General features: G+C 38.9%; 7 protein-coding genes and 2 long non-coding RNA genes across 17 annotated transcripts; 4 read left to right on the top strand and 5 right to left on the bottom strand.

Annotated features, from left to right (window-relative positions):
- Nucleotides 1-2,296: 2,296 nt before the first annotated feature.
- LOC126619586 (E3 ubiquitin-protein ligase At1g12760-like) lies at nt 2,297-5,894 on the top strand. 4 transcript variants are annotated; one of them, XM_050287994.1, is made up of 5 exons: nt 2,297-3,145; nt 3,690-3,809; nt 3,900-4,032; nt 4,946-5,104; nt 5,281-5,894. In XM_050287994.1, exons 1-5 carry the CDS (start codon nt 2,574-2,576, stop codon nt 5,452-5,454), a joined length of 1,158 nt encoding a protein of 385 aa, XP_050143951.1. In that variant the 5' UTR covers nt 2,297-2,573; the 3' UTR covers nt 5,455-5,894. The 4 variants fall into 4 exon arrangements, with proteins under 4 accessions (XP_050143951.1, XP_050143949.1, XP_050143952.1 ...); XM_050287992.1 differs by having other exon boundaries at nt 2,300-3,145; nt 3,687-3,809; XM_050287995.1 differs by having other exon boundaries at nt 2,305-3,145; nt 4,949-5,104.
- Nucleotides 5,895-7,189: 1,295 nt separating this feature from the next.
- Nucleotides 7,190-8,376, bottom strand: LOC126620271 (BON1-associated protein 2-like). The gene has a single exon (XM_050288784.1). The coding sequence runs from the start codon at nt 8,105-8,107 to the stop codon at nt 7,517-7,519; it is 591 nt and encodes a 196-aa protein (XP_050144741.1). The 5' UTR covers nt 8,108-8,376; the 3' UTR covers nt 7,190-7,516.
- A 14,856-nt stretch (nt 8,377-23,232) lies between these two features.
- LOC126618513 (heat stress transcription factor B-2b) lies at nt 23,233-25,413 on the bottom strand. 3 transcript variants are annotated; one of them, XM_050286607.1, is made up of 3 exons: nt 25,031-25,413; nt 24,476-24,772; nt 23,233-24,348 (listed from the first exon to the last, which is right to left on the bottom strand). In XM_050286607.1, exons 2-3 carry the CDS (start codon nt 24,743-24,745, stop codon nt 23,605-23,607), a joined length of 1,014 nt encoding a protein of 337 aa, XP_050142564.1. In that variant the 5' UTR covers nt 24,746-24,772; nt 25,031-25,413; the 3' UTR covers nt 23,233-23,604. The 3 variants fall into 3 exon arrangements, with proteins under 3 accessions (XP_050142564.1, XP_050142562.1, XP_050142563.1); XM_050286605.1 differs by having other exon boundaries at nt 24,476-24,789; nt 25,031-25,412; XM_050286606.1 differs by having other exon boundaries at nt 24,476-24,779; nt 25,031-25,412.
- A 5,761-nt stretch (nt 25,414-31,174) lies between these two features.
- Nucleotides 31,175-34,482, bottom strand: LOC126618512 (bifunctional UDP-glucose 4-epimerase and UDP-xylose 4-epimerase 1-like). Of its 2 annotated transcripts, none has more exons than XM_050286603.1 (9): nt 33,997-34,479; nt 33,387-33,436; nt 33,171-33,306; nt 32,924-33,025; nt 32,586-32,813; nt 32,256-32,337; nt 32,009-32,091; nt 31,824-31,915; nt 31,175-31,633 (listed from the first exon to the last, which is right to left on the bottom strand). In XM_050286603.1, the coding sequence occupies exons 1-9, from the start codon at nt 34,189-34,191 to the stop codon at nt 31,549-31,551; spliced, it is 1,053 nt and encodes a 350-aa protein (XP_050142560.1). In that variant the 5' UTR covers nt 34,192-34,479; the 3' UTR covers nt 31,175-31,548. The 2 variants fall into 2 exon arrangements, with proteins under 2 accessions (XP_050142560.1, XP_050142561.1); XM_050286604.1 differs by having other exon boundaries at nt 31,384-31,633; nt 31,740-31,915; nt 33,997-34,482.
- Nucleotides 34,483-35,628: 1,146 nt separating this feature from the next.
- Nucleotides 35,629-39,551, bottom strand: LOC126618511 (transcription factor MYB3R-3-like). The gene is made up of 8 exons (XM_050286602.1): nt 38,870-39,551; nt 38,416-38,576; nt 38,167-38,218; nt 37,961-38,018; nt 37,577-37,671; nt 37,353-37,456; nt 37,006-37,134; nt 35,629-36,656 (listed from the first exon to the last, which is right to left on the bottom strand). Exons 2-8 carry the CDS (start codon nt 38,550-38,552, stop codon nt 35,843-35,845), a joined length of 1,389 nt encoding a protein of 462 aa, XP_050142559.1. The 5' UTR covers nt 38,553-38,576; nt 38,870-39,551; the 3' UTR covers nt 35,629-35,842.
- A 5,032-nt stretch (nt 39,552-44,583) lies between these two features.
- Nucleotides 44,584-47,274, bottom strand: LOC126617931 (uncharacterized). Its single transcript, XR_007621589.1, has 2 exons — nt 46,312-47,274; nt 44,584-45,405 (listed from the first exon to the last, which is right to left on the bottom strand). It is a non-coding gene; the product is annotated as an uncharacterized LOC126617931 (long non-coding RNA).
- Nucleotides 47,275-47,764: 490 nt separating this feature from the next.
- On the top strand, nt 47,765-48,672 carry LOC126617665 (protein P21-like). Its single transcript, XM_050285714.1, has one exon. The coding sequence runs from the start codon at nt 47,826-47,828 to the stop codon at nt 48,501-48,503; it is 678 nt and encodes a 225-aa protein (XP_050141671.1). The 5' UTR covers nt 47,765-47,825; the 3' UTR covers nt 48,504-48,672.
- Nucleotides 48,673-49,769: 1,097 nt separating this feature from the next.
- Nucleotides 49,770-52,018, top strand: LOC126617720 (uncharacterized). 3 transcript variants are annotated; one of them, XR_007621498.1, is made up of 3 exons: nt 49,770-50,017; nt 50,660-51,589; nt 51,730-52,018. It is a non-coding gene; the product is annotated as an uncharacterized LOC126617720 (long non-coding RNA). The 3 variants fall into 3 exon arrangements; XR_007621497.1 differs by lacking the exon at nt 51,730-52,018 and having other exon boundaries at nt 50,660-51,205; nt 51,316-51,698; XR_007621496.1 differs by lacking the exon at nt 51,730-52,018 and having other exon boundaries at nt 50,660-51,698.
- A 15,236-nt stretch (nt 52,019-67,254) lies between these two features.
- LOC126620037 (protein P21-like) lies at nt 67,255-68,526 on the top strand. The gene has a single exon (XM_050288497.1). It carries the CDS (start codon nt 67,319-67,321, stop codon nt 67,994-67,996), a length of 678 nt encoding a protein of 225 aa, XP_050144454.1. The 5' UTR covers nt 67,255-67,318; the 3' UTR covers nt 67,997-68,526.
- The last annotated feature ends 48,268 nt before the right edge of the window (nt 68,527-116,794 follow it).

The following is a 116,794-nucleotide window of genomic DNA, read 5'->3' as shown; positions in this document are numbered from 1 at the left end:
ACAATTTAGGTTTAAACCCTTGTGGTAAAGTCCGTTAGACTTTAAGTCCAAATTTTTTTTTTCTTGTTATCTCTCTATTAACCCCAAAAACAAAACTTCGTATTTATGTGAATTTCTGCACACCCTCCATTGTGACTCAATATAAATGCTCCCATGATTAATCCAATCAAGTAAAAATGTAAATTCTATACTGTTTCCTTATGTTTTCTTTACTCCTAAATTGTTTTCGTGTATGTTTCAGAGAGGAAGGAGGCTCTGCATCTGTTTGTAATGGCCAGCCCATCCATCTCATTCTCTCTATGATCTCATTTCTGTTTCTTTCACATGATGTGAGATGACATTGAAGAACCAGTAAGGCCATCTTTCTATACAAAACACATGCGGAAAAATAGGCGCAATCAGTGGCAGATCCATGAAATAATATTAGGGGGGTCAGTAAGAATAGCATGCGCAGCGAGCAAATTTTTTTATATCAGAAATAGCATGCATATCGCCATTTCATTGAGTCTTGGTATGCCTGAAATCATTTGAAAATGCATACTACAGACATGTTAATGTATGCAAGGGGCAGCACCCAAGGTATTATGGACATTCATCGGGTTTTGGTAGGCCTGAAGTCAGTTGGAGGGTAAGTATGATGCCAACTCTAATCTTCAAAAGGGCAACACTCAAGGTATCCATGGACATTCACCGAAGTTCGGAGGATCAGCACATAAGGTATCTATGGACGTTCATCGAAGTTCGGGGGGTCAGACCCCCCCTTGCCCCTTAATGGATCCGCTAGTGGGCGCAATGATTACTTGATTGAATTTGAAGATTCTTTCAACCATGAGTGAATGTCCAGTGAGCCACAAACAGGAGAGGGAACACCAATGGAGGAGGAACACAATGTAAAATGCACGAAAGTAACAACTGATGAAGGGGAACAAAACCTAATGGCACATAATGACTTAAATGTAGCGAAATGCAGGAAAATGCATGAAGCCTAAATGTAGAGAGTCGGGATCCCTAACCCCTTAAAGAAAAGGAAGATTAACGGAGAAACTAACAGAAATTTTCTTTGGGCTTAATTCCTAACGGCGTTCACCACAAGAGTTTAAATTTGAATTTTTTTTTATTACATGAGCTATCTTCAAAATACCCTATCTTCTCTGAATGGGGAATTAAATGTATAGACATGTGGCAATCAACTAAAAAGGCTATAGTCCATTTTGAATGCAGAAGATTTGAACTCCTTTATTTATACTTATTAAATCTTGTTTGTTAGTACAGGCATTCAAGAGCATCCCAACCGCCTCCCATGCTTCCCGCGCTTGTTTGTGCGGCAGGGAGTTAGGTGACACATGATTTTTAGCACCGTTATATTTACGAGTGGACATCAACACAGTCCGACCAAATATGATGAAGATTATGTTGGAGGTCTTGTTTTTTTTAGTTGTATCAACTTTTGCATCTGCTGAACAAGAAAATGCTCTCAAAAATATTTGGATGGGGTTTTATTTGTAGTTTGTTTACATTTTTTCCTATTTGTTGAAATGCTAAGAAGGCTCTCAAAAATAAAATTATTCATGAACTCTCTATCATTTTATATTTTTGGCACAATTTTCGTACCAACATTAAAAAAAGCTTGTGCCCAAAACATGAGGTTGCAGAGAGTTCTGTTTTGAGAAAGTAGTTCTGTTTTGAGAAAGTCTACTTAGCATTTTTTCGTTAAGAATGTGCTTATGTACCCATGAATTTACATGTGGGTGGAAGTGGAACCATTTTGGTAACTTCCTATGCTTTTACATTATGTTTCTATGAGAAAATTTGAAATGACTTGGAATTATAAAATAACTGATGAAGAAATTTAAAATTACTTACAATAATAAGATAATGGAATTGAAATGATGAAATTTTATTTTTTTAAATTTGTTAATTTTCTTGTTTAGTTAACTAAAAAAATAATAATTTAAATACGAAATGAGAGATAATAGTAAAAAAAATGTGCTAGCACTAGTGATGGAGACGGTTGTTATGATGGTGGATGGTGACAATAGCGACGGAAAGACAACAATATATGGTGATGGTGGCATCCATGATAGTGATGGTGGCGGCTACTCAATACATAAATTATGAATTTTGTCTAAATTCTCAATTTATTTTCTTCATCGAAATATTGTGTTATTCTACAAAGAACCATTACAAAATAAAAAAGTTGATCCTACAAAGCGCCATTACAAAAAACCAAAAAAAAAAAAAAAAAAAAAAAATCCGAGTTAACCTGTAAATACCAAACGAAACGTGTACGGTATGGTCAAATCAATTTTACCAAGCACCGGTCAAATAAACCAAGAAAACAGAGATAAAATTCCAAAGCCGTGTCCGTATTCGAACGACATTATCGTCATCGTCGGCGTTTGTCTTGTCTCCATCATCGTTCTCACCGCCATAGAACGATCAGAGCTCCCGCTCAAAACGCAACGTTTCGGAGATCTGCATGGGTTGAGCCGATTCAACTCACCGAGTCAGGGCATTCCATTCAACGACCTCGCAAGAAACTAAACATCCCCAAATTCTGATTCGAAACCGAAATGGCCTCGCCAAACCGATCTGCGGAGAACATCGTCGACGCGACGCCGCTGTTGACCAACTCGGGCGGGTCGTCCGACGATTCGAACTCGGGGCGCCAGCGATTGGTGCGCCGACAGAGCCTGCAGCAGGCCGCGCGGTTTCTTCGCCAGGCCAGCAGCCGCCGCCTCATGCGCGAGCCGTCGATGCTGGTCCGCGAGACCGCAGCGGAGCAATTGGAGGAGAGGCAGAGTGATTGGGCGTACTCCAAGCCAGTGGTGGTTCTCGACATCATCTGGAACTTCGCCTTCGTCGTCGTGGCGCTGACGGTCCTGGTTCTGAGCCGGTACGAATTGCCGAATGTGCCCCTGAGACTGTGGATCGTGGGTTACGCTGTGCAGTGCGTGGTGCATATGGTTTGTGTTTGCGTGGAGTTTCGGAGGCGGCAGTCCCGGCAGAGAAGCCGGTTTGCGGGGGTGAATTCTGCGGAGGAAGGGGTGGGGAGTGTTGGGAATTTGGGTTCTGGGTCGAGAGAGGGGGATTTGTCATCGCAGTACGTGTCGTTGGCTGATCATATGACTGAGGAGGGTACCAGGTAACAACGTTAGCTGTGCTTCGCAATTGTAATGTTTGTTTTTTTTAAGTGGTGTTTGTTGGTGGGTTGCTGTTAATTGCTGCAATTTATGATTCGAATGCGTAAATGTTGCTGGAATAATGGTGAAATTTTTTTTTATAATGTTTTTGCTGTCTTTGGCATTGTTGTTCATGCCATTTGATTCTTAGTAAAATTTACTTTTACTTGTAGCTTGGCCCCAATCTCTTTGAAACCAATAGAGGGATCGGTATTTATGCGAAATTATGATGTAGAGTAGAGGATTAGTTAAATGAGTCTTTTTGCGTTTACGGATTGCTGATGGTACTGGTTTTCTCTCGGTTGAAGCTCTATAAATCTGAAGTTTTGTATGCTTCCTGTCTATTAGAATCGGTTATTGACGATTGAACTGGTTTTGTACTGGGATTGTAGGATGTTGTTATATTTGGAGCCAGTACTGTGAAAAGTTAATGACATATGCTGTTATTTTGTTACGTTTATCGTAATTTCATATCTGCTCATTGTTTTTGCTTGTATCTTTCAGCAGCGTTGCTAAACACCTGGAATCTGCAAATACAATGTTTTCGTTTATCTGGTGGATCATTGGGTTCTATTGGGTATCGGCAGGTGGTCAATCTTTAGCAAACGCCTCCCCGCAGCTTTACTGGTTTGGGCTCTCTCTCACTCTCTCACTCTCATCCATTTATTTGGAATCAAGGATAAACTCTTAACTATGGCAATGTGGCTTTGTCTGCAGGCTATGTATAATTTTCCTGGGTTTTGATGTGTTTTTTGTCGTTTTCTGTGTTGCGCTGGCATGTATCATTGGTATCGCGGTTTGTTGCTGTCTTCCGTGCATTATTGCACTTTTATATGCTGTCGCAGATCAGGTAGTTCTCATGCCCAGTTATCTCTCTTTTCTGTGTGTGGGGCTGTGTTGGTTTTCACATTCATAACTATCAGTGTTTTCTATCATTACCACTCCATGAGGTAGGTGAATATTGCTGTAGTACTGGTTTATAAGTACTAGACTAGAGGGTTGACAAATGAAAGCGGAACCTGACACGTTCTATATAATTCTGCGATAGCAAACTTTATTTACCAAATATTTGATAATAACACAAATTAGTCGAATCTTGTTAATTTGAACAGAAATTGGACTCTAAAATGGGACCCAATTGTATGGGCTTGCTTCTGGTTTAGCATAACTTTATGTGGGGTGGGTTGGAAAGTTCAGTTCTGATGTTTTGTATAGAAGAAAGTTTGTGGATAGCCTTTATGAGCTCAAAATAACAGGCAAGTTCCCATGTTGGTAAAACAGTTTGTACTAAATTAAACCATTCCTTTCTTTCATTAACTGTTAACTTTCATCACCTTAGAAATTATTGGGTATCTCCTTCCTAGAATTTGATACTAATCATAGATAGTTGAATTTCATGGTGTCTCCGTAGAGCAACCTATGTAACTATTAAGATTCATAGATCTCTTCTTTCTATTGATATATGAGGTTTACCAAACTTGATGCATAGTAGTTTCTCTTGGAGCACTTTGGGGATGAAAGATTTATTAATATTATACTAATTTGTTTCATTTATTAAATTTTCTGGCTCTCTTTTAGTTGCATCAAATTCATTGGGCCTGACAAAAATTTGATGGGAATGTGCTTGATTTTTGTTGTCGTAACTAAAATTTGGAAGTAATTTGAATTATTAATTTACTGAAGTGTAGCTGTAATCTCTTAGCATTAATATCAATGGCATTCTTCTTGTCCCTGTATTATGTTTGTGTGACCTGCTATTGAAGCAGGATGGAGCATCTAAGGAAGACATCGAACAGCTTCCAAAATTCAAATTCAGAAAAGTTGGTAATGAGAAAGTTGCCGGCGATGTACAAGGTGGGGGAGTAATGACTGAATGTGGTACAGATTCACCCATTGAACATGTTCTTTCTCAGGAGGATGCGGTAAGTTGCTCTTGATTTTTGACTTACAGTCTTGTTTACTCTCTTGAGTTCTTTTAGTAACGAGGATTTTGTCTACATGAGCTGTCATAAAGTTGGTTTTGTTTTGTATTCGTGTCACAAATGGACTGTTCACAAAATTCTTCTTACATCAGTTAGATGATCATTGCGATTTACAGGAGTGCTGCATCTGCCTTTCTTCTTATGATGACGGAGTGGAACTGAGGCAACTTCCTTGTGGCCACCATTTTCACTGTTCCTGCATTGACAAGTGGCTTTTTATCAACGCTACCTGTCCTCTCTGCAAGTACAATATCTTGAAGAGTAGCAGCCAGGATCAAGGGGAAGTTTAAAATTCCTCTCATCATAGACTTATGCTTGGGCACGCTGCAGAATTACATACAAATTTGTGCTCGAGACTTGAGTGTAATCATATGCAAACTTGGCACTGGACTCAAAAGCAGGCTTTAGACGTCCTGCTGGAGAGTAACCAAATGCAAAAGCTTCGCCCTCGACACACTGCAGGTCTTCTATATTGTCATTGTTAATGTTGTTTGCTGTTGTAGAGTAGGCATAGCAGTTGTCATTGATCTTGTCGGCGTAGTAGTGACTATGACAACGGCACATCGTTTTCGTTGTTGCCCTGGCGTTCTTTAGGTGCTTTCTGTACATGGGTGTTGCCAGGGCATTTCCACGGTAAATTATATATATAAACAAACTGCTTCGAAAGAAGGTTCACTTGATTGTGTAGAAATGCGTTATCACAAGTTAATAAGATTATTTACTGACCGGACCCTTGTTAGTATTCGATGTGCTTGCAAATTACAGTCGTGCACATCAAGCTCGTAACAAGGCATAAATCCCAATGTCTACTTTTGTATGGCACTTAAAAGGGCTGCTATCTCAGTTTGTTTATACTGTAACACGTAACACGTAACACGCAACACACGTTCGTATAAACCAAGTTTTTGTTGAGTAACGAAACGAAGAAAATGATCACGAGTCAATTGTTTATTGGATAAACTTGACCTGAACAAAGATGTATCCCCTTATTCTTTTGCCTCTCATCACGTGAGAGCAGACAGAAATTGATGAGTGGTAAAATAACATGCGGATATTTTCGGAACCTGCCCCATCGCTTTTTTTAAAGAATTTCTGGACCCAGCCCGTTTGTCCACCCCTAAATATGGTTGCAAGTTGGATGGCCTTTCACAATCAAATCAATTAAACAAAATGATAGGATTGGGGGATTTAAATGATAGCAAGTTAAACCCACCAACCTCTGAATTTGTCATGGATCTACACTTACCCAACGTGGAAAGATAAAGGGTGGTGCTATTTTTACACTTTTTTTTATCTTTTTTTTTTTATCTTCTAAACACTTTTGTTAATTATTGTCTTTTTTTTTTTTCAGTTCGTTCAATACGATGAACAAAATTAAAAGGCGTATGTGAGAAGTAAAAATGAGTGTGGATTGCACCACGAATTGCCAATGTAGTGAAAGTCAATTGATTGGATTGGATTTGATGAGCTTTTAATCTTTACATTTGGAAATACTAGACAACTGGTGGTTGTTTTTGTTTTTCTAGCGTCTCAACCACTACTACTTATTAGAAAGAAAATTGCAAGAAAGTTCTCCTCACTCTCGTCATTGATTTGATTCAAGTATCAATCTTTTCACGACATTGGGCATTTTGATGTGTACCCCTAGCTTCTCCACCAGGAAAAAACACAACAATATATTTGTTTCACGAAAGTGAGATTCTTTTTAATATAAAAATATTGGGAAAACGAGAAATCAAATATAGAATCTCAGTGTAGCGTAACATTCTAGAATGATAAGCTAGCTCAAGGAAGGGAATCCTTAAGCTATAACCTAAGAAATACCGTTGAAATATAAATTTTATATAGAGCTCTCAAAATATATTTATTACTCTAATATTTTTATTGCATGCTCCTTTTGATTTTTCCAAAAGTTCATTTCAAGTGAAACTAAATTTATACCAAATCAATTTACACTCGCTAAACATAGGAGTGTATTTTTTCGAAACATATGAAATAAACAACATTGTTTTATCAACTAGCTCGTAATCCAAGTTCAAATCTTCATTTCTCGTTGTTAGTAAAAAATAAATAAAGATCTTACATAAACTTATAAATAAATTAAGCTCATCATATTTTTCGTTGTTTCCAAACAAGGTAATAATAATTTCTCATCTCATCTCCAGAGAAAGTAGACATAAAAGTTACATTCCCAAAAAACTTAATCCGCGACTAAACGGGACCAAAGTAAAGACGTGTTGGGTTCATCCAAGTGTGTGGTTTTAGTGCAAATTATTGACATGGTCCCAGCCATCTGCCTCTTTACAACCAAAACCCATGTGACCTCTCCGACCTTGACGACTCACAGAGCACTCACCCAATGGTGGCAGTAGGGTTGTGACCGGCGTACCAATGACTGCCACACATACCAAAATCCGGTACAGTCGTTGAGTTTAAAGGCCGGTGATCGGTGACCGGACCCAAATTCTCCAACTTCACAGAAAGGTTCACAATCCCATTAGTCCTGGAACCGTCCCTAGCCCGTAGCCGGTAACTCAAGAACCGTGCCGAACTGGCCGGCGGGAACCCAATATCATTGACCGGGATTTGGCACCAACCCAGCTCAACCCGGCCCATTATGAGCCTCTTGGTGAAGAGCTGGAGATATATGCAAGAATACCTGTTGTTGAAGAAAGTTGTATCAATAGGGACATGAAATTTGTCACCCCATGTAGGGCTGACGCCTCCTTGATCATCCACCCTTGTTTTGTACACGTGGAGGGTGCGATCACCGTTGGTTTTGGGTGTGCATGGCTGAGCAATAGTGGACGGGAGAGTGGTGATGGTGACGAAGGGTCTGATTTTGTTGGAGAAGAGAGAGGGAGATGAGGTCTTCAGACCTTGGGCTGATAGCACTGTGATCTCCATCTTCATCAGTGGCTGGTGGCTGTGCTGCTTCAACATGGTGACATATACATATACAATATATATATATATATATATGTATGTTATATATATTAAGATCTTATATATATTGGACTTGGAGGGTGTCTATATATAATATATGGGTGTGTGTGTAGGAAGCTGTATATATTTATTTGATAAGGGAGGTAGAGAAATATTCAAGAGGAGAGAATTATTGGGAGCTTGAAGGCTTCTTACAGTGCAGTTTCCTTGTGGGGGAAATAGATATGGAAATTTAAGGGGTATATGTGCAGCTATGTATGACTCAGACTTGCTGACACTCAAGAAAGCAAAACAAGGAATTTTCCCGCTTGTCAAGTCAACTTGAATGAGAGGTTTTTTTGCTTGTTTTGATGTTTTCATCCTATACACAAGCGAAGTCAATAGCAAAAGTGTCCTAATCGTTGTTTTTACGTCTCTAAGTCATAACATAAGAGTACATTTCCAATTTTAATAAATATATTAAATAAGACGTCACTTAATAATACAATCTAGTGGTATTTCTTTCTTTTTGTAAGTAAGATGTATTAAGTTCGACTTTTGTAGAGGACCAGTTGAAACTTTTTCACTTCGTCGAAATGATACAATGCTCTTTCAAGTAGATTCATCTCAAATCTTGACCGCTCCTCTATTTCATCCCTCAAGAGGTTCTTATTTCATGCCTTTGTTTGGCCGGTCTTCACAAACCTCCTGACATTCCACTCCAAGCACCAAACACTATCACTCTAATAACAAAAACTTGAATCGGATACACTACTAAGGCAATCTCCAATTATGGAGGGCTACATAGGCCTCAAAAATATTATTTTTTAAAGAATAGTAACAAACTATTTTTTTCCATCTTCAACCATATTGGCTAAATATTACTCTCTATATATTTTTATTACTTTTTAGTATGCCCAAGTACCTTTTCACCATGTCATTAACTAACAAGCGAAAAAAAAAATGCCTACGTGCTTGGGGGTGGCACTTTTTAGGCCTTCTGGGGGGGGCTGATTTGAGCCCCGAATATACCCATTTGTAAATGCTCTTTGGTTGAAGATTATTTTGTTCAATTTCAGGGTTAATATTGACTAGATGTCCTTTGATTGGAGATAGTCTAATTAACATCCCAAACACACGATATCACTACAAGCATAGCACAGACGTCTCTGGCAGCAGTTAGTGCATTCACGCACGATCAAGAAAAATAAGTCTAAGGGCTTAGTCAATACTCCAAGACTCGTGACTCACAGACTTAGATACATATATGAATATTAATTAAGAATAATCTTTTTCTTTTCTTTTGATTTGTTTTTCCACAAAGTTGTCGAGCAGCATACGGCGGGGTGTGAAAGTCGTTTTGTCATACACATTATTCTTGTTGTTTTAATTAATTAGTGATCACAGATATCTGGCCGTCTTTGGTCTGCAGAGATGAGCATTTTTCCATGCAAATTAATTTGCAACGCAATTGCATGGTGGGAACTCGGAAAGTATATCATGTTGGTATATGATCCAGCTCATGATGAATGTTCTAGATTATTCTAGTAAGTAAGTGAGGTGGTTGGAGCATGCTAGACAATTCTAGCAAGTTATTAAGTTGGTGGAAGAAGCTAGAAAGTACTAGCTTCCTTGGTTGCAAATGGAAAGATCTAGAAGCTACAATTTTGTGGCTAGTCTAGAATTAAGCTAGAGGTTTGTAGAATATACTAGAAACTAGAAACTAGTAGAGTGCCAAGTCCTCACCTATAAATATGGGTGTGATGTTGTAGTGATGTAACCAATCAAGAAAGTAGTGAGTAGCAAAGGATCAAGTCCAACGCTAGAGTTCCACTCCAAGAGTGAAAGTGAGAGTGTTTCACTACACATTGTGTGAGTGAAGTTTAGAGTGTCCATTTTGTACTTTACTTTGTGTATTCTCTATCTTGTAGTACCGACATTCCTAACAAGTGGTATCAGAGCCAACCGGGCTCGTACTATGAAAAAGTATCAGAGCCCGGTTGGCTCGTACTACGAGATGGAAGGAAGTGGCACTATGATCAAACTCACCAACTCCAATTGGGTAACATGGAAGCCAATGATGAAGGATATTCTCTATTCCAAGGATTTGCATGAGCCAATTGAAGGAGATGCCGTTAAGCCCGAGAGCATGTCCGATGCCGAGTGGAAGAAGATGAATCACAAGGCAATTGGCACAATTAGACAATGGGTGGACGATTGTGTTTTTCACCATGTGTCTAATGAAACCAATGCCCGTGAGTTTTGGACGAAGCTTGAGTCCTTGTTCGAGAAGAAGACCCCAGCCAAGAAAGCCTTCTTGATCAAAGAACTCATCAATGTGAAGTACAAAGATGGTTTAAGTGTAGCAGAACACTTAAACAATTTCCATAATATCATCAACCAGTTGGCTACTATGAGCATGACAATTGAGGACGAGTTGCAAGCGCTCTTGTTACTTGGATCCTTGCCAGATAGTTGGGAGACATTTGTGGTGAGTGTAAGTAACTTTGGTCCTAATGGTGTTCTTACTCTTTAGAATGTTAAAAATAGCATGCTCAATGAAGAAACAAAGAGAAAGACTTCTGGCACAGATAGCTTCCAAGTATCTGTCACAGAGAACCGCAGAAGAAGCAAGAGTAGAGGGCCTAGAGGTCATGGCAGGAGTCCTAACTGATCCAAGTCAAGATTCAGAGGTGCATGCCACCATTGTGGTAAAGAAGGCCATATGAAGAAAAATTGTCGAGTTTGGAAGAAAGGGCAAAGGGAAGGAAACAATCAAAAGAAAGATGATACTGGTAATACCACCGTTGTCATATGTGGTGATGTACCAGAAATATTGTCTGTTGGTGAATGTCTGCATATGGGTGATTCAAACAGAGACATTGAATGGATCTTTGACAATGAAGCTTCCTTCCATGATACATCCAAATGGGAATTCTTCAGTACATACAAAGAAGGTGACTTTGGCATAGTGAAGATGGGGAATGAAAGCTATTCCAAAATTATTGGAATTGGTGATATTTGCCTAAGAACTAACCTCCGCTGCCAGTTGATGTTGAAAGATGCGAGACATATTCCTGATATACGTCTCAATCTGATATTCATCGGTACCATTGATCGACAAGGTTATTATCACCATATTGGCGAAGGAAAATTGAACTTATTAAAGGCTTAATGGTGGTAGAAAGAGCACAACTTTGTTGTACGTTGTACCGGTCAAATGCCAAGGTTTTGAAAGGTGAGTTGAATGCTGTGGAGGACTCATCTCTAGACTTGTGGCATAAAACGCTAGGCCACATGAACGAGAAAGGCCTACAAGTTATGGCAAAGAAGCCTCACATTCCCTTTGCCAAATGTACGTCATTAAACTCTTGTGAGCACTGTTTATTTGGTAAACAAAGAAGAGTTAGTTTTTATGTTCCATCTACAAAGAAAGGAAATTTGTTAGATCTTGTTTATTCAGATGTGTGTGGTCCTATGGAAGTCGAGTCACTTGGAAGAAATAAATATTTTGTTACTTATATTGATGATGCTTCACGAAGGGTCTGGGTGTTTTTGTTGAAATCAAAATACCAGGTGTTTTAGACATTCCAGGAGTTCCATGCCATGGTGGAGAGGGAAACTGGGAAACCTCTTAAGTGCCTTCGTAGCGACAACAACGGCAAGTACACATCTCACCAGTTTAGAGAGTATTGTGTGAAACATGGCATACATCATGAGAAGACAGTTCTTGGAATTCCACAACATAACGGTGTTGCTGAAAGAATGAACCGAACCATCATGGAGAAAGTCAGGTGTATGCTGATGACTGCAAAGTTATCTAAGCAGTTCTGGGGTGAAGCTATAAGAACAGCCTGCTATTTGATCAACCGATCTCTATCAACACTATTAGGTCTTGATATTCCAAAGAAAGTATGGACTAGTAATGATGTGTCTTACTCTCGTTTGAAGGTGTTTGGTTGCAAAGCTTTAGTGCATGTGCCCAAAGAACAGAGATCGAAGTTAGACTTCAAAGCTACACCGTGTATCTTTCTTGGTTATGGCGGTGAAGATTTTGGTTATAGATTATGAGACTTATACCAGAAGAAGTTTATCAGAAGTAGAGATTTGGTCTTTTATAAAGATCAAACAATTGGGGATTCGGATAAAGAGACACAACCAGATGGCGCAGTCAGAGAAGTTGATCCATTAGCTTCAGATGAAAAAAGTCATGGTGACATCCTTGAAGCAGCTGCCAATGAAGTGCCTGCAGAACCAGATAATGTTGATCAGGGGGAGCCTGATCAAGATATGCCAGACCATGAAATTGCTGATCAGGGGGAGCCTAGTCAAGAAAAGCATAATCAAGGAGAACTATATCAGGGGGAGCCTCCAGCCCCGCAAGAGAATGAAGACCAGGTCAGAAGATCGAGTAGGAGTCGAATACCATCTACCAAGTATTATTCATCAGAGTATATCATACTGACTAATTATGGAGAGCCCGAAACTTATGAGGAGGCCAGAGCTTATAACGACAGTGACAGATGGATGAAGGCAATGGAGTCAGAGATGGATTCCTTATTAAATAATGATACTTATGAGCTGGTGGAGCTTCCAAAAGGCAGAAAAGCATTGAAAAAACAAATAGGTGTTCAAATTGAAAAGAGACGACAACATGACAAGGTACATGGCTCGTTTGGTTGTCAAAGGTTTTGGTCAAAAGAAAGGGGTTGACTTTGATGAGATTTTCTCATCGGTGGTGAAGATGACTTCCATTCGAGTTATCTTTGGTATGGCAACAAGCATGGATCTTGAGTTCAAGCAGTTAGACATCAAAACTGCATTTCTCTACAGAAATTTAGAATATGAGATATATATATGGAGCAACCCATAGGCTTTGAAGTCAAAGGTAAAAAAAATTTGGTGCGCAAGCTCAAGAAAAGCTTATATGGTCTTAAGCAGGCTCCGAGACAGTGGAATAAGAAGTTCAACTCATTCATGGTGAGTAATAGGTACAAGAGAACTCATGCTGACTCTTGTGTCTATATCAAACAATTTTCTAGAGGTAAATTCATCATTTTTTGCTTTATGTTGATGACATGTTGATTGTCAGTCAAGATGCTTTTATGATTAAAAAGCTCAAAGAAGATTTATCTAAGTCCCTTGACATTGAGGACTTAGGGCCAGCCAAGCAGATTTTGGACATGGAGATAATTCGTGACAGAAAATCCAAGAAGTTGTGGCTGTCACAAGTATGTTGAACGGGTGCTTGAAAGGTTTAACATGAAAACAGCCATACCGGTAAGCTCACCTTTAGCCAATCATATCAAGTTGAGCAAAGAGTCGTGTCCAAAAACATATGAAGAAAAGGAGAAAATGGCAGTTGTTCCCTACTCTTTAGCAGTAGGAAGTATCATGTATGCAATGGTGTGCACACGGCCAGATACTGCTTATGCATTAGGTGTGGTGAGCAGGTTTCTCTCTAATCCAGGGAAGGACCACTGGGAAGCTGTTAAGTGGATTCTCAGATATTTGAAGGGGACTTCTAAGATGTGCTTGTGCTTTGGCGGTTCCAAACTAATCTTGGAAGGATTTACAGATGCTGACATGGGAGGTGACCTAGATGGTAGAAAATCTACGTCTGGGTACTTGTTTAATTTTGCAAGGGGAGCCGTGTCTTGGCAATCCAAGTTGCAAAAGTGTGTTGCTTTGTCCATAACCGAGGCTGAATACATAGCCGTTACAGAAGCATGCAAGGAGGTGTTGTGGCTGAAGCGGTTTCTCCAAGAGTTGGGTTTGAAGCAGAGTGATTATGGCGTTTATTGTGATAGTCAGAGTGATCTGGATTTGAGCAAGAACACTACATATCATTCACACACCAAGCACATTGATATTTGTTATCACTGGATTAGAGATGTTATTGCTACAGCTGAAGAAGATTCATACCGATAATAATTCTTCAGACATGTTGACAAAGGTAGTCACAAAATCAAAGTTGGAATATTGCATTAAGGCTGCTGGGATGGACTCCAAGTAACTTGGAGTCATGATCGGAATTCCTCCCTCATGGACTGGAGGGGGAGATTGTTGGTATATGGTCCAGCCCATGATGAATGTTCTAGATTATTCTAGTAAGCAAGTGAGGTGGTTGGAGCATGCAAGACAATTCTAGCAAGTTATTAAGTTGGTGGAAGAAGCTAGAAAGTACTAGCTTCCTTGGTTGCAAATGGAAAGATCTAGAAGCTGCAATTTTATGGCTAGTCTAGAATTAAGCTAGAGGTTTGTAGAATACACTAGAAACTATAAACCAATTCTAGTTTGTAGAAGGAACTAGAAACTAGTAGAGTGCCAAGTCCTCACCTATAAATATGGATGTGATGTTGTAGTGATGTAACCAATCAAGAAAGTAGTGAGTAACAAATGATCAAGTCCAAAGCTAGAGTTCCACTCCAAGAATGAGAGTGAGAGTGAGAGTGAGAGTGAGAGTGTTCCACTACACATTGTATGAGTGAAGTTTAGAGTGTCCATTTTCTACTTTACTTTGTGCATTCTCTATCTTGTAGTACCGACATTCCTAACATATCAGTCTGCAGAAAAATCAATACAGAATTTGTTGTCGATTCAGAAGTTATAATAATTGTTGGATTTGGTCCAAGTGTTACTTATTTGATCCAAGTCTTTTAACGAATCCACTTAGCTTCGTAAATTAGGTCGTGCACGAAAATTACATGCCAAATTGTAGAAGTTAGTGGTCGGCACAAATATACAAATAACAAGACACGTCAAAAAGCAACTCTGATAAATTTTACATATGAGGATTCTTTTCGGATTCACACATTATATTTGTTCATTGTATATTGTGCAACAAGTTTTCGTTATGTATTATTTGTGTTTAATTTTAAATAAAAAATATCAAAATGATTTATAGCCTCATGATATACAATGAACAGATAAAATGTGAAGTTTCTTAAGATTCTCAAAAAAAAAAAAATTCTGGATGGGACCCAAATCAAAATTTTACTATATTTTTCTTGGTTCCAAATAAAAATAAAATAAATAAAAACAGAAGTTCACTAGGAAAAGTACTAGATTGGTCCCAATTGCAGCATTTGTAGGAAACGTTCACACATGATGTGCTCGATAGAATGTGCTGACTTTAAAGAACTAATCTTGTTGGAGTCATAATTTTCCCGCGATCGTGGTAGACTCGGTGTCAGTTTAAAGCGGCCTTCGAAGGCCGAGGCTATCTCAAATGAGTGTATGGCATTTCAGGTGTGTCACTGTTGGTTGTACCAACAGACTTGATTAATCGATTCGTTTGTTTTAGTTGGACTTGCTAACCCAAGTGGCAAGTGCAAGTGTCGCATAGTTGTATAAACTCGAAGTCTGAGTGTCGAATTCTTTAAAGAACGTTGAAAAAGAATGTAAAATTTGTAGAAACTGAAACAAAAAACAATACTGAATGAAATGTGGCTTATAGAAGAAACATTCAACAATTAGAAGAAACACTAATGCATCATGGTTCCACCTACATACAACTATGCAGTTTCACTATTTTGATTGCTTTTTAAACTCAACTAAGATACAAACAATGAGGGGCAATTAAGTTTTTTTCGTATCTACTTAAAAAGTGATTTTCATTCTAGATATTCAAAACTAAACACCCATTCAATTCCTTATAGAAATAATCCCAAATATAATTTTTACATACGGCAACAAAATATTAAGAAATTACTCCATCGGAATCATACCAATCTACTAATTTATTTAATTCATGAAAAGCATGAATATTAAAACAAAACTATAGGAAAAACATGATTGAACCTATGAACCATAACCGACATTCATTAATCCGAAAATGGAATAAATAAAAAATTCCATTGAACACCCACAACGTAAAATTTACCTTGAAACTCTAGAATAGAATCAAAATAATAAAACTACATAATCGCAATATAAATGTCCCTCCCATCCATAGCTAGGAACATTAGTTCTCCATAAATGAAGAGAACAAAACCCCTAAAATAAAGAGTAAAACTAATGAAAAAAATGGGGGAGAGAAGCAGCAGTCGTGGCTCAGTGGTTTGAGACGAATTTTAGGCCTTTATTCCACGCAGTATATCCTGGGTTCGATTTCTGCAGCTAGAAAATCACAGGATGGTGTCTAGGATAAGCTAAAATGCCTATAGAAATCTTTCCGACCCTCAAAAAGGTAGACTGCCATGTTAAAACTACCCGTTGGTCCCTTAAAAAAAAAAAAAAAAAAAAAAAAAAAAAAAAAAAGCAGCAGCCGGCAACCTCATCTTTTTTATATCCCTCATGCCATCCTGCCCCAGCCAGCGACAACATCTCATGGGCTGGGCCAATAAGTTCAAAAACCCAAATCTCTGTCTTGTCTCAGCCGAGGCCTCCCAACAGTTATTTTCCTCATCCTTTAATTGACCTGCATCATTCTCATGGTCCGGTACATTAAAATTAATATAAGTTAAAATTAAACAAATTAGATATAAAATCTATTTGACCAGTTATACATAATAAAGCATAAATCCAATAGGGAACTGTTATTAGCACTATAAAAATCTCATTCTACACTCCTCACAAGTGTATTTTTCTTTCTAATTATAGAATGTTTGGAGTGCCAAATGAGATTTTTGGAATGTTAATAACAATTCTCATCGAATAGGTTATTATATAAAAATACCTAACGAGTATAATCAAAATGTATTAGACATGCACTTTTGAGCAATTATCACACCCCCAATTAATTAATTCCTAGTCTCTAGCAATTCAAGCGACTAAAAATCAAACACCGGCACTAACTCAAGAACAAAAACTAACATGAAAAAATCAGCTTCTCCCTAAATAACCCTCAAAGAATTTCATTCAAGAGCACATAATAATCAAGAACTTTAATAAGTATAAAGCAAGCGAATCCACAATATTATAATATTAGCAATAACTTTTCAAATATCCTTGGAATTAATATGTGAAACAGCCATAACAATGTGATCCTAAATTCATTTAAATCGTAATATGCAAACAAGTGAGTCTCTCACAAGGTATACACTCATGCACTCACTATTTTTGGATTAATAAAAAAATTAAAAAAAAAATTTTACTACATTTTTCCTGGTTCCAAATAAAATAATAATAAATAAAAGCAGAAGTTCACTAGCAAAAGTTCTAGGTTGGTCCTAGTTGCAGCATTTGTAGGAACGTTTCACACAAGATGTGCTCGACAGAATGTGCCGACTTTAAAGAACAAATCCAGCAGAAATCCGGATTCGTTTACCTCTAATCTTCCAGTTTTTTGTATGGTAAGGAACATATTTACGATTCTTGTGGAGGGCCTTAAAGCTAAGGCACATTCCGAGTAGTGGACTAAATTTGCACCCAATGTTTTAATATTATTGTCACGTCTCGATTGACTTATTAAGTGCATGTTTGAAATTGTTTATTTTTGACGTGACAAGTGATGTTTTTCAAAATTGAAGCATGGAGAGGGATCCCATTGATGTGTCATAAATATGACGTCAACATTTTTGATATTGTGATACTGCAAATTTAAAATAGTCAACATGTAGTTGATATGATTGTCAAGATATCGTTGATATTATGTCCATAAATGTAGTTAAGCGCATTGTAAAATCTATGATTCTGCAATGTAAAATATATTGTGTCCACTAGTGTAGTTAATTGATAACCATAGTAACAAAATCCGTCAACAGATTTCAAAATATCTGGCAGCTCAATATGAGCATTCTTAAATGGATGCAACAAACTGACTTTCAAATTTTGTTTGGATTGAGCAGTACAAGCTGGCGGAAGATATCATCACTGTAAGAAATAACTAATGAATCTTAATAAACAACAATTTAATCATCATATTAAGTTTAACAATCTGAATAATAATATGATCATCACAACTAGACAGTTGGGAACATCATCTGTGAAGTATGTGCAATTCGCTTTGCATCCAAATGATAGGTCGGGACTTGAATGGAGAACGAAGAATTGTCACCCAAGAATAGGGCTCTGTTTCTCAACTTTTTACAACTTGCCAATTTCATATATGTTGTCATCTTCATTTGTAAATTAATTCAAAAAGTAATATCTTTTTTTTTTTTTTTTGCAGGTTTGGAAGTGCTTTAAAGATGACTGAAAACACTTTTAGAAAAAAAATGTTTTTGGGTTCCAAAAGCACTTGAAGTGCTTCATGCAAGGAGCACCAGTTATGTGCTTCATGCAAGGAGCACCAGTTATGTGCTTCTTATAGGAAACACTTCAAGTGCTTTTCCAAGTTTCACTTACATTTTTACTAAGAATTAGCCCCAAAAATATCATCATCAAAAGCGCTTTCAGTCATTTTAAAAGCACTTTCAAACGAGCCTTAATACTATTTTTTCAACAAAAAACCATTGAAGTTTAGTTACTTGTGAGAACCCTCCTAACCCAGAATCCTGATTCCGCCACTGACTTGACGTCTAAGGAGGTCTCTACATAACTCCAGATGGGTTGGACTACAATGTAGTTTTCGAGGAAGCAAGCCAGCGAGGAATTTCATGGTGCTATTAGGTTTTTTTTAGTTGTAAATCAAGGTTATTCAGGTGGTGAAAAGGCCTGGTGGTGCTAGGGTTCACGGTGTAATTGTACATCCTATGGTGCTACGTAGTCCCTTATATGAAGTGTGATATAAGTAATCAATCGGATTAGCTAAAGCTTTATTGGATTTAAAATAAGGTTTTAATTTATTAATTAATTTTGGTGATGGGATCAGAATTGTATGTTGATCAACCTATGCATCGGGATGTTATTGCATCCAGCTTTAAGTAAGCAATTTCATCCAGGTTTAGCCATTTGATACCACGATCCGAGGATAGAGGAGTTCAGTAAGCAATTGCAACCAGGATTTAGATGTTCCGGGTGTAAAATATTTATTGCATGCTGTTGAGAGACTTTTAAGTCTTGGATTTTGAGAAAGTCCTCTTGGTACGGATTTGTAACAAGTCTCAAGGATATCTCGAAAGAGTTTCTTGTCTTAGGAAATACCCCGGTAACATCAAGGGCTCGAAGATAGCATGAATGATCAAGATAATGACTTGCTCAAGTGAAGCATGGTGTGGAAGCTAGAAGATTATTGGTTTAACATGAGAGAGAAGAGATTTGCATGGTTGCATGGCATTCTTAGTTGCATGATTTAAGCTTTTCCAGGGTGATAGTAAGGTTTCTAATGGTTGAGATGTTTGATGGATAGTTGTGGGAATTACTAAGGTTATATGAATGGTGATTCCTGAGGCTTGGAGTGTGCTTCTGGGCTAAACGTAACTCTCTGGGATTCTTCCTGGGTGGTTCTCTCTCACTACGTTACTCTCTCCCTGTGTTACTCTGCATGTTCATCCTCTCTAATGGCTTCTCTCTCTCATTTTCTAGATGAAGGGTTCTTCTCTAGGCTTCAAAGGAATCTCTGTTTGTGGCTTGGTCTTCCCCTCCTTTCCCTAGCCCTCCTATTATTCCCCTTTTGGTGTAAGATAGAAGCACTGTTGAGGCCTGCAGTTTGCTTCTTTCTGAGACGCGGCTTTCCCAGGACGGCCTTCCACAAGCGCTACTTCTGGTAGCGCACCTCATGGCTTTCGCGCGTTGGTTATCTGTGTAGGCTGGGAATGGAAAATCAACATTAAATGCCTAACATGCTAAGCTTAACATGCATTTAATGCAAGAATCTAATTTAATCCTAACTAAAGGAGTTGGCTTGCTAGGAAAAAGGGTAAACCAGTCTAATTCTCTCTTAATAATGCATGCATGAAATACAAAGGGTATGTGCTTGGATCTTTGGGCACCCAAGCAGCCCAAAGTCTTCCATGACCCCGATTCCACGTATGCCCAATAACCTTCCGTAATCATCCATACTACAATCCACTTAACAAGCCCCAAATTTGTGACTTGGGCTTAGCATGGCAGTGATTAGCATGAGGAAGCATGGCGTGATGAATAGGCATGAGCATGGCATGAATATCCAACTTAATCACCGTGGCATAGCATGTTTGTAAATATATTCCTCATTCCCGTGCCTTAGCATGTATTTGGGCTTAGATGTAGGCTTTGCATGACAATTGAGCCTTGAGATTTGGTTAAATTGGTGTGCGACATTTTTGGGCCCCAACACATGTAAGTAAACATGTCATAATATAGATTTGACCGGAACTCATTAGGACGATGACTAAAAGGTGGCCTTTTATTACATGTAAATATTGCCCCAAGGGGTGTGATATTGACACACCCCTTTTTACTTCTCACACACTCTTTTAATTTTCGGCTGTTGAATCGGATGAATTGAAGAAGATCAAGGGACATAAATTAACAAGAGGTATGTGAGAAATAAAAAGGAGTGTAGGGACATAGCACACCCCTTGCCCCAATTCATAGAAGATATAGGTCCGATAACCTAAGGAGTCCAAGTCAGTGCTAATTATAGTTGTAGGTCTATAGCCTTTTTCTCAACAGTAATTTCATGTTTTCAATGCAACATTACAAAACATAAACATATTTGATCAAGAACAAGTCACACACTGAGTTATTGAGCGTTGGATCATGGCCGACGGATCAGATCAAGAGAATTTCGTTGTGTTATTTTCAAACCTTTGGAGAATAAATTCTTCACTTTTGGTGCTGTTTTGTGAATCATGGATATCAACAGAGATACAAAGCTGCTGAGTCAGATGGCTACTACTAGACTATTGGTAGTGTTGCTATCTGCACTCTCTGCTGCTGCACCGTTCCCTGTACAGTTGTACCTTAACTTTTAGTTAAGTTTTCGACACCTTTAAGTAGATCTCTGATGCATCATGAATAACTGGTCGAATCTTCTCCAAGATCTCATAGGGTCGATCACCGATGGATAGTTTCCACGGAAGGTGTTATTGGTTTTGGTGTGGTAAGTCGTGGAGATTGACCACCATGAAAGAATTTATTACTAGAAGACAAGTGATTCGACCGGAAATGATAAGATGTGCAAGATTAATCTGCCAGAAGCGCAATGGAAGTCTTCTCATTCTTCTTGTGGATGTTGCATCCGTTTAAGAAGACACTAATTGAGTTGCCTGATATTGCGAAAATACTTGATAAGCTCCATGATGTTCAACTGCGCCTTACTATCAAGCCCTTCTTGAACACCGAATTACGCAGTTGTTGTATCTTGTGGTTTTGGAAGCCCTTCTTGTTTTGGATCCAAAGATGCCAGACAAATTACGCACAAGTTGTCGACGATCAGACTATATTTACGTTCTTTTATCTAGTGGAATCAGCAGGGGCCTTACTGGTGGTTCTGCAATATTAACAACGTAAATGATTTTTTGGCGCAACAACTTGTTGGATTAGAGTTTTTGAGGTGCCATTTAGTGATGAGAATTGGTCGAATTCCGAGCTATAGGCCTCGCCCGTTTGGTCGGCTGAATAGGATTGAGCTTAGGGATAAGATTGGATAGGCATGAACTTGTAAGACAAACTTGTAACCTATGTATAAAAATATGTTGGATAACCCTCCTTGTTGAGGCATCAAACCACTCCGAAATTCAAGCCTAATTACATATACTTCATAAAAAGGTAATGCTAGGTCGATAATGAAGAAAAATAATCATTTTCTACATGAAATATGAAAACGTGGAGGGTCATAGTTTTCGAATTCCATACATATGGCCTTGCCCTATCAAAGTCCATTTCTAATAATTTATTCGTGTTTTTATTCTTTGAATTTCGTTTTTATTAGAATAATCGTGCTCGATTGAGTCACAGACGACTTGATGGCTAACTTGTCCGTTCTTCCTCGACATCTTATTATCTCTATCGCCAAACGGCTAACTTTCATAGAAGATTTTATTGCTTTTGGCCCAGTTCGTAAAGCCCCACTGACCAATTCCTACACACTAAATACTCGATCCCTCGATTTTTCCACCAGAAATTCACTCCCAAGAACCCCAATTTTTTCCCCAAATGACCACAAATAATTTTGGAGAAATTTGGAAACTAAAAAATGAACCCCATATGAAATTATAGCCACCATTTTAAGTGTATGATAATTATAACCAAAATTTGATATGAAAGTAGTAATATACCCCTAATGAGTGAAAAGTTATGAACTTCCTCATGTTTTTCACTGTGAAAAAACTAGAACAGCCAATAGCTCTTTGCACTAGCTCACCCCTTCCCGAAAAGCTGGTTACCAGCAAAATCAATGAATGCCTTAAATGCTGATAACTGGAGTTGGATCTCAACCGATGAGTTGTTGTTAACTCTATCCTTATTGCCTAGGGAACAAGAATGAAAGCCTATATATTTTAGAGCCCATTTAGTAAACTTTTTGAACCTTAAATCCGCCTAGGCACCCGTCTAGGTGCTAGACCCTAGTCCGCCGCCAGACTAACGCTTAGCGTTTTTAAAAACCTTGGCAGCAACATTTGCCTTCAAGACCTCATCCCCATTGCTAGAGGCGCTCCTGCAACTTTTGCCTTCTCACACACCCTTGTTAATTTCTATCCGTTGATCTTCTTCCTTTCATCTGATCCGACGACAAAAAATTAGAAAAGTGTGTGAGAAGTAAAATGAAGTGTGGATATCACATCCATGATGAAATTGTCGAAATCTTGCTAAAGCATCACGAATCTTGAATTCCACAATTGGAAAAAAATAAAAAAAATAAAAAAAATAAAAAAAATAAAATTGAATTCCACACTGCAAATGACGACATTTTCGTTTGAGGAGAAAAATAAACAATATTAAAATTGAGTTACAGGAGGCATTTCAAATGAACGTATAAAAGCTCAGATTTCTTATACGTTGAAGGAGTCAATTCCTTCCCCCTCCTTATCCACGTGCTCTAGGCATTTTTGTTTGGTAAATATCTTTGACTACAAATTGCAAGCAAAGCAAATCAAATGACGCAAATCTTCAACCTCTTTTTTCTTCATTTTCCTCAAACGCTACATAAATTCTCACTAGTTAAGCATATTTTCCTCAAACGCTACATAAATTCTCACTAGTTAAGCATACGTTGCCATTTACCACACCAGTCAAAACTAACACAAGAACGCTTCTGCATTTAATCATATAATTGTAAACATACTAACTAACTAATACTAAGCTAAACAAAGAAGAGCGACTTTATCCACACATTCTTTTTACCTCAAAAGCACTCCCGTTAATTTTTGTTTCTCGATCATTTTCAATTCATTTCATACAACGGTAGTAAATTGGAAAAAGAGTACAAAAAGTTAAAAAAATAAATATGTACGGGGCACCACCTATAAAAACCTCAGCATTTGGGACCGTCTTCTTTCCGTCCTCTGGCGCGCTTCATATGGTACTATCTCATTCCCGCCCATACGACACCGTCCCGGGTTTCGGTTCTTATCTTTTGCATCCACGTGGCGCCATCCCAGTTATTATCTCGCACGTGCGCACATTCCTCCCCGTGCGTTGCTGTCCACGCTTCCATTATCGGCTTCCATAAACAACAATCGCCTACGTCATCTGATCATTTTCAATCACTTTCCGAGCTCCAGCCACGTGGCGTCACAATCGCGCTTCAAGCTCCCATCCGACGGCTCTTGCTTCGCCCCCTCGGAGCCTTCCCGATGTTGTTCCTCTTCGTCTTCGTCTCTCCTCACGCGCTTCACCCCGATCGAAACCCCGAACAACCTCGGCCTCATCTCCTCCTCTTCTTCCTCCTCCTCCTCCTCTTCCGCCCCGGAAGCCTCCGCGTTTGCTCCGTTGCAACCGGCGTCTTCTGCAGCCGGCTCAGCCTCTTTCACCGGCGACAGCTCTAGAGTCCTACCGTCATCCACTCCTCCTCCTCCTCCTCCTCCGCCACCGCCACCGCTGTCTAACTGACCAGACGCGTAGTTCGTCATCAACGCCAATATGTTATTACATAACCCACGGAGCTGAGTCAACTCGTGACTCAGCTGCATGTTCTCTTTCCTCAACCTCTCGTTTTCTTCAAGAACGTCCGACGTGGAGGTGGAGCTCCTGATTCGGCAAGCCAACATTGCCGGAGCCGCCACCGGAGACGAATTGGACGAGATCACTTGCTCGTCGCCGGAGTTAGATGGAGACACCCGGGGAGCCAACGCGGATATCGCCGCCATCGCTGGCGGAACAACCGTAGCTGCCGCCGACACGGATGGAGAGATTTTCCGGCGCTGAATCTCCCGGAGAAGTCCTTTCTCGCCTTTCTTGAAGAAATCGTTCGCGAACTCCCATCGATCCGGCACGACTTTCCGGAATCCCTACAAAATCCAATCGCAAAATAGATTAGGAAACCGTAAATCTGAAGTGACTCAATCCTGTTCGGTTGCCGAGAAAAGAATCCCTGTTTGGCTGACAAGAAAAGGAGGGAAAGTGAGGGAGGCTTACGTAAGTGTTGAGCTGGCGAACGAAGCTGGAGAAATTGTTGTGTTTGAAGTACTTGGGAAGCAAATCTCTGGCGAATTCGGCAGGTCGCCAGACGATGAACGCCGATCCATCCTCGCTCCACGATATTAAATCATCGACGGATGGATCGTCAACCAGCTGATAAGTTTTGGTCAAAAACGGCGTCGGAAGCGATCTCTGCGAATCTCCTCCGCCGCCACCGCTTCCAGCAGGCGCCGAGTCGCCGTTCTGCTCGGCCGGCAACGAGGACATGGTTTGTTGGCCTTCGGCTTCTCAGATCTGAGCTCTAATAGCAACTGATAATCAAAAATCCGTTCAACAAACAAATAAATAAATAAATAACGTTATTTTATTTAATTAAAATGATTTAACGCTCCGTTTGGTTGCCGAGAAACCGCGGAGGATTAGAAAACAAAAATTTCTGGAGATACGAAATTTTACTTGCTATTATTTTTTGTGTAATTAGATTTCTAGGTATTGGAAATGGAAAATTCAATAAAAAAAAAAGGAATTAAATCAGGAGCCGGCGTGTATTACCTTGAAAGCGTGGATTTAAAGGTTTGGGATGAACAGAGAGTAGGGATTTTCCCACCAACCAAACAGAAAAGTTGGATTGGACACGACAGCCAACTCGATCGATCTTGTTGCAGCAGGCAGTACCGGAAGCAGCAGCTCAGAAAGAGGGAGAGGGAGAGGGAGGGAGGAGAGGGCGAGGGGAGGGGGGTGGGGGAGAGAAGGAGAGGATTTCGCTTTTGTTGTTTCTAGAAGGTTCCGGAGGTGGAGTAAATGGTAGGAGGAAGACGGGAAAAGGGTGTATTCGTGGGTTCGAGAAGGAAAGGGAAGGAAAATAATAAACAATAACTCTTTTTATTGTTGTATGGGAAAAAGAACTGTGGGGCCCACGGAGAAGAGAGAGAAAGGGAGGGAAAGTGATTAAGAGCGGATAGGAAGGAAGGAGCGAGAAGAAGTAGGGAGGCTGTGAGAGGGTGTGAGTGGTAGGTTCTTCTTCTAACGTCTTTTCCAGAAGCTTCTCCCATTCCTTCGTTTTTCTTTTTCTTTTTCTTTTCTTTTATTTTCTTATTATTATTTTTTATTTATTTAATTTTTTTCCAAATACAGAGATGTCTCATACGTGTCGGTAACCCTAATCGTCTGCTATAGATAAGAATTCTTTTGAGTCCAACACGCATGGTTATTGGCCAAGAATGAAGAGGAATAAGCATGGTTAATTTGAGTAATATTTTTTATACCATGTTTTTATACTATATTTTTATACTATCTTAGAGACATCTGATATGGACAGCCACATCATTTGAAAAATTTGCAAAAATAAAAAAAAGAAAGGAGAAAGACTCCTCGTACATCACAATCATTATTTAATTAACTAGTTGTTCTTAATTATTAGTTTATTAAATAATGAACTAAATTAAAAATTTTAATTAATTCAAATGATGTGGTACAAAAATATATTATGAATAATATTATCCAGTTTATTTTAATTTTAAAATTATCCAGAGCCGAAATAATAATTTGTTTTTATTTTTCCACAAGATGTCTTAAATTCGAATTACCTATCAAATATTTCTAGACTAATTTGTTTATCTGATGCTTTTTTATGGCCCGTGAATTACATGAAGTTGTTTGCTATGTAATTTTAATAGGGGGTGTGCTATCCATACATTCCATTTTACTTCTCACACACCTTTTAATAATTTTTGTCCGTTGATCTTCTTAAATTCATTCGATTCGACGATAGAAAACTAAAAAAATATATGAAAAGTAAAATAGAGTATATGGATATCACATCCCATTTTAATAGAAACGCCTCTTCTGAAGTACAAATTTATTAAGATCACATTTGCCTCATTTAATGCGCATCTGAGTGTAGAATTACTTTTCGCGTGTAGTTCAAAAGCATTTTTTCCGTATGGGCTCTCTTAGTTCACGTGTATTACTTTGCTATGTGGTATTGTTTGCTTTACCACAACGTGCTTGTCCCTTTTAAAAAGTTTCTCTTTCATTAAGTGAAAGGGAGAGAAAAAACAAATCTCCTAAAAAATCAAGTATATTGATATTATCTTATTTGCATTTAATTGTCACTTAAAGTTAAACTATGAAGATAATATCTTTTAAATAATAATATGCTGAAAGAGAGGAGTTGAAAAGACATATATAAAAAATATGAGAAAGAATTAGAGAGATTGTTCTCAAAAAAAAAAGAAAAGAATTAGAGAGATTTGAAAAGGTTGAAAGAGAAAATATAGATTTCAAAAGATAGGTTTATATCATATTTTTTTGCTGAGTTTGTAATTATGGAATTGTGATGCTTTTTATCAATGTTTTAAAAATTTCCGTTTAAGCATTAGGCGGCTGGTCACCGTCCCGATTAATGTTCAGGCGTTTGAAAATTAAGAAAGGGCGTTTAGACTTGCTGACGCGCCCCCCTAAACTGCCTAGTCCACCCAGACCCGCCTAGGTTGCGACTCACTGAGACAGAAAATAGATAATTTTTATTTTGCATTTTATTTTTTACAATAAATTATTAGAGACTTGTTGTATACTTAAATGAACACACATTATATGTTTGTTCCCCATTTTTTCATTATGTTCCAATATCTCATCATTCTACTTGTAGTTTATGATGAAATTATATATATTGTAAGCATAAGCAGACACTTATATACACGAAATATAATAGATTTACTTAAATCCACCTAGTCCGCCTAGGGCTAGGCCTCAACATGCTGCTTGACTAACGCCTAGCGTATTTTAGAACCTTGCTTTTTATGATGGGTGACCTCACATTCTTATTCTAAAAATTTCCATATAATTTTGTTCAACACAATTGGATTAGAAACTTTCGTTTTACAAATCTGTCTGATATACATTCTTAATCATTCTAAGAAGTGTAAGACATTCTTACGTTGTTTGTTTGACTTTTTTTTTTTTACACAGTGCCTTTCCAAAGCTTTGTTGCAAGGACAAGGATCATCTTCAAATCCTCTTTGTAAGGATTCGGGGATCAATCAATTATGTCTGTTCATCGTACATCGTGTGGTCAATTTTGGGTAGATACTATATATATTCAATTTTAAATTAAAAATTAAAAATAATTTCTAATTGCATGATGTACGATAAATGAACACAATTGATCGATAATCTGAATACCTACCAAGAGAATTCGGAAAGGATCTTATTATAAGGTAGTGAACAATGACTTTGTGGACAAATATTATAGGTGGAAATGATTCATTTAATATATGTATGTAGTTATATATATAAAATATAAAAATAAAGAGCCAGTCCAAAATAGAGAGATGTAGAAGTTGTCATTGGACTCAATGATTTGACATGGTATCAAATAAGACTAAAACACCACGTTCTCTCATTCGTGAGAGTTCTTCTTTCCTTTGTGAAAGTTCTTCTCAACGTCTACGTGTGAATGCATTTCCAACTTCTGTTCTCTTTCTCGTTGACATTGATCCTAGCTATGATTAAAATTCTAAAAAACGTTAGGCGCTAATCGGACGGCAAGTTGGGGCATAGTGATTAAGCGGCTAAGCGGGGCATAGTGCCTAAGCGGCTAGGTGGGCGCCTAGGCGTACTAGGCAGATTTAAGTAAATCTATTATATTTCATATAAATAAATGTTTGTTTATACTTAAAATATATATAATTTCATCATAAACTACACAATAAAATGACATACATATTATGAAGTATTCAAACGTAATGAAAACATGGGGAACGAGCCTTTAATGTGTGTTCATTTAAGTATTCAACAAGTTTCTTATAACTTATTGAAAAAAATAAATTCAAAATGAAAGCATGACATATATATTATGAAGTGTTGGAACATAATGAAAACATGGGAAACAAGCCTATAATGTGTGTTCATTTAAGTATTCAACAAATCTCTTACAATTTATTGAAAAAAATAAAATTCAAAATGAAAGTTATCTATTTTCTGTCTAAGTGAGTTGCAACCTAGGCGGGTCTAGGTGGGCGCCTCAGCAGGTTTATACGTCATTTCTTAATTTTCAAACGTCTAGACGTTAATCGGGGCGGTGACTAGCCGCCTAGTGCCTAGACGGGGCTTAGGCGGCGCTAGGTTGGGATTTTTAGAATAGTGGCTATGACTAGGGTTGGTGGTAGCCCCTTGCTTCTCTTGTTTTCCGTTTCTTTCCTTTTGTCCTTACTGGTTTTTTCCTCAACTGCTGCTTCTGGTTCCCCTTCCTCAACTCCCCTTTCTTCCTTTCCTTTTCCCTCCACCTACTTTGTTTTCATCACTCCACACCCTACCCTTTCCATTTGGCTCACTCCTCCAATACTCTCATCCTCTAGATTGACTCCCACTAATCCACACCATGAACGCGAATCTTCGCGATTCCCGTTTAGGAGGGAGATGTGTAGAGCTTCGGATTTTTTTGATGCTCGGGTGTTCTCACCACCTTCTTGCCTCGACTTGGCCTTGTTGCCTCAGTTGCTTGTGGGTTGTTTCCTGCAAGCTTCCTTCAATTTCTGGTGCCGATCTTCGATGTGCTCTTTGGTGGTTGTTGAAGCCTTTTTTAGCCACTTTGAGGGCTCGATTTGGCTTGCTTTCTAGCAACTGGTTCAACTCTGGAGGTCTTTCGGATGGCAGTAGTGGTAGAGGTGGAAGAAGCTGTGGCAGAGGATGCAAGCTGTTCGGTTGTTTTTTTTTTTCTTTCTGTTTTCTATTGGGCTTCATTTTATTGTACTTTGGTCCATACTTTTGTTGTTGTGTTTGTGTTGTATGTGGCCTCTCTTGTAACTGTGTATTGTTGTTAATAAAACTTACAGCCTAATTTCCCAAAAAAAAAAACAAAAAAAAAAAACACCTAAAATCAATTTTTATGGGTTTTATTAGGTGAGCATTTGAAAACACAATAATTATTAGAGACTACTCACTACCAAACATAGATGCCCAAATAAAAATGTCCCTATAAATAAGAAGATAAAAATTATTGTTTGTTTAGTGAAATATGTTCATGTAATATAATTAATCTATTCATAATCATACACACATGAATTTGTTATTAGTACTATATTCTAAAGCATAAAATTGTCATCCACCTGTGATATAACAGGTGGACCAATTGTGTTACATGATTGCACGATGACAATTCTTCCTAACAGGTCAAATATCATAAAAAAAGATTGGAAATATATAAAGTATGAGGCCTATACTCTTAAGGGCAGGATGAGATGCGTGATTTCCAATTAAATTGGATTTGTAACCCAGTCAATGTTTGGTGAGAAAAATTTAACACAGAATAAATAAGCTACAAATATGAAATAAAGAAACTATAATGGATTATGTGGCCCAACCACACACATAGATTATGTAACCTATTCCCGTCTGTTCAATTTTATCCCTAAAACTCAATCTTATCGCTACCTCTACGTATTGCTTGGAATAGCAGAGGACGCAAGAGACGGGATCCTTAATCCTAATTAATCATACTTGTTTAAGAAGAATGGACAGACAGTGTAACACGTAGCCACCTCTAAATTCATCCTTATTTCTTAAATTTTATTTTTAATTTTTTTTATGATGTTTTCTGGGTCCCTACAACATCTAATTCACATTCAACCTCCACTTAAATTATATTAGCCACTGATTAAGAGGCCAGAGGTCCCTCCGATTAAACATGGAATTATTCTGCAACTTTTTGTTTTATATTTTCTTCATATTAAAACGGCATTCCAGCTACTTAGTACTACGGTCTAATAATATTTTTCTTAACTTGTAAGTGAAAGGTCTTAGGTTCGATTCTCGCCAAAGACGAATTTAAACTTCATTATTATAACTTGTTCATTGTGAAGCTAGCCAACTCCCACATTCCTTTGGGTAGATAATATCGTTTGTTCAGAATAAGAAAAGAAAAAAAAAGACATTCAACTATTGAGACTGAGACAAAAAAACTCAAAAGTCACTATTGCGCGAGCAAAACACATCTACTTTTACGGTGAATTGCCAATTTAGTCCATGAATGATTACTTGAGTGAAAATTAAATTCTTAAACTTTTTTTTTGTCTTAGAAAAATTAGTCATTGAATTATAAAAATATGTCAATTACATTCCTAATATTAGATTCGAAACTATTATATTCAATTTTCCGTTCATTTAAGTTATGTTATTTGCATGTGATACACATACACATTGGAGGGTAGATGAGTAATTTTATTATAACGAAATAATATACAGAGTTAACTTTAGAGGGTAAATTAAAAGTTAAATTCGCAACTTATATGAAATGTTAAGAGCTTATAGACAAGAAAATGATAGTATTACTATCTAAAGTGTGTCAAGTGAGTTGACAAAAAAATTAGATAAAATAGCTTTGAATATAACTATAGGAATGAAATTAGCAATTTTTAATGAATTTAAGAACTTATTTTACTGAAAAATAATTTAAGGATCGAATTTTCATTGGGTGATAGTTCAGAAACTAATTAGCACTTTTCTCTACTTTTATGATGAGTATGTTCTTCAATCGTATGTCAACCTCGCTGCACAATACTAATCTCCATTCCATTTGTCTACGCTAGTGATTTTCTCGAATGACGACGACTCCAAATCATAACTACATTTTTTAATTAAAATGATCGAATTTTTGACCTATCGTAATTCTGCAACACAAAATACGTGTTCAATCCATGACAAAAACATAAAGGTCTTCAGTCTAACGTTTAATAATTGTCCAAACTTTACCAAACCCGTACGTTTCTCCAATTCTCCTAGGACATTTTGACCCATCACAATCCTACCATTTAAACCTTTTCTTTTTCGATGTTTATAATAATATCTATATTTTGCCAGAGGAATTTATTCCCACTACCTTTTTTTCTCTCTCTAATAAAAAGAAAAAAAAGGAAGAACACATTGATTTAGCAACATATGTTGATGTTTCCCAACTACACTTCTTTTAGGCAGTGTGTGGAAATTATTCATATCAAACGGCAGGATCTTCTTCCGTCCAATTTCGGACTGAACTTCGGCGTGCTGCCGCGCGTATATACATGCCAACGCCTTCAATACTTCGACTTGTAACCGTGCGGATTGTTTACTGCCCACTTCCATTGGTCCCTGCACATCTCCTCTATTCCGTATTTTGCCCTGAAACCGACATCAGATTAGCAGAGAGAATTATGCAGTTCCACAATAATAGATAGTAAACCTAGTTTAATACGAGTTATATGTATACAAATGGGATGCATCGTACGGGCAACATAAAATCGTGAAGAATACGTGTTAATCTTGTGTATTGCCTTGCAGTGCATAAACGAATAGATTGTAAAGTACATACTTCCACCCGAGTTCCCTTTCAGCTTTCTCTGTTGAAGCATATACAGCAGTAGCATCACCTGGCCTCCTGGGACATAGTTTGATAGGAATTTTCTGGCACATACAATCAAGAACTACTTCAGTATCGCAAATTTAATGTGTGTGCGCGAGCGAGAGGAGAGAGACTTGAAGGAGACGAACAATCACCTTGCCAGAAGCCTTCTCGAAGCCAGCAACCATTTCAAGCACCGATGTACCTTGTCCGGTTCCCAGATTGTAGGCAGCACAACCTAAGACATGAAATTCTCTTTAAAACACCCCAATTCCAAAGACACTTACACGATAGGGTGATTTAGAAACTTGGCAACTCTATATATAGATGCTGATGAAAAATGACCAGCAGGGGACAGCAAATATATTTCGTATAAATCAATGTCCAAATTAGATCAATCACCTATATTCTCTGTAGTAAAAAGCTTCTGAAGAGCAGCAATATGACCATCTGCTAAGTCCATAACATGGATGTAGTCTCGGATCTGTTAAAAAATGAAAAGTAAAATGAAACTGGTAATTAGGATTTACCTGATTACATTTGGTGAACAAGAAATTTGAGTATCAGTGGCATGATTAAAGACGATGCTATGAGTGGAACATATGCAGACCAAGCTAACTAGATTCAACAGAGGACTCGTAGTAGATGGAGGTCAATAAACAACTAAGTGAATTCTTACCACTCTTGCCCAATTGTCTTAAACAAAAGAAAATCTTAATGGATTTTACATACCGCAGTACCATCCTTGGTGGGATAATCATGACCATAGACATTAAGCTCAGGCAATCTTCCAACAGCTACTTGCTGTATGTACGGCATTAGGTTGTTTGGGATGCCTTTGGGATCTTCACCAATTTTGCCACTCTCATGAGCCCCGACAGGATTGAAGTACCTCAGCAGAATAATTTGCCAATCTGGGTCTGCATTTTGCATATCTCGAGCAATTTCTTCAAGGAAAAGCTAGTAAGAGTAAATTTGATGTTAGAGAAGACAAAGGCTGCATCCCTTTTATCCCAGTTTTAACCCAAAACTAGAATTCAACGATTGCGGGAGAAAGACATGGTGTATACCTTGGTACGGCCATATGGATTCAAAGCTACAAGGTTGAAATCCTCAACACATGGAATTTTTTCAGGTTGCCCATACACAGTTGCAGATGATGAAAAAACCATCTACACTCAGAAAACATCATATTCATTCGGTTAGTAAACCATGCACTTCTTGTGGTTGGTTATACACTGATCCTAACATACGGGAAACAAAATATCGCAACCTAATTTGAGGCTCCACTGCAGAACTGAGAAAACAGAAGCAAACCTTTTTACAATTGTATTTCGCCATGACCGCGTAAAGATTAATAGTTCCAACCAAATTGTTATCATAATAACGGTGCGGGTGTGCAACGCTTTCTCCTACAGCTTTTAGGCCAGCAAAGTGGATTACAGCATCAAACCTGTCACGTTATCCAGCAGAAATGTCAATACCTAAACATTATAATGACATACTTAGATGCTAATAAAAAAAATTACTGACTTAGTTTGAGAAAACAGCTTCTCCAAATCGTCCTTATTTCTGAGATCGCCCTGCACACAGATATTACCAATTTGATTAGTGAGAATAACACCAAAGCCAAAACACAAAACGCAGTTTTGGCCTTCTAAGAAACCGTTGGAATTTAATAAAATACAAAAACAGAGGAATTTTATTGCCAATATTTATTAATTAATTGGAAGGATCAAGAAACCAAGAAATCAGTTTCACAGGCTTTCTCAGGAACCAAACAGGGCAAAAAGTTCACAGAAAACTAATAGAAAAGCGGATATTTCTCTAGCTCTGTCATTTAAATATCTAAAGTGATCAGTCATAATCCAACCGAACCTAGATAGTTGACTAAATCAGAAAAAGAGAATTAACAAGTCAAAATTTTCTTTCTCCAGTCCTGATTTCCCTAATTTTCTTGGGAACCAAACAGAGCGATGCGAAGCTAAAGCCGCTAGTCTACTAAGCATAAAAGAGATCTCGTCATCCAACCGACACTAACACACTAACAAGAACAGAAGAGCAAAGAAGTTCAAAATTATTTTCCGTTTCATTTCCCTAATTTTCTCGGCAACCAAACAGAGTAATCCAATGCTAGAATTACCAGCTGAAAGTGGAGTTTCTGAGAGAGCTTGGGGCCGACCAAGTCCCTGACGCGATCAACAGCTTCAGCAACGGAGTTATCGAGATTATCAATGACGGAAACCCTAAACCCCGCCTCGAGCAGCTGAATCACCGTGTGGCTCCCTATGAACCCCGCGCCGCCGGTCACCAGAATTGTCTGCTCCATAGACCCCATGCTGCTTCTGCTTTCTGCGGCTCAGAGAAAGAAAGCAAAGAGAAAGAGAGTTGAAAAATGGGAACGGATTGAGAGCGAATCAAGAGGTTGTTTGGGAACCCGGATAAGATAGTGAAGTGCGAATCGAATTGGATTGCTGGGTGGAGAATTTGAATTATTTATAGTAAAAAAGAGAATTCGGCTGTTTGGGGATTAGGATAAATCCGGATAAGCATCAAATAATTGAAATCGCGGATTTCGATGATTTGCAGAAAAACCGAAAGGGGAAGTTCTTCAGCAGTAGAGGGAAGTTTGTTTCTTTGTTACCTTTGGCGCGATTTTCCCTTTTCTGTTAAGGCGAGTCATTGGACGTTGCACGCGCAGTGGAGAGCGTGGCCTACAGGGTCTCTTTCTATTGGGGACTAGGGAGACTGAGCGACCGGATTGCGGTGGACGCGTCGGACTTCGTCATCTCGTGCGGGTCCCTATTTGACGTTCGGTTCCGTAATTTTCTTTTTGTTGAGGTTTTTATTTTTTATTTTCTATTTTTGTTTTATTTTTTGTTTTGAAAGCGATTTTTTTGTAGAGATTGTAACGAATAAAATAATTGACGTGCTTGACTTGTCCAATACGATACCGGTATCTTAATCTGTTCGAATTGGATGATGATAATCCTAAATGATTAAATATTTTCGAATTGGATGAGGATAATTCTAAATAATTAAATAATATTTAATCCTTTCGAATTGGATGATGATAATCCTAAATGATTAAATATTTTCGAATTGGATGAGGATAATTCTAAATAACTAAATAATAGTTGGGATCGGATTTTGAAGACTTAACTGAAATCGCTTTATTATCACAATAAATATTTTGTAACCCTAATTTATCTTGCATATATATATATATATACTATATAAAAAAAATTAAATATTTATTTAATTATGTATGTCCAATTTTATTAATTGATCTCAATTGATCCCTTGTTACTGCTCAGAAGATAAGTAATGGGTGAGGATTACAACATAATAGTTGTCCAACGAGGTTTTGCACATCCTGAAATATTGTCTAGGGCGAGTCACATATTGAGCCCCTTGTTTTAGTTTTACTATTTTAGAAGGGGAAGTGTTATTGGTGTTCCAAACATCTCATTCTACACTATTCACAAGTATATTTTTCTTTCCAAATATAGAAAATTTGGAGTGTAGAATGAGATTTTTGAAGTACCAATAACAATTCCCTTTTAGAAATTCTATTTATGTTTTGCTTGTTTTATTGAATCCATTTCCTATCATGGTTCAAACGCTGTAAGTCGAAGTTTTTTCATTATTAGGACCACAGTGAGTTGGATTCATTAATTTTCATTTTTGGCGTGGTTTAATCGTGATCATTTAAATAGAGAAAGACTGGACATGAGAGAAATTTGAAGGTGAGAGAATCCTCCCAGACTCCACCTTGTGGTCTAATGAAAGATTTACAAGAGCCTATTAATTTGCAAAAACGCTACAGCTTCAATGTGATGAGAATTATTAAGATCCAAGATAAGGTGAAAGAAAAGGATTTGATTCCTTCATTTTGGGCAATGGAAATTGCAGATAACCTGTTAAAAGGTCTGCAATGACTACACTTTGACCAATTCCCTTTACATATGAATAGAATAGAAAACAGGTTATGCACCAAAACCGACATCTGGAGACGCATATGCAGAGAATGCATGGCCACATTGATCACTACCCGAATCCTTTTCGGCATCGAATTCGTGTTCTAGGCGCCGTCCTAGAGATTTAACAGCAGCTGAATTTTGCGGCCTATGACGGAAAGAAAATGAACCAAACTTCCCGTTTGCAAAGTCTCTGCTGTTGGTACCTCCTCCTTCACTAGTACTACTCAACGTGGAGCATGCCTTTGAGCTGTTGACATCAGGGAAGTTATTAGGATCACTCCTTCTGGAGCTTTTCTTTCTTATGATGGAAGGAGTGTTTTTGAAACTCAATGCTAAGTTCTTCAATCTAGACCCCGGACTGCCACTGCTAACAGAGGTGTTCTGCGCAAGGCTTCGGGGAGTCGAATAGCAAGGTGGCCTAGTAGGAGGAATGCAGTTCGATTTGGTACAAGGGGATGCGTCCATGAAAGCAAATGGAGTGGCAATTTGTGGATTTATTAAACTGCTTGCTCGTCTCTCCGTAGACCTGCGCTTCTGCACTTTGACAGATTTCCATTCTGAACAAATGTCATGACTGTAAGAAAATCCAAGAGTCAACTCAGTAGAACAAGCATTGTCACTAATCTCCGTTTCCGTTAGCTGATTGAGTGAGACCACACTGTCAGAAATCTGTCCATCTTCTTCAACCTCAAGACGATCTGTTCTTACCTCACCACTTGAGACATCAGATTGCATATCCACTTCACATCCATTAGGTGAGTATGAATCGAATTTCCTCTTCAACGTGCAATTCCAGAAATTTTTAATTGCATTGTCGGTCCTGCCAATTTCAATGGATATGAGAAGCATTCAACAGAAGGAACCAATATCTATAAACATTGTATAGCGTATTTTCCTGAGCTTTGTTTCAGCAGCAAAAAAGTACACATGCATATCAGAAATCTGAATTTGAACAATTAATGAAGTAGAAGACGCAAATCTAGTTTGTCGTATAATAATCGCTATCAAAGAGATGAGCAATCCAGACTTTCCCCCATTTACATCATACACCATAACTGACAGGCGAAAAACCACAGATATATTCATGTTCCAAACCAGCCATAGTTTAACTAAATGTATATAAGAAATCAAGAACAAAACTTCAATTCTATCAACTATCAATTGCATACCTCCCGGGTAGAAATCTTGCTATTTCTGCCCACTTGTTACCGTACAACTGATGGTAGTAAGCAATAATCTGCTCCTCGTCTTTTGTCCATGCATCTCTATTAATTGCCGGGCATAAGTGATTGTGCCACCTGAAAATAGTTATTATCTTTATTATTCTGTAAACCACTAAGTGCAAAGCTGAACGGTTAAAGTACAATTTTTTTGATTTTTTAAACAAACGATATTATCTACACTAAAGGGGAAGGGGTTACAGTATAATTGAAAGCTAACAATTACAGAAGACAGAGGATGTCAACCATTTGATGCCAAAAGTTTGACACACCGAATAAAAATCATGGTCATGTACCTTTCTCGGCATTGTTTGCCTATTCGACCTGGTAGGAACTTAGCTATAACAGACCATCTTTTGGCACCATGTTTTTCGACTTGCTTGATAATGCAATCATCTTCCTGAAATCCAAAGAAAAAGAAAAATAAGAAAAGGGAAAGGATCAGTCACATATCAGTTTACCCTGCAGCAAAACATTGTTCTGTATTGATAAAAAATCATGCAAGAACAACTTTTTGCACCTCCTTTGTCCAGGCTCCCTTGACGACTTCTGGATTTAAAACCTTTTTCCAGCGTTGCAGGCACTGAATATCTGTACGCCCGGGGAGACATGCAGCTGCAGAAATAAGAAAATAATCTTCATGAACAAACAAAGAACCTGCCTCTATAATTAACCATCAAATGGAAAGTGATGTTTAAATTCTAACAATGCAAGGTACACAAAACAAGTCTAGAATCCATCACCACCAATGCTCCGAAGCCTATATCAGTACGAATCCCATGCCTAAGCTCTCAAAACATTCATGTGCAGACATAAAGTTATACTAATTACCACATTTGTTATCAACACACACGAAACTAAAAGCTGATTTTGGAAAGCAAACAGGAGAAATTGGCATGCCCACCTATTTTCTTCCAACTGCTCCTGTTGAACTTTGTGACTAACTCTCCTAGAAGATTATCCTGTCAACCAAGGTTCAACTGATTAATGAAGAGATAAGCTTTTGAGAAGCTGCGAATCCTAGCAGAAGATACATAAAGAAAACCTGCACTGAGACTAAACCACCATACAATTACTATCAATTAGCAAACTAAGATATCTATCACTGACCTCTTCCGCTGTCCAGCTTTTCGCTGACCGTCTTGTTGGACCAGTGGTTCTCCTAATACAGCAAATTGAGCAATGTCAAACCACAGACCGAAAAATTTGAGTACCAGAGAAAAAATGAACTCAATTGCGATAATGCGTAGCCAAGTAATGGACCCTAATTTTCCAATATGATGAATCATGTACTATCTATCATACATATTCCCCCTTCAAATAAAAACGTTAATTGAAATGAAATGTGAAACCATATACCAGTGAATCGAGCTTGGCTTCGGAAAAGGGGAATCTGAACAATATTCAGCTTCATATAATGCTTGAAAAAGGAAACCCATTTTCTCGTGTGAACCGACACCGGCATCCTCTGGATGCTCCCCATTGATTTTCGTCATAATCTCTCGAAAAAATCAATTTTCCTGAGAAAACTCAACATAGTGCAAGCAGAAAGCAAGCACTAAATCAGGTAAAGTGGGAATTTTGATTATCCGATACAATTGAACATTCTGTTTGGTTCCTGAGAAAAACAAGTAACTGAAGGAAAATCGAAAGCACCAAATTGATTTCACAATTTCCACAAATTCAGTACTAACAGTGGGTATGAAATCTACAACATTTCTCGTAATTTTCCCGCATTTTCTCACCAACCAAACAGAGCACCGATTCAATTCCACGAATTGTAAAAACAACAGAAACAAGAAAGATCACTGACCTCGTCTGAGTAAGCGTCGGTGGGAATGCAGCGCAGGAATTTGGCGGGAAAGCCGAAAGCCGAGAGCTTTCGATTCCGAGTGAGCGACTCAGTGAGTCAGCGGAACGGAGTCGGTTGTTCTCACTCAGTGGGAGAAAAAGTGAGAAGTGAGATTTTGAGTGACAGAGGCTGTGGGAGTGCGTTGGTTTGTATTTATTTAAGCGTTTTGGAGAAGAAGAAGCTTACGTTGGAAGCTTTAAGAAGAGGATCAATCGAGCGGTAAGCGTTTTGTGTTTGAAATTGTAGCGTTTTGAGCAAGTTAGATTGCGTTGGAAGTTTTGGGATGGGCTATCGGCGCTTGATTTGGATATGGGTCGTTATACAGTTATGGGCTATATATGGGTTTGTAGAGAATAAGAAAAATGGGTTTTAACGAATCATTCCAGTATTGTTCATTTTTACTGAACAACTACATTTTTACCTTTTTTTATACTATTCACTACACATTTATTTGTCATTTTTCATTAAAATTTTTTTTTTTTTAACTTTTCATTAGTTTTCCTAAAAGAAAAAGGTGTACAGAAATCACTCTTTTCTTGTTAAATTTTGCTTAGTTGGAGGGAGTTATGTTTATTATGTAGGATAAGGAAAAGGATCCTCGTTGAATCATTTTCATGGGAATCCTAGGAATCCCATGATCGTGACTGTTCAACATACATCGTGCGGTCAATTTTTGTTAGGTACTATTTATATTTAATTTTAAAATTTTGAAATAATTTCTGACTGCATGTTGTATGATGAACAGTCATGATCACAGGATCCCTAAGAAAAAAAATCTGCCGTAGGATAATGTTCCTCATTTATGACTTTTCAAATTATCGTGTATCTGACCACGATATGACATGTTGAAATGATTTGTCAAATTATTCGAATTATGTGAGACCATCCAAATTATGCTACAGGTACTATACTATACTGATGTCACATATTCTAAAAGAAGTTGGTGATATGTACAATAATGAGGTACATCTCAATTAGAAAGTATCGATAATATTATTTTGTAAACACAAAATTGACACACTTTCTAATATTATTATAGGTGAGGCCTATGAGCCAGCACAATGGAAATAGATGACTAAACACTATCACAAGATCATAATGATGACTGCTCTAAATGACCACTTATTGGTTTGGATTGACTATCGACAAAGAAAACGAGTGCTTAATCAGATCATACTTTTTGACCCACTCAAGCAAGTTGGCAAAACTAACAACTTTATGACACGAAGCCACCGAGACAAGCTTACCTATACATCAACTCCAAACCATGTATTGACTATTAAAAAAAAAAGATCTATGAAAGGACGTAAAGCTTGTTAGAACTAGCAATTGGGAAAGTGTTTTCTCGGCCATTTAGGGTCGAGCAAAGTGCTCAGTAAGTGTTGGCCTAGGAAACCTTGCAATTAGCCCTAAACGAATGTTATTTCATCTTTAGGTGTTAATTGAATAATGGACGAGTAGCCAGTAAGTCATGTCTACACATTTAGTTCATTTAATGCTAGGGCGGTGAAGTACTTGAAAGCACAGGACTTTTAGGGATCATGAAAAGCCTATATAAGAAGGACAAGTACCTCTTATAGGTGGTCAGACACACAAAAAAAGGAACATTACACTATTGTAGAGCACTTTTGTAACCCACATCAGATCACTGTAGATGACGTAGCCTAATTTTTAAGGTGAACCACTTAAACTTTGTTGTCTATCATCTAGCCTTTTACTCCAAGTGTAGCAACCAGTACCTAATTTTACGATTTTATTAATTTTAAATGAGTGAATTAACCAAAATGCCTCTAGTGGCGAGGTTATTGACTTTCATTGACCAGCATATAGTGGGACGTACGAAACATTCTTTTAGTATATCCTTATAATACTCGACGTCACAAACGTGTGGGCGTAAGTGAAACTAAATTTGAAGTTACGACAAAGATTTTACGAAACACCGAAGACCGAGGGCATTTTAGTAAATTCACATTACGGGATGCATTTTCTATTTTGACTTTTTGTAACCTTGTTTTGTGCGCTAGTGGCGCCCACACCCCCATTCTCTTCCTTCTCCGCCGTGTTTCCCAATCTCTCGGGATCACTCTCTAACTCTCTCACCTTTCTCTTCTCTTTAACTCTCTAGTCTCTCTTCTTTCTCACCTTTCTCTCTATAACCTTCCCTATCTGGGAAGGCATAAACAAACAAACAATGACAACAACGTTGCTGCCACCACTCACCTTCTTCGGCGAGCCCCATTTGAACCACCCTCGTAACTCAGAACCAGAAGCATGAAGGGAAAAACTCTCACATCGTGAAGCTCTGTCAAGGAAGAGAACTATGGCGAGTTCTTAGTTTTTCGACCAAGGGTGAGCCTCGAGACCCCCCTTAACCTCAAATCTTTATTATTTTTGAACTCCTGATAATGTCTTTAGCCTGTAAAATGTGATTTGGTAGAGTTTGATGTAGAAAAACACCTCGGGGAAAATATCTCCAGATTTTTTTAGGAAGGAAATTGTGGTCGTCAAGCCACTTTTAGATCATTCCCCCTTTGGTATACATCTATTCCCTGCATTTCCTACTTCATTTAGGTCTTTGAATCATTGATTTTTGTTGAGTATCGAGCTTGAAATGTGCTCTGAAAGTCAGACCAAAAAGGGCTTTTACGAGGCAGGTGAGTACACTGGTACTTGTGCACACGTAAGGAAGCGTATGGGCTCCCCTATCCTTGGTGTGTGCAGTGCGTGGTTGCCTATGCAACCACCTTGTGTCGACACGTGAGGGAACTCGAGGTGTTGCCTTAGGTGTCTCAATCTGCCGAATCCAAACCCGCATTTCGTTTTTCGAAATTCCATTGTTTTAAAATAGATTCTTTATTAGCCATACTCGAAATTGCGTATTTACGTTAGTACGTTATATATTTACGAGAATGGTTTGTTTCTAGGTGAAACACATTGCAAAGATCTTCAAAGCCTGCGAGGCGGGTTCCACCTGACGACATGATTTGTGAGTAGGTCTTTACTTTTAAATATTATATATTTATTTAGTTTCCACATATATTTTTTATAAAGAATTTTCTACGTATGCCTAAATTAGACTAACGTTTATAAGAATCAGTGGAATGACGAAATTTACGAAATTATGCTAAATCCTACGGGATGCACATGTATGCATATTACTATGGGATTTTATTTACAACCATGATTAATATTTTATTGAATAGTATTATGTCGGTTAGAATTATTGATTTACGATTATATGATCATGTTTACGTTATCTGCTCATCGTGTGTTACACTGGTGTTTGTACACACCCGGACCAAGGCCAGGCTTCACTTGTATGTTCACATCAGACCATACACTCACTTTGGATCAATTATAGGTGCCATTCATGTTCTAGATTGCTATAGGCAATTAGGACTCGTATGTAATGCGCATAGTGCCGATCTTCACGTGTTTGTAGTACTAGAGTGTAAATCACTAATACACCCAATCATGTTCATGTCAGAATATCTCTGCACGAACTCGTGTGTCAACATATATGTCGATAAGCACCCGATATTATATATTCGTTTACGCGAGATAGTGTGATTATTGGATGTTATATGTTTCATATGTGAAATGTTATGACTTACCGTATTTTTGAGGTATTACTGTTTATGGTAAGTGTTTTCATGCTATATGTAGATATATATTTAGAAACTATATTTGTTTTACGGCTAGGGATTATTACATTTTCAAAAAGGTTTTTCAAAACTTTATTTTTATGTCTACTCACCCTTGTTTTTCGCCCCTCTAGGTTTTAATGGTAGAGCTTTTATGTCGACGAGGATCTTTGGCAAAATGTTGGTATAGAAGACCAATCCCGATGGGATAATTCTTATTCTAATTTTACTGTACTTTACTTATACTTTGACATCAAGTGTGAAATGGTTTCATGAAGAACCGCACCTATGGGTGCTATGGTCCCTCGCTGGCGATCCACCATTTCTAAAGTGTTCCCTTCAACCACCACCACCAAAAGGCTCTTCTTGGGCCCAAGAACAAACCCCAAACCAGTTTAGGGGTGATGGAGCGACGGGTTAGATGAATCGAAGCTCACCCAATTTGAGGGTTCTGACAGATCGAGGGCCATTTTAGGTGTTTTTAGGCCAATTTGGACTTCGGCCAAGGTATGAAAAATGTTTCCCTCATTGAGCTCTACATGTCCGTAAAATTTGATAATTTTTGAAGTTGGTCGGAATTCGCGGCCTATGACGGCACGTGGCCAGTGGGCCAACGTTGCCTTTTAAAGTTAATTTCAACATTCTAAAATTATATTTGATATTCATTTGATGTGATTCAATTGTTTGAGTTTAATATCGTAAATGATCGCCATTTGAATATTTTAGAAAAATGTTTAATAGATGGTGAACTACGAATGACTTGATACCGTTTGTGGGTACGTAGGTAGTCTAACAAGAATGTTAGATGCAGCCATAAAATGACCAAAATAAATTTATTTTGATTTATAGAGTACTAATTAACCATGGCATTGTTTTTGGTCTACCACTGAATTTTGCTTCCAAATAATTTTTCTATAATTTTGGGTTGTTACATTAGATCTCTCACTTCTGAAATTTCTTCTTATTGTACACTGCATTTTATTTTATTTTTAAAATATTTATGGGCTTGCATGTGGTCCTTCTAGAGGGAAAAGGATCCTCGCCAGATCATTTTCTTGGGAATCCTAAGGATCCCGTGATCTCATCCGTTCATCGTATATCGTGCGATCAATTTTCATTAGATACTATTCATATTTAATTTTAAATTTTAAATTTTGAAATAATTTATAACCGTACAATATACGATGAATGAGTAAAATTACGGGATTTCTAAGATTCCCAAGAAAAGGATCGGATCCAGCGAGGATCCTTTTCCCTTCTAGAGGTTATGGGCTGCGCGTGCGTTTCCACAAAATTTTGTGAATTTATTTAGCTGATGTGTCTCCTATGTGAATATGTGGACAAATTTTGTCCCTCTAAAACAAATTTGTTTGTGTATTTATTTATGAAATAATTAGTTATTTTGTGACAATCTATGAAATTATTTTAAATTATTAATTAAAACTGAAATTTAACATTTATCCTTTAATCAAAATATTCAAATTAATAAGATTTCAATCTTTTGGTGAGAGCGTCAAAAGTTTCCCACAACTAGCAATAGTTGATCCCAAACACCATCAAATAAGAATAATGTGAACTTAGAACCCTATAATTAAAATTTAACTAATTCTCTTTAATCTGTAAATAATAGGCCTATATATTCCAACAGGTAATGCTAGGTGTACCAAATTTTTAAACCAAACTTAGTAAACTGAATGTTGTGGTTGTTGATAATTAGATTATTAATTAAATATTGGTTAACGTGTTTATATTATATTGATGACACATCATTTAGTTTGCAAATTTAGTTAAATTTTTTTATCTACTTAGTATTACTCTATTCCAACTGTTCTGAACTGGATAGGTTTGGCTACATTTTATGCGTTAATTTTGAAAATATCTACTTCTCGTCATTACTCATTAATGTATAGCATTTTCATTGAAGAAACTATTGCACAATTAAGGCCTCGTTTGGCAGCTCGGATTGTACTGACTATTTCTGTCGGATATGATAAATAGCCATCAGATAGTACTGACTAAATTAGTCGGGCGTTTGGTGCAGTATCAAACTAATGACCGTATTATTTATACTGTGTTTGATATTATACCGGATAGAAGGAATCAAACTTAAAATAAAATTAAAAAAAAAAACTGAAATCATCTCTCTTGTTCCAGATCTCTTCGCCGCAACCCCCTCAAACTCCCTCCCTTTCTATCCCTTCTTCTTCTTCCCCGTCTGCTCCCCTGAACTAAACCCCACCACAAAGGCAGCAACAAGAAACCCAGCAAAACCCACCTTTCAAATTCTCATCGTTTTTTTCCCAATCCTTCTCTTTTTTTTAGCTACAAATCAACCCAGCAAAAAAAACACACCACAAACCAAGAAAATTCACACAAAGGACTTTGTTTTCTATTAGTCCTAAAAAACAATTGGAAGGAAATTCACGGAGGACACCTTTTTTTCAACAAACCAAGAACACTCATCGGAGAGAAAAATGAGGCTGACTGTGATTTTGGGCATTAGGTTGGGGAAAAGCATTGACAAAATTCGATTTGGAGAAGGGGAAGAGCTGAGTGACGCCTCCAGTTGGCGAATTCCTCAGCTTCCATCCGCCCCTTTCTGTATATCCCTGTGTAATATGTTGTTTCGCTACTGGTCTCCTTTTGTCTCTCTCTCACTCTCTTCTTTGTTCCTCTGTGTGCTTTCTGTCGGACGAGACGGGAAATTAGTCGGCGAATGACTGCAGAGGAGTGGCACCCAGGGTGGAGAACTCGTCGAGGAACTGCTCGAAGGCCCACTTTGAGAAGTCGTTAACGGCGGCTTCGTGAAGTTGGAGAGGACAGCGCCCTGACTAATTATCCCGAGCTTTTGGGCTGTTTTAATAGTACGGTGTCAACCGTATAAAATTTGATGGGCCGGATAATTAAGCGGGTGCTTATTTAGTACGAGAGTGCACCAAACAACTGCTCTCGTATTATTTATCCTATCCGATGCTTTATACAGCGTGCCAAACGAGGCCTAAGTGCTCGTATGTCATTGATTTATTTTACCAAAACAAAAGAAATATTTTTGCTCAGAACAATCAAGTGATGGTGATGTTTACCAACCTATTTATTACCATTAGATGAATTTAAACTTGGAGATCTATAGTAATAACATAAATTTAAAAATTTAAACTCATCAAATATTAATAAATAAGATGGAGACCATTACCACTACTTAAGAATTGGTGGGCAAAAATGCACTCTTTTTCTACACATTCTTCTTAATTTTTAGGGTAAATCTCAGTTTACTACCCTCAAGTTTCGTAATTTTCAACATTTGATACATTAAGTTTTTTTCGTCCAGAGTCATATTTAAAGTGTTAATGTTGGAACAGTTTCATCTATCCGTTAGTTTGACTATTAAGTCTTCCGTTAACTGATGACGTGACACCCATGTAGACAATGATTGGACACCACATGTCATTAAGGAATCCACGTGGAAATAAAAAATAAACCAAAAAAATAAAAAAATAAAAAAATAAAACAGAACCCCTCTTCTTCCACCCGACCCTCCATCTCCTCCAATCTCCATAACCACCCCTCTTCCCCGACACCTTCTCCCTCTCCTCCACTCTCTTCACCTACCCTCCCATCAGAAAAATGCACAGCTGTACCCCCAAAACCTAGCTCCCAACTTTCCTCCACTTCCTTTTTTTTCATTTTTTTTCAAAATTTAAACACAACCCAAGATAGTTTAATGAAGAAAGAATGTAAAGTTAAAGAAAAAGAGGAAACCTTGATGCTTTTCACGGAGGGTTTGTTCAAGCGGTTTGGGTGCTTGTGGACATCAAGCTTCTGCCTTGAAGAAGCACTCAATCTGGCAGCACAAGATAGAGAGATCAAGGCCAATAGGCAAAGGGCCAGCGCCGGAGCTCCCCCAGAGCTCCCTATGCTGCACCCAACAAACTGCATTTGGTAAACCCAGCAAAACAAAGACCCAAAAAGCTCAAAAATCAAAGCTTTCTCTTTCTCTCTCTCTCTCTCTCTCACTCTCACAACGCTACACTACAGAGACCCATAAAAAAAAACGCACTCTCCTCCACTTCCTCTCTCTTTTCTTCTCTACCCAAATCCAAACCCCAAAATCCCTCTTTCTTGAATCCCTTCCCAAAACAAACCCAAACCCCAAAATCCCTCATTCCTTCCCGGAGGAGTTCTCAGCTCCGTTGTCGTCCGCGTTGATGTCGAGAGATTGGAGATGTGTTGAAATGGATTTCGGGATTTCGGCGGAGGAAGCGATGAGAAAACCGTGGAGGGTTTTGAGGTGGGGATTGAATCAATTGGGTCTTCATCTTCACCGTCATCGCCAAGATTTGGGGATTTTGGAATTAGGGTTTGTTTTGGTTTGGGAAGGGATTGGAAGAAAGAGGGATTTTGGGGTTTAAGAGAGAGGAAGTGGAGGAGAGGGAGAAGGTGTCGGGGAAGAGGGGTGGTGCACTGGTGGTTATGGAGATTGGAGATGGAGGGTCGGGTGGAAGAAGATGGGTTCTGTTTTTGTTTTTTTTTTTTTTTTTTTTAGTTTTTAATTTCTACGTCGTGATGCCTGATCATTGTCTATATAGACGCCACGTGGTGCATAATAATTGTCTATTTGGACGTCACATCATCAATTAATAGAAGATTTAATAGTCAGACTAAAGAATGTATGAGATTGTCCCAAAATTAACACTTTAGGTATGACTCTGACACGAAAAAAACTTTATGTAGCAAATGTTGAAGACCACAAAATTTGAGTGTAGTAAACGTGAGATTTACCCTAATTTTTATACAGAACTTCTTCCTTGATTTATTCAATAAAAAAGTAAGTAATAAAAAAAAGTTAGAATGAGAATCCTTTTCAGATCTTCAAATCGTAATCGTTTATCATACATCGTACGATCAATTTTCTTTAATTACTAATTATATTTAATTTTAAATAAAAATATTTAAATTAATTTATGACAGCACAATAATACAAGTTGAGAATTCACAAAATCAAAGAGGATCCGGAGATCATCCTCATTCAAAGAGATGTTGCGTACAAGAGAAAAGTTGAGATATTTTATCATTTCTTTGAAAAGTCTCTTATTTTTTTTCTTGTGGAAACTAGAAGCATTGGGCCGCCTATAATTAAGGCGGAAATGTTGACTTCGGTGACGTAGTTATACTGTACTACCAATGCTCTATATAACTTCATGACACACCTTAGAATTTAAAACACAACAACACAAAACCCAATCTACAAATTTTGGTATCGCTTAGCTCCCACAATGAGCCTCCTTAAAAGCCTCTTACTTTTCTCCATCCTATGTGCCATTGTCTTCTTTGCATCAACTAATGCAGCTCGATTCGACATCCAAAACAACTGTGCTTACACTGTATGGGCAGCTGCTGTGCCAGGCGGTGGCCGCCAACTCGACGGAGGCCAATCCTGGGCCATAGATGTAAGTGCCGGTACCACAGGAGCTCGCATTTGGGCTCGAACGGGATGCAGCTTCGATGGAGCAGGACGTGGCCAATGCCAAACAGGTGACTGTGGGGGTGTCCTCGAATGCCAAGGCTATGGTCAACCACCAAACACCCTAGCTGAATATGCCCTTAATCAATATAACAACTTGGATTTCTTTGACATTTCTCTTGTTGATGGGTTTAATGTACCTATGGACTTTAGTCCCACGTCTGGTGGGTGCACTAAGGGGATTAGGTGCACGGCTGATATTAACGGGCAGTGCCCTGACCAACTGAAGGCTCCAGGAGGGTGCAACAACCCTTGCACCGTGTTCAAGACTGATCAATATTGTTGCAATTCTGGAACTTGTGACCCTACAGACTTCTCTAGGTTTTTTAAGAATCTGTGCCCGGATGCTTATAGTTACCCTAAAGATGACGCAACCAGTACATTTACATGCCCTACTGGAACTAACTACAAGGTTGTCTTCTGCCCGTGATTGAAGCATATGTATGTTTCCTTCGCTACTAGTTTTTACAATGAAGTATACGAACAATAAGTTTGTGATGCAATAATGTCGTGGCACATCGGTTGGCTAGCTATCGGATATCATCCGGGCTGTTTTATATTGTATTGCTTAATCATCAATAAAAAGCTATCGTTTTGCTCTTCCAAAAAAAAAAAAAAAAAAAAAAAGCTATCGTTTTGCATTAAAAAAATTACGGCTTTGTCAGTACATGTAATGGTGCGCATTATGTAACAAAAAAGCACTCGTAACAGGTTAATAACTAATCATCCAAGCAACAATAGCTTCATTAAAAATTGTTCTTAATTATATTTCTACATACTTTCCTTTTATATGGTTATGTGGAAAAATTGACGTTTAATGACTAATCATCTAAGCGACTGTAGGTACATAATTTTTCTAACTGAGAAACTCCAAAGGAGAATATATATCTCAGCAAGTCATGATTTGACCTACTATTCATCTTGAAAAAAAAACAAATACAGATGTATTTATATAAACGATCTTTATCTTCCAGATCGTCATCGCAGTAAACACTTAAAACATCACATCGTTTTTCATTCATGATGGATATGACCTTCCAATCAATATCGTTTAAGTTCATCTTCAAGCTCGTTTTTATATATGTTAATTCAAGTATACAATCATCATTCATCTTATATTTTGAGTAAACTGCATGCGTTCTAGAACAAATCTGCATAGCGAATCAGTTATTAGCTAGGTATACTATCTTTTTGATTAATTGCAAGTGTGTGTATACTTGATTAGTTGTTGCTAGAATCGGCAAGTTCAATTCGTAGTATGTATAGTGGTTTGCAAATTCGTCATTCCGACAAATTAATATTCTTATTTAAGATGAATTTTGACAACCTAAATTAAAATTACTTAAGCAAACAAGCTTTAAACTCATCCTAACTATTGAATCAATGAAATTTGTGGGGAGTTGGTTAAGAAAATTGTTACACCCCACCCCCGTTTTTAAAAATATTTTTGGTCTTAATTGGTGAGCCCAAGGGGCCCACCCCTTTATTTGTGCCCCCGGTTCCCTTTCCTTCTCCTTTCTCTATTCTCTCCTTCGCCCCCAGCTCCCTCTGTCTCATTTCTATCCCTCTCCCTTTCGGACCTCACTCTTTCCTTTCTCATCGCTGCACCATTCCCTCCCCGAGAAACAACACACACACATATACACACGACGGCATCACCACCATCGCCATCACGTTAGCTCTCTCTCTCTCTCTCTCTCTCTTCGCCTCTGTGGAGCACAGAAGAACTCTGCCAAGTTCCTCGCCTTTTTGATGATTGGTAAGCCTCGGTTCCCTTGAAATCTGTTCGTCTTAGTCCTTTTTGCCAAATTCTAACCTTGATTATGTCTTTGGGACGACGAAATCATACGGAGATGCCACGGGTGTGCTAACCCAGTTTCCGGCGAGCCGTGAGTTTACGAGCCCAAGTCCAGCCACCTCTAGTCCTTTCATGGTGAACTAAAGGTACCAAAACATTCCTCTAATCTTGTACTTCAATTTGGCACTTAGATCGGAACCTAAGGTGACGTTGTGTCGTCGACCGGAGCACAGAAGGCTCCGGCCTCCTTCCTTGGCGAGAGCAAGTGAACCCAGGCCCTTCGGGCCGTTTTTAAAACTCGGGCCTTGGGCCCGTTGGAAAACCCAGCCCAACCCTTTAATATAAATTGTTTTATTTAATTTAGTCTAGTAAACTAAAGGCCCTTTGGGCCGTGCCAAACCTAGGGCTTTAGGCCCGTTGTTTTAAACCCAAAAACCCTTTTGACTAGGCCCTTGGGCCATCTAAGACATGGGCCTCAAGCCCAACACCCAATTGGACCCAACCCAAAAAACCCCTTTAAGCCCTTAACCCTTTAACCCTATTTGGACCCTAGGCCTTTGGGCCATGGATTCGGTCCACTAACCCTTGGCCCAATCTGTATCCAACCCAAGCCCAGACCCTTTGACCTGCGTTGACCGGGTCAATAGTCATCGTTGACTTTGAATTTGACCGTTGACTTTTTTGGGTTTTCGTCCAGGACTCTTCCTAGGCTAATTTCGAGGCTGTCCGTTTTCCCAAATTAAGTCGTTTGAGTAGATTTTGACCAAATGTACACTGTATGTGTTTAGGGGCAATTATGGTGGCGTTCTGTCTCCGCTAGTTTGCGTGGCTCTTCGGCGGCTAAGTATCTGTGAGTGAACCCCTTCTAAAAATGCATGTTTTGATAATAGAAATGCATACATGAAAAACATGATTTAATGATTATGTTCTATGAAACGCTTTGAGATAACATGCTTACTGAGGCTAGATTGAATTACTATTATTTTTCCTATAACTCGTGTTCTTATAGAATATCCGATAGATGACAATATGATATTTAGAATATGTTTCGAACACCTCTTTATAGTATAGATGATAGATGACTTTATACTATGAAGTTGCTTTTCAATATATATATGTTCAATGGTTTTGTACTTACCTAATGATCCTTATTCCGCTATGAGACATAGGGATAGATCCCGGTCCGTCACAGGAGACGGTTTGGTGTTGGCATAGGGCCTGGAGTGTGTTTCCTCTAGCTATTTAGCACAGGGACGGGGAGCCGGCATGAGACTTGGGGGTAATTTTCCTCTGATTGTCTGCTCAGGGACGGGGAGCCGGCATGGGACTTGGGGGTAATTTTCCTCTGATTGTCTGCTCAGGGACGGGGAGCCGGCATGAGACTTGGGGGTAATTTTCCTCTGATTGTCTGCTCAATGACGGGGAGCCGGCATGGGGCTTGGAGAGATATTGGACATTTATTAGTGATTATTATATATACGAGTTATAGTTTGAGACATTGCACGACATGCTAGGTTTTGGAAAACCTATGTTTATCATGATATATATGTGTTTTCATAAAACCTGGGGGTTAGTACGTTGATAACTGTTTTAGTATATATATATATATCAACTTGGTCCACTCATGTTTGTTTTGCGCCCCCTTCAGGACTTAGAATCAAGACATACAATCTCGGCGTCAAGGCACTTCCGCATTGGCGTCTTCAAGTCCTATCGGTGTAGGACCCATTCTTTTATTCATTCAATTTTATATTAATTCTATTAGTGTTCTAGTTAGTTGTATGCTCTGGACACGTTCCTTAAATGCATATTCTTTATTCTTTTATATTTATAAGTCTTATTTATCCCTTGTTTTCAGCTTTTGCACTCAATAAATGGCTTTCGTCATCCTTGAGTGTCTGCCAGCACGTACCTATCCTGGTATTCGGGGAATATCGGGATCCGGCCGTATCAAAAATCTTTTAAGCGAAAAAAGCAAAACATAAACTTAAACAAGAAGTAGGAGATGAAAAGGTTCGAATGAGGTTTTTTCTTTTCTTTTCGGTAACAATTGGAAAGAGGTTTGAAAAACGATGAAAGTCTAGGGTTTCATAATGAACCATAAGCGATCTAGTTTAGGTTTCAACGTATTCAACACATTCATTCGATTCTAAGTCACTTCCTGCAGGTACGTTAGAGCATAGTTTTTCTTTTATTTGCATCATTTTTTTTGTAGTTTAGATTAAATTTGTATACCCTATTTGTTAAAAAAAAAAAAAAAAAATCTGCATACCCTATCATGCAGTCTAATAACTTAACTTTTGTATTGAACTGATAACTTTGAAAACACGCAATTTGACATAAATTTGTTGACTCCACACGGTTGGTTAAGAAAACTCACTTGGTCATGTCATTTGACAAAATTTTAGTTATGCCTTGTTCCTATTAATTAAATCGAAACAAAAAACTACTTCAATGAATAAAAACAGAATAAAGAAATTATCTATCCTTGTTTGGTTGTGGTGGTGGAATAAGCACCTTAATTATCATCACTAATATAAAGTTTTCCACACAAAAAACCAATGACAGATGGTACAAGTCGGGTGCTTAGAACTTGTCTTCTGCCCTCTCAGTCAGTCAACGTTTAGGTTTTCCAAATCAGTGCGGGCAATTTAATTCAAAGGAAAACTAATAAAAGGATTTGAAAACTTTGAGTTTTAAAGATAAGGACAAAATAAAGAGTAAAGTGAATAATACTTGGATTAATTTTTTAGTGTAAAAATGTAATTTTTCGTTAAAATGAACAGTACCGGAAGTTTTTTGTTAAAGTTCTTCTAATTCAACCCTCAAAGTTTTACCATTTAGTCGAAAAGTATGTCTCACTTTATCTTGTGGAAAATAGTGGAACGAAGGAATATCGGTCCTCCTATTGCCATAGATGGAAATTAACAGGCTTAGAAATGATGTCATTTGATGACCATGTGTAAGTTCAATGTACAACAAAATATAACCACATGAATCTCCTCAGGATTTAAAATTCACAAACACACCAAAAACCAATATATTAAATGGTGTTGCTTAGCTCCCACATGACATCAACAACATGTGAACTCATATGGCCCAAAGGACTTCTCAGTGATTTGGGAATCTCCAACAGCACACCGATGTCTCTCATCTGCGATAACCAAGCCACGATGCATATTTCCTAATAAGTACTAATTAAAGGTTTTATGTACGCAATAGTTTTGAGTGTAATGAAAATATGAGGGCTTTGTGTACAAATGCAGTGTTGTGCGTATGTTGTGTGAGTTTGGTCTTTATGTTGGTAGTTGTTCCTTTGGTTTTTTTCATTTTAGTTTTCCATATGATGAAATGACTTGATGACTATTTGTCGAAAGTTCATGGGGCAAGGAGCAATATTACCCTAGTATATCCACGAAATGAGTTTGTTTATATATAACACACTAAAGAAAAATAATTTTGTCATTTAATACTACAGTTTAATGGTTGTTTCTTTATAAGTGAAAAGTCTTAAATTCGAATCTCGTGGACGACGAGTTCGATACTAATTAAAAGGGATTTTTTTTGAAATGTCATATGAACTTGTTCATATTTTTCAATTTGTCATATAAACTAAAATTTTAAGCAATTTGTCACACCAACTTTACAAAATTATTAATTTGTCATCTCACCCTAACTCCGTTAAGTTTTCCATCCAATAAAGTCATGTGCCTCTAATATGACTTGTGTTCGGGGTTATTTAGGTCATTTTAACATCTTTTCACAAGGCTTTTACTTTTCTTTACTACAAACATTTATATTTTTTAATTTTCTTTAGCGCATATGCATCTACAACTCAATTTATGACACAAAATGTCAACTTATTTCTCATTTATAGAGCCCGTATGAAATTATGTCTTCGTGACATGCTAAAATGCAAACTCTCACTTGTGTATCACTACATATTTGGTGTCACATCCCGGCCCGGGTCCACCACATCCCGAGCCTGTTCCACCATCGTAGTACGATATTGTCCGTTTTGGGCTTACCATTCCCTCACGGTTTTGTTTTTGGGAACTCACGAGCAACTTCCCAGTAGGTCACCCATCTTGGGAGTGCTCTGGCCTCTTTCTCGCTTAACTTTGGAGTTCCTACGGAACTCGAAGCCAGTGAGCTCCCAAAAAGCCTTGTGTTAGGTAGGGATGAGAATATACAGTTAAAGATCACTCCCCTGGGCGATGTGGGATGTTACAATCCACCCCCCTTAGGGGCCCGACGTCCTCGTCGGCACACTTCCGGCCAGGGATTGGCTTTAATACCATTTGTCACATCCCGACCCGAGTCCACCATATCCCGGACCTGTTCTACCACCGTAGCACGATATTGTCCGCTTTGGGCTTACCATTCCCTCACGGTTTTGTTTTTGGGAACTCACGAGCAACTTCTCTGGCCTCTTTCTCGCTTAACTTTGGAGTTCCTACGGAACCCGAAGCCAGTGAGCTCCCAAAAGGCCTCGTGCTAGGTAGGGATGGGAATATACATTTAAGGATCACTCCCCTGGGCGATGTGGGATGTTACAAATCCACCCCTCTTAGGGGCCCGACGTCCTCGTCGGCACACTTCCGGCCAGGGATTGGCTTTGATACCATTTGTCACATCCCGGCCCGGGTCCACCACATCTCGGGCTTGTTCCACCACCGTAACACGATATTGTCCGCTTTGGGCTTACCAAAGCCTCACGGTTTTGTTTTTGGGAACTCAATAGCAACTTCCCAGTAGGTCACCCATCATGGGAGTGCTCTGGCCTCCTTCTCGCTTAACTTCGGAGTTCCTACGGAATTTGAAGCCAGTGAGCTCTCAAAAGGCCTCGTGCTAGGTAGGGATGAGAATATACATTTAAGGATTACTCCTCTGGGCGATATGGGATGTTACATTTGGAATATTCAGAAGTAACTTAATAAAAAGGAAGTAAAGTATTAAAATGACCGAAATAACCCTAAACACAAGTCATGTGCTGGCACATGACTTATATTAGATGGAAAACTTAACGGAGTTAAAGAGAGATGACAAATTAATGATTTCAAAATGTTGGCATGACAAATTGCTTAAAATTTTAGCTTATATGACAAATTAAAAAATGCATACAAGTTCATATGACATTTCAAAAAAAAATCCTAATTAAAATTATCTACACCTGCTCAAACCGTAATTTTGGTAAGAACTAAAGAGGGGTATGTGTACACCCACACAAACCCTATCTTCCTCTTCCATTTTAATTTTGAATTATGTGAAGAAAAAAAAAGAAATATCTCCACCCACACAAATCTTAATCTTTGCTAAAAACCAAAAACACTATTGTGGATGCAAATTTCTTCCTCCTTGTTCTTGGACAAAATTGCACCTACAAAATAAATAACACCTTAGGTCAAGGCCAAGCGCCTCACGTGCCCACGATGAATTGGGGGGGGGGGGCGCTTTGGCCAAAGAACCTCTAATGCCAAAGTTAGAATTTTGAGGGAAAATTGTTTGGAGAATTTATCAAGAGAATTGGAATTGAGTTTTGGAAAGAATGAGGGTGTTTATATAGGGGTGTGGCCAGCCACCTTGGGAGGAGATGGACTAGCCACTTGGATGGATTTATGGGTCAAGTTCGTGATTTGTGTTTAATTAGCAAATTAATTGATTAATTAATCAATTAATTAGCTAATTAATATAATAAAAAAGGAATGATTTAGGGGTTACCTTGTGGAGTATATATGATGAGGGATGGATGAAATAGGTTATAAATAAATACCTATTTGGGCACTTTTGACTTGATTGAGGGATAATTGTCCAGTGCTCGCGCGTAGGAATTCCGGTGTGCCTCAAGGGTAATTTTGTCCTTTTAACCCAAAAATTCACATGTCGCCTCTTGATTATTTTTAGCTCCACAAATGTCCCTGATGAGTCAATATTATATTATATATTTCATCCTATTCTTAGTATAATTTGGTAATTATTTTCGTAAAATTTTGATACTTTGCTTCATATTTTCAACATAGGACATTTGATTTCTTCCGGAGAAAACGTTCTCAAACAGACAAAATTGGAGGACTTTCGGGTGTCTTTTGGCGTATTCTTATCAAAATTTCAGTAATTTCTATCAAGCGGTTACTTTCTGGCAATTAAATAAAGGAGCAGTGCGCGTTGTTGAAAAGTTTTTTGGGCTTAAATGCAGTTTTTGAAGCCCAAGATGATCTCAGATGGGTTCGTGGCCTTCTGGAGAAGTGTTCAAAATAGTCCAAGCTTTAAATTTGCTATTTTGGGCTAGTTTTGCAAATGATATGTGTCCAAAACGTGGCTGTGCAGAATTTTAGGCGAATTTACCCAGTCAATTTAGAATTATGTTTCCTATTTTGTTTCAATTGATTTAGTTTCATAGTCTTATTCTAAGACCTTGACTAGGAGGATTTTAATTAGAGTAGTATAAATAAGCCTTCTGGCAGACCTAGGGTTTCTCTAGAAGGCATGCAATTTTTGGGAAGAAGATTTTGGGGGCAAAGCTTAGAGATTTCAAGACTTATACTTTCAAGGTGTTTTCATTCTTTTTCTATTTCAATAAAGACTTTATGATTTTTAGTATGAATATGCGTAACTAATCTTCTTTACTAGGGTAAGGCCATGATTTTTAGCAAGAATATGTAGTCCCTTTTTAATTTGCTTATGAATTCATGCATGCAAGTTTTGAATTGTTAATCACTGGTTTAAACTATCTATTTGTCTTAGTGATTCGTGACCATTAAGATATTTAGAAAAGTAATTTGATGCAATTTTGACGGATGACTGTCCTTAAAATTGACTAAGGCTTCTTGTGGTTAATATGTGTAACCTCTTAGGATGGACGACACGTTTTAAGGGTTATATGGTTTTTCAAAAGGTTTTCATAAAACTAAATGAGTCTTGCATGTTCACATTCGATTTGGACACCACGAATGGGTTGCATGTTAGATATACGTTCTATGTTGGAAGTTCCAAGTAGGATATACTTTAGGAAAACCTAACCTTCAAAATATGCATGTATGGTTCATAAGTAATTAGAAGAGCTACATAGGATTGTTAGGGTGACGGCGGAACCTTAGTACTTTCTCACTTTGAATTCTAAAAATTGTTTCTTTCTCCTTCTTTAAAGTTGCAGTTTTTAAGTAATCTTTTTAATTAAATTCGTTTTTTTTCTTAATTTAGGTCATTAAATCACCTCTTTCAAAAACTTTGTTTTAATTAATTAGTTGAGAATTGATTTCACTTTGATTTTTTTTAAATTAATCCCTGTGGAGAACGACCTTGCTTGAGCCAATTATACTACAATAACCTTGTTTCTCTTGCAAGTATTTTAGGTGTTTTTAACCCTTCTGCGCAGGTGGTAAAAATCCTATCAGCCCCCACAACTGTTGGGCTGCTCGCAGAAAAGGGCAGTAGGAGTAGAGATCTTCTTGTTTTGGGAAACTTAGGATTGTTTCATGTTTTGATGTAGATTCCCTCTTTAATTGGAAATTAGATCCTTCTAGGAAAGGGAAATAAATTTCTCTTAAAGCTTATTTAAGTCCACCTTAACTGGATTATTAAATCAACTTTGGAGAGCGATTTATTCTACCTTAAAAGAGAGAAAGAGAAAGAGCTTAGAGGATATTTGTTCCCCTTCTATAGCAATCTTCTACATCTTGCCCGTGCAAAGGATCGTCTTTCGTTGGTTGCTTCATCTTCTCCGCGCCACACCGAGGTAAGAAAAATTTAATTTTCCTTGTCTTCTTCTTGGATAGTGCTATCGTAGGGCAGCCGTCGGGGTGGTGTGGCACGTCGACTGGGAGGGGCCAGAAGTCGGCTCCGCATGGGCTGAGGAGGTGTTGTGGCAGGGACCACTGTTTGGGCTGTTTGGCTTGGCTAGAGCCAAGGGCAACTTGTGTGGCTGGGGCCACAGATTGTGGCATTAGGGTGCAGTGCTAGACGAGCCGTATAGCTCATGTCCTTTGAGCTCTTCGACCTAATGTGGGCCAGGCCAGCAATTGAGAGAAATGAAGACATCGCAGGCTTCATGCTTGCTGGTCTGAGAGAAAAAATGAGGGAAAATCCAGTATGGGTTGAGCTCCCATATTGAGTATTGTGAATGGTGTTGGTTGCTTAGTTCTCTTCATTGGGAGAAAGATGGGCTGCTCCCGAGAGAGAAGGTAAAGAGGATCAAGGTGGATACCTTGGCTTGTCTGATTGCTGTCATGGAGCCTATTGTGAATGAAGGTAGAAAGAAGAGATCTTCCCCGCTTACTCAAGAGATGCCGGTTGAAAAAAATTGAAGACTTCCTCCGCTGCTTGTGAGGGTTCGCCTGCTGCCAAGAGGTATGTGATTAACATGACTTATTCCAATGGGAAGAAAAATGAGGTTGCTAGATTTGAGCATGTGGTGCCTGCCATGTCGAGAATGGCTAGTACAATTGCTGATAGGGTTGCTCATCGTAAAGGTCTTGTTATGCCCCCAGTGCCGAAGTCCGTTGGGAGCTAAGTCCGATTCACCTTTGGAGAAGCTTGCTATTATGAAAAACAATAAGGTGGACTTTGTTGCTAAAATGGCTCCAAGACCCATTTCCTTTTCTGTTGAGACTGATTCGCATGTTAAGAAGGAGGTGACTGCTCGTGTGGGTAGTTGTGAGAAATCCACTAAGTCTACTTCTGGGGAGGTTGTTGAGATCTGTGCTCTTTTGAAACCAGATCTGCTTGAAGACATGAACACTTATGCTAATTTTATCGATAGTGTTAGAGGGATTGTTTGCCCAAGTTCCTTTGCGACGTATACTGTAACATCCCACATCGCCCAGGGGAGTGATCCTTAAATGTATATTCCCATCCCTACCTAGCACGAGGCCTTTTGGGAGCTCACTGGCTTCGGGTTCCGTAGGAACTCCGAAGTTAAGCGAGAAAGAGGCCAGAGCATTCCCAGGATGGGTGACCCACTGGGAAGTTGCTCGTGAGTTCCCAGAAACAAAACCGTGAGGGAATGGTAAACCCAAAGCGGACAATATCGTGCTACGGTGGTGGAACGGGACCGGGATGTGGTGGACCAGGGTCGGGATGTGACAATGGTATCAGAGCCAATCCCTGGCCGGAAGTGTGTCGACGAGGACGTCGGGCCCCTAAGAGGGGTGGATTGTAACATCCCACATTGCCCATGTGAGTGATCCTTAAATGTATATTCCCATCCTTATTTAGCACGAGGCCTTTTGGGAGCTCACTGGCTTCGGGTTCTATAGGAACTTCGAAGTTAAGCGAGAAGGAGGCCAGAGCACTACTATGATGGGTGACCCATTTGGAAGTTGCTCGTGAGTTCCCAGAAACAAAACCGTGAGGGAATGGTGAGCCCAAAGCGGATAATATCATGATACAGTGGTGGAGCGGGCCTGGGAAGTGATCCGCCCAGGGGCCGGGATGTGACATATACGGCCGAGTATATGAAGACTACTCTACTTGCAATGATGTAGAAAATGGCAATTCTGAAAGTCGAGTCTATGCTCCTTGACCAAGAGGATACCAAGGCTGCTAAGGAGGTGGCAAAGGTTGTGGCAGCCCAAGCTTATTCTTCTTAGATTCAAGATCTTGAGTTTGCAGTTTCTGAGCTTTGTTTTGCTGCTTATGCAAATGATGAAGAGTTGATTATTGCTTATAATCAAGTGAACCACTTCAAGAGATTCGTGGATAGGCTTAAACCCCAAGTGTTGGAACTTCAAGGTGTATTAAAGATCAACGAAAGACTGAAGAAGAAAGTGGATAAGCTGCAGCACGTCCGTGTTGGTTTGCTTAAGGAGAACGAGCAGTTGAAGGGTGGGAAGGCTGGGTTTGAGGTTTCGAGACCTTCTCTATTTCTCCGGAATACTTGCTTGCCTTTACTTTTGAGGCCTCTATTAGTAAAGTAGTCCTAGAGGTTGATGCCCAAGCTGGAGCATAATGATGCTGCTGTTAGGAGCGTTGCTGCTGCTGAAGGTGTGGAGGCCGAGTAGTCGTGGGATGTCCAAATTGTTGAAGGGTAGTCTTTTAGGTAGCCTTTAAGATTTTCTTTTTTTTTCCTTGTTGCTCTTGTTTTGCTTAAACTTTTTTGGCCTTTGCTAGTCGTTTATCAAATTTGCTAGAAAATTTAATAAACTTGCTTCCTTCGCTTTTCTTCATCGTCGCTTCTTTAGTTCATTCCTCAACCTTAGACTTTATAGACTAGTGGCAAACGTGCTACTTTTCTATAAGCAGATAGGTTGCGTAGCCTATGCATTCGTATGTGTTGGTGTAGAACTTTTGCAAAGTTGTTAGCCATAGGGTCGGCATCCAGATCCCTTACTTAAAAAAGCAAACAAGTCCGCGTGACCACTAGGCAATTAACCTTGGCTTTCTCCAATTTCGTAGGTTGCGTAGCAAGTATCACAACACCTTAGAACTTGGGATAGGTCGTTCCGCGATTGGCAGAGGTGAAGCTTATCGACTACGTAGCATGTCGGCATTGGATAAAGCTTCGTATATGCACACTAGCTTTTTTAACCTTTCACAAGAATGTGCGGTTGTATAAGTCTAGCGCGGCTTTACTGCTCGAAAGGCAAGCCGTAGGCGATCTTTTGGAATCAGTAGGCTACCTTAGTGTACTCGGTAGCAGCTTTAGGGTTCCAAGGCAACTGTCCATAGGGCGTTCTGCGTAATGTGCCTCCTCCGTCTTTGAGGCCCGGTTCCCCATGGATTAGGCCAAAAGACCCAAAATCCTTCAGTTAGTTAAGCCTTGAAAAATACAATTATGGCTACTTCTAGGAATCCCGGTGCAAGCTATCATGCACCTAGTTATACTAGGGCAGCTCAGCTCATCCATGTCTGGATATTCAGAGTGTAAGTTTATCCTTCTACCTTAGATAGCAGACCTATGTGGGTGTCGGGGCCTACTTGCATTGGAGAACAATTAGTTTATCTTCTCGCACTGGAGAGCAAACCCAGATGGGTGTCGGGGAATTGGTTTACCTTCTTGCACTGGAGAGCATGGTTGGTCACTCCGGGAGCGTAATTCCTGTGATAAGCCCCTAAGAAGGGCGTGGTCTTCTTTTGAAGTGCAGGTGTGATTAGTTGTTGTAAGCATGCAACCGAGCAAATTGTAAACTGCTTCTAAATTCCTCATTGAAAAACGAGTGAAACGAAAGAGAACTTAGCTGTAAGGTAGGAACTGCATAATAACTAGATAGTCATCAGCTTGCAAGGTAGTGCCCATCGAGCTGCTTAAGTCTTCGAGCTTTCATGTAGTGAGAGGTCACGCATGGTACTTCCTCAGATTGTAGGCGTTCCACTACTTTCGATCTTTTTGCCGTTCATGGTGGCAGGGTTGTAGCTACTATTGCTGCATATTCTGCTGATCTTGTACTGACTTTCCCAGATGGGATCTATCTTTTTGGAGCCTTCTCTGTGGGCAGTGATAAAGGCTTTTCTTAGGACTAGATCTCAAGGCTGGAACTGCGAGATCTTGGCCTTTTTGTTGTGGTTGGAGATGAGTTGCTGTTGGTAGGCTGCGATGCAGGTGATGGTCTGCTCACGCTTATCCTCTGCCAAATCTAAGCTTGTGGCCATCTCCTTACTGTTCTGCTCAATGCTTGACAGTAGAGTGTTGATACTTGGCACAATGACATGGGGATGAATGATTGCTTCTGAGCCAAATGACAAAGAGGAAAGAGTCTCACTGGTTGTTTGTCTTTTGGTGGTGTGATATGCTTATAGACATCCGGGGAGTTCGTCTGGCCATTTTCCCTTCTTATTGGTGAGGGATTTCTTGAGGTAGTTGAGAATCATCTTATTGGATGCTTCGGTCCGCCTATTGCCTTGAGGATATCTTGGTGTGGACATGTGCTGCTTGATGACATATTTTTGGAAGAATTTCACTAAATCTTTGCCCACAAATTACTAGGCGTTGTCTGTGATGATGAATTGAGGGATGCCAAATCGAAAAATGATGTTCCTTCATATGAAGTGCTCTACGTCCGTTTATGTCATGGTAGTCATAGGCTCTGCTTCTACCCATTTGGTGAAGTAATCGGTTGTTACTATCGTCATGCCTTTGTCCCAGTAGGGGGCATTGGTCCTACCAGGTCGATTGCCCACTGCATGCACGGCTAAAGACTCGTCTGCGGGTATAATTTGCTAGCAGGCAGTGCTGGTATTGGCTTATAGCATTGGCAGCGGTCGTACTTTTGTATTAACTTCTTAGCGTCTTAGTGCATGATAGGCCATTAGTAGCATACATTTAGAGCCTTCTATGCTAATCATTGGCCTTTGGAGTGATTTCCATAAACTTGAGCTTAGAGCCTTTAGGTTGTCGAGAGGCGTTAGGCAGCGGAGATGTGGTCCAACGTAGGATATTCGGATGAGAATGTTATTCCACATGTAGTAGCGTGCTGCCATTATTTGGAGCTTTCTAGACTCCAATCTTTCCATGAGGAGTATGCCATTGACCAAGTAGTCTATAATGGAATCTTGTCAGTTTGAAGTTGTACTAACCTGTGACACCTCGGCTGCTGGCTCCGCTTCTATGCTTGGCTTGTCTAGATATTCCACCGGAGTAGAACGTATGAGTTGGTGGTCGAGGATGGAGCCTAGGGTGGCTAGTGCATCCACGTGAACGTTGTCTACATGTGGAATTTGAGTGAGGGTATAAGTCTGAAACACCTCAAGTGGTCTAGCTAGTGATTAGTTAGGAATCAAAATGAATTGCGAGCTTTTTCACTGCCGAGTCTTTTGCCATTTTGAGGCTTGCTAGTAGGGCCTCGTACTCTGCTTCATTGTTGGATGCTTTAAAGCCTAGAGTGATCGCCTGTTTAAGCATCAAACTGTCTGGGGTGACAAGGACCACGCCTGCTTTCAAACCTTTTGTAGTTGGACATGCCGTCGGCATGTGCTAGAAGTCTCCATTGGGTGGAGCAAGCACTGTTAGGGCGTTCCTAGCTACCTCCGGGGCATCGTTAGGCCGTTCTGTTGCGTCGCTTAGGCGAGGCTTGAATGCGCGGTAGGGAGCTGTGGAGCCATCATTGGGTCGCCCTGTTGCGTCATGAAGGCATGGTAGGGAGCCGTGAAGCTAGGCCCATGTTACACGTAATTGGAGATGCTCAACTATCGGTATTAGGACACTCTAGGGTTGAATTATGGAGCAAGGGTCGACTAGGGTCGAGTGACACGTAGCAGGAAGTGGTGTTCAACTGCTGGTACATGTTGCTCTTATGTATAATCTTTTGGGATGATGAGGACAAAACTTGCTTCTGAGTACGTCATTCTAGCGTTCGTCTGCTCTTGGCGCGCCGTTTGGGCTAAGGTGTTACACTCGTAAGAAAACTTTGCATTCGTCAGTGCCTATGCCTCTATCATCGCACGTCTGGATTAGGTAGAATAATGTGTCGAGGATGATTGTGTGCGTCTAAAGGTATAACTTGAGCTTCTGGGTTGCAACAATTGTCACCAAAGTTAGCTTTTGAATTTCTGGTAGTTAGTTTCCACATTGAGGAGAGCTTTTGAACTATGGAATACAAGTAGTTAGGCCCCTAGCTTTTCTTGTATGAAGGTAGAGCTTATTACTGCTTCAGATGTGGCTGCTTGTCTAGTCAGATCTTGAATCTCCTTCAGAGTAGTGGAGGACTTCGTATTCAAGGTTGCTCGGATTTGCCTTGAATAGCATTGGCAAACTTCGTCCCAAAGTGCATGCTTCTCTGCTAGAGCGAAAGATTCTGCCAGAGTTAGACCTTCTTTGATGATCAATTCTCTTAACAGCGGGTGGTTTGCTATAAGTCTTTTTTGGAAGGCTGTTTTAGCTATCGAGTTGTTGCATCAGACTATCTTTGCCTTTTCTGCTTTGAACCTCTTCACATGAAGCGACTCCTTTGGGTTCTTCTCGATGTTGAATAAGTGGTAGGACTTTTTCTTAATCGAGCAATAGGATGAATATTCTTTGATGAAAACCAAAGAAATTTCGTCGAAACTCCAGATGGATTGTGGTGGCAGGGTGTAGAACCAATCTTCCGCCTTGCCTTGTAGAGTGGTAGCAAATATCTTGCACATAAGATCGTCGTTGTTTCGATAAAGGATCATTGCACTTCGGTAGTGTTTCAAGTGTCTCTCCGGGTCTCCATCTTCTTTTAAGGATGTGAAATGTTGCATGCTAAACTTGTGTGGAGGCTCTGCCTGCTCGATCTCTTCCGTGAAGGGTGATTGGTCATGTCCCATCATAATGCTCATTGGAAATCGCGCAATCGCTATGTCAAGAGTCTCTCTACTTCTTCATGAATTTTCCTTTGTTGGGGTAGCGGAGCTCTTAGCTGCCTTCAGTCGTGACCTATTGGCCTAGGCTACTCTTCTATGTGCTCGGCTCATCTATGCTGTGGCTACAATGCATGTGGTTCGTTTTTAGCAGGCGAGGGAATTCTTCACAGGTTGCTGGTTGAGCTTAAGCCGAATTGAGTGACTACTTCTCTCCGTTCATCGTGCTGCCTACTCTAATGTGATGTGGATGATTCTCCTTGCGGGCCTAGCCACGAATGAACGCTTTGCCTAGAAGGCTATTCATGTTGATTATCGAAGTGTGGCTCCAACCGTGAGTGTATGCTCATCCATGGGCTAAGTAGAGAGTGCACACTCATCCGCAAACTAAAATGGGAGTATATGTTATCTCAGGGGCCCAATCAGGAGTGTACACTGCCCAAACGCTCGGTTCGTGGCTGGTCGAGTGGCTGCTTCCCGAGACGCTGTTGGAGAGGTTCTTCATCTGCCATTGGCCTACTTCGGAACACCTCGTTTAGGGCACGTTGCATCTCGGTGTGCTGTAAGAGCTGATTCACCAAGGTTGTCTGCTGTGCGAGGGCGTTCATCAATTCTATGACTTGTCGAGACAAGTGTTGTGCTCCATTTGGGGTTGCAAGAGCTTGGAAGGAATGCATCTCTTTGAGCAGTGGAAGTGTGGTAGACTCCGAGTGCGAGATTTGAGTTGGGAAATGTCAAATCCGTGGAGAAATATGGTGAAAATGCTCCCGGTTCGATCGTAGGCCCATAAATTTGAAGCCACGATGGTTGAACTAATCTTGGACCGATTTGGGCTACTTGGAAAGCCACAGGAGCAGGCTGGGCCGTGGGAGTAGGTTGGGCCACATGAGTGGGCTGATCGGAGTGTGGCGCACACGGGTGCTAGGCTAGGGCTTGGGCCCTTGATGGTTGAAGTGGCAAAGGTGGTTGCCATGGTGGTTGCCACGGTGGAGCGTCATGGGGGTGCCGCTCTGCTCACCACTATGTTGAGCCTTATAGATCGTCGTGGTCCTAATCTTTGAATGTTGGAATTTTTGTTTGTTGAGGTTTCTGAATCTCTTGCCATTGTACTTCTCTTTTACGTTTTATCAAAGAATTTTTAGAAAAAAAAAATTCCAAGAATAAGAACGTACGAAAAATCTACAAATAAGCAAAGGAACAAAAAACCTTAGATGTGAGAGTTTTCTACGAGCGTGTGACCCAGCTCTCAATGAAAGCACCAATTTGTGGATGCAAATTTCTTCCTCCTTGTTCTTGGATAAAATTGCACCTACAAAACAAATAACACCTTACGTCAATGCCAAGAGCCTCACGCGCCCACGATGATTTTTTTTTGGGGAGGGGGGGTGGGGGCGTTGTCCAAAGAACCTCTGATCCTAAAGTTAAAATTTTGATAGAAAATTGTTAGGAGAATTTAGAGAATTTAGCAAGAGAATTGGAATTGAGTTTTGGAGAGAATGATGATATTTATATAGGGGTGTGGTTGGCCACCTTGGGAGGAGTGGACCGGCCACTTGGATGGATTTGTGGGTCAAGTTCATGATTTGTGTTTAATTAGTAAATTAATTGAATAATTAATCAATTAATTAGCTAATTAATATAATAAAAAATGAATGATTTAGGGGTTACCTTGTGGAGAAGATAGGATGAGGGATGGATGAACTAGGTTATAAATAAATACCTATATGGGCACTTTTGACTTGATCAAGGGATGATTGTCCACTGCTCGTGCGTAAGAATTCCAGTGTGCCTCGAGGATTATTTTGTCATTTTAACCCAAAAATTCATGTGTCGCCTCTTAATTATTTTTGACTCCACAACTATCAATCATCTTCTTCTACCATAGATTTTACCATTTGATTAGGCTAATGCCAAAGCATCTACCATAGAAATATACCATTTGTTTAGGCTATTTGCCAAACTTCTGTTGACAAACTTTTTCCTATGGCATTGATATATCACTTTGGACCAAATTAGGCTTGACTTGGTAGTATTATAAGGTCCGGCAATAATGGTAGAGTAGATCAAATCTGTATCCACGTGAAGTGAAATAATATTGTGTGGCTAGCCTGATGCTTAGATTTAATTTCTGCTCGTTGAGACTTTTCTGTGGCTATCCATCGTGGTACGTGGTAGTCACCAATGTTGTTTGCCTAGGTGGAAGGAGATCCACTCCAGACCTCTGTGGCCGGAGCTCGTCAATTGAGAGATCCGTACCACTCAATGTTGTATGCCTAGTAATTTATAACTAAACCCCATTACTCCAAGCCTAGAACTAATTAAGAAGAGGGTGATTGGATTCTCAGCGATGGCTGAAAGTTAAGAAACCACCAATTCTAATCAGTACCATCTTCAACAACTCGGAAAAGCTGATTCCCAATCACCTTCATATAAAAATATTGTAATTCAAACTAATAATTTGAACTTAGAACCCTATAAATAATAATTTAATTTAATTCTCTGTAATCTGTAAAGAATAGGCGTATATATTCCAACTGTTTACAAACTGGGTAGGTTTGGCTACATTTTACGCTTTGATTTTGGAAAAATCTGTTTCTAGTGATTCCTCATTACTGTAGTAGCATTTTCATCTAAGCAACTATTGCACAATTAAGTTCTCGTGTTTCACTGATTTAGTTTACCAAAACAAAAGAAATATTTTTTGCACTGCCCTCAAGTGATGATGATAGTCACAATTCTACGATTATATGAATTTAAATTTTGAAATTTATGTAATAGATAAATATAAATCTAAATATTAAAATTCATCTAATAATAATAAGTATGATAGAAACGATTACCACCATTTGTGAAATGGTGAGAAAAAAATTCACTTTTTTTTTCGTACACATTTTTTACAAATTTTTATACATAACTTCTTCTTTGATTTATTCAATAAAAAGTAATACTAAAAAGATATAGTATAAAAAGAGAAAATTGGAGATATTTATCATTTATTGGAAAAGTCTCTCACTTTTTTCTTGTGGAAACTTGACGCGGTGGGCCTAGGCGGAAATGTTGAGCTAATAAACTAAAGTCATTTGATGACGAACATAAGTACTACTAATGCTCTATATAACTTCATGAGCCACCTTAGAATTCAAAACACAACCATACAAAACTACAAATTTTGGTAAAGCTTAGCTCCCACAATGAGCCTCCTTAAAAGCCTCTTAGTTTTCTCCATCCTATGTGCCATTCTCTTCTTTGCATCAACCAATGCAGCTCGATTTGACATCCAAAACAACTGTGCCTACACTGTATGGGCAGCTGCTGTGCCAGGCGGTGGCCGCCAGCTCGGCAAAGGCCAATCCTGGGCCTTAGATGTGAGTGCTGGTACCAAAGGGGCTCGCATTTGGGGCCGGACGGGATGCAACTTCGATGGAGCAGGACGTGGCAAATGCCAAACGGGTGATTGTGGGGGTGTCCTCCAATGCCAAGGCTATGGTCAACCACCAAACACCCTAGCTGAATATGCCCTTAATCAATTTAACAACTTGGATTTCATTGACATCTCTCTTGTTGATGGGTTTAATGTACCTATGGAATTTAGTCCCACGTCTGGTGGGTGCACTAGGAGGATTAGGTGCACGGCTGATATTAACGGGCAGTGCCCTAACCAACTGAGGGCTCCAGGAGGCTGCAACAACCCTTGCACTGTGTTCAAGACTGATCAATATTGTTGCAATTCTGGAAATTGTGGCCCTACAGACTTTTCTAAGTTTTTTAAGAGTCGGTGCCCGGATGCTTATAGTTATCCTAAGGATGACCCAACCAGTCTATTTACATGTCCTGGTGGAGCTAACTACAAGGTTGTCTTCTGCCCATGATTGAAGCATATATGTGCTTCCTTGCTACAAGGCATATATATCTGCTAGTGTTTACAATAAGACATACGATGCAATAAGGTCGTGGTACATCAGTTGACCAAGTTATCAGTTTATTTCAGTTCTTATTTTCTTCTTGTTTGATCAGCTACCGGATATCATCAGGGCTGTTTTGTATTGTATTGCTTGATCATCGATAAAAAGCTATAGTTTTAATTTTAAAAAATCACGTCTTTGGCAGCACATATAATGGTGTGCATTATGTAACAAAGTACTTGTAACAAGTTAATAATTAATCATCCAAGCAACTATAGCTTCACAATTTCCCTAATTAAGAAAGCTATAATTTTACATACTTTCCTTTTATGTAGTTAAGCGGAAAAGTAGACGTTTAAGGACTAATCATCCAAGCAACACTAGCTACACAATTTCCCTAGTTAAGAAAGTCCAAAGGAGGATACTCAGCAAGTCATTTAACCTACAAAAAAGATCTGTTGAGATATATATAAACATTATCGCGGTTACCACTTGGATATCACATCATTTTTCAATTAGATTCTTCAACTAGAGTTTGTTTTATCATCTAAGCCTGATGAATCAACATCATTTCATCTTTAGGCTCGTTTTTATATGTTGATTCAAGTATATGTTCATCGTTCATCTTACAGTTTAAATTATACTGCGTTCTAAAACAAAGCATGCACAGTGAATCAATGATTTAAGTATCTTATCTTTTTGGTTATATGTTTGAATATCAACTATCCTAGTTAATTAATAGGAAACTTTAATAAAAAGAGTTTGGACCAACTTTTTCTTAACAAAAAACCATCATAAACTTTAATTTAATCAAAAGAGCTTGATATTATAATTTAATCATAAAAACAAAACTATTCATAAAATAGCCCTACAAACATTAAAAACATGGGCCCAAGTGAAGCTCAATCCGCAATAAAATTGTTTTTTTCCATAATTACCCCTAACAGAGCCTAAACCAATCCCTTAGCCAATTCACAAATATGAAGATGTACCATATAAATCTCACCGCCATTAAGGCGGAGCACCAACCTCTTTCATCAAACGGTAACTTCGAAGTAGTACAATTTCTTTAACTGCCATTAAGGCAGAGCATTCAAGTCATACAACCGGTTTCATCACCACCATTAAGGCACAGAGCATGTAAGTCGCGCAATTTTTTATTTTTATTATTTTAATTTTTTAAATTATGATTATTAAAGAAAGAGTGTGATTTACTATAATAATTTAGAAAAATGAAATTTTCAAACGTATGCGTAGAAATTTAACACCTTATCAATTAGGATATTAAACCACTTGCAATCGTACAATTCCACAATCACAAATCCCATTTCACAAAACTTAAAATTTCAAATTAAATTCCATTTGAACTTGGATTCCCATTTTCAAACCATACATTGGCACAACAAATTAGGAATTTCTCGAAGCAAAATTGCCATTTGCAGAAGAAACTCAGAAAATTCTCAAAGCAAAACTAAAACATAGAGGTACGAATCTCATATCCTTGTTGATTTCTTACTTTCAAATTACTGTTAGGCCAAGGGCCATTTTAAATCCTTTATGCGTAGAGTCTTAATTAATTAGATTTTAAAAAAAATTGCACAAATGACACCTATATTTCTTTAACTTATGTCATTTACCATCCTGGCTAATAAAGTAACAATAACCACTCAAACTAAATATTTTAACAATATTTCTACCTACTAGCTCCTGTATTGATATGTGGCATCTTTTAACTAGAGGGGAACTCAAGCTCAGTAAATGTACCCGTCACCTAGAAAAATTTCTTGAGGAGTGGATGGACCACTTCCGAGATAATTGGGCCCGATTTTACAAGGAAGATGGAATTCGACCCCTGACGCATTTTAGCGACCGACCATAAGGAGTGTGAGTTATTTTGCTGTGGTTTCAGAAATAGTATGAATTATTTTGGTTTAGTTTTAGAAAAAATGTGGGTTATTTTGCTTAAGTTCAGTGACACACCCCAACCCGAATCGAGGCGTGCTGGCCGTCACGTGAGGGTGACGTAGCCATGTGCACAGTGCGGAAGCAATAAATATATAAGGGAATACGAATAAACAAAAACCAAATCAACTAGAGTACTAGATTAGATAAGGTGCAAGTGCGAGATTAAGTGTGAAATACACAACCAGAGCTTAAATAGCCTAAGTGTAGTCAAGCAGGATAAGTACTAATTATACAACACCCAAGGGTGATCCTACATTGTGATGTTCTGTCAGAACCACCGTCGAAATCCTCGTGAGCCACCAAAGCACTTTTACCTTAAACCCGGAGGGCGCAAAACAGAAAGTGTGAGTGAGCAAAAACAAAGCTTTTCAAAATCATTTTATTTCTCAAAAGTTCTAACCCCTCGCCGTAAAACCTGTATAATTTCCCAGAAAAATATAATATATGCTATATCAGAATTCATGCTCAGGATGAAAATCCATAGAAATATATCATGCCAAAGTATCTCAATGAAATGCCATAAGTAACCCAGTTAAGATATATCAATGCCATATATCATAACAGTCGGATCTACCTAACTTGACCTGTACGGCTGAGTATATAGCTCATAACCAATCTCAATCTTATCAAATCAAATCCTGCACATGAGTAGGAACCATCTAAAGTGGTCTGTACGACAAGACTAGGTCTAAAATAAATATGCTCTAGTTCTACGATCACGTGAAGACTGTGCGAATAATCGCGGGTCACCTACGAGTCGGAACCACCTAAAGTGGTTTGTACGATAAGCTTGTGCACCTAACTTGGATCCAAGGTGAGCATATGGTGTGGGAGGTGAACATCACGTGAAGGACTGTGCCCTAACTCTGGGCGAGAGCATTAACACCGAGGTGCAGGTTTATGAGCTCTTAATGCATCACATCATACATCACATAATTGAAGCAATCTCATACCTTTAATTTATGAACTTACTTGGCACTTACCTATACGTCTGAAGCACCAATCATAAGTATATGCAACTACTAATGCATAATAAAATAGACAGATACTTTACATGGCATTTCAAAACATAATTTCGTTTAAACACATTTTTTGGGAAAAATACCAAGTATATAAGTATATACTGAAAACCAAAAGCCCACTCACTGATATGTTGAAGGGTCGTAGCCCCCGAGCCTCGATTGATGGTGCTCGTCCTCAGGGTAGGTCTCACCTATATGCAAAATAACTGAATAAACGTTATTTAAAGCACATACACAAAACTAGGAAATAACTTCTCATACATTGCTCAAATGGGGTATTTGAATATACCACCATGACCTACTCAAACTCATGAACATCCCCATATTTTTAGAAAAAAATTTCATGACTCCACGTGCCAGCCAAGGCACGGCCAGACGCGCGGCTTACGCGCAGGCACGTGCCTGGCACAGGGGATGGAATAATTAACGCCGTTAGGGAATATTCCGTTAAACACAAGCATATTCCATTAATTATACCTGACGCCGTTAATCGCCGTTAGGAATATTCCGTCAAAGTTGACGGAATATTCGTCTTCTTCTTCTGCGAGTTACCGGATTCCGTTGCCGTTGCAAGAAACTAGGAAAAGTTTCTAAACTTTATATCTTCTTCATTTCTCAGTCAAAAATCATGAAATTTGTACCAAAATGAAGCTTACAACGAGTAGACCGAAACCTTACCAATTTTAAGCCCTGAAATCCATAGGATTTCGCCGTAGAAAACTCGATATTCCGGCCAAACTTGAAACTTGCCAAACTCAACTTCCCGACGTCCAAAACACTTCGTTTTTCTTCTCCGAGCTTTGCGAAGACGTCCTAAAGCTTCCTGGCAGCTTAAAATCTCCTAAAAACTTCACATTTACGATTGCATGAACAGTGCTCAAATCGGAGATTATAGTTTTTTCGGGAAAATAAAGGCTTCACGTCCAAATAATAGTATCAATGAGTTCCTGGGCTCTCAAGGAACTTAAAAATGGTCTCCATAGGTTCGATCTGAGGATGGAAGTGAAGGTTCAAGGTTATGGTAGAAAATGTGAGAGGGAGGAGAGAGAGTCAACGGGATAGGGTGAGGGTATGTGTGTGTGGTCCAGATTGGTCCCCAACCAAAGACAAATAACTTAAAAAAATCTAATTGGGTCCAATCAGTTAGGAAATGAACTTAATTGGTCCAAAACCTTAGCTTAATTCACAAACGCAACCCAACTCTTAAGGGCATTTTAGACTTTTCACACCATCGATAAAAATATTTTAGGACGGGCTGTCACATTCGGAAATAGTGCGATTATTTTGTTGTTTTTCCAAAAATAGTGTGGGTTATTTTGCTGTAGTTCCAGAAATAATGTGGATTATTTTGGTTAAGTTTAAAAAATAGTGTGGTTATTTTTCTATAATCCAAAAATACTGTGGTTATTTTGCTATAATTCCAGTCTGAGTTATTTTGGTTAAGTTTAAAAAATAATGTGGATTATTTTTGTTAAGTTTCAAAAATAGTGTTGTTATTTTGTTGTAGTTCTAGAATTAGTGTAGATTATTTTGGTTAAGTTTCAGAAATAGTGTGGTTATTTTGCTATAGTTCCAGAAATAGTGTGGGTTATTTTGTTGTAGTTCCAAAAATAATGTGGATTATTTTGGTTAAGTTTTAAAAGTAGTGTGAGTTATTTTGCTATAACTTCAGAAATAGTCTGTGGTTATTTTGTTGTAGTTCCAGAAATAGTGTGTGATATTTTAGTTCAATTTCAGAAATAGTGTGGGTTATTCTAGTTCCAGAAATAGTGTGTTGTATTTTGATTCAGTTTCACAAATAATGTGTAATTTTTGTTGTAGATTCATAAATAGTGTTTATTTTTCACTTCAGAAATAATGTAAATTATTTTGGTTCAGTTTATAAATAGTGTGAATTATTTTGTTATTGTCATGCTTGTTAAGCCATTTTCTGATTTGGAATTAATTGATAAAGATCTAAAGGGGATCTCTGTCACATCCCGGCCCGGGGCGGATCACTTCCCGGGCCCGCTCCACCACAGTAGCACGATATTGTCCGCTTTGGGCCCGACCATGCCCTCACAATTTTGTTTCTGGGAACTCACGAGCAACTTCCCAGTGGGTCACCCATCATGTGAGTGTTCTGGCCTCCTTCTCGCTTAACTTTGGAGTTCCTACGAAACCCGAAGCCAGTGAGCTCCCAAAAGGCCTCGTGCTAGGTAGGGATGAGAACATACATTTAAGAATCACTCCCCTGGGCGATGTGGGATGTCACAATTTACCCCTTTTAGGGGCCCGACGTCCTCGTCGGCACACTTCTGGCCCGGGATTGGCTCTGATACCATTTTGTCACATCCCGGCCTGGGGCGGATCACTTCCCAGGCCCACTCCACCACCGTAGCACGATATTGTCCGCTTTGGGCCCCGACCACGCCTTCACCGTTTTGTTTCTGGGAACTCACGAGCAACTTCCCAGTAGGTCACCCATCATGAGAGTGCTCTGGCCTCCTTCTCGCTTAACTTCGGAGTTCATATGGAACCTGAAGCCAGTAAGCTCCCAAAAGGCCTCGTGCTAGGTAGGGATGAGAATATACATTTAAGGATCACTCCCCTGGGTGATGTGGGATGTCACAATATCTTTTTCCTTCCTCCTCCCCCAATTTTCCTACTTCATTTCATCTCTTTTTTCTATGGTCAAAAGTCAAAACTGAGAAGGCCCACCTTCCTTCTTCTCCTCCACCACCACCACCACAAAACCCATTATTTTCTCATCACCAAATCAAGCAAAATCATCAACTAGTAGCAATAATAATCTTCCTTCTCCAATACCAAAGCTATCTCTTTCCTCACTCAGTTACTCACTCACTTTCTCTTAAAGCTCTACAAAAGTATGAATCATAAATAAAGCCCCCAGATTAGGGAAAGAAGCAATTAAAGGTACAAAATTACTCATGCCACTCAACCCAAGTGACCCAAAAGAAAAAGCATAAGTCAAATTCCCAGAAAGAATTGAGTTTTACAAGAAAAAAATTCACAAGCATACCATTGATAGCAAGTGAGGAAAAAGCTGAAGGCAGAAAAAAAAAATCTTTCTCTACCACTACTCCTCCTGGTCTTCTTATGGGGGCAAGTGGCGAAAACCCCCAAAAATTGTTTTTTTTTATATTAATTTTTTAAGGAAAATTATGGATTTGTGTGTGAGGGTTACCAAATATAGCTAGTGGTGGCAAGTTCAGGTATGGGCGATTGTGCACAACATGTGCAGTCAAAGCTTCAATCACATAAATGTCTTTAAAGTAATTTTGGTCTCTTTAACTTTGCATGCATGTGTACGAGTGTGGGCGCGCCGAGTATGGAAGGATTTGAGGTTATGGAGGCAGAGAATAGCAGAGAGATCTAAAAAGAAAGAGAAACGTTAAACGGGGTTGGGCACACCAAGTGTTGAAGGATTTAAGGGTAAAATTGGAAATTCATTGTTTGGGCCATTTTAATTGGACTGATTCAATATTGGTTTTATCCTAACCATTAAATAAAGTTATTACATAGTTTTTGGTTAACATTCAAAGTTTTTAAGCCCTTATCATTAGTTTTCCCTAATTAATATTGCATTGCAAGTGTGTCCTTTTAATTAGTTGTTGCTAGAATCGGCAAGTTCAAGCCTTAATATAGTGGTTTGCAAGTTCTAAGTCCTGATAAGACCTCAATCGAGATTGACTCTAATTGCAAGGAAAACTTAGACCTGACATTCGTGTCATGTTTTTTGTGTTCGTGTCGTTTTCGTGACATACCCGATATCTTAATAAGTCGTGTCGTGTAACACCTGTTAAAGTAAACGGATAATTTGACCCGACTCAAAATTGACCCGTTAATATTATCAGGTAATATGACCCGACCCGTTATCCGTTAAGGAAATCAATAAATAATAAAAATGAAAAACGTAATTTGACCCCTAAAAATTTGAAAACATAATAGTTTGTCACATAAATATTACTTTAAAACATAAAAACAACATTTGTCTTTTAAGTATTACATACCCCAAGATAAGAGTATAAAGAAAAAACATTAGTACATTACTACAAAATACCAAATGTTTAAAGATATGCAAAATGAAAGGAGTTGCGTTTCAAGATTGAGGAAACCTTGCATGTTTTTGACAATAAAACCCTTCAATTTTCATTAATCACTAAGGAAAATGATATTGGTTTATTTTGAACTCCCTTAAAAATACTATTCATGAGGGTTTGTATGGTTTTAAAAATTCAAATGACGATGTACCCATCCTCAAAGCATAGAGGATGCAATCACGAGCGTTTGCATGTTTTTTTACATTTTTCGCACTTGTAAATTAATTATTATATTCTTTTTAATGTGTCTGGTATTTTTAAATTACTTGATATTTTTATTTTTGATGTTTTATAATTTTTTTAATCTCACTCTTTGCCTATTGTATACTATAAAAATAAATCAAAATTAAAATTTTAAAATTTATATAGAATAATAATACAATAATGTTGCAGTTCTATTAGATTAGGAATGTAATTGTGTAAATTCTAGTATATTTGGGATATCTTTAGAAGATTCTCTAGGGTTAGATATTATCATATTAAAGTTGTAATCCTATTAGAGTAAGAAATTTACCTTCCCTACTATTATAAATAAAGGCACAATGGGGCAAGATAATACACCTCACAATTACACACATCTCCTTCTTTCTCTCTACTGTGTTGCACCCCCTTTCTCTCTATCCTTATTATAGTTCAGTAAATTAGGCCTACAACATGTTATCAGCACGCTCTTGCCAGAAGCTAAGGAATTGAAGGATCGTGGAAGAGGCTCTTCTACACAATCAAAGGCTCCATTATTTTCTGTCAATCAAGTTGTTTTAAAACAAATTAAGATATTTAAAACGACTTTGAAGCATGAAAACATTCCCCATGATACATGAATCCCCTATATTTATATTTTCCTTTCAATTATATATATTGCATATGTGTTCATATATTTTGTCCATATATATATATATATATGTATGCAAGGTTCTAAAAGATGATAGGTGCTAGTCGGGAGGTGGGCTGGAGCCTAGCACTTAGGCGACTAGGCGAGGTCTAGGCGGATTTAAGTAAATCTATTATATTTCGTGTAAATAAGTATCTATTTATAAATAAAATATATATAATTTCATCATAAACTACAAAATAGAATGACATATGTATTATGAAGTATTGGAATATAATGAAAACATGAGGAACAAGTATATAATGTGTGTTCATTTAACTATTCAGCAATTTTCTTACAATTTATTGGAAAAAATAAAATACAAAATAAAAGTTATCTATTTTCTGTCTAAATGAATCGCAGCCTAAGCCGGTGCTTAGGCGGGTCTGGGTGGGCTAGGGGGTGCCTCATCAGGTTTAGGCACCCTTTCTTAATTTTCAAATGCCTAGGCATTAATCGAGGCGGTGGCCAGCCGCCTAGTGCCTAGGTGGGGATTTTTAGAACAGTGTGTGTGTATTTGTTCATGCAATATGCAATTATGCTATGTGGAATTTGTGAGTCAAAGCACCGAAATTAATTTAGAAGCAATTACGGCGTTTAACACTAGAATTCAGAAAAAAAAAACAGAAAAAAAAGAAGGGAAATTTGGGATTTTTCGCATTTATATATGTTTCAGCTCGCAGCCAGCCTGATGCTGGGCTACTGTCCGTCACAACCCAAAAATTATTATTGGGTTATTTCCTTGCCTCGGCCCGCTACCCAGCTTTGTTTGGGTTTGTTATTCATTCAACCCGAGCCTAATTTGGGCCTTATTTATCTTGTGTGGCCCATAGCCAACATTAAATCATATATGGGCCTAGACAAATTTTATTTTTGTTTCTATGATCGACGTCGAATGGTCTCGATCTATTGAATTAATTAAAAGTGACCAGTAGTCCATTAATCTGACTAGACATCCAAAATTATTAGCTTGAAGCTCACTTTTGGACATTAACGATTCAATATTTTATTTTTTTTCTTTGAACGCTGACTTCCTTCCGTAGTCCCGAAGCACTAACACTTAAGTTCCTGAAGCAACCCACACTTAGTTGTATATTGCATTCTATGTTCTTACAGATACCTCCTTTTTATGAATTGGAAATTCATAACTAAACTTGAACCTGCAGTTTAATGCCTTTGAAACCCAAAGTTTTCATAGAAACAATACACCCATGAAAACTTTAATTTTTCATGTAAACCATGTCTTAGAATCCGAATGTTCTAACTTTGATGCTTATGGATATCTTATTTCCGTAGCACCAATCACAATCTTGTTCCCTCCAATAAGTGGATTGTCAAACCATAACAAGTTTGATTTCACTGATTTGGACGTTTCTTGATGGAAACCGTACAAGACGTGAATCTCCACTTGACTATCAAGAAGCTAAGAAACCATTGAAGCCAACAATGGCATGGAAGAGTTGAATAAGCCTCCACCATGATCTTCATTCAAAGACTTATGCCTGAAGCATGACAAATGGAAATACCTCCCAAACGAGGATTCCATGACTCTTTGGTTTGCTCCTACGTACCGTTTAATCATGAAAGATATTGCCTGAAGCATACTATGATTATGTCCATGAATGAGTACGATTCTAAAGTTTATAAATCTGATCGAATTTTAACTCGAGAATACTTTGCTCATCCTTCCATGATTCTAACTTGCTCTTGAAACAGTAGTGTAGAAAGCAAAAGTTTACCAAATTCTCAAATATGATTACTACCACACTTGTGAGAGAAAGGTACCCCCAATAATTCGGTTGAGAAATACTAAAAGGTATAAACCCAGTTTCGGCTAGAGTCCAACGAATGGTGGTGCCCTGCTTCGACAAGGATAAAACGGAGGCAATGCTCTGCTTTGACATAGGTGCACCGAAAGGTATTCCTCTGCTTCTGTAGAGGCCTATTGAACCTAAGTCTGGGTCCGTCTCTCTCACAATCCAATTTCAAGTTTGTTTTTACAACGTATGGTAGAATTAGGGCCTGCCAAGTTGTGACATCATGCTTGAAGCGTAATCCTTGGCACCTAAGACCTAAAACTTAAAAAATAAGGAATATTATTCCTCAACCTCAATCTTGCAGAATCTACTTCCATCTTGATGGAATAGATCATTGGTTATGCAACTACTCATGCCCTTGCCAATGTCTTTGAGGAGTACCATTCTCGTAGTCAACTTGTGAGACTAATTTTGCTCCACCAAAAACCGTTGGAAGAGCAGAATCTTGACATCAATGGCCATGTTGGCGAAATCCCCTTAATAAACCATTTACTTTGTGAACATTTTTCTATGTTCTTGGATTCCCGTTTGGTGTTTGTTTTAGTTATGGATAATCTTATCGATATTGTCTTCGAATATGAGTTAATTGAATCATGTTTCTTAATACATGTGACCCAATTCAATTAAAGATGTGATTAGGTACGAATGTGAGAAAATTAGTTGTCTGGATGAATGCAATACTACAGACACTAACTTTATACCTAAATCACATATCTAGCAATGATTTTAGGTTTATCCAACCTAATTAAGAGCAGTGGCATGCTCATCGTTGTATGAATGAGACTACATTACCATTTAAGATACTTTATATTCTCCTCGTTCTAGAAGAACGTTGTTGAGTTTTAAGGATATTCGAGATGACAATGATCATGAATGAAACCACTAAAGAAAATAGAGTGAAATATCTTTGCACCACCTCGAAAAATGAGCCTAAAGCTTCATTTTAGGGCCAATGGGCTACCTCCTGATTGGGATACACCACGTGTGGCCAGCCGAGATCTGGGTGATTCGAGCAGTTTACTTGCTATAGCACAACCTGTTGAGACACTTAGGTCTAACAATGATGCCACGACGCATCTCCTTACCTGAAGTAATGATGTTGTGCTTATAAGCACACTTTGCCAAACCTGCTCGTTAGGGAAATTGATTTTCTACATTATCCCTAGCAAAGATATGAAAGAACCTTCTTTTCACAGTGGATTCAAGGGAATATATATGGACTAAACCAACCAAAATGTGGACCATATAAATACTTATGGTTTTGGTTAATGAATCGACAAACTGGTCACATGTTTGTCCACACACATTACGGTTAAACCCTTTGGCCAATTTTAAGGGTTCATCACCCTAATTATCCCATAAAGTCAGGAAGACTGGATAATGTCAGAAAGTTTATATCGAAAGGTTTTGATAAGTATTGCATTTCTTTTGGGTTTATAATTGAACATCGAATTCCCATGTTCACCCCAGCCTCGCAAAGTGATCATAAAGCACAATATAAATGATCGCCCAGACCTTGGTAAATGCACCAAGCTTTTAATTTCTACCTCTGGCTATGCATAATTGTATGCAATTATATTGGTCTATCTTGAGGCCCATTGCTACCCAATCCTATTCAATGTTACAGTTGGTTACTGGGTACGAGACCGACGTTTCGTACTTACACATTTAGGTGTGCATTCCATGTGCTAAGTTGCACTGCTGCAACGTACCAATATGGGTCCTCCAATAGGGATGTGAATCTTTTTCGATTACGATTCTCCACACTAGCTCTCTTAGAGCCCATACATGTGGTCTTTACCGCTTATTTTTGCATATTGTCACCACGATGAGATAGTCTTCCCTCCATTATGGGGAGATAAGAATGTCAACATTCCTATAGAATGGTGCGAATTTATGTGGACATTGCCCACTATGTCTCATCTCGATCCCCATACTGTACACGTGTGATAAGCAAGTGTAATGAGATGACTGCCTGCAAGGATAGACGTACTTAACGGACGTCGAGTCAACATCCCCAAATGGTCTTATTAGACGGTTTGGCCGCATCTGTTAGACGACCTGGTACCTTAAGAGAGAGCCAATCAATTTGTTTCGACCTAAAGCACGATAGATCACTCAGTTCATAGGATTCACTTCCTTAGAAGAGGAAGGTCACGTCACAATATGAATCTATACTTGTTCGTTATCTCAGATCATTTCCATCTCATGAGATTAATCCAGATTACTCTAGAGACTTGAAGTTCTTAGTCTAGTATACTAGTTTGGATGAGATAATGGAATTGGAATGAGATTATCATCGATGATGTTTTCACTTATTTGGTAGCCATCAACATAAATGAAAAGCGATGATATCGAACCGTGTTCAGTTTATTAGTGACAACATAGATCCAATCCAGGTTAAATTATTTACCAAAGTGTGTTTAGACTTGTAGTTCTTACATTGCCCAAGGTAGCCCTATTGTGTTACAAGTGGGAAAGGAAGTGTAATGAGATGAATGAAATAATACGATGCAATGCATGCTTTACGGTGCAAGGTTTCTCTCAAACGCCCTGTGATTGATTGCAACATTACGAATGTGGTTAGTGTTTCTCCATGGGGATATTAATATAGAGATTTACATGTAAATTCCTAAATAATAACATGGACTGGGTCAAATAGTTCCAAACCACAAAACGCCCTCTCATCTCGTTTGAGGCGTTCACTTACGGATTCAAGTAAGCTGGTAGATGTGGTATACCCGTCTAAATGATTATTTGATCAGTTAGGGATATGAAATTATGCCCTTGCGTGTTAAACTATGAAGTCTTATTTCAAATTGCTAGAGTTATAGTTTATGTCGATGACAAGCATCTCACTAAGACTCTAGAAAAGCTTGAGAAAATTGCCTTACACCTGAAGATGGAATTTGAGATGATGGATCTTGGGAAAACTCGTTTATGCTTTAATCTGAAGTTTAAGCATTGTTTTGACGGTACTTGTTCTACCAGTCGAACTACACCCTGAAGGTGTTAATTATACCTATGATCTTCCATATGCTATATGCAAGTTATGGAATCCGAAGTTCCATATTTGAGTTCAACTTTGCACTTTGTTGTACTTAGCTCATTGCATTAGAGTGTGAAGGATGATTTTGTGAAAACATGTTCATTTGAATAACATCTATAGCATTCATTTAACAATTAAAAGGCGGAATCATGCTTGCATGCATTCAAAAACAAAACATTAACCATGAAATTCAAAGCCTAGTAGATTGGTGAACCAAGACTCAACTCAAAATCAAAGTGAGTTGAAATTTACCTTTGTAGATTCCTCTTTACCTTCATTCTTTGCATCTAAAATCTATGGATCTGGATGGATGAAAAGGTTTCTCCAAGTTCCCAAAATTGAGAACCTCTAAGTCTCCACACCAAGGAGAGATTGGAGAAGAAAAATGAGTGACCTTGGAGTAGTGGGATTGCTAGATGCACCCTCCAAGGGGGCCGGCCTCCTAGAGAGAAAAGGAGAGACAAGTTCTCACCAATTTTCTCCAAAAGAAACCCTTAATGAATTTAGGCTATAAAGTCCTTTATATAGTCACTTCAAATAAGTGACCTAAAGAACTAAAAGGCCATTCTCTCTAACATGGCCGGCCATAAGGGTTTTATTGGGCTTTTGGGCATTTGAGAATTAAGTTGTCATACAACTTAAGTCAATGGGCTTGACGTTCGAAGCCCATTGGGCCTTGAGGCCCAAAACTAACCCGTGGTCTTTTAACGAACTTTCTTCGTTTGATTAATTAACATATTAATTAATCCTTGCCATAAATAATTAAACCATTTAATTATTCTTACTCATCTCCATTGTTTCTTCAATCTTCACCTTACACGGTGTACGATCCATTAGGTTCCTTTTAGCAAGGCAGTGGGCGATTAAAACCATTTCACATCGATTGTGAATTGAAACTTACTTTTAATTCTCCCTTTAGTGATTACACACGTTTAGGGCTTCCACAAACCATGAGTGACACCTAGCAGCATATCATGGTTACCCAAGCTAATCAGAAGAGGTGGAGAATCTATTCAGTTTAGGATTACAAATGCAATACGGTCTTTCTCTAATACAATACTCTTGACCACATTGTTTGGTTTGATAGTTTATTTATTCATGTCTACTATCCAATGTGATTCGTGTGCTTATATGATTTCCTTGAATGTGATTTGGAACGACTTCCTAAATCTCATTCATACTCTGGCCAGAGTTTCTAAATCATATCATAGAGTATTCTCCCCCAAACGGTTTGAAGGTTAGAGATCCCTTGTTGCACATTCACTTGCCTCCATAGCTAAGTGGCTTAACCCCAACGATGCCGTGGACACCCGCGGATGGGGTGACTTTGACATAATCAAAGATCAACGACTTAACCACATGACAGCTGTGATGCCTCAGGTCAAATGACTACTTTGCATTATCCAAACCATGAGTTCTCATGTGACATGAATATGAGAACTCCTCGTTGATCGTGTTCAGTGAACTCATTCCTTATTGAGCACCTACGTACTTGTCTTGGTGTCAGTCACACCAATGACTCGAGACCAGTCACTCTCACTAAGAAAAGACATAACACATACTGAATTTAACGGACTGTCAATGCCCAATTGGCAATCCAATGATCATGAACGTTTAGGATATGTATACGAAAGAGAATGGTCTGATGAATCTAACTTCTTTAAATTACATTCTCCTAATTACATATTCCTTGGACTCATCGTTTAAGTATATAACATTTATATGAGACGGCTCAAACAATAATCTTTGCCCTTTATATTTAAACTAGATTAGTTTAACATGTGAAATGTCCGTAAAGTATTATCATATGATTGGCTTTAGGGCACATTTCCAACAATCTCCCACTTGCACTAGAGCCAATCAGCTTGGTCATCTGTGATGATACCTCTTCTGTAGTCATTTCATAAATGGCTGAGTAGTAGGCCTAGACAATGGATATCTATATGTTATCCATAGAAGCAACCTTGAGAATAACGACGTCACCATTATACATGATTCTCAATCATGTGGTTCAGTCTCTCATTTGAGTTCGGACCTTGATGAGACCTTGATTCCCTGGCTTGAGCTATCGCCCCATTAGTGTCATAGTGTCAGTACACTAGATACACTTTCTGGTTGGAACCGAATAGAGAGTTCATAAATGAACTTTCCCATCCAAACAACATTGTTGTAAGCTTCTATATGGCAATATATTTTGCTTTCATAATGGAACACACTAAAGTCATTACTTTTAATGTTTCCATCCAAATATCTCTTTAGTCATAATAAAGAGATATCCGTTTATCTCTTCATTCATAATGAAGAAACATCCAATGATGGATTAGATTCATAATCTAATACATTTACGCTTCCATTACGTTACTCTAATTCTTCCTCGATCTTTGAGGAATTTATCCTTTAGTATTTTTAAATACTTAAGGACTCACTTGACAGTTGCCATGGTTCAGATCCTGGGCTTGCACTGATATCATCTTGTACCGTTCTAGGTACAACTCATATCAATGTTTTTCATACAATATGAAATACATAAATCCCCTTTATGCGTATGCATAAAGGATTCTATTTACGCATTATTTCTTTGGGAGTCAAAGAGTACGTTCTCTTTGAGAAGAGCAACTTCTTAGTCTCACTAGAGTTGTCCTTCTAATTGAAGTTTATCATCATATGAGAAACTTCCTATCATCTATTGTCTATTATTAGGGATTGATATAATCCAATTATATCATGAAATATATCATTATAGATTTCCATCCCATGTTTATAGACTATATCTCCCATATACATTCTATCTTCATATAATGTTTTAAAGTTATAACTTAATGAAGAAGTGTTCCTTTCATTTCCAAAATTAATATATCATATATATTTAAATTTTAGGAACATGATTAACTCCCATATACATTCTATCTTCATATAATGTTTTAAAGTCATAACTTTAATGAAGAAGTATTCTTTTCATTTCCAAAATTAATATATCATATATATTTAAATTTTAGGAACATGATTAACTCCCACTAACCTTTTGTAAACCTAGTAAACAAAAGATTCATTTACATCTTTATGAGAAATCAAACGATTTGATCCTTTTCTCATAAGATGCTTATAGCTCCCACTAGCTTGCTAAGATTCATGATGGATGGATCTCTACAACTTACATGTCTTGTGATTTATAGTTTTAGACATATATTATCAAGACTATCTTAATAATGGTTTCGGAAACCCATATTATGTCCAAACATTGAATCACCATTTAGTTGTAGCTAGCTATCTTCGAATTAATTGAAACCAAGACTACGTCAAAAATGGTTTCTTCAAAGTCAACTATCCTTTTGATTGTAGTTACCTTAAGCTACCAATTAGCTTATGAAGGTTTCATTATTTCGGGTCAAATGGTACTTTACCATTTCCTTGAGTATATATCATATATACACTCAATGTAGTCATAAGGATTTTCATTCTTATTTCTTCGAATTAAGAGGTGCAACTCTATGACATAGTCATAAAGTTCAAACCATTCAACTGAGACGGTTTATAAATCCTTCTTGACTACCTTGGAGCTTTTGGTATAGGAACTAGGTTGTTTATATTTGTTGATTACTTTCTTGTCTCTCAAAGAACCCATTCTTTGAGTTCTATCTCTCGTTCATTTGCTCTTAGGCAAATCACATTGTAGGATTACAATGAACTACCCAACAAAACAACATTTGTTAGTTGGTTTATAGAAGCGATATCCAAAAGTTAATTTAAGGATATCCCACAAGATTGTTATCAAACAAATATTGCTTATTAGCACACAACCCCAAATCTTAATATGCTTAAGATTTGTCTTTCTTTCCAACTACATCTTATGGAGTTATGAAATTTTTTGGAAGATCTTCTAATTGACAATCATATTGTTTTAGAAGTATATATCCTATATATGGGTAATAGATAACATCTAACGAACTAAATCTTATTTGAGTTCGTTCTTCTCCTAATGGAGAAATTCATTATCTCATGATGCTTCTTTCCTTGATATCTTTCAAGGAAACTGTTCTAAAGTGTTACCTTATCTTGGATCAAATCTAAGGAGGTAAATACTTTAGACGTCTTACTCATCAACTTACATTACTTGAATTCTTTGAAACATTTTGCAAAGTATTCGGATTTGTGTTTATTCAAAATAAACTATAGTCCAACCGAGAGTGATCTTCGGTGAATGTCATATAACATGAGTAGTATTATGTTGTGGACAAGTGCCACTAACATCTAAGTGAATTAACCTCAACAACTTTGTGATTCTTTCTTCTTTCCAAAAGAATAAAGATTCGAACATTTCGCCTCTATACAATTTTAACAAGAAGGTATTGGATCCGGATCAAATGATCCAAAGCACCCATCTATCACCAACTCGTAACTTATGTTTTAGAGGTATCACAACTTAGTTGGGATTAGTCACTACCTGGCAACCTTTTTGGGTTTTAAGCATCATTATATTCTAAACAGTTAACACTACCATATCATCTCTACTATAGAGACAATCAATTAGATTACTATAATCCAATCATTGATTAATAAAGAACAATGTTTTGTCAAACAAAACATTCATCCATCTCTACTATAGTGACGGAATTAAATTCCTTAAAATTGGAATGTAAAGACAATCTTTGGTTTTTCCAATTTCTTTGGTAGTTCATATGAGGAAGTAAGTACTATCTGCCTTCGCAGAGATCTATATTTTATTCACGTTCCGAATGTGAAGTACCTTTTCTTCTCTCATATATCTTCTACTTCTTATTAGTCACACTTTTACAACGATTGTAAAACATAGTTACTAATACGGAATCAAGCATTCAAGTAGAAGAACCAACTGTTTTGAACTATTCAAGAACAATTTACAACACCTTCGAAAGGTGTGTTCTTGACACTTGCAAGACATTTCTTGCAAATACCCCTTCCAATGTCCATCATTTCATAAAGAAAGTTTGTTCCCTTGGAGTTAATTTTATCTTCTTCATTTGACTTCTCCTTTGACTACAATAGTCATGGTCCCTAAACTCCCACTATCTCTCTTGAACTTATTTCAATTGTGTTATACACATCAAACATTTTGGAGAGTATGTGGTTATTGTTCACTACATAGTTTACAATAAACTTAGTGAACCATTAGGATAGGGACACATAGGTGAAGTCCTTGCCTAGATTCCGTCTCGTTAAGTGGTTTATCACTTCAACACTAAATGATTCAAAATCATCATAAGTCCATGTTAATGGACTATTTTTGTCAACCAACCATTATGTTCTAAACATAATTACAAACTTTCAAGAGTTGTACAAGGCAACTCTTATTTCTTCATACAACAAATTGTAAGTGAAGAATCATGGCACATTAAGTGTCCATGCCTTTGTGCTTTCTTCTCAAGTTCTTTGTTCATATAACAAAGAAACAAGCACTAAGTGTTTGCATTGACTAAGAGTTGTTCAAAGCAACTCCTATTTCTTCATACAACAAATTGTATTTGAAGAATTATGACATTAAAAGTGTTGTCCTCTTTATGATAGACCTTATCTAACATGTTCTTCCAATGATATATTATCAATAGGAAGATTGTGAGGATGAGACTACTTAGGTACATTTACAAGCCATTAAAGACAATCTATGGTTTTGTAGTACCAAGTACGGAAACTAAACTTTCGGTTTTTATTTGTCAAGTGTTGGATAGCGTTTGCAAATATATTGGTAAACAAATACATAACGAATATAAATTGATTGATTTTAAGCCATTTGATCCGGGTCTTCAAATCAAATAGCACCACCCACTATTTTTGGCAAATTCCATATCCCTCATTGGAATTCGAGAGTTTTGGATGAAACTCTTAGTAGGGTATGGGAGACTCACTACTACCAAGCCCACCTCACAATGATATGATGTTGGCTAGCATTAATAATAATGAGAGAGTACGCTTACTCATTTGCATCACTTGCAAGTACCCATCTTATTTGGCCTCTAGAGAATGTCACCTCACAATGATATGATGTTGGCTCCATTGCACTTAGTTAAGTCATTCCCACCATGCTTAGTTCATGAAGGGGTTCAAGAATAGCCTCACGATGATACGATGTCGGCCATCCTCGTTGCCTACACTCACCTCATCAAGTATGTATATAGACTCCTCCTGAGTATAAGCATGCACTTTGCACTCCCCATGATAGGGTGAAGGTGGTGTACAAGTCATAAACGATTGGAGCCTACCATGGTGGAAGGCCACGAAAGAGTGTTCAAAGCACTCTCACGCTTATCAACTTAATAATGGTTTGGTTGAGGGTTTTAGGTCTCATCACATATAAACATACATTTTAATCTCTATTAAAACAATTTTGGTCCTATTACAACTATTGGTCCATATGATTGTTTTTAGTTGTATATAATACTCCCACTATGCTTATAAAACGGTTTTTAAAGCAAGAGTATATGATACTACTAACATAACATTTGCATTCATTTGATGGACTATATAGTTGCCTTAGCGCCTTAGGATGACTATGAACCTTTGTTTAGATTCAACACGAGCCTTGTGTTGAATCTCGGTCTAGGGATGGTGATTGATTTTAGTTACGCGTTTAATCACATTAAGGCATGTTGTCTTAGGGGCGTTGGACCCAACTACTTCATTTTCATGCATGTCAAATAAAGCAAGAAAGAAGTACTTCAAAGTAAAGGTGAGCTTATGCTCATTACAACATTTGCATAAAACAAATTACTTTAAAGTAAAGAAGGGCTTATGCCCTTTTACAACATTTGATCAAATCAAATTACAACCAAAATCTAATCTACACATTCCCATGGTTCAAACAAATTTGAAACGGCCTTTCACATAGCTCAATTATATTAGGCTTAGGTTCATAATCACCCTTTAATTAATTAACACTTTAACTAATTAAATTGAATAAAACATTTTCATTTGGTTTTTGTATCCATAAAATTGATTTAAATGGAGCTAAATGAAATGAAAATCCAATTCTCATTTAAAGAGACAAAACAATTTTGTTCTCAACCTAATTTGGGCCAAAATGCAATTACCACAACCTTTGGGCAATATTGAAAAAACATAAACTTTTGGGGTCACTTTGTAAGAACACAAAAGTCCACTACTTCATGTAATTACACAAGAACCCAAAATTTAAACAATGCAAAAACTTCATTAAAGGAGCAAAACAATTTGTCCTTTAGCGTTTTTGGACCTAAACGTAAAAACGTAAACTTTTGGGCCAAAGTGCAAATACACAAAAGTATCAAAACTTTATGTAATTGCATAAAAGCCCTAAAAGTATTCCCACTTAAGGGAGGGCCGGTTTTGGATAGGAGAAATGAGTGATGTGTGTGTTGATTGCTAAGTTAGACATAAAGCATGCAAGTGGTGCAAGTGTGTGTAAAAGGGAATTAATCCTTTCACACCCACCATAATATCTCTTACATCTCTTACACCATTTAAACAAATGTCTAAAACATTTAAACATTTGAAAAACATAAAACATAAACTTTATGAAATAAATCAAAACTTTGAATCAAAACACAAAACTTTTTGTTCTTGGCAAAAATGTCAAGAACAATGAAGAATATTCATGAAAAACTCAAAAATTTTCCATGAACATTTTTCACCCAAAAACATTCCAAAACCATTCAAACTTTAGGGAAATAACATATAACCAAACTAGGGTACATAGGGGTTCCAAAAATCACTTGAAAACACTTATAACAAGTCAAACAAGAACCCAAAAATCCACCCTTTGGATTTGGCCGAAAATTCCCAAAAACATGGCACCAAATTTTAGCTCCAATATTCATGCTCATATGAACTACATCTACAACATTTGAGATGGCAAATTTTCTAACAAAATTTACATTCAAAGAAACAAGAATAAAGCTTGTAACATATTACAACTTTTAAATCACAAACTATGAACTACAAAACCCAAAAGGATTCACCAACTACTAGACCTAGGCTCTGATACCACTTGAAGGATGATTTTGTGAAAACATGTTCATTTGAATAACATCTATAGCATGCATTTAACAATTAAAAGGCGGAATCATGCTTGCATGCATTCAAAAACAAAACATTAACCATGAAATTCAAAGCCTAGTAGATTGGTGAACCAAGACTCAACTCAAAATCAAAGTGAGTTGAAATTTACCTTTGTAGATTCCTCTTTACCTTCATTCTTTGCATCTAAAATCTATGGATTTGGATGGATGAAAAGGTTTCTCCAAGTTCCCAAAATTGAGAACCTCTAAGTCTCCACACCAAGGAGAGATTGGAGAAGAAAAATGAGTGACCTTGGAGTAGTGGGATTGCTAGATGCACCCTCCAAGGGGGCCGGCCTCCTAGAGAGAAAAGGAGAGACAAGTTCTCACCAATTTTCTCCAAAAGAAACCCTTAATGAATTTAGGCTATAAAGTCCTTTATATAGTCACTTCAAATAAGTGACCTAAAGAACTAAAAGGCCATTCTCCCTAACATGGCCGGCCATAAGGTTTTTATTGGGCTTTTGGGCCTTTGAGAATTAAGTTGTCATACAACTTAAGTCAATGGGCTTGACGTTCGAAGCCCATTGGGCCTTGAGGCCCAAAACTAACCCGTGGTCTTTTAACGAACTTTCTTCGTTTGATTAATTAACATATTAATTAATCCTTGCCATAAATAATTAAACCATTTAATTATTCTTACTCATCTCCATTGTTTCTTCAATCTTCACCTTACACGGTGTACGATCCATTAGGTTCCTTTTAGCGAGGCAGTGGGCGATTAAAACCATTTCACATCGATTGTGAATTGAAACTTACTTTCAATTCTCCCTTTAGTGATTACACACGTTTAGGGCTTCCACAAACCATGAGTGACACCTAGCAGCATATCATGGTTACCCAAGCTAATCAGAAGAGGTGGAGAATCTATTCAGTTTAGGATTACAAATGCAATACGGTCTTTCTCTAATACAATACTCTTGACCACATTGTTTGGTTTGATAGTTTATTTATTCATGTCTACTATCCAATGTGATTCGTGTACTTATATGATTTCCTTGAATGTGATTTGGAACGACTTCCTAAATCTCATTCATTCTCTGGCCAGAGTTTCTAAATCATATCATAGAGTATTCTCCCCCAAACGGTTTGAAGGTTAGAGATCCCTTGTTGCACATTCACTTGCCTCCATAGCTAAGTGGCTTAACCCCAACGATGCCGTGGACACCCGCGGATGGGGTGACTTTGACATAATCAAAGATCAAGGACTTAACCACAAGACAGCTGTGATGCCTCAGGTCAAATGACTACTTTGCATTATCCCAACCATGAGTTCTCATGTGACATGAATATGAGAACTCTTCGTTGATCGTGTTCAGTGAACTCATTCTTTATTGAGCACCTACGTACTTGTCTTGATGTCACACATACCAATGACTCGAGACTAGTCATTCTCCCTGAGAGAAGACACAGCACGTACTGATCTTAACGGACTGTCAATGCCTAATTGGCAATCCTATGATCAGGAACGTTTAGGATGTGTCTACGAAAGAATGGTCTCATGAATCTAACTTCTTTAGATTGCATTCTCCCAATCACATATTCCTTGGACTTATCGTTTAAGCATATAACATTTATATGAGACGGCTCAAACAATAATCTTTGCCCTTTATATTTAAACTAGATTAGTTTAACATGTGAAATGTCCGTAAAGTATCATCATATGATTGGCTTTAGGGCACATTTCCAACAGAGTGGACATCTTCTTTGTTGTTGATCTATTTGTAAAGATGTAGCACCGCGCCTACATGCAGCCATTGAATTGGTATTAAAGACGTATTTTCGTTACCCTGAAAAAGTACTACGAATTTGGGCTAATCCCAATGCATCCCAAACGGGTCCGACCCCCTTGATCCTCAAAATGATGATTGCCTTATTGTTATGCTGACGCTGGTTACTTATCAAACCCGCACAAAACACATCCCCGAATAGTTATGTCTTTAGCCTTAGAGACAACGCAATATCTTGGAGGTCCACGATATGACCTTAGTTGCGAAATCTTTGAATCGTTCCAAGACTCACCTTACTTCACTATGCCACATGTGAGATGTGGTTGAGAGCTCTCGTTGAGCATATTTGAAGTACTTGTTGTTTTCATCAATCGTTGAGTCCCAACGACAATGCATAAAGATTATGTTGCATGGATCAACTAGACCATGACATGAAACATCGACAAAGTTAACGCCAAGACATATTGCATCTACATCACATCAACAAAGTATCAGGAGATTGAAGTCATGCAAGCCGATCCTAGACAACCTTGTCGACCTTTACATGACGTCTATACCGAAGTCAACCTTCCAGAAGCTTGACCGAGGAATTGGTATACCTAACTATTCATATGCAATGCTTGTAGTTCTTATTTGGAAGTTCTGTCAAACTCATGGGGAGTATCCAAAAGTACACTCACTTGATCTTAATGTATTTTTTTCACTAAGATTAGGAGCATTTTTCCCATTGCGTTTTTGCTACCTAACTAGGTTTTGATGAGGCACCCATCCTAGGCTAGTCATACCCTTATGAGCTCTTCTACTTGCGTCCATAAGACGTATATTTTTTAATTAATGCAACTTCTCACTTTTCTCCTTAGTCTATGGATTTTTATCCCACCTTGGGTTTTACCATAGCGAGGTTTTGTGAGTTTTACCTTTTATGCATTCTTCCGTTGATTTAAGACTCACATTCGCTCATTATGCCGACGACTTCATCAACTGAACTTACTTCATCGCTGAAGACCTGATGTGCTATTTATTTGACACACTCAAGAGGGAGTGTTACAGTCCTATTAGATTAGAAATGTTATTATGTAAATTCTAGTATATTTGGGATATCTTTAGAAGATTCTCTAGGGTTATATATTATCTTATTAAAGTTGTAATCCTATTGGGGTAAAGAATTTACCTTCCCTACTACTATAAATAAAGGCACAATTGGGTGAGATAATACATCTCACAATTACTCATCTCTCTCTTTCTCTTTACTGTGCCGCACCCCATATCTCTGTCATTATTATAGTTCAGTAAATTAGGCCTACAACAAATAATAGATATTTTAATATACAATATATACGTATACACTATGGCTATTGTATTTTATAGTAATTTTTTTTGGTAGTCTAAAAATTAAAATCATCAAAATAACTTTTTCTTAATATGTCGAAATGAATTACTTGTGTGTCACTCTCGTGTAAACCTATTAAGGACTCGTTATTAACGGGTTCTTATAGTGTGACCCGATAACGACCCGATTAGTTATCATGTCAATTTGAAACCTGTTATTTTCATGTTGTTTATGTATCGTATTAACGGGTCGTGTAAGAAATGGAAAACTACAACTTTCATTGATGATGGTGTTGACTCTAAAAACTACCAAGCCTACGTGGCGCGCAGGCCGAGTAATTAATAAGCTAACTATGTCCTTCGGTTGTATTCGTGGTGTGCCAACTCGACGACCGAGCTCGGTCGGTGAGTAAAATTTGTTGATGTTGCGTTGGGCGCGCTGTTGACTTCTGAATCTCGCGACTACGACCGAGGAAGGAACACGTCTCGGCCTTCGGGTTCTAGAGCCTGAAGACAAAGGTGCTAGTTCTGCGAAGTTCAATATCAAATTCGACTCCTAGGGTGACGAATGTAGTAACCTAGTAACACCTTACTTCGCAGAGAAGGCTGATGATATGACCTCTGCCAATAAGGATTCGAAAATCCTTCTCGACCGAGACTTGGATAGATAACCATTCGGCCTCGTTGCAGTGTTGTTTATCCAAACTAAAGGTGTTTCGCAGTCGGCTGATTCTACGGCAACAGTACTGTTTATCCAAACTGAAGATGTTCTCCGGTTGCCTTCACAATGCTGTTTATCCAAAATGAAGATGTCTTGGTGAAAAAGACAATAAAAATCTCAAGGTTGTTGAGAGGTTTCGCGTAGAGCGAGAGTTTGCGCAGGCAGTTTGTGTGCTAAGTTGGAGGGGCTTTTCCGTTATCTGCAACTTTGTATTTATAGCCAAGCCTATGTGATCACCAATCCAATAAAGCCTTTTTCCCAGATATACTCCAAAAAACAATATCAAAACAACTGATATTATCTTTAATATATTCTGCCTTAAATCTCGCCAACCTCCTTGCGTTGCGTCTAGACTTTCACAAAGAGATTTTGAAAATTCAAAGCATCCTTATCATTTCAAACCCATCTGTCACATCCATCACCAAGCAAAACAAAAAGCCTAGTCTACCTAGGTTTCCTATGCCATCATTATCCATGAATATTATTTTCTTTAGATGATATCAAATCCCTCGTGTTGATCTCCTATCAATCAACACGTCTACAGCTAGCAGACCCAAGTTAATCTAAACTTTGTTGTTACTGCTTCCCATTAAAGATAATGAGAATCCCACTTATTTTGTACAAGAAAACCAAGATAAAGATAATTATTATGATTAAAAACCATAATATTATCTTTTAACAATAACAAAATATCTTAACTTCCTTATCCGACGGTCAAGAATCAAGCTCACTCAACGACCTCAATCGCTTGGGCCGATGGTGTAAATCGAGTCCAAACATTGCCCTCCAGTTTTCTTGAACTTCGGCTCGTAAGCCGAATGGTTAAGGAAATTAAGTTTCTGTGCCCAGCAAAATCTCGAGGTATGGCCGAAGAATACAAAAATTTCTTGGCAAAAGAAAAGCACACCATGCTATTAAGAACCCATAGTTGAACTCAACAGAAGATGCCAATTTGCATCTCGGCGAACTCGTCGACCTCGGTCCGATCTCAATTTTTATCTTGGCTTGGCATGATAATCAAACTTTGACCGAGCTAGGCCTGCCTATATATATAAATATTCTGATAGTCTTCCAATCCCCCACTTTCCTTCTTTTAAAAATTGGCCCAACTTGGCAGCATGGCATTTGTTTTTTATTTGTTATTTTATATATAGATACTCCACCTCATGGCCGACTCTTATATATATATATATATATAAACCAATCTTGGGAAAACCAACCTCTGAACAATCTACTCCATCCAAAGCATGAGGCATCCAAATCAATATTTTAAAAGTACAGACTCCAAAGCTACTATCAAATTTGCGGTCTTTATTCGGCCCATCTTTCTTGTGGAAAAACTAAACTCCCTCGGCCAACAGGTTCTAGAACCTGAAGATAAGGCTGCTAGTCCTGCGAAGTTCAATATCAAATTTGGCTCCCATGGTGCCGAATGTAGTAAATTGGTAACACCTTACTTTGCTGAGAAGGCTGATGAGATGTCCTCTACCAATAAGGATTCGAAAATCCTTCTCGACCGAGACTTGGATAGATAACTAGTTGGCCTTGTCGCAGTGCTGTTTATCCAAACTGAAGATGTATTGGCGAAAAAGAAAACAAAAAAACTCAAGGTTGTTGAGAGGTTTCGCGTAGAGCGAGAGTTTGCGCAGGGCAATTTGTGTGTTGAGTTGGAGGGGCTTTTCTGTTATCTGCAGCTTTGTATTTATAGCCAAGTCTACGTGATCACCAATCCAATAAAGCCTTTTCCCAGATATACTCCAAAAAACAATATCAAAACAACCGATATTATCTTTAATATATTCTGCCAAAAATCTCGCCAACCTCTTTGCGTTGCGTCCAGACTTTCACAAAGAGACTTTGAAAATTCAAAGCATCTTTATCATTTCAAACCCATCTGTCACATCCATCACCAAGCAAAACAAAAAGCCTAGTCTACCTAGGTTTCCTATGCCATCATTATCCATGAATATTATTTTCTTTAGATGATATCAAATCCCTCGTGATGATCTCCTATCAATCAACACGTCTACAGCCAGCAGACCCAAGTTAATCTGAACTCTGTTGTTACTGCTTCCCATTAAAGATAATGAGAATCCCACTTATTTTGTACAAGAAAACCGAGATAAAGATAATTATTATGATTAAAAACCATAATATTATCTCTTAACAATAACAAAATATCTTAACTTTCTTATCCAACGGTCAAGAACCAAGTTCACTCAACGGCCTCAATCGCTTGGGCCGATGGTGTAAAATCGAGTCCAAACATTGCCTCCCAATTTCCTTGAACTTCGGCTCGTAAACCAAATGGTTAAGGAAATTAAGTATCTGTGCCTAGCAAAATATCGTGGTATAGCCAAAGAAGACAAAAATTTCCTAGCAAGAGAAAAGCACACCATGCTATTAAGAACCCATAGTTGAACTCGCACAAGATGCCAATTTGCATCTCGGCCAACTCGTTGACCTCGGTCCGATCTCAATTTTTATCTTGTCTTGGTATGATAATCAAACTTCGGCCGAGTTCGGCCTACCTATATATATAAACCCTCTGATAGTATTCTAATCCCCCACTTTCCATGTCTTAAAAATTGGGCCGACTTGGCAGCATGGCATTTGTTTTCTTTTATATATATATATATTATATATATATACACTCCACCTCATGGTTGACTCTTATATATATATATATATATATATATATATATATATATATATAAACCAATCTTGGGAAAACCAACCTCTGAACAGTCAACTCCATCCAAAGCATGAGGCATCCAAATCAATATTTCAAAGGTACAGACTCCAAAGCTACTATCAAATTCGTGGTCTTTATTCGGCCAATCTTTCTTGTGGAAAAACTAAACTCCCATGGCTGAAATGTTGGTAAGGAAGAATGGCCGAGTATGGGTAGGTGTAGAGCATGTTGTAAATATTCTTTTTAACTGCCGAGGATACCTAATTTTTTCAGTCGTTCGTGTTGTGGGCTTCGACCGAAATAGTCTACCAAAGACTTTAATTTTTAAGCCGAACACACCATCTTTTGAATTGCCGCACCACCTTGTGATGATCTCCTATCACTCAACACGTCTATAACCAGCAGACCCAAGTTAATCTGAACTCTGTTATTACTATTTCCCGTTAAAGATAATGAGAATCCCACTTATTTTGTACAAGAAAATCGAGATAAAGATAATTATTATGATTAAAAATCATAATATTATCTCTTAACAATAAAAAAATATCTTAACTTCCTTATCTGACGGTCAAAACCATGCTTACTCAACGACCTCAATCGCTTGGGCCGATGGTGTAAAATCGGGTCCAAATAGATGGCTATAAAGCTTTTCTACTGACTCATTCAACCGATTCACAACAAACAACTAACCATGGTTTACAATAACTCAACTAACAACTAACCAAGGTTATAATATCGACAAACTATTAACCCAAATTAAAGAAAATACAAGAAACTAATATTAATAGACCAATAGAGGATTACCATCTGGCTTCATAACACTTACCCCTTCCTATGAAATCAGCCTTGTCCCCTAGGCGTAAAAGTTGGATATTGAGTAGTGAAATCTCGAAGATTTTCCCAAGTAACATATGCAACAGAATGTCCTTTCCACTAAACCAACAATTCTGGCACTAGTGCACTGCCATGCTTCGTCACTCTTTTATCTAAAACAGTCAATGGGGTTGCCTCTACCAACTATTCATCTTCAACTACTAGTAAAGGCATAGTAGGAACCACAAATTTCTCAATTGCTTTTTAAGGCAAGATACATAGAAAACTGGATGAATCTTTGAATTGGAAGGTAATTTCAATCTGTAAGCAACATAACCAACCTTCGCAAGTATTTCAAAAGGGCCATAATACCTTGGTTGCAATTTATTAAAAGGGTGGGAAGCTAAAGATCGTTGTTGATAAGGCACCAACCTATTCATTTTGGATTGTGCAACTTCAAATTGACTTTAAAAGAGACAACACTCGATTTCTGTCTTGCAAGCTTTTATCAACCAAATCAACTTTAGTTGTCCTCGCTTTGTAAACTAGAATATGTGGTGGTGATTGCCCATAAACAGCTTCATCAGGAGCTATCTTAAAGGTAGAGTAATAGGTTGTGTTATAGCTCTACTCATCGCAAGAAAGCAATTTAACCATTATTTTGGCTGTAAACTGCATAAACATCTCAAATAAGTCTCTACACATATGTTTACAACTTTAGTCTGCCCATCCATCTGAAGATGATAGTCGAAACTATATGTTGACTCTAAAAACTACCAAGCCTATATGGTGCGCATGCCGAGTAATCTATGAACTAACTACGTCATTCGGTGAATGCAGGGCGTGCCAACTTGTCGGCCGAGCTCGGTCGAGGAGTAAAATTTGTTGATGTTACGTTGGGTAGCGCTATTGACTTCTGCGTCTTTCGATTGTGGTCGAGAAAGGAACACGTCTTGGCCTCTTAGGTTCTCGAGCCTGAAGATAAGTCTACTATTCTTACGAAGTTCACGAATCGCCATCGTCGGATTCGATCACAATGATGGTATTTGTCAGAGTAAACTCATGCCGAATCGACACCAAAGTATAAGGGCACAAATACTCAAAGAAGATATAAGTCTTAATAGTGAACGTGGTTTGGCTGTCAGAATGTCGAACTCTAAATCCCACTTGAGAGTATCCAATCATAAAATAACTCGGCGTGCAATGCGCAGAGCTCAGTAAGCTGGAACACCTCACTTCGCCGAGAAGGTTAATGAGATGACCTCGATCAATAAAGATTCGAAAACCTTTCTCGATCGAGACTTGGATAGGTAACCAACCTTCCTCACCGCAGTGCTGTTGATGCCAACGGAAGATGCTACGAGATCGGTTGATTTTACGGCGATAGAGCTATCTATGCCGACTGAAGATATCACCGGTTGCTTTCATACTGCTGTTGATGCCAACGAAAGATGTGTCAGGGAAAAGAGAAAATAAAAAATCTCAAGTTGTTGAGAAAGTTTGCGCAGGGCAGTTGTGTGTTGAATTCGAGAGAGTTTTGAATGATGCACAACCTCCTCTATTTATAGCACCAGATACCTTCAAGATCGAGTTAAAAACCTACCCGGATTAGGACTTCTTCTCCTAATCAAACTCCAACTCGATCAGTCCTGTTTTCACTATAATTTTGAACCAGTCCTTTATCGAGCCGGATTCACTTCCGGGTTATTAATCTCGCCGAGACTCCTTATTGCGCTAGGATTTGACTAGTCTTGCAGCTTAATCGACCTAGGTTTGGAAGCCCACGACTTAAACGATCCAGAACTAAATGGTGCATGATAACCTTTTCGTAAGGCCTTCTGGGCCGAGAATGATTCTATACTTGGCCCAAACTAATATTTTGGGCCCAAACGTTTCCCCTTGCTTTTGAGGTCCTCGGCCTAAATTCTCTGGTCGAACTCCGACCTTGAAGAAGCGAATATTAATACTCAGAATCCAAATACTCTATTTCCAAGGTGCATTTATTAAGCATGATTGCACGATCTTGATCCTGCTAACCAAAACACTACGTGGCAACCTTTAATACATCTAATCCCTAATAATGACGTTTAAAGCGTGCGGCTCCCTGAACCGTCATACCATCATGACCTTGTTGTTGAGCACAACCATGCCACCTTGATCCGCGAACCATTCAGCATCGTGCAGATGCCAAAACGTCTTTCTCCATAAACCTCGCCGCCACACGCAATCGTGCGCCCCCAAAACACGAAACCCTCGATCTTCTCAACTGGAATATCTAAATGTTCATAATGATTAGTGAATTCTTCGGTCAATTTTACCCTTCATTTTGAATTTCGAACGATTGCCCTTCATTCCGTAATTCTATAAATACCGAAATTCTCTCATTTGTACTTTACGCTTTCAAATTTTCTGAAATTTCTTGCCATTGTTCTCCTGTGAATCCTCTTCTTCCAGATCTTCGTCTTCAAACCCTCAACCCAAAAAAGCTCATCTCGGGTCGCATTTTCAACCCACTTATAATGGCTTCATTCATCTCCAAGCTTTCCAAAGAATGTGACCAATGCCAGAAAATTATCGATCGAAGTTCGATCAAAACCATATGTTTTGAAAGTGACATGAGCACCCCTTATCAAATCCTGGGTCCTCTCTTCAAAGCGGCAGTACCACCAACCATCATTGGACTTCTCAAGGAGCACTGCCTATCACCCTTGCTGCAAGGGTTTGAATGGGCGAAGTGGGACTTGGCGAAGCCTCAAGGTTCTTGGCCTTCGACCATTACAATTTGGGTAGCTTGGGTCGTACGAATGGAAAAACTCTTCGGCGAGCAATGGAAAGCCCTAGGCATCTACGACGTCATTCACCTCTAATCCATGAAAGTTATCTTGGACAAGAAGCTCATCCTAGCGGCCTTATGCTTCTGGTGTTCGGCCACCAACAACATGGTCCTCCCTCTCGGCCCCATAGGTCCTACCATCCTTGACGTTACTGCCATTTTAGGGACTTCCCCGACTGGAATCCTAATCGACGCCGCCCTCTGGGTACCCGTCGAACCTCGACCTGAGGGTGCTTTTCGATAAATGGGCCCTTGAGACGTTGAGCAGTGAAGGCCAAGCACCCTCGAAAGAAGAGGTTCACAAACTTTACAAGAACTTCTTCAACTATAACACCCTCTATCTCCATTTTACTGGCCAATGAGAAGAGGCTCTGCGAGAAGGGGAACATGAGGCTTTCCTCTTCTATTGGTACAACAAATTTACCTGTTGTACCAAATCCAATAAGTGTCTGGTCGAGAACATGCTAGTGGCCGAAGCCCTAACTAGTGGTCACACTCTGGCACTCAGCCCGGTCATTCTCGCCCATCTCCTATGCTGCTTGGCCGAAACGACCCTAGATAAGGTCGACCCGTACTAGACTGGTCCCCTCTGGGTCTTCCAACTCTGGCTGCAGGTCTACTTTGCCTCTCTTCAGCCGAAGATTGCTGATTTCTTGCCTACGGAAGCGTTTGGCCTTCAGCTAGCTTCTCGACCAGCACCCCCTCACCAAGCTAAAGAAGTGTTCAAATACTTTTTTGCTCTTGACGATCTTTCTAATGACGAGTTCTTGATCTGTCGTCGTCGAGAATACCCTTCATCGATCAGGCTTTCTGCCTCAGTGTGGGGCACGGATGAAGATGCTGACCTTTGTCAATCCTAAGAGTCTTTCGTGCTTACCCGTGACCTGCCTCTTGGCTGTGATGGTCGCCGAACGGGTTGGGAAGTGTATCATCCCAATTTCCTCACTCGGTAGCTTGGCTACCTCCAAGGCTGCCCGGTCCCCCTTCTCTCCTCACGATCCGTCCTAAGCCGCGGACGCGAACCTGGTTCCTCAGAGAAGGAATGCCATGACGCCAAAAAGAAGTTCCAGGAGCGATGCCAAAAATTCCACCTTCGACCGGTCACTCTAGAATCTCTTAGCACCGATACCTTCGGCAATTGGTGGGAAGAATACACTCATAGCTTATTCAGTGCACCAGTCGAAGATGTCATTAACAAGGTTTTCAGCGATCATCCCCACAAGGCTCCTGCTCCCCAGCCGAAAGAGGCTACCCATGGTATATAGCTTTCCTTATATATTTAGATATATACACCCTTATTGTTATTAACTTGGCTTTCAATTCTCAGGTAGCCGAGATTCGAAAAAGGTTGCAGCCAAGAAAAAAATAATCCCCATTTCCAAGCCTAGCAAACGACCCCGACATGAGATTGAGACGGCCGCTGCAGTCCCTCGTTCTACAAAACACGTCAAGAAATCGGTAAACAAGGGCAACGAGAAATTCATGTCATCTCTAGCCAAATGACGGGAACAGCCACTCCCGATGATTGTCCTTCCACCCCAGCCGTACGCATCCAGACGGTCATGCAGCCGGCTCCGACAGGTCAGGCACTCGAAGCTCGTCCTGACCCTTCAATCGTGACTAGGCCAAGGACTGATCCACTGGTCGAGCCACTGTAGTTTCGGGGTCGGTTGCTGCACCTGTCGTGGAAGAGGCAGTCTCCCTGGCCGAGAAAACTCCCTTTGAAAATCCAAAACACGCGGCAGTCGTTCTAGAAGAGAGCAACGGGAGTGATAAGACTCTACTGGCGGGTCACCTTCAACCACGCCATCAACCTCCCCCTGCGTTCGAGGTAGCTGTCCAAGTCGGCTCTTCTATAACCGACCGTGGCAAACGACCTGTCGTAGAGCCAGAAGACAGCGATGGGAGCGACGAGATTTCGCTGGCGGGTCGCCTTCAACCCCGCCATCAACCTCCCCCTGCGTCCAAGGTCGCTGTTCGAGTCAGTCCTTCTATGGCCGATCATGGCAAATGACTTGTCGTAGAGCCAGAAGCGACGACGAAAATGCCCGTTCACCCGCAGGACCATGACTTAAACATTCCTCCCCAAGAAGCCACTTTGGCCTTCGTAAGTACCCCTACCGCTTTTCCTTGGTTATTTTCTTGTCTTAGAGTTCTAAACTAGGAAAATATTAAATGTCAGATGCCTGCCCACTCTTTTCATCAAAATTTCTATGCGCCGAAGGGTGTTATCTATATTTCTTGGCTGCCTCAGTGGCCATCGAACGTAGATAACCTCCATCGGCCGCGTGAATTGAGAAGCAGTCTAAGATACTGGGTTCGGCCATTGAGTTCTTTAGGTTCGAGCAACGAACCTGAAGACATGGCCGAAGTCTCTTCTTGGCAGGTTTAAAGCAAAACCTTCTTACTATCTTTTTCATGATTTCCTTGAGCTTAAACTGATTTTTATGTGCAGTCTTCATGGGAAGTCGAGTTTAAAGCTCTCTTGTCAAGCACTACCGGAGCGGCTGGCCCTTCGACCACCACAACTGAACCCGCTGATTCGACTGCTCTGGCTCGATTGTAAGAAGTTTTGTCTCTCTCGGCGTCTCAAGTTCTTGAGCGAAAAGGTCTTGATTTGTTGGGTGCATGCCTAAACGACCTCGGAGCCGATGGTTAAATGAACGCCGAGGCTATCGTTCAAGCATCGTCCACCTTGGAGTGCGTTTGGGAAACCTTTAGTGTTTTTGAAAAGGCTCTGAGGGCTGAACAAGACCTCAAAGCTGCCGTGGCCGTCCAAGACGCTTTTCGACCGAAGATCGATGCCTTAAAGGCGAAAGAAGAAGCCTTGGCCGACCTCGACCGTCAAATAGCTGAATTAGCAAAACGAAGGTTGGCTATTGCTTTTGAGCTTGCGAAGGACTTCGAGTCGGGCGGCAAAGATTGTTTGATTGAGTATGCGGTGAGCGTGAAACGAACCAAGTAATTGAAGATGGACAAGAAGAACTAGCAGGAAGATGTAAACTGATCAACCTATTCAATTTGTGTATTCTTTTGTCGATCTTAATGAAATGAATTTCTATTCCAGCATTTACCATGTGACCTGATAATCTTTCTTGAAAAACCTCCCATTGATTGGTAATCTGTGAACTAAACCGGTCCGGTCTCTAAAATGATATGCGCCTTTGCCGAGAGCCTTATGTATGACGAATGGCCCTTCCCAATTTGGCGACCATTTGCCGAACCTGGGGTCTTTAATTCCTACGGGCAACACCGTTTGCCAAACTAATTTTCCTTCGCCAAATGTTTTCTGTCTAACCTTTTGATTATAGGCTCGCTTGGTAATCTGTTTCTGTGCCACCAACAGTTATAAGCGTCAAGTCGCGCTTCTTCTAAATCTTCTAACTCCTGTCTCATGGACTGATTATATTCGGCACTGGAAAGACTACTTTGTTCAATCATTCGCAACGAATTATGCTTAACTCGACTGGTAACATTGCATCGTGTTCGTATGTTAATGCATACGGGGTTGTCCTGGTCGCTAATCGGAGTGATGTTCGATATGCCCATAAAGCCTCATTCAACTTTAAGTGCCACATGCCAGGCCTTTCCTTTATTATTTTCTTGAGAATACCGATCAGCATTTTGTTACTCGCCTCGGCCTGCCCATTTGCTTGTGGGTAATATGGTGTAGACTGTTCAAGCCTGATTTTCAGACTTGCCGTATATTCTTTAAACCTCTCGGCTGTAAAAATTGTGCCATTGTCAGTTATGATCATTTGTGGCACGTCGAATTTGGTCATGATGTGTTCTTCCACAAAGTCACAAGCATCTTTCGACGTTAACTCGGCATACGATTTCGCTTCGACCCACTTAGTGAAGTAGTCGGTTGCTACTAGTATCCACGCATGCTTGGCAGCCCCAGAAGATGGTGTGATTTTGCCGATTACGTCCATAGCCCATCCTCTAAACGGCCATGGTTTAGTGACCGAGTGTAATGACTCGGCCGGGACCCTTTGTATAGAATCATGAATTTGACACTGTATGCACCCTCGTGCGAACTCGATACAATCCTTTAGTATACTTGGCCAAAAGTAGCCGTGCCGTTGGAGCAACCATCGTATTTTACATCCGGACTGATGAGCTCCGCAAATCCCTTCATGGACCTCTGTGATTGTCTGAGCAACCTCTTGGGGGCTGAGGCATAACGGTAATAAACCATCTTCACCTTTTCGGTATAACTCGTTTTGGTACACGACATAGTTTGTAGCATGAACTCTTATCTTGTGATCGTGTTTGCCATTGGGGTTGTCAAGATACCGCATAATGGGCATTCGCCAGTCATCTGGTATCACTTTGATAGCGCAAACATCAATAAGGTCTTGTCGGTCTAACAACGAAGGTAAGGACATGACTCTTGTGCGTATCACGTTATCGCGTCGGAGGACTTGCTGGTTAACCAAAGTCGGGTATAGCTGTCGTAGCATGTGTATTTCTCGGCCTAGCTTGCCCCCAGGAGTTGTGCACCGAAAGCGATTTGGGCCAACTCGTCTGCAGTGGTATTATGAATCTGGGAAATATGTTTAAATGTAATACCGTCGAAGGATTCGGCCAAATAGCTAGCAACCATGTGGTAGGGTGCCAGGGTACAACTCATGCATCGAAAAGAACCATTAAGTTGGTTAATCACAAGTTCGGAGTCGCCGAGGATGAGGGCACGGGTCGCTCGCAAGTCGTGAAGGATTCCAAGGTCGATGATAAGGGCTTCATATTCGGCCTGATTATTTGTGCAATCAAAATCCAGCTTGAGCGAAAAATACCAACGATCATGGTTTGGGGATTGAATGACAACTCCCACGCCAGCCGAGGATGAAGTACTGGAGCCGTCAAAGTACATCGTCTAGTAGTTATCGCGCATTTTAACCATGTTGATTTTGACGTCGTTGCCCCCCAAAACCATATGGGGAAGGGTGTTGAGCAAGGAAATTAGCCAGTGCCTGGTCTTTGACAGCTTTCTGAGGCACGTATTGCAAGCTGAATTCGGACAGCGCCATTGTCCATTTCCTAATTCGACCTTTTACTATTGGCCGAGTGAGCATGTAGCGGATGACGTCGGTCTGGGCAATGACCTGGGTGACCGACGGGAGCATGTAATGCCTAAGTTTTGAGGCGGAGAAAAATAAAGCGAGGCAAAGATTCTCGACGGCAGAATAATTGATCTCTGGTTGGTTGAGATTTTGACTAAGATAAAAAATAGCCTGCTTTCGTCTGGCGTCGTTGTCTTGCGCGAGGAGGCAGCCGATGGACTTTTTGGCCACCGAAATATATAGCTTAAGAGGCTTACCGCACCGAGGTGGGACGAGGACAGGTAGTGTTGTGAGGGAGACTTTGATTTGTGTAAACGCCGTCTGATGCTCGTCTTTCCACTCAAATTTATCTAAGTCCTTAAGTTTCAAAAGCGTAGAGAACCCTTTCATTTTACCCGTCGAGTTAGCTATAAATCGACGGAGAAAATTTATCTTACTAAGTAAGGACTGCAGTTATTTCTTCATCGTCGGGGGTGGGGCATTGATGATTGCGCGTGCTTTATTTTCATCCACTTCAATCCCACGGTGATGCACGAGGAAACCGAGAAAATTACCGGCTGACACATCGAAGGCACATTTGGCAGGATTTATTTTGAGGTTGTGTTGACGCATACGGAGAAAAGCCTGTCGGAGATCATCCAGATGTGTCTGTCGGCGTTTAGACTTGATTACAACATCGTCGATGTAGACTTCGATGATGGTTCCAATTAAATCATGAAATATGGTGTTCATTGCCCGTTGGTATATGGAATCGGCGTTCTTGAGGCCGAAAGGCATGACAACCCATTCGTATGTGCCGAGTGCCCTCAGGCAACGAAAAGCAGTCTTGTGCACATCGGCTTCAGTAATGAAAATTTGGTTGTACCCGGCATGTCCATCCATAAAAGATAAGATCGCATGATTCGCTGTGGCATCGATTAATAAATCCAAAATCGGCATTGTATACTCATCTTTAGGAGTTGCCAGATTAAGATTTCGGAAGTCAATACAAATGCGCAATGCACCACTTTTCTTTAATACAGGAACGATATTTGCCAACCATTCAACGTATCAAGCTGTCCGAATGAACCTTGCTTTCAAGAGACGAACAAGTTCATCCTTGATGCCGAGTTGCACTTCGGTCGAGAATCGTCGAGGTGGTTGACGAAAAGGTTTACACCCAGGTTTAATACGTAACTCATGTTTGACAAGAGTGCGATCTAAGCCAGGCATCTCGTGGTAACTCCAAGCAAAACAATCTTTGAATTCTTCAAGCAGAGCACAAAGTTCGGTTTTCATAGGTTTGGGGAGCAAAACACTAATAAATAAAGGTCGTGGGTCAGCGGCCCTCCCAAGATTAATTTCTTCTAATGGGTCATTGACTTAGGGCTGATTGTCTTTGAGTTCGGCCGGGGCGACTTGAATTTTGTGAAGAGATAAGACAGGACCATTATCTCCTTCGGTGAGGAACTCTACGAGGTTAACGCTTGAATTTGGTTGCTTAGAGATAGTATACCAATGAGCCAGCAGTCGTTCCATAGTAGATGAAACCGCGGCCCTACGTTTTTCCTGATCGGTGTCAGACATCTGGATCGGGGATGAAGTCAGCTAACCCGAGTCTCGTCGAATCCTAGTGGACAGTTTCGACGCTAACCTCGATAGCTTTTTGAACAGAAATCTGAGTCGACCGTCCTTCATCATTGAAACCTTGTAGGATGATGTAGCTGACGTGGTCATCATAATACCGTGCTTGGATCATGTTAGCTTCGAAGGGCTGATTATCGACCGGGTAAACAATGACTGATTTATCGTCCTAAAAAACGAGCACTTGATATAATGACGAAGGAATACAACTGGTTTGATGAATCCAGTCTCGACCGAGCAGTGCATTATACTCGGTCTTGGAGTTGACGATGAAAAAGGCGGTCATGTGATTACGTCCGGCGATGTTTACCGCTAAAGGAAACACCCCTTTGGTTTGAGATTTGTCTCCAACGAAACTGCTCATTGTGATCCCAGAAGGGATAAGTTCGTCGTTAGAGCGACGTAACACTTTCATGATGTTGATAGGCATGATATTGACGGTGGCTCCACAGTCGACAAAAACTTTGGAAACTGGATACCCTTCGATATGGGCCGTTACATACAATGGCTTCAAATAATGAAGTTTGGCCGATGATGAGCGAGGGAATAATTCGGCTAAAGCTGCCTTGAGGTTGTCCTCTTTTGTTGTTGACTCGTCTTCGGCAACAGTTACAAAATCAATGTGACCGGCTTCCTCGGCAATTACGTCGCCGTCGAGGAAATTCGGTTGAGATGTGCTCGGCTGAAAATCAGTAGGCAAAACATGGACTATACTAATTTCCATGTTATCCAAGACCGACGGGCCTATCGTGTTACGATCCTCCTCTTCAGGCTCTTCTCTTTCCTGGTCACCAACTGCGGCATCTGCTTCCGTCAGGGTTGTACTAAGAGATGCCTCTGCTCCTTCTTCGATGGTTTGTTCATGCGGTGTCTCTTCGGAAGTCTGTTGGTTCTGTGTAGAAGCCTTAGGCTCATCTGAAATCGTAATTGTGCCTGGGATTGGTGCCAGGATACGAGTTTGCTCTTGGTACATTATACGGGCATCCCTAGTGTCGAGATAGGCATCCAACCGTGCGACTCGTGTTATTTCATCGGTCGTAAAGCCGAAGAGAGAAACGACCAAAAAGACTTCGAAGTGGTATCGTAAATACTAAAGGTCCTCCAATGAGAAAGGAATGTATGCCGTATCGATATCAGTGTATGGGTCGACTTCAAAGCTAAGTACTCGAGCTTCTCGTATGTGCTGGAACCTAGCTTTCAACCCTGGGTCTGAGGTCTTTTGAACAATTCGCTCGGCATCCGGGCAAGATAGGATGAGATCAATTGTATCTTGACATGCTTTCGGTAAACCATATAGATCGTTAGCCGAATGTTTTCTGTGAAATTCTCGCATATATTCCAAGGCCTTCCCGAGGAACGGTGGATATAAATTCCGTCGAATTTTGATCAAAGGTTCTTGTGGGGTTAGCGAGGGGAGTTTGCTTTCAGCTTCCTGCCTGAAATGCTCGAGGCGTGCCTTCATTTCTCCGGGCCGAAGAAGAAGTTTGATCTGTTTATCAGCCTTCTCAAATATGGTTTCAAAATCTTGATTGACCAGCCGTTTCCCTTGAACTAGTTCTGTCATAATAGTTGGGGGTGGTCATTCATCATCAGTGGCAACTGTTTCCTTTGGCCGCCATTTAGGGATCGAAGTTTCTTGGGCTGCCCGTCGGTGGGCCATGCAGTCTATTCTTTGGTGCCGACGTTTATGGGATTTGGACAGTGCAGTGTAGACGCCTTTTGAAGAGTGATATGTATACCAATGCAGGTCTCGAGGTTCGGGAGGTTTGAAAGTTTTCTGGCTCTGTGATGATTCCGAGCTGCTAGAATTATGTATGTAATAATCTTTGTCATAAAACGGAGCATCAAAGTCGAGGCGCCGCCTGACTGAAGGTTTCTCTTCAACTCGCATCTTAGGGCCGAGCCTATCAAAAACCCCTTGATGTTGACTTGCGTCGAGCACCTTCCGTTGTGTTACGGCTGTAGGTTGTTCCATCATAGCTGGATATGACTCTTCCTTCGGCTCGGCACTGACATTTTCTTTACACTTTCTGCATAAAACCGCCGACCAACCTTCTTCATCAGTGCTGTAATCTGTCATAGGCTTGACAATAGCAGGTCCCGTGAGAGCAGTAGGTGGTTTGTTTGAACGGAAATCAGCAATGAAACGTGGCCGAGAATTCTGATTCAGAAAGCGTTGCGTTGTAACGACCTCTGCCTTCTTTTTTCCTTTGTCCCTAGGTAGACGAGCATCTACCATATTTACTGTTGCCGTGGGAAATGGGTCGGTATCAACACTCATTTTCTTCTCTGGAAATCTGAGTTTACCGTTATCAATCCAGCTTTGGACGTTATCTCGGAACACGATGCAATTATTTGTCGTATGTTTGCTTGAATTATGGTACTTGCAATATATCTTTCCTTTAAACTCTTCGACCTAGGGAATGTTATGCACAGGCCGAAGTTTGATGATCCTTGCTGATAACAATTGATCAAAAATTACGTCGGCCTTTGTAATATCAAAAGTATAAACTTTTGATGTTTTCGTTATTTCTTCAATGGCCGAGCCGGTTTTGACATCCTTAGAGTCAATTTGAGTCAACGCCTTGCAAACGTATGGCTTATTTATTACTATCTTAGCTGCGTCCACGCTGACGCATTGAGACTCCTCACCTTCGGTCGATGCGTAACTGACAGTAGGATTTTTGTAGATCGTCCCCCGGGATGGAGCTTTCGAGATCTTCTCTTCGCGGAGCAAATAATCATATTGCTCGACATGCTGGGCTAGTTCATACATATCCCGAAAGTTTGCCCCCAAGAATTTCTTTTTGTATTCTACGTCAAGACCGTTCAGAGCAAGTCTAACAAATTCGACTTCGGGGAGAGGTACTCAACACCAATTCCTGGCCGATTTAAATCTAGTAAGATAATCCATTGGTGATTCATCAGATGACGACACTGACATTTCCATCCCTGGCTGATAAAACTGCTCGTGAAATTTCTCGACCAACTCCCCCCAGCTCTGGACGGAATTCGGGGGAAGGTTGATATACCACGCAAATGCTGAGCCGGTCAACGAAAAGTTGAAAAGTCGCAGCTTGTGAAAGTCACTATTAACATCTCCGCATTGCATGGTGAAACGAGCCATATGTTCTAACTAGGATAAGGATGATTCCCTGGCGAACATGCTAAAATCTGGAATTTTGAAACCTTTAGGATATTCGAATTTTTCCACATAAGCTGGATACGGATGGATAAATTTAGGGAACTTCAGCCCTTTTTTCATGGCCGAATCGATCATCCGTTGCACCTCGGTCATATCAACGGGTGTTGCTTCTACTCTATGGTCGGATCCGTCTGACTTACTATTCGATCCTCCTCATTTTTCCAAGTTAATTGGTTTGAGCTGAGCAGGGATTGACTCGGCCTGTACAATCGGCAACAGATTATTTCTCGGTGGCAAGTGCTGGGAAAGATCGAAAGACCTGCCGTCGCTGACTTTACTAACCAGTATTTCGAGCAATCTGGTTTGTGTCTCATTGGTACTGCGTATCACGTCATGCAGTTTATCGATTCCTCAACTAAGCGTATGTTCAACCGTCCGAGATTGCTCGTCAAGTCGTTTTCGAAGAAACGACCTTGTTGGTGGATCAAATCCTTCACCACCATCCTCGTCACAATCCTCTATTATCCCTTCATTGAGAATGCATGTGTTTCTGTTAAGGATTTCTAGACCGCGAAGCTGACCGCCGAGATTAACTTTTTTTTCTCAACGAGTCGTGCTTGTGGACTCAAGTGTTGCGGCCTTAAGGGGATTCTGCGCCTGTGGCACACTTTGTCCTATGTTCTGAAATGGCAAATCGGTTGTTGATTTTCCCATAGTTGTTTTCTTTTTTACCGATCGCGTTTCAATTGGCATGAACTTCGTAGTTTAGCACTAGGTCCCACTGGGCGTGCCAAAATGTTGACCCAAAAAACTACCAAGCTTTCGTGGCGCGCGTGCCGAGTAATCTATGAGCTAACTACTTCATTCGGTGAATGCGGGGTGTGTCAACTTGTCGGTCGAGAAGTAAAATTTGTTGATGTTGCGTTGGGTCGCGCTACTAACTTCTGCATCTTGCGATTATAGTCGAGAAAGGAACACGTCTCGGCCTCTTGGGTTCTCGAGCCTGAAGACAAGGCTACTATTCTTACAAAGTTCACGAATCGTCGTCGTCGGATTCGGTCACAGTGATGGTATTCGTCATAGTAAACTCATGCCGAATCGACACCAAAGTATAAGGGTACAAATACTCAAAGCAGATATAAGTCTTAATAGTGAACGTGGTTCGGCCGTCAGAATGCCGAACTCTAAATCCCACTTGAGAGTATCCAATCATAAAACAACTCGGTGTGTAATGCACCGAGCTCAGTAAGCTGTAACACCTCACTTCGCCGAGAAGGCTAATGAGATGACCTCGATCAATAAGGATTCAGAAACCTTTCTCGACTGAGACTTGGATAGGTAACCAACCGTCCTCGTCGAAGTGCTGTTGATGCCAACGGAAGATGCTGCGAGATCGGCTGATTCTACGGCGACAGAGCTATCTATGCTGACTGAAGATATCACCGGTTGCTTTCACAGTGTTATTGATGCTAACGGAAGATGTGTCAGCGAAAAGAGAAAATAAAAAATCTCAAGTTGTTGAGAGAGTTTGCGCAGGGCAGTTGTGTGTTGAATTCGAGAGAGTTCTGAACGATGTACAGCCTCCTCTATTTATAGCACCGGATACCTTCAAGATCGAGTTAAAAATCTACCCGGATTAGGACTTCTTCTCCTAATCAAACTCCAACTCGACCAGTCCTATTTTCACTATAATTTTGAACCCAGTCCTTTATCGAGCCGGATTCACTTCCGGGTTATTAATCTCGCCGAGACTCCTTATTGCGCTAGGATTCGACTCGTCTTGCAGCTTAACCGACCTAGGTTTGGAAGCCCACGACTTAAACGATCCAGAACTAAATGGTCCATGATAACCTTGTCGTAAGGCCTTCTGGGCTGAGAATGATTCTATACTCGGCCCAAACTAATATTTTGGGCCCAAACACTATAACAAAGATTGGATTCTTGTACTTTGAAAAACTACTTCCAAAAAGCACTGAGAAAAAAAGGATCTCTATCACTTATTATTGAAGTGGGCATTCCATGTAGTTTGAAGACATTGTCCGCAAAAGTTTGAGCCACTGCCAATGTTGTGTAAGGGTGAGAAAGATGCATAAAATGGGCATATTTCGAAAGCATATCAACCACCACAAATATGACAGTTTTGCCTTTACAAGGGAGCAACCCTACAATAAAATCCATTTAGATGTCTGACCATACCCTTTGTGGAATTAGAAGAAGATTCAATAATCCTGCAGGAGCAAGTGTTTCATATTTATTTTGTTGATATGGACCACAAACAGCCACCATTTCCTTGATATCATTTTTCACGCCTTGCCAATAAAAAGACCGAAAAATTCTTTTATAAGTCTTTTAAAAACTCAGTATGACCTGCAAAAGGTGTACTCTAATGCTCATGGAAGATTTTTTTTTCTCTCCAAAGACTAATAGGGCTAAGAACTATCATTCCTTTATATTTCAAAAACCCATTATCAATTTGATATTGCAAATTAGCAAGGGGGATATACTCTGATTCTGATAACGCATTTAGTTTTCTCAACAATCCATTCATCATTTTCAACGTGTCTGCGAAATTCATCCAACCAAAGAAGTAAGGATAAGAGATGCTACAAATTTCACCTTCCATTGAGTAATGTTCCTAGATGATAGAGGGAAGTAGGTGGGATAGCAGAAAAATGGATTCTTGAAAGAGCATCTGCCCCTTGATTTTCAGATCTTTTTTATACACAATCTCATAATCAAAACCCAGCAACTTGGACACCCACTTTTGTTGAAAAGGTGTATAGGCTCTATTTTGGAGGAAATACTTCAAACTGTGATGACCTATCTTGATTATGAAATGGTTTCTAGCCAAATATGATTATCATTTCTTCACAGCATGTAAAACAACCATCATTACATGTGTTTTCACAATTTGGCTTGGCTAAAGATACGTTTTTGGATTTTCAATTTTTTTTAATGTATTTTCATTTTTTTAGTTAGATAATTAATTAAATGACAAACGCAACAAACATAAAAAAAAAAAAAAAAACGGAAGATAGAAAAAAAATAATTCAACCAGAACTAATTTGAGACTCCACTGATTGAAAACACATGCCATGCCAAATTGAATCAGGCAAAAAAAAAAAAAAAGAAAAAAAGTATGGGCTTAAAATTCGGAAGCATTTCACAATTTCAAAATGTTTGATGTTGCTCCTCTTTGTGACTCCGTACAACACAACAAAATGTTCACTCCCAAATAAAATCACATATTGTTCTCAATTGCAGGAAACGCAAACGATAAACAATACAAAAAAGAAAAAAAAAAGTACAAACTCAAAGACAATGGTACTTCCTGGGTTTAAAGGAGATGGGCAAGCGAAGATATAGATAGCAATCCACCTCCAAACTTGAATTTTGTATTGGCAACAAGGTAAAGTGGCTCCACTTATGTGCAAAAACACAAAACAATGGGTAAGCTAAACAAGAGACTTAGGAAATGATTTATTATTAAAAAAAAAAAAACTAACAATTGACATTAAAGCTAAACCAATAGAAAAATGTAACAATCCAATGAGTAACAGAATCAAACTTGATCCCCGACAACGGTGCCATAAACATGTGGCGAAAATTAGATGCCCAAAATTAACTTCATCAAGTCTCAAATTTTAGTACTCACAAGTATACGTATCATATGATAATATAGCAAATAAGCATGGATATCGTCCCAAAGAGATCGAAGTGATTCTAAAAATCTTATTAATGAAATTGGAACAAATTATAATGTAGAACCTTTAACGGAAAAGATATGATATTTCGAAATAAGCTGAAATTAAATAAAACTAAAAACTAAAATGTAGTAATAATAAATTGGAAACATAAGAAAAGAAGACCTAGGCATCCAAATTCACCAAAACCAATTTTACTTAATTCCCTTACTATCTTATACTCAAACAGTTCCCCAATCTTGATGATTGATTTTCCCTAAATTATTCAACGGCCATGACATCTGGTTGTATCAAAACTATCCTCCATCTATGGCATCTAGATGAATCTAAACAAGTAAGAACCCATTAAGCTCTATGGAAATCGTTGGAAAATCACATAAACCCTAATTGCATGGCATCAACAAATAGGTGTTTATGGTACCAAGTGCAAGAAGCTAAACCCAAATTAAGTATGGCATCTACTCTAACTTGCATCAACTCAACTTAACTAAAATTTAGATGGTGATCAAGTACCGAATAAAAATCAAGCGCAATACTAATAGCAAAAGATACTCAATAAAGAAGTGAAACATAATAATAACAATGCCACAAGACAATTAAGAATTCATGATTAGGCTACATCGTAGCCCTAGAAAAGAAAAAGAATCGAGCTTTCTTTCTCCTTCCCGCAACCTTCTCCTCCAATATATGATGATTTTTGGTTTTGGTGGCCGACTAACTCCCATAAATCAAACATAAGAAAACCTTACAACCCACGGCAAGGCTTAGAAATCCAACCAAAACCTACTAAATTACAACGAAAAATCCATTAAAAGACTAACACATGGACTTTAAGTCCTTATTAAATAAAAGATAGAAATTAAGTTCTCTCCTAAAATCCATTGAATAGCATTCCCATGTCACTTTAATATCCAAAACTATTGCAATCTCAAATTCTTGTTGTAATGCACATGTCTTGGCACAATTAGTTAGACTCTAGCTCCACTGGAATTACTCTAGCACCCGGAAAGCTCGTTTTCCATTTATTTGTCATGTAACTCTGGTATTGAATGCCTATAAAATAAAACAATAAAATTTAGCATTTAACCCTTTCGAATATACAAAATCCAAAGAAAATATATGAATATATGACCACATCAAAATGCCTAAGGGAGGAGTTTAATCATGTTTTGATCTCAGAGGAAATTATTTAGGCTCAAAGAGCTAAGGAAAATTGGCTTCAGCTTGGAGACAAAACTCTTGCTTCTTTCAAACTATTGCATCTATTCGAAAGAAAAGGAATGAAATTTATAGGTTAAAGACGGGAATGGCTTTTGGTGGTCTGTTGGAGAGGGGTTATAGGAGGTTTTTGTCCTTGATTTAAAAAACGGTTCTCCTGCGATAGCCCCCTTCCACTGATGAGCACTGTGACCTAGCAGATATTATACAACCTTGTATTTTCAGTGATCAAAATGCTAGTCTGATGAGCCCTGTTTTAGATGATGTAATCTGGGAGGCTATTGATGGTATTAGTGCTCTTAAAGCTCCGGGTCCTGACAGCCTCAATGCTAGTTTCTTCCGAGAGTGTTGGGAATTAATTAAGGATTTAGTTATGTGCATAATTAAAAAAATTTCCAAAATGAATCTACGTTACGTCTAATAAATCATACTAATATAGCCTTAGTTCCAATGATCTACGTTATGTCTTATAAATCATACTAATATAGCCTTAATTCCAAAAATTGATAACCCGGAGCTGGTTTGTAATTATAGACCTATTAGTTTGTATAATGTTAGTTATAAAATTATCATTAAGATCATCATTAAACGGTTAAAACCATTGTTGCATTTTTGAATTTCTCAAAACCAAGGGGCTTTTGCTCCCTGTAGGGCTATACAGGACAACATTATTATTGCTCATGAAATGATTACAATGTTTAACAAAATGAAAGGACAGACTGGAGCTATAGGGGTCAAACTGGATTTGGAGAAAGTGTAAGATTTTCTAAATTGGGATTATATTAGGTACATCGTTCTTGGATTTGTCTTTGATAACAAGTGGGTCTCTTTAATTATGGAATGCATCATCTCTACCTCTTTTTTCGATTTTAATTAATGGACATGCTCATGATTATTTTTCCCCCAAAAGAGGTATTAGGCAAGGAGATCTCTCTCGCCTTACATTTTCATCATTTGCATGGAACCTTAATTACACATCTTAATGTGATGGCTAATAGCACTAAATCCCACGTTGGTAACTTATCGTCTCCCTAAGGCCCGAGACGGTTGTTTGCTTTTTGCTAAGGCTACCCCCAAGGGAGCAAGAAATATTCTCTCTATTCTGAACCTTTTTGCTAAGGCGATTGGACAAAATATTAACTTTCACAAGTCATCCCTATATTTTTCCAATAATACTAACTCACAAAACAGAAAACATATTGTTAATATTTTACAAATCCAACACAAAACTAATGTCGGTAAGTACCTTGGTATTCATAGCATTGTATTTTGGAAAGATCAAATTAATGGGAATGAGTTGTTAAAATGGTCAAGCAGAAGCTAGTAGACTGGAAGGTCAACACCTTTTCTAAGGCAGGTAGACTTACTCTCATTAACTCAAATCTTACAGGTATTCCTAACCATGTTATGCCTTGCTTTAAATGCCCGAATAAAATTTTGAATAAGCTAAATAAGGAGTGTAGGGGTTATTCTTTTAGGATAGGGATAGGAAGATTTTTCCTGTTGCTTGGGATAGAGTGTGTACTCCCAAGAAATTGGATGGCCTTGGAGTTAAGCGTTGGGATCAATTTAATAATGCTTGTCTAGCTAAGTTGGGTTGGAAGTTCTAACGGAAAAGAATAATTTGTGGGTAAGGTTGGTCAAGAGTAAGTACCTTCAAGAGGAGGATTTTTTTTGGAAAATAAAGTTCGACAAAATTATTCTCTTGCTTTGAAGAGCATTTTGAATAGCAGAGATATCATTTTTAAGGGTATTAAGTGGAGAGTGGGTAATGGCCAGGATATATTGTTATGGACCCACAATTGGGTTTTTTCCTTATCTTCTCTTCCATCTCTTACTTGATATTGATTCTTGAAATATTGATTGGAACTTGAGAGTGACTGATTTCATTGTTAAACTGTTGGGACATGGAGAAACTAGTCCAAGTAGTCTGTAAATGACATGATGAAAAAAAAATTGCAATATTCCAATTTCTATTCTTCACACCAAAGATAAGATCATTTGGGGTCCTACCATTAACGGTAAATGTTTCACTAAATAAGCAACTTGGATCCAGAATGGCTCTTTGGTGCAGTTAATTAGACATAAGATGATCAATAAAATGTGGAAGCTCAATATCCCTCTCAAAGTTAAAATGTTTGCTTGGTTGTTTATTGGATAAAGACTACAAACAAGGAAAAGACTAAGTCGTTTTCTGTCTAATAATGAAAGTGTGTGTCCTTTTTGCAATATGGATGAAGAGAACCAAATGCATTTATTTGTTAAATGTAGTGTTTCTGTCTCGTTTGGAACTTGGTTTCCGATGCTCCTAATGTTGTTATTAACTTTGCTTCTGTTGTTGAGTGGATGGATTCTCTAAATCATGTGAAAAAGGAAGGTCTTGAGCGCAATTTGTTTTTATTGTTATGTTGGCAAATTTGGAATGATAGAAATACTAAGATTTTCAGAGGAGTTATGCCCACTACATGGAGATCTAAATTCTTCGCTCTGTCTTTGTATGAAAGATTTTTTAATTACAACAAGAAGTTTACTAAGAAGAGTTCTTATGATGAATCGACAATTTTTAAATGGCATCCGCCAGATAAAGATTTTGTTAAGTTAAATTTTAATAGTTCCATAGTAGGGGCAATGCGGTGGCTGGCTTTGCCATAAGGGTCCATAATGGAATTCTTATTGCTAGTGGGGCTTTAAATCTTTACAAATCCACTATCTCCAAAGTCAAAGCTAAAGGTCCAAGAGAAGCCTAATGTTTTCCTTAGAAAGCATGTGTTGAAGATCATGGTGGAAGACGATTCCAAGCTGGTCATCTAGGCTGTGCAAGGAGTGTGCTCGATGTCATGGAATTTGAAGCATACCATTGAAGATATTAAATGGACGGCGACCAAATTTAGCATTATCTCTTGGAACCATATCTTTAGAGAGGCAAACTTTGTTGCTGATGCATTTGATCATCAAGGTCTTTTAATAACTGGTTGCCATTTGTGGAAGCATCATG

This window comes from Malus sylvestris, chromosome 4, assembly GCF_916048215.2.
Source record: "Malus sylvestris chromosome 4, drMalSylv7.2, whole genome shotgun sequence".
Lineage (NCBI taxonomy): Eukaryota > Viridiplantae > Streptophyta > Magnoliopsida > Rosales > Rosaceae > Malus > Malus sylvestris.
The sequence above is the reverse complement of the archived record's forward strand: the minus strand, read 5'-3'. Positions and strand labels throughout refer to the sequence as shown.

Excerpts from the sequence above, each read along its gene's own strand:
- LOC126619586 (XM_050287992.1), top strand. The coding sequence starts at position 2,574 with ATGGCCTCGCCAAACCGATCTGCGGAGAACATCGTCGACGCGACGCCG. Across the intron at positions 3,146-3,686 it reads ATGACTGAGGAGGGTACCAG|CAGCGTTGCTAAACACCTGG; the intron begins GTAACAACGTTA and ends TGTATCTTTCAG. Across the intron at positions 3,810-3,899 it reads GCCTCCCCGCAGCTTTACTG|GCTATGTATAATTTTCCTGG; the intron begins GTTTGGGCTCTC and ends CTTTGTCTGCAG.
- LOC126620271 (XM_050288784.1), bottom strand. The coding sequence starts at position 8,107 with ATGTTGAAGCAGCACAGCCACCAGCCACTGATGAAGATGGAGATCACA.
- LOC126618513 (XM_050286607.1), bottom strand. The coding sequence starts at position 24,745 with ATGTCCTCGTTGCCGGCCGAGCAGAACGGCGACTCGGCGCCTGCTGGA. Across the intron at positions 24,349-24,475 it reads TTCGCCAGCTCAACACTTAC|GGATTCCGGAAAGTCGTGCC; the intron begins GTAAGCCTCCCT and ends TGGATTTTGTAG.
- LOC126618512 (XM_050286603.1), bottom strand. The coding sequence starts at position 34,191 with ATGGGGTCTATGGAGCAGACAATTCTGGTGACCGGCGGCGCGGGGTTC. Across the intron at positions 33,026-33,170 it reads CGAAATACAATTGTAAAAAG|ATGGTTTTTTCATCATCTGC; the intron begins GTTTGCTTCTGT and ends TTCTGAGTGTAG. Across the intron at positions 32,092-32,255 it reads TTTTACTACAGAGAATATAG|GTTGTGCTGCCTACAATCTG; the intron begins GTGATTGATCTA and ends TTCATGTCTTAG.
- LOC126618511 (XM_050286602.1), bottom strand. The coding sequence starts at position 38,552 with ATGACGAAAATCAATGGGGAGCATCCAGAGGATGCCGGTGTCGGTTCA. Across the intron at positions 37,672-37,960 it reads GAGCAGTTGGAAGAAAATAG|CTGCATGTCTCCCCGGGCGT; the intron begins GTGGGCATGCCA and ends TTATTTCTGCAG. Across the intron at positions 37,457-37,576 it reads AGGGAGCCTGGACAAAGGAG|GAAGATGATTGCATTATCAA; the intron begins GTGCAAAAAGTT and ends TTTGGATTTCAG.
- LOC126617665 (XM_050285714.1), top strand. The coding sequence starts at position 47,826 with ATGAGCCTCCTTAAAAGCCTCTTACTTTTCTCCATCCTATGTGCCATT.
- LOC126620037 (XM_050288497.1), top strand. The coding sequence starts at position 67,319 with ATGAGCCTCCTTAAAAGCCTCTTAGTTTTCTCCATCCTATGTGCCATT.